This window comes from Bacillus rossius, chromosome 3, assembly GCF_032445375.1.
Source record: "Bacillus rossius redtenbacheri isolate Brsri chromosome 3, Brsri_v3, whole genome shotgun sequence".
Classification (NCBI taxonomy): Eukaryota; Metazoa; Arthropoda; class Insecta; order Phasmatodea; family Bacillidae; genus Bacillus; species Bacillus rossius.
In genome coordinates, this window is record NC_086332.1 from 103,849,121 (window position 1) to 103,972,114 (window position 122,994).

Sequence of the window (122,994 nt, forward strand, 5' to 3'; positions counted from 1 at the left end):
GCTAACGTCGGTGACGTGTGAATCTCCAAGCAGAAAGGCATCTTCGAGAAAGGTTTTATTGAGAATTGGAGTCCCAAACATTTCCGTGTGACCCACGTTCGCAAAACGGAACCTAGGACCTACTACCTCGAAGATTTGGACCACATGCCTTTTCGTGGTGGCTTATATGCCAAAGAGATTCAGCCTACGATGTATTTCGATTCATACTTGGAGAAGATTCTCAAATGAAGTAATGGCGAGTGGCGAGGCTTCCCACCTTGTTTTAATTCGTGGGTAGCAGATGCAGAAATCGAAAAATGTTAGTAATTTGCTTGTTTGTTTTTTTTGTTCTTGTAGAAATGAATTAATTTTATTTGTTAATTTGTTGTTTTATTTCTTGTACCTGTAATTCTTTGGTAATTTTAGTTAAATATTTTTTTATCAGTCAAGGATCGAATTAATGTTAATAAATCAGCCAGTAAATGAATAAAAGTAAAGTTCAATGTCAATGTCAAGGTCATCCGAGATTGCCGCGTGACATCTGAAATTAAGATAGCGGTCGGCACCACATGCACCACAACCTAGAACCTGCCGCATTTTGAGCCCCTTTTATATAATAATCACATCCGAAACATGTTACAGATTTGAAACGTTGAGATTTATTTATATACAAGCATTATTCCAAATCACGGCTCTGCGTGAACCTTCAAACCACGCTTCTCCTAGATGTAACAATTGCATGCCGCTAGCTCAGTATTTTGTGCTTTTTTCATGGACATTTTAGCCGTGTATTATCGGCTATGTGTAGGGTGTTTATTGCCACGTCTCATTTAAGGCCTTCTATGGAGCTTTTGGTACAAGTGTCTTCACAACACAATGAGCGTGACAGATCTTCTCTGTTGCAAGTGAATAAAGTATTACAAAATATTACAGAATGTATTATAATTTCAACTGATGGTATTTAAAAGTATTTAAAATAAAATCTTTACAAATTTTGTCTATGCCTTTACATTGCAAACACTTTAACACTCTTGTTGTAAAAAATCATATTTTTTACCATAACATTGTAAATAATACTAAACAATTCTATTTTAGTGAGAAGTAACTTATTTATCGTAGTTTTTAGCTCAATTATCTTGATTTTATTTAGAAAGAAATATTCAGTGACAATATGATGCTTCTGTATTATTGTACTAACAAGAGAAATAAATTTGAAGGCAAAATAGTAACATTTTCTTTAGTCATAACATCGGACGAATGGTATTTGAATATTTATTTTCATAATTACTGCTCATAACAAGAAACTTAATAGTTGAAAGGTTTTATCCGAGAATGGGCACTTTGGAGAAGGTAATCTCTGAAGCGGCGCTGTACAGCTCGAACACCAGGATCTGAAACACATTGAATAATTTGTTGTAAAACAATAACAAAGTTACTTAATTATTAATTTTCTTCCCTTTATTTAGTGCTTTCACCTGTTAAAAGGAATAATCAACAATATATATTATCCAGCGCTATCAAAGGTTGATTTTGAATATGCCAACATTATCAATGCGCACTATAAATTTAATTTTTAAAGATTTAAGTATGTATTTAATTAGTACCCTATGGCATGTTTTTGATTAAATAAGTCTAATAAAATGAATTTATCAAAATAAATCATGGATGTATAATGACAAAATTGTATTATTCTCCAGTGGGGACACATTAAATAACAAAAAAAATTAATGCAAACTGATTTTATAATTTTTTTGTATAACATGCCTCATTCACAACACTGCATGTCAGAAAACAAAATGCGAAGTGTCAGTAGTAAACGCGGTATTAGCACAAATAATGCGTTTTTCTGCCGCGGCGAGCGTCATTTTTGCTGAAGCATGCAAGAAAATAAACTTTTGAGTGCCACCACTTTTGGGAGATTGTAAACGGCATAGCAGAGCCAATATTTTACCGGAGATTTTGATTTATGACTGACACCTTTGACAGGAGAAATGTTAACTTTTAAAGTTTTGTCTGAATGACAAGCCTTTAATTCTCGATGTAATTCCGCAAATAGCAAACGCACTTTATGGCTCTAGGTTTATACTAACTGAGCTTGTTTTTGAATTTGTGAGCAGGAAATTATCTCCTTAAGGTCTCTTGGGAGGATTGTGACAGGCCTACAATGCCAGTCACTAACGTCGAATGTCATACAACCTGTTGAACACCCATTATTTATTACCTAATTCCATTTTTACCAGCACTTGACTCGTAACTAATAATATTCTATAAAATATAGTAAAATTATATAAATATTCATGTAACAATATTTTTTTTGACATGTTGTATAAATTTTTTACTTAACATGATTTTTTATTCAGTGTGGACCCAGCTTTTAGCATCGCTTTAATCTCCCAGCCGCCTGGAAGCCTTGCTTTGAATCTCGAACTCTCAAAAATATGGAAATAAAATGTGAACGTTGTGCTAACCTTAAAAAATTTTTTTGTGGAATAACCGATTGATAAGACAGAAGACTTACATTAAAGAGGATGCAAACTCAAATTCTGGTACGGTCACCTTGACATAGGTTTCTAAAATTTCTTATTACTCCACAACTACTTTAGGTCTTGACGGAATCTCATCCCCATTTTAGGTATTTGTGTCGTTGAGCATTACCATCTCTAATGATCTCGCTTTCAACCTGACATACTTTTGACTGCTAACATAACACTGTATAAAATTCGAGGACAGACACAGGATAAACATTTCCAAATGAATGTATGATGTGTTACTTGAAGCTTTGCAACTTCGTAACCATCATTCTTCAATTTTTCGATTCCCTCTGTTCTGAACACGTTTACAACTTTCGCACTCTACCGAACACATAAAAAAAAGTATGTGCATGAAGTCCACGCGCAAAAGAAGTGAAACTTCTTACTTATTATATTACTAGCGGAAAACCCGTGGCTTCATTCGCGCAATTTCAGGGTATTGTTAATATATTAAAATTGAAATAAATGTGCTTTATTCCAAACATTTTTACTAAAGAAATTGACACAATTTATTGTCAGGTGCATAACAGATATAATGCAACAAAACAAAACCGTTTAAGAATAATTTTTTAATATTGGTTGTGCGTAGGCGTAGGGCTTTCTAATTTTTAGTACTATATATAAAGTATCTGTTTTTAAAACTTATATTATAGTGTGTTTGAAGATGTATTTAACCTTGATGAAATCAAATTTTGTTTATTCTCGTGTCATGAGGAAGACACTTAAAAATTGATAAAAACGAGCCCTTTTTTGATGTTAATTTTATGCCATCGTTTATACCAAAACTTCAATTTACTATTGTTAAAGGTATACTTAGAATAATTCAATAATTTCATTTTTTACTTTATTTTAAGATAATTAATACAATGATATCTTTATTTGAAATTAGGTGTACAGATATATAATGCATTATCCAACATATTAGTGGATTCTTTGTTTCCTTCGTATTATTTTTAAAAATTCCCAAATTTTTTAACTTTATCCTTTTCCCCCCACATGGATACCAATGTAAAATGTTAGAACTAAGTAAATATAGCAGTATCCGTTAACCAAAAAAACAACTAAACTCATCCTTTCTTTATTTTACCGCAGATGTGAACACTAAAATAGTTAGCTATAATAAGCTTATATTTATACTGAGTTTAAATTTATCTTGCTAATAAAATAATATTATCCCCAGTTACAATCAAAAAGGTGATATTTCGGAGCACGTTGAATAATAGAAGGTAGCTTAAGGTATGTTATTTATTTTTTCCATTATTTTTAATTAAGTTTGATTTGATCAGAAGGTATTATTGTTTAATACTAAACCATATTTACAATATTTTACCTCTTAAAAAATAGAACTTCTGCAAGTTGTAAAAATAATTTGGTAGATTTTACGTATTTATAAATCATACCACATAAATTACATCCCGTTTGATTACCTTCAAAGATAAGTTTTTTATGATAATAATTGGCCACCTTTTCACTCCATTTGCGATCGAATAAAGAAAAAAGGCATTAAATAATAATTAAATAATGATTTTAATCATAATTTTGAACGTTATTCTTGCTCATCTTAATTTTCTTGGATACGTGATATAAAACCATAAAAAAATAACATGCCCCAGTTTCATTGCCTTTGGAGTCGAATATCGAAAATTTGTAAAATAATTCTATGTAATTAATTATTTACATTATTCGTGTTAATTTTCTTACATCCAGCTGAATTTGCTATGGAGATATGAATTATTCAAGTTAAGACAAAACTTAATCCCTTTTCACGCCATTAAAAGACGAAATTCGGAAAGCTGATAATATAGAATAACTAACTTTGTATGTCCGTTGTTCATTCTTGATTTATAATCCTTAGATCTAGTAGATTAAGAAGTATGTTTTTTTTCTTTCAACTAAACTTAACTAACTTCTTTAGAACCTTTAGGGGTATAATATTGCAAATAAGTAAAATAATTTTTTTTTTACCATTTACTTTATTTACGTCTTACCTATTCAGTTTTGGAGATGTTTTAATATAAATAAAACCTTACCCCTTTACACCTCCATTAAAATACGAATTTTAATGTACTAAAAAAAGAAATACGTAACTCAAGATGCATAATTATTTAAGGTTCTTTCTTCTAGTTTTAATTGAATTGGAAGTGTTATTTTTTGTTTTAAAAACACACCTACCTGTTTAACCACTCTTAGGGTGTGAATTCCACAAAATAATAAAATTGTAGTTGTAGTTTTAGTATGTGTATTATTGGATCCCAATTTTTTTTATTGTGCTTGATTAAATTCAAAGTTAAAATTATTTATCCTATAACCATACTTACCCAATTTCACACCTTAGGGCTGGATATGCGCAAAATGGTAAAATTGTAGTTGGTAGTTTTTGTGTGTTTATTATTAGTTCCTAGTATCATTTTTTTATTATTTTCATCGGAGATATAATTAATTATTTTCAAACCCTATTTAAAACATTTTCACTTCTCGGGGGTTAAATTCCGCAAATTACTAAAATGTGGTTGGTAGTTTTCATATGCTTATTTTTCGAACACAAAATAATTATTATGTTTTACATAATGCGGAGATATGGGTTTGCATTTTGCAAAATGTAAATTTTGTGGTTGTTAGAATTCATATATGTATTATTGGTAGCTTATAAATTATAATTTAAATGCTTAATTTAATTCAAAGATATAATTATTATTCTTTAATCACACCTCTTTTTTACCTCTTAGGAGTTGAATATCACAAAATATGAAATTTGTGATTTTTTGGATTCGTATATTTATTATTGGTACCCAAGATAATTTATCTAGTTTTGTTCAATTTGGAGACATTATTATTCATTTTTAAAACATCTTAAACTTTTTCTTCTCTTAGAGGTTAAATTTCACAGAATATAAAAATTGCGGTAGGTATTTTTGTATGTTTATTATTCGTACTAAATATCACACATAGAGCTCAATTCAATTTGGAGACATAATAATTAATCTTAAAAAAGTATTTACCACTGTTTTACCTGTTGGAGGCTGAATTTAGCAAAAATGTAAATAATTTGTGGTTGTATGTATTTATATGTTTATTTTTGGTACCCAGTATCATTTATTACGCTTAATTAAATTCGGAGAAATTGTTATTCATTAAAACATACTTACCCCACTTTTCTCCCCTTAGGGATAATTTTTCGCAAAATGTAAGTTTTTTGGTGTGATTTTTTTCGTTTCTTAATTATCGGTACTAAATAAATTTTCATTAGCTTGAATAGTTTTTCAGCTGTAATTAAATATTGTTACGAACGCAAGGGACCAGACCACGATGCCGGGTTCGGAGATGGCTGGAAGCCCTGAACGACCACTGACGTCACGCCATGTGCCTACTCTGACGTAATGCATGCCACGCGCGACCGGCCGCATTACAAGGGTCGTCGTTAACTACTACCCCCCCCCCTCCTTCACACTCCCAGGCATCGTCATGCCTCGGCGCTGTTACATATTGCTGAGCGGCCTTGGTAATTTCGCGGACCGCCGCGAGGAGTAGCGAGAATCGGGTCGGCCCGGGATGACGCGATTCGTCACAGCTGCTCTCGTCGGTTCGAGAAGGGCGCTTCTGATTAAGTTAAACAGCGACGCCGGCCTCCGCGTCAGTTTGGCGACAGAGTTCCGCGAGGAGAGTGCGGCGAGAGTTCCGAGAGTTCCGAGATGATTCCGAGAGCGAAGAGAAGTGCGACATCGGCGAAGAAGGTGAGAGACCCCCCCTCGAGAGTGGCGCGAAGCGGAGTGTGACTGTATCGTGAGAGAGCGGCGACTGAGAGTGGCATGAGACTGTATGTGTGTAGACAGGCGCGTGGTAAGGGATGAACGAGTGTTTAGCCTAGCTCCAGTGAGGAGTGTGAATTGCAGAACTTGACAGACTTTGAGTGACCTGAGATGACTGGATATTTTTAAGTGCCAGTGATTTGTGATCGGACAATACTAAGTACAATTGTTTATTATTAATGTAAATATTAGTGATCAATAAAACAGTAATAACACTTAATTGGGCTCTATCCCTTAAGAACCAAGATCTCTCCACATAATAAATCGAAACAATATGTTAAAACAACATCCACCCCTTTCAATCCCTTAGGGATTTAATCCTTTAATTATTTACAGACTAATTTTTAAGTTAGCCAAAGTCCTTTCTAATGAAAAAAAGTTCATCTTTATCCCTCAAGTAGTTATCTATTGATGCTCGAACAAATAGACAAGAAGACAAATATTTTTCACCCCATGATTGTGAAATTTACTTATAAACAGTTTTGGTTATTTATTGGGTGCATGTCCCGTTTCATTATGGTTATACTTGGATTCTTTTTGAGTGGTTAAAATTAAAAAAAAATTAAAATAAAATTAATTGGCATACATTTGTATTATAAGCCCCCAAGGTTGCATTTTATACGTTTTTGTGCAATATGGATAAGAAGAATGAAATGGAATATGAAACTGTAACTTTTAAGTTTAAAGTAAATTATAAAGCACCTACCTATGTGATATGTTTTAATTTATTTAAAAAAATAAATTAAATATTTCATAAATAATAATTTAAATCATCAGAATGTATATGATTTTTAAAGGCTAAACTAAATAAAATAAATTTATCTCAAAGAAATTGATCCAATATACGCAGTAGCACCCATCATTGTCTTTAAACCTAAATTTTCAATCATTTATTCAATTTGGTTTTTCTTATTCATACTGCATAAAAAATTTTAAAATCTCAACTTTACCAGTTAATAATGCAAAAGTATGGGCTATATATAAAATGTTCATTTTGTTTAAGTTCAGCCAGTCAAAACAATACAATATTAACCGTGTTAGACGAAAATATAATATAATGACTAATAAGGCACCTAATTCTAGTATGGAAGAAACGATTTGATTATAAAATGTTTTGCATGCAATTTTTTAATTTGATGATTACGTGCATTTGTTTAAGAACGAACACAGCACAGATGCAAACGTGAACGCACCTCGTTCCGCCCCTTGTTGAGCAGCGGCGCCGGGACGTAGAGGGTCTGGGCGGGGCCGGCGGCCGGGAAGTAGCGGCCAGCGTTGAAGCCGTTCACGAAGACGCTCCCCTTGCCCCAGGCCGACATGTTGATGAAGGTGTCGTGTGGGGCTTCTATGTCCAGAACCGCTCGGAACAGCGTTGGCTCGGTCATTTTACCCACTGCTTGCCAGCCGCTCAAACTAGAAGAACACGCTAATTAAGGACCTAGTTCCTTATTAATATGACAAAATTATAAATTTTTTTCATCATTACCATGGAAATAACGTAAAAATATATTTTTTTTTCATTTCTTACTTCGACATCATAATAATGGCTGGGACGTTTTAAACCAATATATTTGTATTAATTTATAATAAACTAGCTAATACCTCACCGCTTTCCTCGCACAAATTTAAGGTTGCTGATATTTTACCATTTAAGAAAAAAAATCACGTGAATAGTTGAAAACGCTTTTACATTATTATGTAGATCATAAAAACTTTTACAACTCTTTTTTCATTTAATTTTGTTGGATGCACAGAATAATGATAATCAGACTTTCTCCTGTTAAATTTTTTTTTTAGATATACCCACAATATTTAAATATATTTGAAGCATATTTTGGTATGTAGAAACATGTATCAAATTTCTTATATTATTTATTAGTAAATTAGTAGCTTTGCAAAGTATTTTTGTAACCAAATCACAACATTTTCATACCTCTTCTCTTTCCCCACAGGGATGCCTATCTGAATATTTAGGATTAGAGTTTTAGTAAATATTACGATGAATATTAACCAAAAAACCAAAACTCATCCATTTTTACAGCCACAGGTGTAAAATCCAGGACGTATAATTCATTTACATTAATATTAAATTTAATTTATTTGGCCAAATGTACCATATAGTGATTTGATAGATGCCATATTTATATTCCAAAGCAATACTCAATTGCGTTTCTAATTTAGAGGTTGAAATTTCGGAACATATGAATAAGAGAACGTATTTTAATACAAGTAGGTAAATAAATCATTACTAATATCTTAAACTAAGATTTTTTATAACGACACCATATTTTCACTCTTTTCATCCCCTGAAGAAAGACTTTCAGAATGTGGTGAAAAAGTTAGTATATTTCGTAAGTTTATTAATCATGACGAATACTTTACCTCCCGCTTGATTAGTTTCAGCTTTGTGGTTGAATATTGAAAACCATAATAAAAATGATACGAAACTACGTAGGCTGTTGTTGCTCTGTTCCTTATAGTGTGCTTGATTCTCTTGCGATATATTATTTATTGTTATAAAATAAAGTCACCCCCTTTGCAGTCACATTGCAAAAACTAAAATTAAAAAATCTCACTGGGCAAGTTATTGTGTATCGGTTATTCTTGCTCATTTCTGGTCTCTCACTTTATTTGCTTGGTGATATAATTTATTTCTTTGAAAATTATCTATCCAACTTTGATGTTGAATTTTGAAAAATGCTAAACACGCTAGGTAACTAATTATGTTAATTATTCGTCCTCAGTTGTTTACAACCCAAATAATTTGCTTTGGAGGTAAGATTCTTTTATTGTAAAACCTAACTTGCATCATTTTCACCTCCTTTGCAAACGAATTTGATAAAAAAAAGAGAAAACTTTGTTATTCATAATTTAAACTATTCATGCTCCGTTTTTACTTCCTGATTGATTTTTTTTGGAGATATACGGTTTACTAAATACAAAAAGTACCTTACCCCGCTTAACACGCTTTGCAATTGAATTTTACTAAGTAAAACACGCAAAGTTGCTAATTACGTAAGTTAATCATGTTAATTATCATACCTTTAGTAAAAATTTCTTTAGATATATGATTTTTGAAGTTATAATTTTTTAGTAGGCACCGAAAATGCGAAGAAATGCGTGCGCACCAAGTACGGACGTTTAACATGAAGTCTATTTTGCGCATGGGCGTATCTGCTTTACCTGTGAGCCGAAGGTCGTGTCTGTATTCGCCTGAAGTATATACTTATACAGTAAGACTCCGGAAGTGACATCACAAAGGCTGTCCGAACTGGACGTGAAGTATGCAAGTATGCGAGCAAACGAATCTGTAAATTTATCGCGTACTTCCAGTTAAAGAAACGTCGTCACACTGAAAAAAAAATGGAAAAAATGGAAGGTTACTTATGATATAATATTAAATAATTTTAATAGGCCTACTTGTAAAATATTTTTTTTATTTTACTGTTATTAATTCATTTAATAAAATCAATTATTTATATATGTTTATACGGAAATTTGAACAAAAAAATGCGATATCACAAAATATACTGCCGCAAATTCCTGCAAAAATAATGCAATAGTACAAATTGCTTAGCACAGTTAAACATTGTTATTTAAAAAAAATATTAAAAAATAATGTAAACAACCTGTCCAGTTGGTTAATACTGTTTGAAGAGGCCAACAATGAACTCGTCTGAATTTATAAGCATGAAAGTAAAGTACGCAAGGTCGCAAGTACATAATTTCATACTTTAATTCAGATAACCGACCGCGTAAGATGGTATTAACCTGTATATATTAGCTTTCATGAACATAGAGGGTCGTACGAAGCGTATCGGTGTGCCAAATAAATATTTTTGTGATCGCAAAACTGTCTTGGAATATACAATATAAACGTTTATAATAAAAAAAAACGAAAAATAAATCACAAAAATAAAATATACGCTGTAATCCTGGAATTACCATATAATAACCTAATAATTTTTATGCTATTCCTCTGTCCCCGCGTAGCTCAGTGGCTAACAATAAGTGCGTGGTATAACCTTACGTCACAAAGTTCGAATATCACAGGCAACCATTCTTTAAAACAATTTTTTATAACTATTGAGGACTTTTTACACCATAATTTAAGAAAATTATATTTTTAATTATTTCATTAACTAATTGTTATAATAACTAAAACTACATTACCTAGTCCGTTGCTTTAGTAATTTTACATTAGGTGTAACATGTAACGAGAAAAAAATTACAAACAGAAACAGAATGACTGATTGGTATATATCCTACTAACATTATAAATGTGAATGTGTATTTGTCTATTTATCCTTTTTCACGCAGCAACGGAACAACTTATCGAAATGATAATTTTTTTGCTTACCGATAACACCATGTAACAAACCATTGTTAATTTTCCTCTTTTAGTGTTTATTGGATAAAATTAATGAGCTGAACACGAATATAAATTTATTTTTAAAAGAGCTATACCATCCAAACTAAAAATGTTTAATGGTATTTTAATAATTTACTAATAGTTTTGAATTTATCACTTTTTCTGACAATCGTAGTAGTTCAAAGCGATCAGCAATTAATGACAGTGGCGTTTCTCATTTGTAAAATCAGTATACAAGACATCTGGAACAATCGTATCCACGTACATCGATATATCGATATTTTGTAAAACAGTCTTAATCTGGTTTGTGAAAAACTGTTGCATTTTTGTTATTATAAAAACGATTGGTTGTTGTCTTTAAATTAAACTTGTCTGTATCCAGGCATTTTAAATTGCCTGCAGACACATTTTGTAATGTTTGTGGACATTATATCGGATATAAACAGGTGAAACATTATTGTTGTGGGGAAAAAATTATGTGATGCTTACAAAACATATTTTGTTGTACCAATTGGAGATAAAAATGTTGCTTGGGCTCCTCGTGTGTCTTGCGGTACCTGTAGGTCTACCTTAGAGGGTTGGTTATGTGGAACAAAAAAATCTATGCCGTTTGAAGTTCCTCGAATATGGGGACATCCAACCAACCATCACGACAACAGTTACTTTTGTATGGTTTACATTACATATTAAAAAAATACGAAGAATAGAAAAAAATATTCCATAACCTTGCATACCATCATATATTGCTCCAGTACCGCACGCTGAGGTGCTGCCCATTCCATTGCAACCAGATCATTTTAATGCTGAAGATAAATTACAAAAATCTAGTGATGACAGTGATTTATCCAATAGTGATGAGAGCAATTTAAAGAAACCACAGCTCCTCACTCACTAATAAGGGAATTGGAACAAACAAAATCAAAGGCCGAACTCCTTGCATCCCGCCTTAAGGAAAATAACTTGCTTGCTGAAAGATGCAAAATAACAAAATACATAGTACGGCACAAGGATTTTGCCTGATTCTATGAAATATCAGAACATCTATGTTTTTGCAGCAATGTTAATACTCTCTTTCAACATATAGAGATTGCTTATGAACCAGACCAGTGACGCTTTTTTAAAACGGCTCAAGTACAAGTCTTAAAGCTGTCCTACTACACAATGGGTTCAAGTTTCCTTCCATCCAAGTAGTTTATTCTTCTCACCTGAAAGAAACGTCAACCTGGTCTTGGAAAAACTCAACTATGGATGCCACAAGTGAGATATTTGTGGTGATTTTAAGATGTTGGTGTTTCTTATGGGGCTTCAAGATGGCTACGCCAAGTATTCTTGTTTCCTCTGCTTATGGGATAGCAGGGCATATGATCAGATTTACACTGGCCAACCAGAAAATAATTGCTTCCAAGCACACACAACGTAAAACATGAAACTAATGTGCCTACTGAGAAGATTCTGTTACTCGATATCAAACATGAACTAATCAAATAATTTATCAAAGGTTTGAACAGCAACTCTAAGTGTCTAACTCTCAACATACACATGTTACCCAAGTTATCGGAAGCAAAAAAAAAGTGGATTTTTTTTACCGGACCTCAGATTTGTACGATGTTACAACCTAAAGAACTTGTAGATGTAATGACTCGTAGTGAGCGTAGTGCTATTGAAGCTTTTCGAAAGGTAGTGCAATGTTGTCTGGGTAAAAAAGGAAGTGAGAATTACAAGAATTGATTTCCAATTTTATACAGATTTACCGTGTGCTTCGGTGCAGAATGTCTGTCAAATTGCATTGTTGGTTTTTCCATATTGATTTCTTCAGACCAAATTTAGAAGAGGTGAGTGAGGAACATGGAGAACGGTTCCACCAGGACATTCAGCTTAAGGAAAGAAGGTATCAGGGACGTTGGGATTGTGCAATGATGGGAGACTGTGTATAAGGAATAGTACTTGCAGAGGGATCCAAAGAACATAAGAGGAAAAGTTATTCTCGTGTTTACATTTTGTAAACATTGTTGCATTGAAAATGAGATATTGTTCAGTATTATGTGAACTATTATGGAACCAATATAGAATGATCCTATGCTAGTTCTCTCTAATGTCCCTAGTTACATTAAATAGTTGTTAAATAGTTGTTCTTAAGAATACTGCAAGATTGATTATTATATCGGGAATATCGACATTGGGGAAATCCATTAACATATCCATGATCAGCATAACCAAATTAAGCAATAAATACTAAAAAAAAAAAATAAGAAAACTAAAACTTTGTCAAATTTTGTTTCTTAGTGTAATTTATGCTTCGGAGAATGACATACACAATATAATATTATGAAATACCAATCCTAAATAATTGAAAAAGGGGTAAATTCAGTTATATGATATAAAATAATAGGCGGTTGGTCATAGACACACGAACAGTGAGTTTTTGTCATTTCTCTGTCCGCCACACGGTCATACAGTAAGGTTTGGCATCTTCCTACCCTTCTCCTTAGCAATCCCATACTATTAGTGAAGTTTGAGGCTGCTTGCGAACTAAAGGCGCTAATAAAGGTTTCGTTTAAAACTTTATCAATCGATGGCGTTTCCTTGCACTTGTAATGCGCTATCGTATGGTGCATTGTCACGTCTTACTAGGGGTTACCTGCCTTCCCACAAAATGAAGCTGAAGATAAGCGTCCCGGTTTTGCTAATGCATAGTCCTGATGCACCGAGATTGTGTAATCAATAGGACTTTAAAATAAAAGTTTCCCGTTTTTCAAATTTATGTCCCACAGACTTGTAACTCAGTTGTGATGTTCCTTATATTATGATGTGTTTAGCCCAGTAAACGCTTAGTACTTCAGCTAGTATATATATGTTTGTTTTGTCTATATAAATCTAAAGTTTTATTCCAAGCTTGATGAAACTTTGCACTCTTGACACTAAAAACAAGAAAGTTATTACTTCCTACGTCTGATATCGAAAAAAAAGAAAAAAAAGAAAATATGTATGTACTACCATTCCTCTTCCACCAAAAGTTAAAATAAATATGAAATAGGACATTACTTCTATGTACTCGATTTATCCTCTCGCTAAAAAAAAATCATATAGTCAAGCGTAAAGATCGGGCTTAACAGGTTACTTTAGGTTTTATGTAGTATATACTTATAATAACTCTTTACTCTATGTGCTGTAAAATAATTTTCTGTTACAATAGTTATGTATCCAAAATTTTATGATTTTTGTAACTATTAATTTTAAAATAGTTATGTGTATTACATTAACCGGTAGTATAATTTCTAACGCGCGTAAATAAACATACGTACATACATAATTTTATCTCTAAAAAGATAACTTACCCCGTTTTTACAACCTTTGCAGTTGAATCTTCTCAAGAATGGATGTCAGTAAATTCATTATATAGGTTATTCATGCCTAGTTTCTTACGCTCCACTTCATTTCCTTCGCAGACACGACTTTTATAATTGAAATAAATCCTACACACTTATCACCCCTTTAACAATAATTTTTGTAAAATTAAAAAAAAAACATACAATATGTATCTCAAAATGCATGTTATTCATTCTAGATTTATTTCCTCTACTTCTTGTAGATTTTGATGTGTGCATTTCTTTCTTAAAAACAAAAATGCCATTTTACACCCTTATGTTTGGAATTTCGCAAAATCGTAAAAAAAAAAAAAAAAAAACCAATTAACTTTATAATGGTCAATATTTTCAGTCAATATTTTACGCCATGCTTTAATTAGTTCAGATATACAATTTTTTAAATATAAAAACCTACTATATTTTTACATTAACTGAAGAATTAAAAAAAAACTAAATCGTAACTCTAAATGCCAGTTGTTCATTTTAAGTTTCTTACCTCTAGTCTAATAGAGTTAGAAGTAAGCATTTTTATTCTTAAAATCATAAAAACTCCCTTTTCAGCCCTTAGTGGTAGAACTTAGTAAAATGGTAAAAATAATGTACTACTGCTCTCTCCTCTACACTTACTCTTAAACTCTGTGAGACTTTACTTATATATTGATACTCTTCCACTCTCCTATGCTTATATTGGTTAAATTGATTAATTTGTTTGGGCACCACTTTTATGTATGTATTCACATTGTTAGCAGAAAACAAATGAAAACAAATAAATAAAATAAATATTACTCTAAATATAATATTCAGGTTGGGTGAATGACAAGAATAAGAGGTTTACCGAACACACACAAGATTTAATAATAATATAATAAAATTCAGTTAACTGACAGTCTTTAATAAAATAATAATGTTGAAAATTCTGGTTTGGCAAGTGGTATAAAATTATGTATTTAAAACAAACAGGAAATACGTTGCACACATGTGTGTCTAACAAGAGTTCATATGATTCAGTTTATAGTGTCCGTTGTTCTCACACTCATAGATCGTAGAAGAATATTGATAAAAATTATAGTTTATTATTACGAATATTTAATCCAGGAAAAAGTCCCTCGGCTTAGCTTTACGGTTGGGTCGGTAGATAAATAAGAGATTCCGTTCTCATTTTACCTCTGCGTATGGACTGTGACGTGTTGTAACGATTAATTAAATTATAATGTATGTTTTGAATGACATTAATTAGTTCTCAATATTCACAATGTTTTCATTCGTGGATAGAATAAAAGGACATTTAGCTTAGGAGATTATCTCTTACGACGGGAATTGGTATCAGTTTTTACTCACGTCATATATGCACTCCTAATTACATATCTTTCCAGATATGCCCTTCCAGTAACACATATAATTATTATTACGTCGATTTAAAATATCCTTACACTCGGATGACCTATTTTAGCTCGAAGATTGATGAATATCAAAGGGATTAATCCCCTGGCGATTTCAATACCGCCGCCACAATTACATAACTCTCTTTCATTAAAAAGTTCTAAAAACTATTAACTTTTGTAACTCGGCCTCCCAATGGCCGGAACAATAAAACCGTTAACGGAAATTTACACATTAAAATAATTACCGACTTTCAACAAAACGTCTGAAGATACCAAAATACGTTAAAATTAAAATAATAATTTCCAACAATGAACACACTGTTATATAAATTACGTGGAAAAAGGTTCTTATGCCGTTAAAGTCAATTGTGCCCTAGAGGGGTCTAGCCTATTGTTGCTCAAATGTCAGTTCATGCTACGTCATAGAGTGTAGCACACGTGGATATGCCAAAATATAAATATAGAGCGTTCATAACGCGGAAATAAACCAATAACACTAAATATAATTAAAATGTTTAAAATAATAATAAGTCATTCTGTGCGCGGAATAGATAGTCATGTAACGGCACAATAAGCTTGATAGTTTTGGTATGTATACAATTGACGACCAATATATTTGCTTAAGGTTAATTAAATTTTTAGCTATAATAATTTATTTAAAAACCATATTTACCTTTTTACAGCCCCTATGGTTGGAATTCTGTAATTAAAAATATCCTTATGTTTAAGATAGCCAAAGATCTTACTAAAAGAAAACAGTTATTCAAAATCCGTACAGTAGTTTTTGATTAATGCAGTAAAAAAACAGACTAAACAAACCGACAAGAAAACAAAAAGGCCAAGAACCATAAAAAAAACTTAAAAAATATATTTTTCAGTCCCTAAATAATGTAAACAGCTATTTATCATAGTTTATTATTTTCATAGTTTAATCCAATATACAATATTTTTACCTAGAACAGTTTTATTATAAGTATAGGTAATGTTCTTAGCTTAAAACAAAACACACAAGCAGCCAATAATTGATATTTTAATTTTCCTACTTATTCAAAACTTATTTGTAAAAGCAAGAAATTATACAAAAGTTAGGCAAGAAATTTCAGAAGAAGATATTATTTTTAAACGGATTCTAATTGAAATCACCTAACAGTAAAAGTTTCAATTCCTTCGAAAATTATTATATTAAGAAAATGCTAAGGAGGGGAAGTATTTTTAAAAGAGTGAAATATTTTACAATATCTTAAAACACACCTGCGCAACCATTTCCCTTTGAACTGGAGAGCGTATATCTGCCAGTTTTTGATGGTGTCGTTATTTAAGAGGACGGAGCCTGAAACTATTCCTTTCGTGTTGGCTCTCCGGCCCCAGTTCTCGACCAGGATGTCCAGAGTCCGTGCTCCCCCGACACTCGCGCTGTCCAGGGCCAGTTGCGCAGTGCTGCAACACACACGGACACCAGCGGCCTGTGCACTGCATCTGGCCAGACATGCACGTGTGCAGGGCGGCAACACATTAGGCGCCGGCCCGGCACACATGCAATACTGTCGCTCCTCTGAATGTCACCATTCAAGTTACTTAAATTGTATTTAAATAATGTTTTAAAATTTTAAAATTTGTCTCCCTTAAAGTTAAAAAAATACGAATTTTCAAGATGGCGGACTATTTTTAAAATGGTGACGATTCTTTTTATTAAATTTTCCTTAATTAAAATTTTGATCAATTTCTCCATATACTTTTGGACGAAAATTGCTAATTATTTTAGATGGTGGCCATAACGAAAATTGCAACATTATAGATTGGGTTGTTAGATGGCAGAACATTCGAGAATTCAAAATGGCAGAATATTCTAGTAACCAAGAGGACGGAAAACCAAGATGCGGAAAAAAAATGGCTTATCCAAGATGGCCACCAGGGTCAAGGTCAAGTTCAAAGGTCAAGCTCATCAAGATGACCTACGTGATGTCACAATAAAAGACGGTGGACATCGACACAAGAATCTTTACGCTCGGAGCAACTAGTTGGCTCAAGCTCCACAGGCAGAAGGTATTTTCCAGACATACATTCATATTATACTGATGTTTCACTATATTATCATTGCAAATTATTTTATTCTGTTAAATTTTGCGCCAGATAAATTCTATTTACATATTTAATTTCGTAAAATGTCAGGCAAAAACTCATCATTAATTTATAACGCGAATAATAGTCTAATGATCTATCACTAATACTTATTTTCTGTGTTTGCACAGCTGAATAATGTATAAATAATTTCTTATTGGTAAAATTTTTACATAAAAAGTGCCTTTAAAACTGAAAAGGAACAACTGCGAGTATCATGAAATTATCCAGGACACCATGATCGTGTATTTCCGATACATTGGCCAGACGGAAAACATGCATTGCTAAAAACGTAAGGTTTTACAGGTCTTATAGGTTTGGCGAGGCACCACACCTAAGGCACATTTCTGTCGGGATTTCTGTTCTGTTTCTGTAAACAGGTCTATATCTCGTTCAAACATGCACCATGGGCCATCACCTCGACAAACACTGCGACGACAAAATCAGACTTTGTGCCTTCCAAGGTGGAAAATTTATTAAATAAGTTTGACGTTTCAAAATCCAAGTGGAAAATTTACCAGTTTATGGCAGAGTTAACCAAGAACAATATCAAAGCGAAGCACTTACCTATTAGCATCAAAGTACCCAAAACTCATCTGCTGCTTAGCGTCCTTGAACACTTCAGTTTTCCTTACTCCGTTGACCATAAGCACAGCCAGGTCATTTATTTGCCCATTTATTTTCACTACCGCATTTTCTGGGATGATGACGTTCGTTTTCCTGTACAAGACGAACCCATAGCTCTGTCCACTCTGGTTGTTTACTTCCAGCAGTTCCATGGGCTTTACGTTGGTGGAGTTTACATGGTCGGCTTCATCCTGGTACAAAAGTCATTAAGTTCATCGTCAACTGTGAAAGTTTATCAGTAATAATTTTATGTTTGTGTTCATTCTAACACATTCACATATTTTCCTGTAGTCATTAAAACATTCGATTAGTCACTATGTCAAAATTGACACAAAACATTTAAGTATACGTATATATGTATTAACTATGAACTTACGACTAAGAGCACCAGTTCACTAAGGCTAAGACTCTCTGATATTTTGCTTGATGGGTATGCCATCTTGACACTCTCAGCGGGCATCGCTGGCAGTTTGGTCTTTACAGTCAAATAGTTGGCTATCAGCTCCACTGTTGCATTATACTTCTCAGTGTAGTCTCCTGCTTCACTCAGAGGAGCATCATAGTCTGTAGAAAAGAGAGATAACCAGCTTTCTCACATTTCACAAGCAAAACGGTGGGGCGAAGGTTTTTAGGTAAAACATATCCCCTGCAGGAACCAGTAATTTTCTTCTAATAACTTTTTTAATTTTTTTAATATTACATTTTATTCACTCTCAAATATTTTACTCAACGGCAGAATAAATTTTGTAAGAAATAAATGTGAGTCTGAAATTAATATCAGCTGCTTAAATGAGGAGGTGACGAACAAAAAGATTTTAGTCAAATGTATAGCAATATTCGGTATTAAAGAAAAACTGCTACTCAATAAACTGAAATATTTTATACAGTTGCAATAAGCTTTGTTAATCTTGAAAACATTTACTTTGGTGATAAAAACTTTACACTTTCCTCGGAATTAAGTTTAAATTACTGGAGTAAACATTTTTTGTTGGTTACTTATGGATTAAATATTTTTTGATTGTACATTTTCAGGAATCTCTTTTGTTTTAACATATTAATACTAAGAACACTAGACAAGAATAGACAGTCAGATATAAAAGATTCCTTAGGCCTTTGTCAATGTTGGTGTCTGGGTTATTTAAAAATGTTTTATACATGAAATCCACAGTCTTCATCCATACAGTTGCAGTTCTTTATCATCAACTTCAAGATCATCTTTATTTGCGGTAGGTAAGACATTGTCAATTATATCGGCATACCACTTAAACCTTAATTCGTTTCTCATATCATCTCCAAACATCAGCTCCAAAAGTTTTTTCACATCCTTTTTCTTGGCTTCTTTCATATTGCGAATCAAAGGTAGCATGCCTAACTCAAAGCTTTTGCATAATCTTGTAACATTCCAATTTTTCTTTCTAAGAGTTACCCAAGGTTTTGCCTCAGATTCAAACTGGAAGTATTTTTGGCCTTTTATTTCAAGAAAAATAATAAACAATAAGAAGTTTCTTCCAAAGTAACTTTTCAACACGGCCAAAAACTCTGTCCGCTGGGAGGAAGCTGTGTCCAGTCACCGGTTATGTGATATGAATTGTTTCTAAACCATATTCGGATTTTAATTAAGTAATGCATTAGGGTGTGCAAAATATAGTTGTTTTTGTTTTGTGACCCACGCCCATCACAAAAGAGCTTCATAGTTTTCGAATTTTCATCTAGATGCTAGTTCTGCAAGTGATGGAACAATGCTGAACTTACTTCCACAACGCCTTTTCCTGCCTGTTCTTCTGACAAGACATAACAAGTTGGTTTTTATTCAGGTAATTCAACAACATACAAGGAGTAAAACCCAAACAGACGGGAGCAGTATGCCTCTTGACTAGGCGATTTTGGCAGAAACTGGATCTGCTGAATATGAAAACAAAGTTTTACTCCATCATGCACATCTTCTTTCATGATTTTATAAAACAGCATTAGCATGAAGTTTGTGAATTCTTTTCTATGTCATATACTCAACCTTGGTTTGTGCATCCTGGGGAGTTTTTATTAGATGTTTTAACTATTGACAATAACTGCAGATATCAGACGCCGGTAACCTATAGGCCTATCCAATGTTGAACTTTGAAAACTCTCTTCTAAACCGATATTTTGGGACTTTGAGGCTGTCAGCCGCTTGGGCTTCGTTGTATATTTATGTTGCACTGTATATTTATGTTTAAGTTTTCACTGAGATAAATCCTTTTAGACTTTTTGCCTGCAGTAATGACTTTCGTTTTCCTTTAACTTTTTGATAAATTCTGAAATTGCGAGGCATTTTGCTGCATTTTTATGAGAATTTCGGTCTCCACTTCTTTTTTCAGAAAGATACTCGCCTCTAGACTTGGCTTGAAAGATACTTCTTAATCTAGTAGGTTTCACACACATTACTTGCATGAAAAGCTTCTTGCACACATGCATTCTTTTTCCTCGGAAATTATTAAGCGATATTTAGTCTGCTGAAAAATTTCGCAGAATTTAGTCTGCTGTTATTGCTTGTGGCCAATGTTCTGCGCCGTTTTACTGGGAGAAAATAACTAAAACTGGAAATGAAGATATCCTGAGCTACTTTATTCGACAAGAAATGTTTGTTCCTTATGTTCTTACAGTCATTAGGTGAAAACTTATTGCACTTAAAGTGCTTATTACTGTATCTAAGAGAATTAATTGTAGGTGTTGGAGCTTTGGGTTGCAAGTACTAATTACTCTTTTTATCAACTCTCTTTCTTCCTTTAGTTTCTCTTTTTCGGCTGCCTTCCTTTCTCGCACCAACAGTCACTAAATTGTCTTCAATGTCACTCACTTTTAGTTTTAATAAAAATAATTAACAATCAAACACGAAACACATTTTACAACCAACATAACAGTTATAACCAATATAACCTGCAAACTCACAATGTAAACAACAGAGCAGCAGAGAATCATGGGAACTTTAGCTAGCTCTGTGATCGACTATTTTGGAATAAATCTCTTTTGACTGACACTGCTGCTGGATTAAGATTCTTTTGAAATAAACTTCAACTTTCTAATGGCAACATAAATGGGATTACATTTTTTTTAACGTTATGGGTGATAACATTAGTTCAGGATGACCAATCCCTACACAAAAATACCCTCAGTTCAAGTTTTTATTTTTTGTGACTAAACTCTGTTTGTTCGTCATCTACTCAAATATTTTTTGTGTCAGCGACAAACACTAAAGGATCTTGCATGCCTGAGAATATTTCCATAAAGTAAAGCGTTGATAAATTTAATCACACCTTTTTTGCAGCTTGATATCAAAACAATAAAATTTAAAGTGGTTTTATTGTAGAATCTTTGCACCATGTTTTTACATATATCGTTTCCAGCAACGTAACCTGACGCGACAGCTAGACATAATTAGAAATGTCAAGATTTATTCTAATCAATAACTGTCGATTGTATTTTGCCACATATATTGAATTGGAGAACAGAACGCTGTCTTCTAATTATTTTAACTTGTTGTTTCCTTTTAATGTGTGCACACGAATTGCATTTTTTAATACAATGTAGAGTTTAAATTTTCTTGTTTTTCTTTTACATACATTAACATAAGTTATTGTGTATTTTCAACTACCATAAAGTGAACTCACCGTAGCTACTAACATCTGATTTGTATGTTGGGAAAGTTCTTTTCATTGTTGCACTGTTCATGAAACCAAACGAAGTGCCTCCGTGGAACATATAGAGATTGAAATTAGCTGGAAATTCAAGAATTTGCTTGAGGTATGTTAGGTAACCTGAAAAAATATAATTAAAAATAATTTTAAGATAATACATACGCCTATTTAAAAGTAAACATTTCTTCCAAAATCTGTTTATTTATTAAAACATTATGCATTTGAACAAACTTATTAATGCATAGATGATTAGATTTTAATTTATTGATAATACATTTTATATAATTCTACTGAGTGAAGTATATCCAATTATGATAAAATTATACCACAAACTTGTCACTTGATACATCTGTATGACATAGTTTTTATCTTTTGTGTTGCCTGCACAAAACTTTCAATAATTAGTATTAAAATAAGCTTTTCCCTCTCGTAAAAATAATTTAAATTCCCTAAAAGTATTTATTTTCATATTTAAATTTAAATATTATGAAGTAATTTTTTCTTAACTTTAAGTTACAGTTTTAGGCAATACTCATTTATAGGGTTACTAAATTTATATTTTAAAATTAAGGTTATAATGACAAGAATGCTTAACATATATGTTAATTGATTAAATACGTATTGTATTAATAATTAATTGTGTAGAAGAAAACGTCGCTTAGCCGTAACTTCTCCAGTTTTTCATCAAAAAAACATTTAAGAAAAAGTGTTTGAATTTCTTTTCAAATTGTGGGTTTATTATGAACGCTTATTGAAGGATATCTTTTAATTGTCTGGCTATATCTTAAAGTTTTGTAACTTTTGGGGGAGCACATATTGAATTAATGAAGGAAAAATGTATTTCTTCACGTTTACCATGATATAGAAAACACTATTTTTTAATTTTAAATAATTTATGCATAATTGTGGTAAGAAATAAAATTGAACTTTTTATTATCTTTCATGCATTGTAATACTCTGAACTAGTTTGCTTGAATATAAAAAATTCTGGTTTGAAACATTTGTTATGGTGGTGAACACCATGAGTCTCAGATTAATTTTCGTTGAACATTGTTCAGTTCTTGATTTTATCATAGTCCACTTTACCTACGCCTGATTTATGGACATAAAATCCCAGAGCTGCTTAGAAGCTAAACAGAACAGAAACATCGTGTGTTTTGTAATATAAGCAAATAAAAAAGAAAGAATGATATTATCATTGTATTCATTTTACTACATAGTTTTGATTTTAGAGAGCGGTCGGATAAAATAGCGTCATTCAAGAGCATATTTTTGACTGAATAAATTAAATGAGTGTTTTTTATAAACCCTTTTTAAAATACTTTTTAAGTACACTCCCACTGCATATCCAAATAACATGTCATGTGTCTAGTTGCATTTTTGTATGTACGGAGCTAGTTAACAAGCTAAATCGATTATATTTGAGGTCATTAATTTTGAACATTGCACTTTTAAAAACGTTTCATCGAAGAACTACAATTTCTGGTGTGCTTCCCACTTACTGATGGAAAATAAGATCGGGAATATGACACAATTTCCAGTTTACCAAAAGTGAGTTGCTTCCAACGGCGGAGTTCAGAAGTGTCCACGCAAGATTGAATGAACTATAGTCCATGTATCCACGCGAATTATCATGTCCCCAATCGGTGACCCTGGATCGTAGCAGCGCAAGGCCTAGGCAGTTGAGTGTGAGTTCACTTGCACTCGCACCACAGCGGCCCTGGTACTATTCACGCTGGGGTTCAACAAGATATTTTTATTTCGCAGGTAGGGAAACGTGGCAGACATTACCGCGAACCAGTGATTTACCCCAATCCACTCCTTACGTCGATGCTACATTCTCATCTCTTCACCCATCTATGTCTCTAGCGACCTCGAAGGCGCTAGGCCGCTCGCGCTTCACGTATCACCTGAGTAGGTGTGTTTTGTATGTATGGAGGCACAGGCGGGTGGTGGGGGATCCAAGGGATCCATGGTGGCCATTTTGAATCACGTCACTTCGGGAATCCATATTTTTGTTAGTTACTTCCGGATTTCTGGAGGCCATCTTGGATTATGTTATTTCCGACGGACAACATGCATGACCTTACATTGACATATGAACGAAGGCCATTTTGGATTCTTCCATTTTACTTTCTAGAACATTTTGCCACTTTGTTTTCTAGAACATTTCACTATTGTGAATTATGAAGTCACATACAACATCTTGAAAAAACCATAAATATTAACTTAGAAAATTAGAAAAAAATTAAAATTTATAAAACATCTTTAATGAAATTTTGATTTAAAACACAATGACATCATCATGGAGTACACCACTACAGTGCATTGCACTTTTCAGAACCATGACATCAACAAGTAACCTCTCTTGTGCGTTGCACTTTTCGTTACGATGAAACATCATTGAGCGCCTAACTCCTGTGTGTTTCACTTTTCGTTACTGCATCATCATCGAGTGACCCAAACATGTTTGTTGCACTTTTCTTTACAATGACATCACCAAGTGCCCCATTCGTATGCATTATACTTGTTAGATGACATCATCATTGAGTGTCCCACTACTATGCGTTACAATTTTCGTTACAATAACCTCACCGAGTACCCCAATCCTTGATCTTTCAACTTTTCGTTATGCTGGCACCACCAGCATATGCTGGAGAAAATCATTTTTTTTTTGTTTAGTGGAGACCGCTCTTGATTTTGTCTGATGAATGTCGCCATATTTGTTTCAGGTTTTGGTTCCTGAAGCATTTAGGTTCTGCTCTTCCTCGTGCGTGTAAGGCCGAGTTTATATTTCCTACCGGCGTTGTTATAAAACAAAAATATCTATATAATTTTTAAAAAATTATCAAATTCCACAAAAATCTACAAAATCCTCAACCATTATATGTATGAGGGTTTTATAGACCACCTTTTTCTTAAATAATAATCACATAAAATATTAATATATATAGTCTGAGATATATGTAAACATATACATAAAATTAAATTTATTATCGTTGCCAATTCGATAATTAAAGTTAAGTAATAATACTGTCAAAAATTATTTATGAAAAGAATAACATTTCTTCCATAAAATTTAATGGTATTTAATTTATGCCATCATCTTACAACCTTCAGGACCATAAATATTTCAGAGTACTAACACACAAGTAGGTAATATTTTATTGATGTATATTTTATGGATTATCATGTTTGCATATTCGTATTTAAAAGATGCATGGGAGCAGATATTGAAGTGTGTAAACATTGAGACCTGTTTACATGTTCATAATGATTTTTGTCTCATAGTTATATGTTTACTTTGTCATTTAAATAAGAATAATTATATTTTTCATTAGTGTATTTAAGTACCTATGAGTTGTGCATAGTGCGACGACCAAGACTTATTCCAAAGCATATCAGTTGATATTCAGGTTTGGGATTTATTTTATTATTATTTACTGAATATATATTTGAGATATTATTCCTTTTCTTACTGATTTCGCTTTGCTGCACTAGTTAGCCATGGTCTTCGACTATTAACTCTCTCGCCAAGTAGGAAGCGAGGTTGCTTATTATTTCTTCCTAGCTTAAATGTTCGCTGGCCGGTGATTTTGAAAGAACAATTACTTAAGCGTTGGTCTTCGGATAGAGAATAGGTTTTCTGTGCTTGGGGCGGTCCCTCGTCTAGATATCCCGCGCAGAGAACGAGAATATAAGTGGCTGCTGCGAATTTATGTAGTTTTACCAGTAATAAATTTAGGAAGTTCGGGTTTTCACTATAGGGACTATAGGGACTCGTGTTTTGTAGCTATTTCCGCTACCATGATGGGCGAATATCTGCCATTGTGCTACAAGACTTCCAGGCTTCTATACAACTGCCCTTCCTATCTACATTGGTGAGATACACCCATTTAAAGGAATTTTCAGCCCATCCTGCCAGGAGCCAAGCTCAGTCACCGTCAACAATAGTTCTGGGTCGTAGTTCTAGACTTTCTTCCACAGCATATCCTGAACCGGCTGGGGACAAGACCAGTAGTCCTAGAAGAGCGAAATCTTCAATTGCCCTCCCCTGAACTCAGTCGAGTATATTTTATCTAATTACCATGTGTAGAATCATGAGACTGTTTCGTATTCTTTAAACTGAACATACTAGGATCGTCGATCAGTTTCAATGGGTCGTCGTACACTACAAAGATAATTGCAAATAGATTGTTTAATGAGCTATTTCTAAATATAGAACAATGGTTGAAAGAATAATGATTTTACTTTATTATTATTTCAATAATTCTTTGTATGTGTTTCGATAGACTCATATTTATAACAAGAATATTAATAAGTGTTTATTACGCAATACATTTGCGAACAGTCTCAACATACGGTAAACAGATTTCTAAACATGTCAATGGGATAAATGGCGCCCAAAATATCGGTATAACATGTGTGTTTGTACGTACTTTTTGCATCGCAAAAGCAAGGCCGCAGATGGTAAGGAGGAAGGTGAATGCAATTCGGCAGAAATAAGTGATAACACAGACAGCGAGGTCTCATTGCTATTTAGTTATGTGGCTCAGGAAAATATTGATAAAGTAACTGGTCAGGCAAGCGCCATTGACGCCGCGGAACAGTTTCTGTGTTCCAAGGAGAAAGACATGTCCAAAGCAGTAGCTAGCCCATCACAGGTGGGAACGAATTTAATCACAAAGGATGATTTCGTGCGTGCTTATAACATACTTTCTTCACAGCTAAACGAGTTGTGACGGTAACAGACCACACAAAATAAAACTATTTCAGAGGAATTAGCACCTCAAAGATCTGAAGCGGCAGAGTTGTCGCGTAGCCGTTCAGATGTATTAGCACATCAAAGCACAAAAATAACCTAAAGCATACATAAAATGCAAGCCGAAGTGTTAGCAAGAGTAGACCATAAATTCTCTGAGGTTGCACAACATGTCACCGCAAAAATACAGGACGTACGCGAGTAAGCACAAAACTTTCGCGAGTCAGTCAACGCGAAAATTACTTCCGTCGAAATTCAGATGGAATGCATGCAGCAATCCATAGAGAATGCAAAGACCGCGTTCCAGGACACAGCTAGGCGTGTGGCCGAGGAACAAATTACGCAAACCACAGCTGGTTTTGAAATACGTTTCGCACAAGCACAGCAAACGCTACAGCAACTCGAGACCAACACTACACAGGAATTAAAAACTGTAAATAATAAAATAAAGCATTTGAAAGTTTGCGTACACAGGATGTCTTTACACGATATTAACACGTACGTACCGGAATCACCGGCAACACAACAACCTGAACGTCAGATTCCGGTTTCACCGTTGCATACAGACAGCCAGTCGGCAAGCACGTCACAAGTCATACAAACCACGCAAACGGACAGCCGATACTATTTTTAGACGCAGCCACGACGCTTAAACATCCTTCGCCAAAGAGTTGCCCACATTTTCTGCAAAAACATACTAAACCCTCGCAAATTTTTAAAGGCATTAGATGAGTATGCTAACCGCTTTAATCTTACAGAAGTATAGGGCTGCATCTTGCTGGCAGAAACTTTGAAACTATCTCTGATTTCCGAGAGCAAATTTTAGCTTAGGATCGTTTGGACAGGCAAAGCTGGACCAACACTAATGTTCGCGAAGAAGGAGAGCGACAACCGCCAAACAAGCCGCCTCCGTTGTACCAACCGTGGACACGACGTAGTGACAACGCGAACGAAGCCAACACGAACCGTGCACAGATAAACACACTGATCTGGCGTCAGAATAAAACCAACCACATACAAAATAAGTGGATCATAACAATGGGGCAAGTAACAACTATCGTCGTAACTGGTGGTATAAAGGTTCAAGTAAACATCAGTACCAAAATTCGTGGTACAAAAACTACGACAAATTTAGGGATCAAACTACACCGTGTCGGTCAGAAGAGGGTCGGAAACTATCTAGGACTCCACCAACTTCGCCGCGATGGCCACCCAGGTCGCCGAGACATAGAGAAAGTCGACACTCGCCTAGAAACGATAGCAAATATTATCAACAAGCAGAAAGTCATAATACACAGTATTATGAAAGTCAGTGAACACAGAATTCATTGTCAAATTCTCAAAGTCCTCAGGGCCGACTGCCGCAACAATCAAATCCCACTAGTAAGTTGCAAGTCGACCAGTTGAAAAGCGACGCCACTTGAAACAATACTGGTAAACAACCTCATATATCATTTCACGATAATGAAGCATCCTCATCAACTCAGTTACCTGGTTACTTTCAACGCCAGGAGCCTATTCATCCAGGCGTATTACTATTCTAACGATCAAGGTATTGAAAAATTACCGAGCATCGTCACACAAAACGCTGCAAGTGGGACAGGTAATCAGCCAACTTTAAACCAATAAGCATCGGTGATGTTAGACATCGATCGCCGATCGATACTGCATGAGATTTTGTCCAACGAGCGTTCGAGCGTTTGGAGGCCTTACCCACCTCTTTATCACCAGGAATTGACAAAAACAATGAAGATAAGGAAGAAGATTTAAATGCAGAAGAGGACAGAAGAGGTCACGCAATAATAGACTTAGTATTAGAGATCTCGTTCTAAAGAAGTCGAATCCTATAAGTAATTTATGGCAACATGTTACCAAGAAACTGTTTCTCCTTTACGAAGAACCGTTTAGAGTGAGCGACAAGATCAACGAGAGCTGGTACACATTGAAAGCTTTGGACAGCAAGGAAGTAATAGGAAATTGCAATTTAACACAGCTGAGACTGTATGGACAGCATGTTTTGCGGTAACTTACAACATTGTTGAAGTTTTGTTTCAAGATGGATGTCATGTTTAAAGTGAAGTGAAGCAGAAGTGTTTATTTGGCAATTAATTGCATTTTTACTCTGCAATGTAACGGGTACATATTTGTAGCATCGCTGAAGTGATAGAACTTTGGGAGTGAATAATTTGTGTCCACTGTGTAATAGAGACCAGTTAAGACATGTATGTGCGCAACGTTGTCGGCGTTATTATTTTTGTCCACTGAGCAATGTAGGCCAGAGCGGACATACCATGCAGTAATAAAATTGCGTCGATTTTGTTGTCCACACCTACAAGAGGTAGTGTGACATGACTGGCCCCAAGGTTAAGTATTGAGCAATGTCACATTTTTTTATGGAGAATTTTATTGAAGATTCTGAATTTCGTTTGCTTCTGCCAAGTGTCTAATTCACAGCGAACATGATTTCTACAATGAACCTGATATTGCTGCAAGTCTCACTTTAACCATGGAGTTGGTCCACGAAAGAAAAAGAAGTACTAGCTGTCAATTGAAGAAGTACCTCAAGATTAGATCCCTCTTGTATTCCTCGTACATTGCTTGTCCATGAGTTAGTCGCAAACATATAATTTCTACTTGTTAGAGTTTTACTTCTACACTTGTTCTTACATCTACTCTATATCATGGAAAACTAAAACATATGGTTTCTATTTGTTTACTACTTCTATTGTTGAATGAGGTCTATCCTAACCTGAGTAATATTTTTCTCCATGCTCCTGCTTATTCTATCATGTTTATTCTCTCATTCTTTTCTTATTCATGTGAACGTTACACAAAGTATTACAAGTCAAGAACTTGACTGCTGGTGCAATTATTTTCATTCAAGTGTGATTTTCTTTTTCACACGTTTTGTCATACAAGGATATAAGATATATGTGATGACATAATTACTTATTTATTTTTAATATTTAAGACCTAGCTATAATGAACACTTTAAAAGAAAAAATAACAAACTTAGGTTAATTTCGATTTGTATAGTCACATACTATATTGTTGTATATATATTTATATTGTTTTGTAAATAATAAAGAGCATCTATGTTAGTAGTATACGAATGGGCGTCCTGCCACTGGGTCCTGGGTGTGGAGCCAGTGGAGCCGACCGCGATCTTGGAATGTGACGTCACGGCGGCCATCTTGGATGCCAGTGACCTTGAACTTGACATTGACCTTTGAGCTTCAAAATTTCCCAAATTTGCCAAAATTGTCCAAAATTTACCCATAATTCCTCAAAATTCGCCAAAACTTTCATTTTTTATTGAAAAACATTTCGCCAAAAAATCTCAAAAAATTCCACAATTCATAAATTAGGATTTCGACAAACCTCAAAAGTCGTTTTGCCTTAAAAAGAACTCAAAATCCTAAAAACGCTTAAGCATCCAGGTCTAAAGCCTCCGATAAGCCATTTCTAGGAATAACGATACCATGACCGCCATCTGGGATTATGACTACAATGTTGCAATTCCCGTTACGGTCGCCATATTGAAAATCCGTAATTTTTTGTTAGAAAATCGGGAAAAATGTGAAAACTTATAAAATTTTAATAAAAAATATTTAAAAAAAAAACATTTATGGAACGAAGTTCAGAGTCCTCGGTTCGATCCCGGCGAGAGTAAACGACTGATTCTTCCTCCATGGAAGCTACCTAGACTGACCTCACACCACCAATAACAAGGTATATGTCGTCAGCTGGTATGACGTCATGTCCGCCATCTTGTCTTCGTCCGCTGGACATCTTGTTTTCGTCTGCTAGAGTGTGCTGATATCATGTTAGTACAATTTTCTGTTCACCATACCTATGACCTCAACTGTTGGCATTGAAATATGACGACCTCGAAATTTGACCCTGAACTTCGAATTTAACCTTGACCTTGAAATTTGACCTTTACCTTGAAATTTGACTTTGACCTTGACGACCATCATGGATCCGACATTTTGTGTTCAGTACACACTACCAGGAGCCACCACCTGCTATGCTAGAGGACATTGCCACCATCTTGTGTGTGTACTCGTATTACCATCATCATTACCATCATTACCATCATGATAGTTTTATTCTAACCCACTAGAGTGCAGTAATCATTTATCATTACTGAGGTGTCCGTCATCCGAATATTAGGGAGCCATCTTGGAATCGTGTAATTATTTAGCTAGAAATTCGGGAAAAATCTTAAATTCATCAAAAAATTCACTCACTCAAGTAATGATTGATTCGAAACTTGGTTCGATCCCTGGCCGATACAAAAAAATATGTAAGAATACCAGAAAATTGTCAGGTTCGAAAATAAAACACCACAAGTTCTTTACCAAACATAATATTTATTACATAATTTATATTTTACTACATGAACACTTGCGAAAGCCAGCAATCTTATAAATATTTATCCCTGCATAGGCGTGAAATGACTAATTATTAGCTCCAATCGGTTTATGCTAGACAGAGACCAACCAAAACCTTTACTAACATAGTCCTCCTCTTCTTGACAGAGTTTCTGGATACCGTGTTTAACAGATTGCTTCACATCGTCAGAACTGTAAATTACTGCAGCCGATGTCTTGAATGCACACTTCTTCACTTTGTCATCCAACGGATATGGATTTCCATATATACAGTCCAACCACAAGTTATACTTCAAAGGTCCGTTTGTTGCTACGTCATCAGTAAGCTCATTGATTATGTTCTGTTTGATATCGTCAAGAAAATTACAAATGTCTTTCGACTCACTTAACATATTTATATAATAGTAGTCTTTCAATATTCCACTAAATGCAGACTGCGTTAAGTAGAACCCATTATCGTTCACTTGTAATGCTCCGAACACAGTCTTAGGTTTATTTTCATGTTCAGACGTCATAGCAATCGGTTGCTGCACATCGGTTTTCTTGCTTGTACGCTTACGTGTCTCCAATCTAAAGCGAGGAGTCGAAATGTCTGCACGTAGTTCAGTAGTAGGCGCACAGACTTCACCTTTACATTTTTTCGCATGATGTCGCAAACTGTCAATTCGAGTAAACCATTTAAGGCACTCATCACAGCGAAACTTCATGCGAGAAGGATTCTTCTTGCATTTGCTCCGTTCATGTCTTCGTGCATCATGGGAAAATGCGAACGACGTATCACAGTAGCTGCAAGGATACCGTGGTGATGAAGACGAGCCTTTCAGACCTGATCCAGATACTGGCGTTTCCACATTAGTACCATTTCCAGGCATCCTCTTATCAACATCAATGCATCGTTGTTGTATGGAAACCTTTACTTTCTGCCGCACAGCAGCACCTTTACACGTTTTAAAGTGCGTTTTCATACTATATTTTCTGGAAAACTGCTTATGACATTTCTCACAACCAAACATTTTGCGATATAGGTTCTTGGCATATTCTCTCTTCTCGTGTCGACGAGCATTGCTGTTGTTTGAGAAAATCTTGTCACAGTAACGACATCGATGTTCGTTATTTGTTGTCGATTCGCCATCCATTGAAGTCTCCATCGAGGGCGAAACAGCGTTCGTCGAGGTTTCCTGCGCAACCAGCTCTGTAGTCATGACAGTAAAATATTAGATGACTAAAATGATCTCGAAGAATGTGAAAATGCTGATTCTAACAGTACTGTCCCAATTAATGCTAATTATTTGGAACCGAAAGCTATCGTAGAAAGCAGCATCTTCACGGAAAATGAAAAAAAGATAATATTTGCGCTTCCATGAAACTGAGAAGAATGTAGAACAGCCAGGAGCTGACAAGATCAAAAACTGCAAAGCACCTGAAGATGTTAAAAACGAAAACTGTATTGCAGAACTTGTAGCTCACAAGATCAAAGACTGTTATTAAGTTTTGAGACTAAAACGATGGTAATAATTCTTAAAATAAATTATTCTGATAATGATTATCATGGTCACTAGGATATGGCTGTTTTTAATAACACTGAGGCTGTTATTAAAACAGGAGACTTCATATATTTTAAAGGTATTAGTAATAAAAATGCAGAAGTAGTGATTGATTACATGATGTGGGAAGTTTACAACATATTGGACGAGAGATAATACTGAAATTTGCTTCGCAAAATGATAAAAATTTACCCATTGTGCCGGAAACTAGGCATTACGGCATATTTTTATTATAATTTTAAATTATTTTTGGAAATTTTATTTTTTATTTTATTCTGGTTACTAAAGGGGTGATTTACACTTTTTTAGGCTGATGTACTCTACGTAGTTAAACTTTATGCCAGTAGACTGAAGCACCTTTCTCAGAGACCTATCTGATCTTTCGCAAATCTAAGACTTCGTTGGCAGCCCGGTTGAAAATTCTCTCGCTTGCTGTCACGTTCTCGGCCCGTAACATTACTTCCCTGCATGACTAAAACTGCATACAACAGCTCTGGACGAGTTGTTACCATTTCGCAGAGACGAGCTTAGCCTTTCCCGTCACACATTTGTCTTAGGTTCTCTCCTCGAAAGTCACGTTATGGACGCTCGTTCCCAGCGACGTTGCGTTTTTGTCCACCCCCTCCCCTCTCGATTCTAAGAATTTAGCCCAGGACCATTGACCTGACGTGATCCCCGCCAGGCAGTGACCGACTCCAAGGATGACTTGCCATAAAAAATATATGTGCAAGGATGGACCACCCACGACATCTAGGGGTAGAAACTGTAACATATTCTCTTGGCCCCAGCTCGTGGAGCTGACGCCCGCGCCACCTGTGGGCGATCTTGATAACTACCCCCTTTATGTCCCCTTTAGGCCACCAGAGTGCACCACCAGCTATGCCATAACGCCCTATGCTTCCTCCTCGCAGCCTGTAATAGTCGATTGTATGTTACTTTCTGTACCTGCCGGTAGAGACCACAGCAGTCGCCCTTTGGCGCAAACAACTGAAGTCGTGGCTACGACCACACCGGGCACCTCCGGATATATTCGGTCCAGAGTCGAACCTTCCCCCTATTTTTCCCTATGGCCTACCACCCGTTTTAATTAGCTTTTTCCGCCATTGCCGCACTTGGTACTCTGACTTCAGCTACTTACCGCGTCATATCGGCGTCCTCTGTGTTAAGAGGCTTTTCTTCGGCAACGACGTACTAGTTCGAATCATAAATGTAGTCATCTGTCTTAAGGGATGTGATCCCAGCTAAAATTTCAGTAGCCAATTAGTAGGAACATTTAGAACAAGTCATGTCTTAGTTAAAATTTTATTAATTTTTTATTTCACTTATCGATGATTTCGTTCGCGTCATCTGCGATATTCTCGGTCCGCGCCATTTGGATGTCGGCGCGAGACATCTCCTGAGTTTTGGAGCTACACCCTGTTTGGTGAGTTACTTCGATCTTTTTCCTCCCCGAATTCCCGTTTATTGGCCGTTTCGCGCCGAATGTGTTTGACTGTCTGGAATCAGGTCTAATTAGTTTGGAATTTGGCTTGTGTTTCAGACAGGATCCAACAGTTGGGTGCCGAAATTACACCCATCAAGTTGTGCAGGACCTCCAGCTGCTTTTCCCCCTAAGAAGAGCTTTCCTCCTGGCCAGACGTTCAACTTCAAGTCACGGGTGATATTTAAAATATAACTTCTCCTTGCCACCAACGAAACAAATTATATAACAGCGAGCAGTGACATAAAGAACTTAACCAATAAGAATATATGAAGTTATAATAATAACTATAATATGTCAGGAGGGATACTTCAAATTTCTGTTTCTATGATTTTTTTTATGTTAAAAGTATTGTATAACTTGCTTTAATAATTTTAATAACTTTAATATATTGTGTATACCATGTTATTGTTAAACCAAAACAAAAGATTCATTTAATTTTTTTTAAATAAAACAGGGAACCTATAGACCAAGCTACTTATGTAGTGTTTATTTATTTATCATATACCTTATTCTATTTAAACGATCCACTAGCTCCCAATTTGCCTGTGTGCAGGGAGTCTAAAATTGTCTTTTTCACCACCTCGTGCCCCCTCTGGTAATACTTGTATTTTTCTTTATTATTTTGCGCAGCTGTTTCCTATGCCTTTTTTTTTATTAAATCTAAATAATATAATTTTAGGGCACGAGGGGCGTTTTACCATTACCAAATAATTGTGGACTGGACTATACTTTAAAAAATAAGTAGTGGAAGCTGCATACAAAAATAACTATTTTGTCTGCATGTGTATAAAAGTGAAAAAAAAAAAACATCAAATTATGGATTTTAAAAGACGGTTTTATTTCGTTTAATCGAATGTCTAACTAAGACAGATTTCTCGTAATCAATTTTCTTACTTTAAGATGTAACATTCGTAATCAATGTTTAATACTATAGAGAGTAATAACAAAGCATGTCCAGGAATCGGGACTAGTTCAAGCAACATTGCAACTGAAATCAAATGGAGCCAAATGTAGATGGAAGCACTATAGCCGGACAAAGCAAAATGTAGATAAAACAGTTGTAGCTAGATAGAACTAGATCATATCGGATCAATCCGTATTTTAGCGAATTTATCCCAGTGATCGTATAATACCGAGTTGAATGTTTGCCAAAATGAATAATGGTCTTGTAGTTATCACAAAACACATGTTACAGGGAAATTTCGGCTCTATAGTAAGCAAAAAACTGGCCGAGTTTTTTTATACAAAAAGTTTTTTTATTTGTTGTTTATGTATTCTTATATACATTTAGCCTTGTAGGAATGTTCGGAATAAATATTAATTTAAAGTTCACCGTTATAAAATTATGAGTGTTTGAACCTTTTAACGAACTTTTTAAGAAGCTATGTGGAGGGAGTTCACAGCGAAAGGAAGTTATAAGTGGATTGTAATGATACCGACATTACTAAATGAATATAATAACAGAAAACACTAAACATCGCTGTGCAGCCTGTGTGTGCAAAAAAAATGCACTCACGAAAGCAGTTTATTTAGATAAAAATAAACTAGGTGCAAGAAAACTTAAAGTAAAGTTGGATAAATTGTATGTATTTGTAAATATTAAATAACATTCAAAAACTTTACGTGCACCTAAATGGGAAACAAAAACATTCTGTGTTACTTAAAATACGTAATTGTAACCATAGATGTTATAAATTGGAATATTCACTAGGTTCGGCGATACGTAGAATATTCTATGTGTAAAAAAAATTGGTTGTCTGTAAAAACGGTTTACCGACGATAGTTTAACGTGACAACGTCATAACAAAACATTGATGAAATGATTGCATACTTTTATGAATAAACTTGAATCATTTTTATTGAATTATCACTATTTTGTATGTATACAAAGGAGTGAAATGAAATCAACAATTAAATTGATAAATTTACTTTTATCTGCACTCATTAATTCAAATATGTTTATTACTTTAACGAAGAGATTATTTTAACTATAACTTTTATACATGTTTGCTATTTAACTTCAAGATCGTCGAGAATGTTTTACGCTTTTTCGCAATTACACATTTAACGACGAAGTTTGTTCGTCGCGAAATTAAATGTAGAATTTAATAAAAATGACCTTGCAGTTAGTAAAATAAGTATTAGTAAGTTTAAGAAAGAATTTTTTTTTCATCTCCAATCCAGACGCTCGTGGTGCGCTGGGGCCGAGATTTAAATTCGTCGAGAATATTTTACGTTTTTATGTCTTTCAGTGCTCAAAATGATATGCAACTGTGGCCCCGGGCACGAAATTTTATTTATAATTCAATAATAATAACGTCCCTCGCGATAAACAAAGGAAAATATGTATTAACGCGTGCCTGGTTGCCGCGGAAGCAGATAGATTGCGCGATTCGTTCGGTTCGCATCCTTCACTGTAGATGACAGCACCGTGGGGGAATTATATTATTTCATTTTTATAAATACGGATATGAAAACTTGGTCATGCTTAAAATATAATAATAAAATATTACCTGTGTGTTAGGACTCTGAATATTTATGGTCCTGAATGTTGTAAGATGATAGAATAAATCAAATACCATTACATTTTTTGGAAGAAATGTTATTAATTTGATAAGTAATTTTTGATAATATTATTACTTCAATGTAACTATACAATTTGCAACAATGAGACATTTAATTATATATATATATATGTTAACATATATCTCTGGCTATGCATATTAATACCTTTTTTATTATGACTTTAAGAAAAAGTTGTGGTCATATCATAAAAATATGTTTTAGGATGGCGATGATTTGTTTTGTATTTTGTGGAATTTGTAGATATTGAAAAATAATTAGATATATTATTTCTACTAGGTTCATAATTAGGAATTAGAAACTCGACCTTACATGTGTAAGGACGATCGATACTGACGTACTTTAGGAACCAAAACCTGAAACAAAGATGGCGATATTCATCAGATGAAATCAAGACGGCGGTCTCCACTAAACATAAACTAGATTGCTTCATCCGGCAGATGCTGGTGGAAGAGAGGAACAAATAGGATTGAGGGACTCGATGACGTCATCATAATGGAAAGTGCATCGCACAGATTGGGTCGGTCGATGTTGATGTCTTTGTAACGAAAGGTGTAACACTCAGAATTGGGGCACTCGATAATAAAGTCATTGCAACGAAAAGTCCAATGCATAGGAGTATAGTATTTTACGATGTTTTTTTTAATTAAATTATTATTAAATATTGTGTGTATGATTTTTAAATGTTTTTATATTTTTCTAAGTTAATAATTACGGATTTTAAAGATGGCAGTGGAATGTTCTATAAAACTAAATTGCTGAATCCAAGATGGCCGCCGGGGTAAAATGTCAAGATGACCGTTGGAATTGACGTATTTCAAGATGGCCGCCGTGGATCACTGGATCTGCCACTACCCGCTGGTGCCCCCAAATATTCAAAAAACACTACTCACCTGCCACCCTCGAGAAATGATCACTGATCCTTACTTGCAACTGGCTTGGTGTGATGCTTGTCGAACCAGTGGTCCCACCAGCCCGTCCAGTACTCCATCACCCACAAGGGCTTTTCCGGCTGCAACTCCTTCAGCATGGCCAGTGACGCCTCCACTTGGCTGCCCAGGTTCGCCGTCATCATCGCTGTCCCATTCGATAACACGCTTTACTTCTCAGCGAACATAAACATATACTTGAGCGAAAGCAAGGTGTTCTACAGCTTTGGTGCATGTATAAATTGGATTATGATTTTGCAAAATAAAGGTAATATGCAAGTGTCGGTCTAATTATTGTAATACAAACAATAGTTAATGTTTTATTTTATTTTTATTTTTAGTTATCTTAATAAAACTTTCACAAATATTTTATTACACTTGTGACTCGAAATAAATTTTCAAAAGTTGTAAAATTCTAAAAGAGTCCACGTGGTTCTGAGAGTTGTATTTGAACATCACTGATCACTTTTGGTTCTAATTTTTTTTTCACCTTGCAGCTTGCATACGCCTTATACGCTATAAGTTATTTCTATAGTAGCAAATAAATTTATAGTTACAGTTCATTCAAAATGTTAGTTAAAAATTATTATATTAAATATAAATTAGGTTTTTTAACTAACTGTAAAAAAGAAATCATAAACATTAAATAAAATCATAATAAGTAAAAAATTATATTCAACTGGTTTATAGAAACACAAACAAACAACGACCCAATGAGTAACAATCCATTACGGCTACATTATTTTAATGCACTGTTAAAATGAAATACATCTGCTATGACAATATCTTTTTGAACGATATTCATTAATTTTTTAGTTGTATATAAAAATTAAAACTGTTTTGTATGAAATAATACAAGGAAATATGCATTTTAGTTTCTAGTACGATTGCTGTAAACATTAAAATTTAAATTCGCAAAGAACATTTGCATTATATTCGTCTTCAATGACACTTAATCTAAAAGTTTAAATCAAATTTGTAAATTTTCTATGCTATTAAGTGTAACACGGTAGTCAAATTTTTGTACAACATAAATTGGCATTAGTATTTTGAATTTAACTAGAGGTTAAAATTTATTATTAGCTTATTTGTTGACTATCAGGCCAAAAATTTAAATTTATCCCTAAGTGGGTGGTGTTTCTTGGCTTTCGTAAAGCGGAAGGCAATAATAAACCCCAGCAGAGCCCAGTTCCACCCAGTTTTCCCTGGCCACAACCCGCGATGGCTGGAGACACTGTATGCCTCCCTGGACATCCCCCTATTATCGTCAGTGGCAATGCGAGTGTAATACAGAAGTTCCATTTGATGATACCCAGTAAAGTTGCCAGAATATAACTTTCAGGAAGGTTGCTTTCTACAGGTACATTCAACAGTAACACCGTATTTTTATATTTTCAGCCTAATTATTTAATAAATGTGAAACTATGAATATTTGGTTGAATGGATATTTGTTAATTAATTAAAGCGTTAAGGGTCCATTACACGAGTAGAGCAAACAAGATAGCAACTTCTTGCCCAGCTGCTGTCCCGTTTACTCTACTCGTGTGATCGCCCCTTTTCTACTAAAACGATCTATATTAAATAAACAATCACAATACTGTATGAATGCATATTTGTTATATTTCAACGCAAAGATTTTAAAAAGGGGTCCGTAAGAGATAATCATAATTTTACCTTTAATAAAGCTGGAGATTAGACACTGGGGGTAAGTGTTAAACATTTAAAAACTAATAACTCATTTTTAACCATTTTACAATATTTAATCAAAGAGGGTGAAAATGGCGTAGGTTTTTTTACAAAGAAAAAATAATACCAAGGGGGAGGTAGTAAACTAAGCATGAATTACAAATATAGTGCATGATGAGTTACGTAAGTTACTCTAACTTTTTCAGTTTTTGGAATTTCGTTGCTAAGGGAATGCAATTCTTGGTAAGTTTGGGCTTATAATAAATTAAGTAAGATATTGGATGTTAATAGTTATTATAAACTATCCATTTCAATTGAAAATAATGTAGTTAAATAAAAGTAGCATTTTAAGTAACGAAAACGTGCCCAAGGTTTTCTTTTTGGGGGGGGGGGGGGGAGTGTCGGGGATATGTTGACACTCTATGCTGTATATTGATAGATCTCGAGTATCAAGTGCTCAGAATATACAATATTTTATGAGCATAACAATTTGTACATACGAAGTATGGTTCATTGACTGTAAACAATTAAATAGTCTCGTTTCCATGATAACTGTATGTCCGTATATTGAATTAAGTTCTACTATAATATTATCTTACATGTTAATTCAGTTATACTTTGAGAGAAAAATCCTGGAAAACTAACCCCATCCTATTGGCACATCTCCTTAAAAATCTTTCCCTCTACAAATTGACTGAAACTATTCTCTGAAGCACATGTATTTTTTATGTGACTTAAGGATATCACATAGGTCTAAAGGCGTTAATCTCTATGACCAAATGAGAAATGACTGAACATAATATAAACAATTTGGTTCACCTCCTGGAACACTGCCGGCATCCTTGGATGATAAGACTGAGTCAGAGGTGAACTTGAGGGCTGTAAGCCCATGACTTTCCATCTGGTCCCTGATAATCTCCAAGTATTTCGTGTCCTTTACTTTCTGTCCTCTCGCGACGGATCCAAACTCATTTTCAATCTGTAATTCAACACATTGATTATTTTACAGACATCCATGGTGTCTACATACAGACAGTAAATAAATGCTGAGTACAGTTTAGTGTACAAATGGTGCTTAATCCATAATCAACGAAAACTAAAAATATTTACAGCGTTTTTCTTTAACCACTAATTATATTTTATCTGCCCAAAGCCATTATTGTAGACAAAATAATTTAAAATTAAGAATGAAGCTACTTTTTAAACTTAATTTACATTTATGCATGTTTTTAATAAGGATAAATATAGGTTTTCTTAAGATTTTTTATTATAGACATTCCATCTGCTTTTAATTCCTCATCATTTGGAAACTAACAAATTCACCGTACTTCAAAAAATATCAAAAGCTTATTTTGTCAACAGCTGTCTCTTTGCTCCCCTGCATGAACTACTCAGTGACACTCTCTTCCTCGTGTCTTAAATTATTTTGTTACAAATGACCCAATTAATTAGCTAAAATAACATATCTGCAAGGACAGTCAATAGTATTCTTACGTTATTGTAAATATCATGAAGTCAAGTACATAATATGTAGCTCTCTCCTTAAATATTATCTATGAATAATCTACACTTTACACATGTATATAAATAAAAGTATGTTTTATTGCGACTTATAGCTCTCAGAACTTCTATAACATTCAATGTTTTCCTTGCCAAAGTAAACGAGCTATCACTAGTAGCTATAATGGCATGTTCTACGGCAAGAGTGACAAGTTGGAGCCGAGGTACCGGATGCCATCATGTATTGTGACGTCATGGTGGCCATCTTGGATGACCTTGACTTTCAAAATTTACTAAAAATTACTCAAATTGAATTTAAATTGCTAAACATATCCCTTCTTCGAGGGAAAAATTCCCGTTTTTTGAGAAAATTTTCCGTTTCATTCCTCAAAAATTCAAAAATTCGGAATTCGATAATCCTCAAAATACTTGTGCCATAGAATGAACACAAATTTATGAAAATAGCTTAAGACATCTTAAAGCAACCCGCCATACGCCACTGATATGAGGACCTTGACGTTGAACTTGACCATAAAATTCCCATTCTTTTATTTTTGACCAAAAATTCAGCAAAAAATATATATATATATATATATTTAAATTGCTTTCTTCAAATTTTTTAGTTACTTAATTGATTATAGCCCATGGTTTAATTCCCGGAGAGAGAAAATGTAATTTATAAATACTCAACTAATATATTCTTAATACAAATATAAAAAAAATTAATAAAATTTCTTAGGTCGAACACGCCATCTTCAATTTTGACCTATCTGCTGCAATCATCGTCACGGCTACCATATTGAAAATCCATATTATTTATGCTAGAAATTTGGAAAAATTTAATATTCATAAAAATATTCACATAAACAAATTTTAATGAAATATTATTTAAAAACACCATTGCACGTATCGATATGGTCAATACCTTGGATTTTAGAAACGTTGCATATTTCGTTACGCCCGCCATCTTGGGTGTGTATGACGTCATCGTTGTACGTTTAGTTACGCCTGACATATTTAATTCTAGATCATTGCAATTTTCGTTACGACCGCCATCTTGAAATTCCATTTTTCATGCTAGAAAATCAGAAAAATTTTAAATTTATAAAAAAATAATATAAAGTAAATAAAACACTCCGCCATCTTGGATTATGCCATCACGGCCGTCATCTTGAAAATCTGTAATTATTGTCAGATATTTTATTTAAAGTGATAAAACAATTTTAAAAATAAATTAATCAAAGTGTAATAAATTATTATTTTAAAAATGTACACCAAGTACTAGGTTCAAACTTGGCAATGGCAAAAAAAAATTGACGACTGATTCTTTCTCCACGGAAGACGTCGGCAGATTGACCTTCCACCACTTATGTGAGATGTATATATCACACCAACCAATTAATGTGATGGCGGCCATCTTGGACATGCTATTTTGTTTTCGTCTGCTAGAGTTCGCTACCTCCATATTATATTAATTCTATCTGCTGGAGTGCAGTAATAATTTATTACTGCGGCATCCACTATCTTGGCATTTGACCGCTATCTTGGAAATTTGTATTTTTTGACCTAGAAATTCGGAAAACATTCCAAATATCTTCAAATAAAATCACTTATTATCACTAGACGCACAGTGTACACAGTACATACACTGAACACACATTACACACACAGTACACACATGGGACACACAGTTCAGAGGACACACATTGGACACACAGTACACACACAGGACACGGCAAAACACAGTACACACATTGAACATGATTAAAAATAATTTATTACGTGTTTGAGAGTGACCCGCACATAAAGGGCAATGGCCCGCATGAATGGGGTTAATGCCCCGCGAAGCGCGGGCTGTTACTCTGTCGCCAACCATTCTGCCGTACAGATTCATAGCACTTATTAGTGGATACTTGTGCAAGCGATTCTGGTATCAAAAGATACGTTACTGTTCAAATATAATTAAAATAATATTTATCAACAAAAATATCTACATTTTATTCTTACTACGTAGCATGGAAGTGTTGAGAAACATTAGATTACATACCTTGGTTTTCCTTTAAACGCACCCCACTCGTACATCAGGCAACATAGCGACATGAAACAAACTTCCAAGAAGTCCTCTCCGCTTTCCCTAGAGCGCAGCACTATGTCCATTTGCTGCAAATTGTTTGTGATTAGGAAAACGAGGTGCGTGCCACTATCCCCCTGTGGGGCATTACCCCACTCTTCCCTACAGGTTTTAAAGATGCAGACCTAGATCCCGAATAAATGGCGGATGTTCTGAGAAGCTAACGATCTGGTAATTGATGGTATTTCGCAGATAAAAAATAAAATAATACAGTAGCAGTGCACTCTAGCATACAAACAGTGAATCCAAGATGGCGGACCTAAGATTCCTGCCATGACGCCACACTTGTTGGAGTAATATATTTCGTTGTTAGTGGTAGTTGGAGTCAGTTTGTTGTGAACACCATAGGGAAAGAGTAATTAAAATATGTTTAAGCCGGGGATTCTGTACCTAATTACATTAGTGATTTCTTAAGCAATTTTTTTTTTAATTTTTTAAAATTTTTGGGAATTTTGTTAGTAATTTTGGATTTTAAAAATAGTGACATATGGGTCTGTACGTCATTCGAAATGACCAGAGGTTCCAAAATCTGAATTGGCTGATCTGTCTAGAATCCAAGATGGTGGTCTCAAGAAATTTCTATAATCCAAAGTAGTGGTCGAGGTCAAGTTCATCCAAGATGGCGGCCGGGGTCATGACATGAGAAGCTTAATTTTTTTTCATTTTGGGGTATTCTAAGCCTGTAGGGGAAATACGAAGTCTCATTGGGAACACTAAGTCTCTTTAGGTAATTGCCTACTTAGTTTTTATGGAGGATTTTGAATATTCAGAATGTTTGAATGAAATTTTTCCGTGGGAATTTTCTCGTCTAAACGGTAATTTTAAATGGAAAATTGTTAAGATTTTTTAAATTTTGGGAGTTTTTGAGTTTATTTTGGAGGTTAAGGTCAAAGGCCAAAGTCATTAAAGATGGCGGCCGTGACATCACAATCCAAAATGGCGGCTGGAACGTGGGCGCCAGTTCCTCACTCCTACTCCTGCTGCAGAACATACCATTATATACTACTGCTATCATTGCAGCTTAGATTTAATATCTATTTGCTGGGAGAGTGAGCAAAATTATAATATTAAATTTTAACAAATTTGCAAGAAAAGGAATTGATAACAGCCAACCGATTATTCTCTGTAACCTGACCTACTCTCTGTAACCTACTTACGGGATTTATGCTTCTCCTAAGAAGCTGGGTAAATGTCAAATATCATAGGCCGATTGGAACAATTGTGTAAATGTCAAAAATCATAGGCCGATTGGAAAAATTGTGTTTTATTTTAATGTTTATCATAAAGTGCTTGGGTCAGTGAACACTTTGGTTATCACGAAAACAACACAAGTTAAAAGAGAGAAGTGACAGCTAAACCTAGCTGACATTTTATTTATCTTTGTGTGATAAATATATTGCATACTTACTTGAAAAGCTATGACTGGTCCTCCTTCTGTAAATTGCATTTTCTTCAGAATAGGAAGCAAAGCGTTGTAGTAAGTTGTCACGTATGAAATGTATTCTGGATTGGAGGACCGCACCTTTACCTTAGAATCTCGGTAAAGCCAACTTGGAACAAAAACAAAAATACATAAATGGTGTTTAATTTATCAACAACAATTAGAATATTGTCAAGTACGTGAATTTTTCAGCTAAGTCAGCTCTAATCTCGGTCTTCCTTGGTGCAGGCTGTGTGTGGGTTGCCACAGTTGCAGAGTGGCGCAACAGAGTGGCAGGCCCGGGCGATGGTGGTGATGGCGTCGCACATACCAGTGTGTGGCGTGAGCCCGGTCGCTGACGTGTGTGGGTCGCTCTGCGGCCAAATTAAGGTAAATGTCCCTCACGGGGGAGCGACGTGGGGTCCACTCAGCTGGTTTGTACCCTGATTGCGACATTTGAGATCAGCTGGGCGGAAACCTTCTGGAAAGAAGGAGCAGGGCCGGCGCGTCCATACAGGCGAACTAGGCAACCGCCTAGGGCCCTAGGGCGCCAAGTAGCTGGGGGCGGCGCAGCACGACACATAACAGCTCATATAATATGTTTAACGATTATTGAAACTAGATGAAAATGGATTTTTGTAACAGTTTGGATTGTTTATATTGATCTAAGTAATTATTTAATGTCCACGGCGACCTGTTTATGATTTGTAATAATTAAAAAAGTTAAAAAAAAAAAAAAAACACAAGCCTGCTTACATTTGATTGTTGACAAAATCTTAGGCTTACGTGATGTATTTTGAGGCAAGGAATTTTTTTTTGGGGTGACTGGCCCGGGGGGGGGGGGGGGGGCGCATTAAGTCTTTTCGCCTAGGGCGCCAATTTACCTTGCACCGGCCCTGAGTAGGAGGTGTGGCCGAGGGTTTTTAAGGAGGAGTTAGCGTGAGCTCGGGGCTCGTTGGGCGGGCTCCTACTCGTCCTGGGAACAAGTCAGCGATGTAACTATTAGGCTTATTCCTAGGGGAGGAAATGTGTTCGTGTTTCATGACTGATTGGGCACCGGACACTCAGGTACCTATTTCGTTTAAGTTCACGATAATAAGTATTAAGTTGTGAAATGTTACATCTAATCTAAATGAGAACGGGGGCAGGGAAGTTCCAGAACATACGAGGAGTTCCAGTTCATGTAAGTTAAAATTTTTATCTAAGACTCAGTCGATAGTAATTTCATAATTAAGTGTTTAGTTATAAGTCTCTCTGAGCCAATAGTTCAGCAATGTCTACTTTACCAAAGTTCTGGTACTCCCTTAATCACAACTGGTCCCGTTATCGATAACGTAATGAATGTTGACCCCTTAGTTAATTATTTCTGAAACTGAAATTTATAAGGACTGTTAATTTGTATAAAGCATTTTATATGTTATAATTAATTTTATTTTTATAGAAATTATTTTTAAGTTATTTCGATTAATTATTTTATTGAAACCTTTGCGAATAGTACGTAATCATACCCTGGAACCTCCTGTAGAGGAGGGAAATATATCCCACTCTTAAGTCTGAATGTCGTAAATCCTGTCGCAGCTCTACCTTAATAATGTTTGTTTATGAGTTACGTCATTTTTCCCCCAAAGAAAGATATCATCTACTCTTGTGTATCCGGTTGTGATTTTATTGAATGATTCTAAAAAAAAAAAACACCTGCAGTTTTAATTTGAAATTTCGACACATTTAGTTTGAAGAATCGTTACCGCATGAATTTACTAAACAAGCAATAAAATTAATTCAGAGCTTCATGTGGTATAAAATGTAAAATATCTCTAGTAATGATTTTAGGTTATTTTTTTTAGAATCAATAGCTTCAATCAAAGTTATCCACATTTTAATCAGAATATATATATATATATATACATATATATATATACACATATATATATATATATATATATATAAATGTGAAAACTTTTCGCATACCAGAATTATTGACACAAAAAGGCCCAACTTTTAAAATATTATCAATTTTATTCTACCCAGGTGATGATAACGAAGATAGTTAAATTAATGATAGAAACTACGACCATACGAAGAACATTTAAAATTTTGAAAGACAAAGTTTACTTAAAAGATTTTTGACATTATCAATACGGTACTGCAAGCAGCCTTATAGCTTACGAGCAAGACAGGTAGTTTGCGTGTGTGAATAACCACGTAGCCACAATTTTTTTTCTTAAACCATCTCCTTTATTTAATATTTTTCAGGCCCATTATATATTTTTTATTATTTCTCAAAACAATTAATTTCTGAATTACAGAGGTTGAAGCCTCATTATATATCCGCCTTATCTAATTCTATATAGTCTCACCTGGGAAGTCCGCCATCTTCCCATTCCGCGTTGATGAATGGTCCAGGCCTCACAACCACCAGCAAGTCCTCCTCCTGGGCGATCTTAAAGAACTTGGTTAGGTTAAGGAAGGGCGAAAAATCATTGCTTCCATCGCCAAAATCAAAACTGTTTAGTTCTGGTTGGTGCAAGTTCCATGATATACATCTGCAAAACATTCACGTATCAAGAACAAAAAATGACCCTGTCTCGTCATAGGGTATTGGGAGAGATTTCCCATTTTTTTTACGACTTAAATGGTTTTATAATTTGGGTAAAATAAAACTCACTAGCATAGTCAAGTGAGCTATAGTAATAAGGCATTCCAATAACGATATAAGCTTAATGAACAAAAATTAAAATCTACCACCATTTATAAAACAAAGTTTTACCATTGGTTTAACTATCCCAGACCACTTAGGCTAGAAGGACTATATACCATACGGGAGATAAATGATTTAATGTTTCTAAAAATATAAAGTTTGTAATGTTCTAAGAATAAAACACTATTATGAATTATATTTTATCACAAAGTTGGTTATGTATTATTATTAGGCTTATCTGATTTCTACTTTGTTTTTAAATTCTTTTAGATTTAAAGTTTGTTTGTCCTCATAAATATCAAATTCATTTCCATATGATGTAAAATTTTTTTCATGCAAATATCAGTAACTTACTTTAAGGCTGATAAAATTGTATTTACTCTTGGTTATATTTTAGTGCAGAATACAAACAACACATTAATTTTTGTCGCAACCTTAGTCATGGACGTTTCCTCATAAATCAGATCCTTAAATTAGTTGAAATTTAAGTTTCTTAGATTTATAATTGCTCTTAGGTGTTAGGCCCTGTTGTGTTACTTCAGCTGTCATCTTCTTTTTGTTTCTTTAAGTTGTGGCTCTTTTTCGTTCTTTCCTGAGGTGTGTTGGAGATGTTCGCGGCCTGACTACCAGTACAGTGCCAGATGGCCAGAAAGACCCGGTGAGGCGCCCTCCTCGGAACACCCACCGGCGGACAGAGAGACGCTACATTTCGTGGGGCATCACCCGGCCCCCGAGGGACAACCCAGGGGAGTGAGCCAGTGAAACAGTGAACCAGTGAACCAGTGAACCAGGAAGCTGTCGACAAACACAGAGGTTGTGCACAGAGGAGCCCTTGACCTCTGGCGGGACAACAGGACGGAGTCCCTGGCTGCAGCGAGGTCACCTCTCACAGCCTTGCCGACTCCAGCAGGCGCGAACCAAGGACTCGAAAGAGAGAGACTGTTGCGGGTGTGATAAGAAGGCGGTATGTTGGCAGCATACCAGCGTACATACATTCATATGTTAATTTTTTTGTCAAATTGTTGGGTAACAGCAGAGCATGATTTATGTTATAAACGATAAGTGAATTGAGGCCCTGAACATGTAACTTAGTCCTGCCTTTTGAATCTGAAAATTCGAGATTTCTGCAAGTGGAGAGAGTTTTTGAGCATCTGATCGGGCTGCGAGTCAGAACCGGCAGTTGAGAACTAACCTAACACAACACCAGGCAGTGACCATTACCTCAGAATCTGAACTGGAGAGGTATTGTGAAATAGTTCAGTTGCAGTGGAATTATCGACTTCATTGGTACCACAAATGCTGCAGACGAGGGACCAGGAAACGCCAAGCTTTCATCATTGTAGGAAATGATTGGATTTGTTTCTAGCTGAGCATATTGAGCGGGATTCTGTCAGCTTATCCGGCTTATTCGTGATTACTTGTCAAACAGTCGTTATCTCGAGTAGGTTGCCATCAATTCGTTTTTTCAGGTGACGTTATGAGCGTTTGTTACGGAGTTATTGTTAATATGGACGTGTGTCAAGTTGGCGACCACACATTTGAATTTCAACGTCAAAATTTGTCACGAATTAGTGCTCAATTTGTGCTAATTTGTGCCGTAGAAATCAGAATTTGTGCTGCATTACGTAAAAAGTTATAGCATTTATTAAGGTGGTCGCCAACTTGACGTCAAGTTGGCGACCACCCAAGGAAAATATCAATTTTTTGGAATGAATTTTACGTCACGAATTAGTGCTCAATTTGTGCTAATTTGTGCCGTCGAAATCAGAGTTTGTGCTGCATTACGTAAAAAGTTATAGCATATAGTAAGTTGGTTGCCAACTTGACGTCAAGTTGGCGACCACCCAAGGAAAATATCAATTTTTTGGAATGAATTTCATGTCACGAATTAGTGCTCAATTTGTGCTGCCAGAAGCCAAAAATTCGAGCTTATCGCAACGTAAACTAAAAAGTTATAGCCCTTGATATGTTTGAAGCGAATTGACAGCTGGCGACCACACATTGGAATTTCAAGGTCAAAATTTGTCACAAATTAGTGCTCAATTTGTGCTAATTTGTGCCGTCGAAATCAGAGTTTGTGCTGCATTACGTAAAAAGTTATAGCATATATTAAGGTGGTCGCCAACTTGACGTCAAGTTGGCGACCAACTTACTATATGCTATAACTTTTTACGTAATGCAGCACAAATTCTGATTTCGACGGCACAAATTAGCACAAATTGAGCACTAATTCGTGACATAAAATTCATTCCAAAAAATTGATATTTTCATTGGGTGGTCGCCAACTTGACGTCAAGTTGGCGACCAACTTACTATATGCTATAACTTTTTACGTAATGCAGCACAAACTCTGATTCATACGGCACAAATTAGCACAAATTGAGCACTAATTCGTGACATAAAATTCATTCCAAAAAATTGACATTTTCATTTACTATATGCTATAACTTTTTACGTAATGCAGCACAAACTCTGATTTCGACGGCACAAATTAGCACAAATTGAGCACTAATTCGTGACCAATTTTGACCTTGAAATTCCAATGTGTGGTCGCCAGCTGTCAATTCGCTTCAAACATATCAAGGGCTATAACTTTTTAAATTACGTTGCAATAAGCTCGAAATTTTGGCATCTGGCAGCACAAATTGAGCACTAATTCGTGATATAAAATTCATTCCAAAAAATTAATATTTTCCTTGGGTGGTCACCAACTTGACGTCAAGTTGGCGACCACCGTAATATTTGCTATAACTTTTTACGTAATGCAGCACAAAAGTTGATTTCGACGGCACAATTTAGCACAAATTGAGTACTAATTCGTGACATAAAATTCATTCCAATAAATTGATATTTTCCTTGGGTGGTCGCCAACTTGACGTCAAGTTGGCGACCACCTTAATAAATGCTATAACTTTTTACGTAATGCAGCACAAATTCTGATTTCTACGGCACAAATTAGCACAAATTGAGCACTAATTCGTGACAAATTTTGACCTTGAAATTCAAATGTGTGGTCGCCAACTTGACACACGTTTAATATGGTTGTGAGTGCTGATTATTATTAATCAGTTGTTAAGTTAGCAATGCCGGATACTGCAGGAATATTGAGTGGAATAATTCCATATGCTTTTAACTTAGAATTTAATTTCGTCACTGCCTGACTTTTACCATGAATGCCAAATATAGTCTCGTTATTTGTCTTACTATATTGTTATTTTGTGAATTAATTGCAGGCGGTATTGTGGTATGACATTAAAGTCGCTTCGAGAAATGTATTTTATGGTTTGTCGTGCCAATCAGAAAACTTCAGAATCAACAGAGCGGCAACAAAAGGAGTGTCACCAAGACTCATCAATAAGTAGTTTATTACTTTGTTGTCTTGTATTTTATGACTTTTTTATATTTTTGTTTTCATGGCAAATATAAATAAAATATCATAAATAATTACATAATTCTTCAAACTCTCTGATTTTGATCTAATACGTCTCTTCTGAAGGCCCAAGAAAGTTTACCGCGCAACCATTTTGTTAATGTAGTAGACTTTGCCATTGCATGCCATCAAAATTGAATGCATATACTTTTTTTTATATGTTGTATAAAACCCTCAATCAAGATTATTGCTTAACACCATCCCGCCTATCCAACTATGTAAACCAATCAATTTTTCTGACACGCATTTTTTACGAATAAATAAACAAATAATGATTTTTATAGTATATAAATACTATACTAGGTTAAACACATCAGCCGTAACACCTTGGCATTATTCAACTATACCGGCGAGTTTGTGTAATGAAAACTCGGTTTAGCATACTCGGTGGTCCGAACCCCCAGGAATAACCTTATTGTTTTTAAATTATAAAACATATATTAACATTTAACCCAGACTTGGAAATTTTTATTTGTTTACTTATGTTCGATCATTGTATGCTTGACGTGGCTTTGTTTCTCAGCAACAATAATAATTAATGTAGAAAGTAGAATTTTATTGTTATATTCTTTTATGAATTTAGGTAGAATAGTATAAAATAGTTAACTTCTTGCACTGGCTTCAGGCTGGGGTGCCGAGGTGCGACCGCCATTTTGGATTGAGACGTCACATGTGGCCATATGAATGTCATATTTCCTCTAAAATAACTCAAAATTCCTAGAAATGTCCTTACTTCGAAGGGAAAATTCCCATTTAGAGGGATAACTTCCCGTTTTATTTATCAAAAATTCGGAATGCCTCAAAAGACTTTTACGTTAGAAAGAATCCAAGTTCCTAAAAATAGCTTAAGACTCCTAAAAGAAATCACGCGCCCCTATCCCACCAAGGTTAAGTCATCGACCTTAACCTTAAACTTTAAATTATATCTTAGGTAGCGGTCGGAACCTAGGCACCTCAGCCAGAAGCCAGGACCAGAAGAAACTATTTTATACTACTAGGTAGTTATGACGTTCCCTTGAAATGAAGATGTTGTAATGTTTTGGTGAGTGCATTCAAGCTCTGACAATAATCCTTTTCCACAACTAGACAAAAGTTAATTTTAAAATAGCATATCCAACTCTTATTTCGGAACGAAAATAAGTTCCATGAATCAGGACTTTAAGAACATTAAAGTGCTCTTATTAAATATTATATATCAAATGTTTCCAGGCTGCCAGAGAAAATAAATATAATTCACAAAATGGCGAAAACGAGATTAAGTCAAAGGTCTGCTAACATGAAATGCTCACTCATGTGACTTTAGTAGTAACTACACATCAGCAATAATTTTTTTTACCATATTACATTGGGTTGTATTATAATAAGTCATTGCTTTCTATTCCTATAAGGGAAAGGAGTACAAGTCAATACTTGACTTAACAATATGTTTTCCTGGCAGCTAGATTTTGGGCCTGCTTGCAGATCATGTTTGGAAAATCAAAACCAAAACTTTGCAGTTTAATCAACTTGAAAAACACTGTGCCTTGCCTCAAAACATGACGATTCAAGCTGGCTTTATTTTATTATTTCATGTATCAAACGTTGCATGGAATCTTAAGGGTCTTGCCTACTTACGTGGTAACGCCGTTGAAGCCGCCTGCTCGCAGCTTCCTCAGCCGGTCCCTCCAGTAGTCCGGGTGGACCCTGAAGTAGTGGATGCTGCCTGTCATCAGGCGGATCTCCTTTCCGTTGAGCAAGAATTGCCTCCCGTTGGCCACCAGTCCTGACGTGATGCCTCCTGCCACGTAGTGTTCATACAGCGTGGGCAAGGTGCGCTCCCCTTGTACACAAATAGAACCACAATGGATATCAGCCTTAATTGTTTCCGCCATGAAAAATGAGGTAGTGTGAGTAGTATACAGATGGGGTTCCGAGATCAGAGTCCAGGGTCCGGTGCCGGTGCCGGTGTCCGCCATCTTGGATTGAGACGTCACGGCGGCCATCTTGGCGGGGCGTAACGGGACACATCGTACCGGGACATAACGTAACGGGACAAGTAGATCACGGCGGCCATATTGGATCAGCCATTTTGGATGACATCATTTTGTTTTCTAGAAAATTCCGGCATTGTGTTGTCCGCCATATTGGATGATGACGTCACCGTTGCAATTATCGTTATGGTCGCCATCTTGAAATTTAGATGCCATCTTGGAAATCCGCAATTTTTATGTTAGAAAATCGGGATGAATTCCAAAATTCATCAAAAAATTAACTTATTCGAATTCTGATTGATTATATCGCTCACCGTCCTCGGTTCGAACCCGGTGAGTGCAAAAAAAACTAAAAATGGCGACAGGCTCCTTTCTCAATGGTGGATGCAGGCAGACTGACTCCTACCACTTTTTTTCAAAGCATATATATCGTCAGCTGGTATGACGACATGTCCGCCATCTTGTCTTCGTCCGCTGGAGATCACAAACTTGTTTTCGTCCGCTAGAGTGTGCTGATACCATGTTAGTATAATTATCTGGTCACCACACCTTTGACCTTGACCTTTGACCTTGACCTTGAAATTTGACCTTGACCTTGAACTTTGACCTTGACCTTGAAATTTGACCTTGACCTTGAACCTTGACCTTGAAATTTGACATTTACCTTGAAATTTGACCTTGACCTTGAAATTTGACCTTGACCTTGAAATTTGACCTTGACCTTGAAATTTGACTTTGTCCTTGAAATTTTACTTTGTCCTTGTCGACCATCATGGATCCGACATTTTATGTTCAGTACATGCTACCAGGAGCTACCACCTGCTGGAGTATGCCATATTGTGTGTGTGTACTTGTATTATAGAATACATTTCCATCTGGATAATTTTATTCTAACCCGCTATAGTGCAGTAATCATTTATTATGGAGGAGCCCCCCGCCATTTTAAAATTCGGCCACCATCTTGAAATCATGTAATAATGTAGCTAGAAAAGTGGTAAAAAATCCAAAATACATTAAATAAATTTGTAATCCATATAATGATTGATGGGATCGACTAAGGTCCTTGGTTCGATCCCTGGTCGATAAAAAACAACTTTAATTTAAAAAAATACTAAAAAATGTTAGGTTCGAGAAAATAAAAACACCACAAGTTCTTTTAAAAAAAATTTATTACATAAATTCAATACACTACTACAAGTAAAAAAAACACTGACAAATTACCAAAGCCTTTTGGATTCCTCGATTCAAACAGTCTTCTTATTGTACGGACTAAGCCTTTTACATGACTTTAAATGTCTATCCGATCCGTTCATCACCACAGCCAGAGACGGACTGAAGTTCATAGCACTTATATAGTCTCATTAGCCGGCACAACACATGAGTCAAATCAATAACCATGTTCATTATACGTCTCGGAGCATTTTTTATAATGACGATGTAAGCTATCGAGACATGAAATTAGTTTATTGCACTTACTGCACTGAAATTGTATTCTTTGAAGATTATTAGAACTACCGCTTCTTTCATGTCTGCGAGCATTTGAGGTGATAGTAAAAATGAACCTCAGTATTTGCACTGATGCGAAGTACGCTCTTCATTAATTGAAGTATTCAATACTGATGAAACTTCAGCTGATGGTGGAACAGCACATATCGAAGTCTCCTCCAGTGTTTTCAGAGGCGTTGCCAACGGGATCTGCTCCAACATCGTCGGCGCCGACGTCATGGTTCCCGTAGTCGATGGTACATCCTCCATCGAGTACGACGTTAAAGTAGGTAAAGATGGCATCGAAGTCTCAAGAACAGGCAATTACACGACTTATGCACCAGGAGAAACAAACTAGGTAATCCGTACACCGTCGACGGCAGTAAAAAACTGAGCGTCCTGCTGTCTAAAACTCGTTTATATACATTAACCGGTTTGAATAATACGCTAGTCAAATCAAGAACAATTTACTAAAATACTAGAGTCAAAACAACATTAAAAAAATAGAAGCACCATCAACAAAAAAGGAAGCACATTTGGAAGCACCTTCAAAAAAGGAAAAGCCATAGGAAGCACCGACTACGAAAAAGCAGCACATTTGGAAGCACCGACAACGGAAAGGCAGCACATTTGGCAGCACCGACAACGAAAAGGCAGCACATTTGGAAGCACTGACTACGAAAATGCAGCACATTTGACAGCACCGACAACGAAAAGGCAAAACATTTGGAAGCACCGACTACGAAAAGGCAGCACATTTGGAAGCACCGACAACGAAATGGCAGCACATTTGGAAGCACCGACTACAAAAAGGCAGCACATTTGGAAGCACCGTCATCGAAAAGGCAGCACATTTGGAAGCACCGACTACCATTTGGCAGCACATTTGGAAGCACCGACTACGAAAAGGCAGCACATTTGGCAGCACCGACAACGTAAAGGCAGCACATTTGGAAGCACCGACAACGAAATGGCAGCACATTTGGAAGCACCGACTACGAAAAGGCAGCACATTTGGAAGCACCGACAACGAAAAGGCAGCACATTTGGAAGCACCGACAACGAAAAGGAAGCACCATCAACGAAAAGGCCGCACCATCAACGAAAAGGAAGCACATTTGGAAGCACAAGTTACGAGAACTTAGTCTTAGTTAGAAATCTGAATACAAGAAAGAAAAAAAACATAAAATTTTTATAATTGTAATTATTTATTTCTTTACATTATACAAATACAAGTATAACAAGCCATTATTGTATGTAGCCAGCTTTCCTCAGTGCTTTGAGTATGAATGATATTTTTTTGATGCACGAATAGTTTCCTGCACAAAGCGAGTCATGTAGAAGTCTTAGCCGGTCAACCAATATGTTTGGATCGTTCCATGAAGTGTAATCGTCTCTTCTACCACCATCCTTCTTGTTTGATTATTATAAATATTATTTTCTCTAGTGTCTTTCGTTTTAACACCATCCTCAGGGTAACTTTCATTATGGAGACAATGATCATCACAAGCTTGATCCGATTTATTTAATATATCACGATGTTTCCATCGTTTCGGTCTCAGGACACCACCACAGTCTTCGATCTTGCCTGCTTTAGTTGCTTCATCACAGTCTATACCTTTGTCAACATCCGCAGAGTCGCTGTAGCAATCACCGTAGAAGGCATCATCTTCACCTAGATTACCGTAAGAATTCGATGTCGATGATGTCGAAGCGTCTTCATCGTCTTCATGCTTCCTTTTTAGGAGTCCATCATTTTTACAAAGTAGGAAAGATTACTTGAATTCGGCTGGAATGTATTCTCACTTTTCACGTTAAAGATTCTTCCATTTTCTTCATTCTTCCATAAATCATAATCGTCCTTCAATTTAAGTTCTTTGTCGAGATCGGAAGAGCCGCGATCATAATCTCTCCCAAGACAAGGAAAATTATTGTCGTAATGCAGATCACTCTTCCTTAGTCTAGTAGAGCCATCGTTGTCCTCTAGCTTGTACACAGGCTTGGCGTTACAAGTTCTGTCATGTCTTTTTAAGCTCTCTCTCCGCGTAAACGACTTGCACATCGAACACAGCTTATCATATTACGTAGTGGATTTTTATCACAGTCATTCTTCTCGTGTTGTCTTCCATTCTTTCTCAAGATAAATTCTTTGCTGCAAAACTTACACCTGTGTCCTTTCGTTACAGCAACAGTCACCGAATCAGGATTCATATTAGTTACTGAGACTATGGTCAGATGCAAACTGAATTAATTAAATTAGATACATTACTTAAATATAATTTTTAATATTTCATCTGCAAGAATTAAGTTACCTCATACAAAAGAAATTGTTACATGTGGTCTCGATTATTAGCATGAGATGTCGACACGTGTTGTGTTGAGTCATAATTTATTTAGTTGTTTTATGTGGTATGCGGGAAGCTCACTAACGATCGCAAAACAAGGATGGCTTCGCTAGACATCAAGGAGAAGGAAGTTCGTCTTACATGTTAGTGCTCCACGGATGTCTCATGACATATTATTTGACTGAGTAATGGTTGCTTAATTTTTATTTCCACCCTGCTAATAAAAAAAAATTGCAAGTGCTTCTGTCTATTATGAGAAACCGCTCTCTGCATGACGGATTTTTTACCTAATGAGGCATGACGTGTTATTTAGAGTTACATTTAATTCGAGATTATCTGTTACTAAATCAGCACTTGCAAATTTGTTTTAGCAGGTGGAAATAAAAATTAAGCAACCATTACTCAGTCAAATAATATGTCATGAGACATCCGTGGAGCACTAACATGTAAGACGAACTTCCTTCTCCTTGATGTCTAGCGAAGCCATCCTTGTTTTGCGATCGTTAGTGAGCTTCCCGCATACCACATAAAACAACTAAATAAATTATGACTCAACACAACACGTGTCGACATCTCATGCTAATAATCGAGACCACATGTAACAATTTCTTTTGTATGAGGTAACTTAATTCTTGCAGATGAAATATTAAAAATTATATTTAAGTAATGTATCTAATTTAATTAATTCAATTTGCACATGACCATAGTCTCAGTAACTAATATGAATCCTGATTCGGTGACTGTTGCTGTAACGAAAGGACACAGGTGTAAGTTTTGCAGCAAAGAATTTATCTTGAGAAAGAATGGAAGACAACACGAGAAGAATGACTCTGATAAAAATCCACTACGTAATATGATAAGCTGTGTTCGATGTAGCAAATCGTTTACGCGGAGAGAGAGCTTAAAAAGACATGACAGAACTTGTAACGCCAAGCCTGAGTACAAGCTAGAGGACAACGATGGCTCTACTAGACTAAGGAAGAGTGATCTGCATTACGACAATAATTTTCCTTGTCTTGGGAGAGATTATGATCGCGGCTCTTCCGATCTCGACAAAGAACTTAAATTGAAGGACGATTATGATTTATGGAAGAATGAAGAAAATGGAAGAATCTTTAACGTGAAAAGTGAGAATACATTCCAGCCGAATTCAAGTAATCTTTCCTACTTTGTAAAAATGATTGACTCCTAAAAAGGAAGCATGAAGACGATGAAGATGCTTCGACATCATCGACATCGAATTCTTACGGTAATCTAGGTGAAGGTGATGCCTTCTACGGTGATTGCTACAGTGACTCTGCGGCTGTTGACAAAGGTATAGACTGTGATGAAGCAACTAAAGCAGGCAAGATCGAAGACTGTGGTGGTGTCCTGAGACCGAAACGATGGAAACATCGTGATATATTAAATAAATCGGATCAAGCTTGTGATGATCATTGTCTCCATAATGAAAGTTACCCTGAGGATGGTGTTAAAACGAAAGACACCAGAGAAAATAATATTTATAATAATCAAACAAGTAAGATGGTGGTAGAAGAGACGATTACACTTCATGGAACGATCCAAACATATTGGTTGACCGGCTAAGACATCTACATGACTCGCTTTGTGCAGGAAACTATTCGTGCATCAAAGAAATATCATTCATACTCAAAGCACTGAGGAAAGCTGGCTACATACAATAATGGCTTGTTATACTTGTATTTGTATAATGTAAAGAAATAAATAATTGTAATTATACAAATTTAAGGTTTTTTTTTCTTTCTTGTATTCAGATTTCTAACTAAGACTAAGTACTCGTAACTTGTGCTTCCAAATGTGCTTCCTTTTCGTTGATGGTGCGGCCTTTTCGTTGATGGTGCTTCCTTTTCGTTGTCGGTGCTTCCAAATGTGCTGCCTTTTCGTTGGCGGTGCTGCCTTTTCGTTGTCGGTGCTACCAAATGTGCTGCCTTTCTTTGGCGGTGCTGACTTTTCGTTGTCGGTGCTACCAAAAGTGCTGGCTTTTCGTTGACGGTGCTGCCTTTTCTTTGACGGTGCTTCCAAAATGTGCTGCCTTTTCGTTGTCGGTGCTTCCAAATGTGGTGCCTTTTTCGATGCCGGTGCTGCCATTTCGTTGTCGGTGCTTCCAAATGTGCTGCCATTTCGTTGTCGGTGCTTCCAAATGTGCTGCCTTTTTGATGACTGGGCTTCCAAAATGTGCTACCTTTTCGTTGTCGGTGCTTCCAAATGTGCTGCCTTTTCGATGCCGGTGCTGCCTTTTCGTTGTCGGTGCTGCCTTTTCGTTGACGGTGCTTCCAAATGTGCTTCCTTTTCGATGCCGGTGCTGCCTTTTCGTTGTCGGTGCTTCCAAATGTGCTGCCTTTTCGTTGTCGGTGCTGCCTTTTCGTTGTCGGTGCTTCCAAATGTGCTTCCTTTTCGTTGGCGGTACTGCCTTTTCTTTGTCGGTGCTTCCAAATGTGCTTCCTTTTCGTTGGCGGTGCTGCCGTTTCTTTGTCGGTGCTTCCAAATGTGCTGCCTTTTCGGTGTCGGAGCTGTCAAATGTTCTGTGATTTTGTTGGCGGTGCTGTCTTTTCGTTGGCGGTGCTGCCTTTTCGTTGTCGGTGCTTCCAAATGAGATGCCTTTTCGTTGGCGGTGCTGCCTTTTCGTTGTCGGTGCTTCCAAATGTGCTACCACTTCGTTGGCGGTGCTGCCTTTTCTTTGTCGGTGCTTCCTTTTTTGTTGATTGTGCATAGTACAAAATGTAGTGATTGAATATTTACTAGTTTAAAACCTCTTGGTGTTACTAAAATATTTTTCAAGGTCACTTGGTCCTTTAGTAAGTGTAAAAAATGTCACGACGGATTAATTGAATATAACTAGCTAACGAAGAATGTCATGCGGACCTGAAATGACTAGCCTATACGTCTGATAATGACATGACTCGGTCTCATGGACTGAAGGCAATTAATTGGTCTATATGTGTGGTTTTGTACATGAACGGCTTATAGGTTATTCAGATTATTGAAAAATTAGACTTTCATAATAGGCTAATCGGCAATGTATTAATTCGTTGGTCAGGTACATTGACTTGAGTTTTTTTTTCGTAGAGTGAATGATTAATTAACTCCGCGAAAGGTAATGGAAAACAGAATTTAAAATTTATTTAATAATTAGTTACAACTGTCACTGGTCAGGAATCGAACCGTGGACAGGAATCCATCGATTCAATTTGAAAATTAATAATTGATTTTTTCGGTGACTTTTGGAATTTTCCCCGCATTTCTAACTAAATAATTACATGATTTCAAGATGGCGGCAAAATTTCAAGATGGCGGGCACCTCAGTAATAAATTATTACTGCACTGTAGCAGGTTATAATAAAACGAGCATTATGGTAAGACGAGTACACACAAGATGGTGTCCTCCAGCAGACGAAAACATGATGTTGGCAATGATCGCTAGCATGTGGTAGCTCCTGGTAGCATGTACTGAACATACGATGACGGATCCATGATGTTCATCAAGGTTAAAAGTCAAAGATGAAGGTCACGGTAAAATTTTAAGGTCAAGGTCAAATTTCAAGGTCAAGGTCAAAGTTCAAGGACAGGTCAAAGTTCAAGGACAAGGTCAAAGGTCAAGGTCAAAGTTCAAGGTCAAGGTCAAATTTCAAGGTCAATGACAAAGTTTAATGCCAACAGTTGAGGATAATGGTATGGTGCCCAGAAAATTATACTAACATGGTATCGACACACTCTAACGGACGAAAACAGGTTGGTGGTCTCCAGCGGATGAAGACAAGATGACGGACATGACGTCATACTAGCTGATGGTAAATACCTTGTTATTGGTGGAGGTAGGTCAGTCTGTAGGTGGCTTCTGTGGAGGAAGGATCTGATGTTTTTTTATTTTTTTGCTCTTAGCAGTTTCGAACCAAGGACGGGAATCGATATAATCAGAATTCTATTAAGTTAATTTTTTGATGAATTTTGAACTTTTTTTCATTAAAATCGGATAATAAATAAAGATTTCCAAGAATGCATCTAAATTTCAAGATGGCGACCATAACGATAATTGCAACATTAAAAGGATCCAATATGGCGGTCGTAACGTAAAGTTTAAGAATGACATGGTACTCAACCAAGATGACGGGTGTAACGAAATATGCAACATTTATATAATCCAAGATGGCGACCGTAACGATAACTGCAACAGTGGTTTTTAAGATTTTTATTTAATTCGATTATTTAATTTATTTAATGAATTTTGGAACTTTTCCCGAATTTCTAGCTAAATAATTACGGATTTTCAAGATGGCGGGTGTGTCACAGTAATAAATGATTACTGCACTCTAGCGGGTAAGAATTAAACTAACATGGCGTCAGCACACTCTAGCCGACGATACAATGATGATGGCTTCCAACATCGAAGACAAGATGGCGGACATGACGTCATGTTCACTGGCGATATATATGCTTTGAAAAAAGTGGTGGGGGCCAGTCTGTCAGCAGCCACCACAGGGGGAAGGATCGGTCGCCATTTTTTATTTTTTTGACCTCGTCGGGTTCGAACCGAGGACTCCGAGCTCCGTGTCGTAAATGTTTGTTTTTTAAATATTTTTGTTAAGATTTTATTAATTTAATTTTTTTATAAATTTTAAAATTTTTTTCATTAAAATCGGATAATAAATAAAAAAGTTAAAGATGGTGGACGTAACGGAAATTGCAACGGTTACGTCATAATTCAAAATGGCGGAAAACAGAATGGCGGAAAACAAAATGGCGGAAAGTTCGAGAAAACAAAATGACGTCATCCAAGATGGCGGATCCAAGATGGCGGATCCAAAATGGTCGCCGTGATCTACTTCTCCCGTTACGTTATGTCCCGTTGCGCTGTGTCCCGTTACACTCATCCAAGATCGCGACTGGAACGTGACATTTTTTCGAGCGTGCAGCTCCACAGGCTCCACAGCCTGAAGCCTGCCGCAGGAAATACTTTACTATACTACTGACTGAGTAATGATATTTGTAAATTCCACCTGATAAAAATATTGCAAGTTTTGATTTAGTAGCAGAAATTATCGAATTAAATGTAACTCCAAATAAAATGACATGTCTCATTAGACAAAAAAAAATCCATGCAGAGAGCGGTTTCTCAGAATAGTCAGAAACACTTGAAGAAACCACAGGAATGATTGCAAGAACACGGGAAAAACCATCAAAATATTGACAAGAATAATCAGGAGCACACGGAGAAAACCATCATAATATTGCCAAGAATAATCAGGAGCACACGGAGAAAACCATCATAATATTGACCAGATTAATCAGAAGTACTCGGAGAAAACCACCACATGTTTTCTTTGATATCATAAAATTACAGGAAAAAATATTAAAAAATAAAAATAAATTAATAAAAAAAAAAAAAATAAATAAAATGCATAAATTTCTGGCTTGTACAAGAACTCTATCTTTGCTCAACAATGATAAGTTTACAAGCTAGCAGAAACTGTTTATGCAAAGAAAAGTGCAAAGTGCAAAGTGAAAAGCTGCAAAGTTTATTGGTGGAATAGGCCCCTGGTATGTTATAAATATAATTTTTATTCCTATTTTATTGGACAATTTTTCTGAAATATGTTTTAAACTATGCTTAGTAAACTAGACAATTGATAAACGAAAATCTAGTGAAGGTGAACATACAAATATTGTTTTAACATTTAAATGGTAAACTAAAAATATGTATTTTATAAAAATTCCCATAAAAATTTTGAAAAGTGTCTTGGGTGATTGTGTTACTATGTTTGGAATCTGACCATCGTCATAATTATTATATCAACGATAATATTTAAAATTCAATTTTTTTAATTTGTTTCAGATGATTTTAAATAATATTTGTTACAAGAGATAAAAAAAAACAATTGCTTGAAGGGGCGAAAAAAACTCACCAACTGTGTGTTGAGAAGAAACTGAAACAAAAGTCACAAGCAGTATCGTGAATACACTGTAGCCCATGTTGTTGCGTATATACGTGTGTCTGCTCTCTGGTTCTGTTATTCTGATGCAAAAAGTTGATCCATACTGCTCAGTTATATAGTGATAGACAAAGAAATCACACAGTTCATCTTATCACATAATAGATTACTTTCAAGTGCGCGCATCACGTTTGTTTGTTCTTAATAATTATAAACATGGTTGAAAATATAAATAATACGATAACATGATTGAGTTATAGGTTATATAATTCTATTTTACGCAGTTCGTTAGGTACTCTCACTAACACTATGTGCTTGTAGATTGGGTCCTGGATTCAATTCCAAAAACGGGCCAAGACTCCATGAACACCAAATTCTTATCCAAGTAGTTTCTGACCCACTTCTATCCCTGGAGTTCAATTTCCTTACTCAGGAGTGATATGACACCAGTAGTATACGAATGTATGTTCTGGAACATGGCTTCTGGCTGTGGTGCCTGTGGTGACACCCGCCATCTTGGATTGTGACGTCACGGCGGCCATCTTGGATGACCTTGACCTTGACCTTTGACCTTGACCTTTAATTTGATCCTCAAAAGTCGCCAAAATCCGCCAAAATTGGGCAAAATTTGCCCAAAATTCCTCAAAATTCGCCAAAATTTCCATTTTTGTGAAAAAAAATTCCACCAAAAAATCTCAAAAAATTCCACAAATTAAAAATTTCTCTTTTCGAGGGAAAAATTTCCCGTTTCGAGGGAAAAATTCCCGTTTTTAGTCCTTAAAAATCCCAGCGGCTGAAAATTCCTAAAACTGGCTTAAGCATCCTTAACTCAAGCCTCAGTTAAGCCATTTATAGGATTATGACGTCACCGTTGCATTTTCCGTTACGCCCGCCATCTTTAACTTTTTTATTTATTATTCGATTTTAATGAAATTTTTTTTTTTGCTCAACAATGAGAAGTTCACAAGCTAGCATCAGTTTTTGAATTTGTTGTGTTTTTTTTTATTTTTGATTTTTTTCTGTAATTTTATGATAACAAAGAAAACTTGTGGCGGTTTTCTCCGTGTGCTTCCGATTATTCTTGTCAATATTATGGTGGTTATCTCCGTGTGCTCCTGAATATTCTTGTCAATATTTAGATGGTTTTCTCGTGTTCTTGCAATCATTCCTGTGGTTTCTTCAAGTGTTTCTGACTATTCTGAGAAACCGCTCTCTGCATGGATTTTTTTTTTGTCTAATGAGACATGTCATTTTATTTGGAGTTACATTTAATTCGATAATTTCTGCTACTAAATCAAAACTTGTAATATTTTTATAAGGTGGAATTAACACATATCATTACTCAGTCAAATTAATATTATGCCATGAGACATCTGTGGAGCACCAACATGCAAGACGAACTTCCTTTTCCTTGGAGTCTAGCGAAGCCATCCTTCTTTTGCGATCGTTAGTGAGCATCCCGCATCCCGCATAAAATAACTAAATATTATTTACCTGCAAGCAACATGTGGCGACATCTGTTGTTGAAAAGCAGAACTACATGCATAAAGTACTTTTGCAGGAGATATATTAATTCTCGCTGATGAAATATGAAAAAATTTCTATTTAAGTATTGAATCTAATTTAAAACACTCAATTGGTATCTGGCATTAGTCTCAGTAACTAATATGAATTCTGATTTGGGATCTGACGCTGTATCGAAAGAACATAGGTGTAAGTTTTGCAGTAAAGATTTTATCTTGAGAAAGAATAAAAGACAACACGAGAAGAATGACTGTGTTAAAAATCCACTGCGCAATATGATAAGTTGTGTTCGATGTAGCAAGTCGTTTACGCGGAGAGAGAGCCTAAAAAGACATGGAAGAACTTGTAGCGCCAAGCCTGCGTACAAGCTAGAGGACAACGATGAATCTACCATCCTAAGGAAGAGTGATCTGCATTACCACAATAATTTTCTTGGCTCTTCCGATCTCGACAAAGAACTTAAATTGAAGGAGGTTGATGATTTACGGAAGAATGAAGACAATGGAAGAATCCTTAACGTGAAAAGTGAGAATATATTCCAGCCGAATTCAAGTAGATCTTTCCTACTTTGTAAAAATGATGGACTCCTAAAAAGGAAGCATGAAGACGATGAAGACGCTTCAACATCATCAACATCGAAATATTACGGAAAATTGGGTGAAGACGATTCCTTCTACGTTGATTGTTACAGTGACTCTGAGGCTGATGACAAAGACATAGACTATGATGAAGCACCTAAAGCTGCCAAGATCGAAGAATGTGGCGGTGTCCTGAGACCGATACGGTGGAAACGACGTGATATATTAAATAAATCTGATCAAGCTTGTGATGATCACCGTCTCAAACATGAAAGTTACCCTGAGGTTGGTGGTAAAATGGAAGACACCAGAGATCATAATATTTATAAAGGTGCAAGGAAGATGGTGGTAGAAGAGATTGATTACACATCATGGAAAGATCCAAACATATTGGTTGACCGGCTAAGACTTCTACATGGTTCGCTTTGTGCAGGAAACTATTCGTGCATCAAAGAAATATACTTCATACTCAAGGAACTGAGGAATGCTGGCTACATACAATAATGGCTTGTTTTACTTGCATTTGTATAATGTAAAGCAATAAAATAAACAATTTAAATTATAAGAATTTAATGTTTTTATTTCTTGTATTCTGATTTCTAAGACTTAGATCTCGTAACTTGTGCTTCCTTGTTGCCTTTTTTTTTTTTTGTTGATGGAGCTTCCAAATGTGCTGCCTTTTCGATGATGGTGCTTCCAAATGTGCTGCCTTTTCGTTGTCGGTGCTTCCAAATGTGCTGCCTTTTCGTTGTCGGTGCTTCCAAATGTGCTGCCTTTTCGATGATGGTGCTTCCAAATGTGCTGCCTTTTCGTTGTCGGTGCTTCCAAATGTGCTGCCTTTTCGTTGTCGGTGCTTCCAAATGTGCTGCCTTTTCGTAGTCGGTGCTTCCAAATGTGCTGCCTTTTCGTTGTCGGTGCTTCCAAATGTGCTGCCTTTTCGTTGTCGGAGCTTCCAAATGTGCTGCCTTTTCGTAGGCGGTGCTTCCAAATGTGCTGCCTTTTCGTAGTCGGTGCTTCCAAATGTGCTGCCTTTGCGTTGTCGGTGCTTCCAACTGTGCTGCCTTTTCGTTGTCGGTGCTTCCAAATGTGCTGCCTTTTCGTTGTCGGTGCTGCCAAATGTGCTGCCTTTTCGTTGTCGGTGCTGCCAAATGTGCTGCCTTTTCGTTGTCGGTGCTGCCAAATGTGCTGCCTTTTCGTTGTCGGTGCTTCCAAATGTGCTGCCTTTTCGTAGTCGGTGCTTCCAAATGTGCTGCCTTTTCGTTGTCGGTGCTTCCAAATGTGCTGCCTTTTCGTTGTCGGTGCTTCCAAATGTGCTGCCTTTTCGTAGGCGGTGCTTCCAAATGTGCTGCTTTTTCGTAGTCGGTGCTTCCAAATGTGCTGCCTTTGCGTTGTCGGTGCTTCCAAATGTGCTGCCTTTTCGTTGTCGGTGCTGCCAAATGTGCTGCCTTTTCGTAGTCGGTGCTTCCAATTTTTTTTTCCTTTTTTGAAGGTGCTTCCAAGTGTGCTTCCTTTTTTTTTGATGGTGCTTCCAATTTTTTTTTTTTTTCCTTTTTTGAAGGTGCTTCCAAGTGTGCTTCCTTTTTTTTTGATGGTGCTTCTATTTTTTTAATGTTGTTTTGACTCTAGTATTTTAGTAAAATGTTCTTGGTTTGACTATCGTATTATTCCATACGGTGCATGTATATAAGCGAGACCTAGACAGCAGGACGCTCAGTTTTGTTACTGACGTCGACGGTGTACGGATCATCTAGTTTGTTTCTTCTGGTGCATAAGACGTGTAATTGCTTGTTCTTGAGACTTCGATGGCATCTTTGCCGACTTTAACGTCGTACTCGATGGAGGATGTACCATCGACTACGGGAACCATGACGTCGGCGCCGACGATGTTGGAGCAGATCCCGTTGGCAACGTCTCTGACAACACTGGAGGAGACTTCGATATGTACTGTTCCACCATTAGCTGAAGTTTCATCAGCATTGAATACTTCAATAAATGAAGAGCGTACTTCGCATCAGTGCAAATACTGTGGTGTATCATTTACTATCACCTCAAATGCTCGCAGACATGAAAGAAGCGGTTGTTCTTATAATGTTCAAAGAATACAATTTCAGTGCAATAAGTGCAATAAACTAATTTCACGTCTCGATAGCTTACATCGTCATTATAAAAAATGCTCCGAGACGTATAATGAACATGGTTATTGATTTGACTCATGTGTTGTACCGGCTAATGAGACTATATAAGTGATATGAACTTCAGTCCGTCTCTGGCTGCGTTGATGACCGGATCGGATAGACATTTAAAGTCATGTAAAAGGCTTAGTCCGTACAATAAGAAGACTGTTTGAATCGAGGAATCCAAAAGGCTTTAGTAATTTGTCAGTGTTTTTTTTTTGTACTTGTAGTAGTGTATTGAATTTATGTAATAAAATTTTTTTAAAAGAACTTGTGGTGTTTTTATTTTCTCAAACCTAACACTTTTTTAGTATTTTTTTAAATTAAAGTTGTTTTGTATCGGCCAGGGATCGAACCAAGGACCTAAGTCGATCTAATCAATCATCATTTAGATTACAAATTTATTTAATGAATTTTGAACTTTATCCGAATCTCTAGCATTAAAATTACGAATTTACAATATGGTGGTCTTGATGTCTGATAGGATGATGGTAGTAGATGATTTAAAGTCTCTTTAATAATGTTGAACGTGGTTTATTGAAATTATTATTTTTTTTACATAAAATTAAACATTATTGCATCGATCGGGTATCAAACCAAGGACAGGAATCGATCGAATCAATATGTAAATTAATGAGTGATTTATTTAATGAATTTTGGAATTTTTCCCGAATTTCTAGCTAAATAATTACAAAATTCCAAGATGGCGTCCAAATTTCAAGATGGTGGGTGTCACAGCAATAATAAATGATTACTGCACTCTGGCGGGTACGAATTAAACTAACATGGCATCAGCGCACTCTCGCCGATGAAAACAAGATGGTGGTCTCCAGCAATGAAGACAAGATGGCGGACATGACGTCATACTAGGTGACGTTATATATGCTTTGAAAAAAAAAAAAGTGTTGGGAGTCATTCTGCCTGCAGCCACTGTGAGGAAGGATCGGTCGCCATTTTTAATTTTTTTTGCCCTCGTCGGGTTCGAACCGAGGACTCCGAACTCCGTGTCTAAAAAGTACAATTTTTAAAAAAAAATATATTAAAATTTTATTAATTTAATTTTTTTATAATTTTTAAAAAAATTTCATTAAAATCGAATAATAAATAAAAAAGTTAAAGATGGCGGGCGTAACGGAAAATGCAACGGTGACGTCATAATCCTATAAATGGCTTAACTGAGGCTTGAGTTAAGGATGCTTAAGCCAGTTTTAGGAATTTTCAGCAGCTGGGATTTTTAAGGACTAAAAACGGGAATTTTTCCCTCGAAACGGGAAATTTTTCCCTCGAAAAGAGAAATTTTTAATTTGTGGAATTTTTTGAGATTTTTTGGTGGAATTTTTTTTCACAAAAATGGAAATTTTGGCGAATTTTGAGGAATTTTGGGCAAATTTTGCCCAATTTTGGCGGATTTTGGCGATTTTTGAGGATCAAATTAAAGGTCAAGGTCAAAGGTCAAGGTCAAGGTCATCCAAGATGGCCGCCGTGACGTCACAATCCAAGATGGCGGGTGTCACCACAGGCACCACAGCCAGAAGCCATGTTCCAGAACATACATTCGTATACTACTGACACCCAATGACGCCACCTTAGTTTCAACTATTTATGGCCAATAAAATTTTGTCGCTTGGTTTTCGACAGTTAGATGTGCCAAAGCATAATATATAAGTTTACGAAATAACCGAAGTTAATAATCTGCAAATAGTAAACTCTGTGAAGTCATTGGCGTTTAGTATTTTATTCGGTGTTTGGTATTGGTTAAAACTACAATAATACAGTCAATAGACACAATGTTATGGTATTTCCTAAACTATAAATGTTTGATGTCTCCTTTAACAAAAATTAAATTTCAATATTAAACAATAAAAAATTTTCATGGCATAAAAACCTTTTTAACCAGTATGACTTTATTTCGATTCGTAACTCACCTCTTTGAGTAGCTTCGTAATAACATACCCTGCCTTAACAAAACCCTATCTTTCCTTTCAGAATAAACACATTTAGCCCACATTGGCTCCATTGAAAATATAGGGAAAAGGTGTAAATATGGGCACCATATTTATTTATTGTCTTAAAGTTAATTTATTTTAAAAATATTCTAGATTATTGACTTTCATTAACTACTATTACATATTTACTACATTATAGGTGGCAAAACTATTATTAATATATATTATTTCAATTCAAAAACAAAGATATACAGAAAGCTTTAAAAAAGGCCTCTGGAATAATGGGGTGTAAATATGGGCCCTCTCCAAAAAAATTATTTTAAACCTTTTTAAAAATGGATAAATAATTCAAAATGTTACACAGAACATCACACCAAAAATTATTTACAGAAATCGCAAACATAAATGTCTCTTTCAGCCCCGGCACAATCTAAGTGTGCCCACATCTGGCACGTAACACATTTAACCCACACTTCTCCACGAGTGTCTTCAGAGAACTTCATATCGCAAAAGATGCAAGTTGCATCGCTCGAGTCTGGTGTATCCCCATCATTTATATTCAATTCATCGCTGTCGACAAGGGGAGGGTCGCTAGAGTCTGATGAGTCCGATGATGAAATATAGCTTTTCGTGGGTTGAATTTTCTTTTTCTGAAGGCCTTTTGTCTTTTTGCCCCTACCTCCTGGCTGGTATCTTGCCCCGGGAAAACTCAACGACCTCTTCTTGTGAGCACTTTCGTCAAGCGATTTGGTCAACTGCATCTTGTATGGTGATCCAGTGATGAGGGTGACCCTTGCTGCTTTGCGCCCCCGAGTGGTGGTTCTCCTCTTAATGTTGGGGACAGGAGATATGTCAAATGGTGAAACTGCATTTGAAGTTCCTGTGGAACATTTTGGTGTTTCAAGAGCCTCATCAACTGGCATAGAAGGAGCCTGATGTGCTTGTATATCAGGATAACTTGAAGGAGAGGCAGATAATGTTGATGGTGCACAGAAAGCAAGTTGAGGAGCACATGATTCAGAAACATTATTTGCCACTATGGAGCAAGTTTTTCCTGCTACCAACTCAGCAGCTATAAAGTCAGCGTCATTGAAGATATAGAGATTCAAAGGGTATATTCCAGTTACTCTGAACCCATTTATTGCTATCTAAGCTGTTTGGGCACGAACATAGGCTTTGCCAAAAACCTCCATAACATCATAGGGTGTGAGAGGACGCCCATTCTGTTGCAACCATACTCTCACTGCCTCGCTGTAGTACAACTTCAGAGGCCCCATAAAAGTTTTATGTAGGGGCTGTAATTTGTGGGTGGAATGAGGAGGAAGCGAGATGATAGTCACATGGTTCTGCCTTGCCAAGTCAATTACATCTGGATTACGAACATGGCTATAATGACCATCCAAGATGAGTAGAACAGGCCTTTGTTCAGTAGGGCATGTTTTCTCAATGAAGTGAGTGAACCATTCTGTTGTGCCGTTAATTTGTAAATTCGACACGATATATTTTAAATTTTTATTATGATTTTAAATTTTTGTGTGGAAATTTTATTTGCTCTACTATAGTGTAATTTTAATTTGTTAGTCCGGTGTACTCCTCTGAGTTAAACTTTGTCTCAGTGCTCTGGAGCCCCTTTCCCATCGGCGTATCTGATATTCTGCTGGCCTAATCACTGACTGGCAGACCGCTTACCATTTCCCCCGCCTTCAGTCACGCCTTAAGCCTGTAATATTATTTCTCTTCGTGACCCTAACTGCATAGGCAAGCTTGTAGCTTGCAGGCGACCAGTTCGCAGAGACGAGCTGAGATTCGCCTTTTTCATCACGCCTTAGTGTTATATTCGCCCCTCTGCAGCCACGACGGGGCATAGTTTCCCATCAGCGTTGCATTTTACCCCACCTCCCCCCCTTCTCAGTTCCAAGTAAGACCAATGACCGGTCGTAACCCCCTGGACACCAGTGACCGTTCTCAAGGTCTTCTCGCAAAAGCGAGTGCGCCAAAACTGATCACAAGCACCACCTAGCGACTAAGTCGCGAACTTCTCCGCTTGCCTACCCTCTAGGGCGCCAGAGAGCAGCACTTGCTTCCCTTTGAGTTATATGGACGCCGTGCGCGAGTCTATTGTTTTCAACTCAGACCCCTCCGACAGAGATCGCTACTGTCGCCCAGTGTGGCCAACTTCAAGATTCCTGCTAGAGTTTTTTTTCTCGCCCGCATTCGGGGAAGTTCGGAATCTTTCGGCGGTCCAGACCTCCCTCCACCTGTTAGCGCCGGCGGCACTTTTAATTACGAGATGCGTCCTGCCGCGACACAGATCAACTCGCGTCGCGTCCGCAGACAGACCTCCATCGAGTATCGGCGAATCGTCAAGACTTCATCCGACCGCTATGTAGTCTCTTTGTATAAGGGATGCATTCCCTCAAGTCATTACTAGTAGTTTAGTCTGTCTGCATAGTTTAGTTATTAGCCTTCAAAATTTTTTTTTCTCTTTTAATCAATTATTATGAAGAAATCATCCGCGTCCTGCCGCGCAATTCGCGAGCTCCAGACCCTGGCTGACTCCTCGATGGCAGCGTGCTGGGCAACTCCCCTGTTTTGGTGAGTGATAATTCGCGACCCCCCATTTTTTTCCCCCTTTAAATTTTTTTTTCCGGGCATTTTCTGCCCCATAGGCTGCCTGTATACAAGTTCTAATCAGTTTTGATTTGGACTGTTGCAGACAGGGTTCGATGACGGGGAGAGATTGATTGGTCTCATCTCGTGACCACCCCCCCCTTTTCTGTTCCGTGGGTCACATTCGAAGAAACGCTTCTACTACCCGACGTGATTGTTTGAAGACCCCGGGTGGTAATGTAAATTCAACATTTCCCCCTTACCTAGCTACGAACTATCTTAACCGGATGACCAACCCACCAGCGACCAGTGTTTTTCTCAAGAAAATGTAAAACAAATCGAACTAATTATCAATGTAATCATCGGATCCATCCAACTTTGGGTGTAAAACTCATAATGCAAATGTTTATATTTCAAACTAAGAATGTAAATTGGTTTAAGTAAGCGCTGGCCAGCCCCATTTTCTTTTTTCTTTTGTTAATCTTTGAAAATTGTTAAAACCTTGTGTGTGTAAAATAATGGAAATAAGATAATTCTTCAGGGCAAATAAAACAGGGAAACTATAGATCAAGTTAATCGAGTAGTTTTTATTTATTGATTTTATCGATCCACACCAACTTCCTCCTTGCTTGTTACAGGAAGTTCCTAAATTGTGTTTGTTCCCACCGCGTGTCGCCTCTGGTAAATCAATTTATTTAACGTATTTTTTTTATCCAGCTTGTTTCCAAGGCTCTTTTTAATTAATTCCAAATAATTCTATTTTGAGGCACGAGGGGTGTTACACTGTGAACAAATTGTTTTGAACCCATCCAGAAGGATGGGCTCTATCAACTGCACCATCGGGACAGCCTCTCATCAGAGCATGGGTCATATTTGTTCTAGGGAAAATTATCATTGGTGACACATAATGACCCGAAGCGCTCATGCTTGCGATAATTGTAATTGTAGCCCCTCTTTCTGCGGATGTTAGAGCTGCAATTTGTTTCTTCCCATTCATCCCAATCACTTTAGGAATTCTGCTCTGGACAATGGACAGTCCCGTCTCATCCACGTTATACACTCGATCTGCTGGGAATGAGTGTTTGTTAAAAGTATCTGCCAAGAGATCAAAGAAAGCAGCTACATTCTCTTTATTGAAACCCAAAGCTCGAGCATAGGATGTTCCACAGGGTTTGCGAATTGATAGCTGATCCTTGTGTCTCTCAAGAAAAAGGTCAGCCCATGCTCGTCCTGCCTCTCCATTTTTGAAAGGGGTTGTCAAGCCATTTCTCTGGGCAAGTAAATATGCCATTCTTCTCAGGTCTGTCAAAGTGCACCCAAAAAATTTTTCCTCCATCACAAGGAGGTAAGAAAATAACTGTTTTTCGAGCTTTGCATTTAAAAATGGTTTCCTTCCAAGCCTTGATTCTTGAACCACTTGCTCGGGGCTTTTATCAAGTTTAAGAAATCTCTGCAGAGTACTACGTGGTACTCCGAATCTTCTTGCGGCACCTTTCACAGAAACCTCCTTAGCTTTTACAGCTGTGATAGCATGTACCATCTGAGATTTATCCCACTGATTTCTCATGTTCTTGCATTCATAACGCTTCTTAGTCCTTGTCATTCTGCAACAACCAGAAAATAATTACTAGCATATTTCAATGGGGAAAAACTGCTACAATGCCCTCACATTAATCTTTTTTAGCTCTTACTAAGTGAATAAGATAATGTAGGTATATAATTTTATATGCTGCACATTACTCAATATATTATAAAATAAAACTTACATATGCTTTGAGGTAGGAGAACTTTAAATGTCCTTATAATTGTTTAAGATAAAATTTAAGAGAAAACATGGTGTAAATATGGGCCCCTTTTAAATGGAGGCCCGTATTTACACCAGTGAAGGGTGCCCATATTTACACCATCATCACCAGAGAAAGATGGCCTGTACCTCACATAACCTAAAAGCATGCTCGACTAGACGGGTGCTTCTAAAGGTAGCTTAGGATCTCTGGTTACCGAATACCACTGTGAAATTATTTTAAACTAACACAAAGTACATGAAAATAAAACGATTTCACATACCTGCCAAAGGTTTGCAGGCCAAAACAAACACCAATTCACACATTAACTGAAACTGTTTCCACACTTCTTGAAAGAAAGATTCCAACTGATTGCTGCTATCATATAGCAACAATGGCCACTGTTTACATTACTGGCCGCCAGTCTGCAGCACCTCCCATATCCTCTTCTTGAGGGGTGTCCATATTTACACCTGTGCCCGTTTTTACACCTTTTCCTCTATTAGACTACGATAAAAAAAAATGTGCTGAGTTTAACATGCAAGACAGATAATACATGTTAGGAACATAAAATTTGTACGTAAAAACAAATTAAAACGACGGGACTTGCTGTATTACCTTGAGATCAGAACCAGTAGGCAAAATAGCATAAGGCATGGTTAGAAATTTCTTCACAGTAAATGATCAGCGAACTTTCAGTGTAATTATCATGTTCAAAACACAGTTTAATAACAACACCTACAGTTTCCAGCAGATTATTCATCACGAGAAAGTAAGATTTTTTTTTCCTAGCCTAAGTTAATTCTAAGTGTGAAGGGGAGGGTCCAGGTTAGGGGAGGACCTAAGTGTGTCTCAGGCCGAAGCCTATACACTCTACCATGCGGGGTTTTAACCATGCAGGACAAGGGCGCGTGCATCGTGTGCTTATTGGGGTTTACTGGCCAGCCATGGCTGCGATTGGCGCCATGACTGACGCCCCATTGGTCGCCTAGCTTAAAAGCTAGCTAATGTGACCCAGGTAAAACCTGCATAGACACAGGGAAAACCCTGGGCCGGTTCATGCGGGGATCAAATAACATGCATTACGCAAGCAGGTAACTACTGGACAAGAGGAAGAAGGGTCCAGGTAAGAAGAGTTGGAGGGGCTGAAAAATCAACCTTGGTGGAGTTGGGTGCTTGGGCCTTGCGGCCCGCATTTAAAGTTGGGAGCTCCTGGGTTATTATTAGCCAGGGGCGCATGCGCCCCCAGGGGCGGGCGACTTCACGTCAGCCCAGCCACAGCTGCCCAGGCAGCCACAGTTAAGACAGAAGTGGGCAGACGAGCCAGTAAACCGGCTCGAACTGCTGGCTCTCGGAGCGAAAGGCAGCCTGACATTGCGCCATCTTCATCTTCCTTCTTCCAGTCAACAGCCAACGACCTTTCAAGCCAGGGTGGGGGTAAGTCGTTCAGGCGAATGAAGTATCTTGCGAGTCGGACCCTCTTGCCCCCCAAATTCCCGGGTCGGTTGAAGGTCGCGCCGCCCAGGCTACCACTGGCTCCAACAGGGCCCCAACTTGAAGGCGCCGCCATCTCTTCCTTCAGAATTCCGATGCTGTTCAGTTCCGTTGCGCGCGCGGCAGTCCACAGCTCCGCAAGTTCCAGCCCGCAGTTCGTCTACACTTCGCTACTAAGGCACATCGAGCTCCCCTGCGGTGCCTTCGCCGACGAGGCTGCTTTCTGCCGCGCGCCAAGCTACATTCAGGCTACCTTTCTCCCCGACAGCCGTGATAACGACTCCACAGGCCGGCCATTGGTCCGCGGACTGCTATTGGTTATTCACAGCCACCCCAGCGAGATTGCAACTCTCGAGCTGGGCTCCCGTATCCGCCACCCGCGGGACGCGGTCGGTAGCAGTTGGCGCTGCTAGGCCGCCCCCAGCACGCACACAAAACCAACACGCACTGCCAGCCTTCGGTTACCCAATAGGTCGCAGGGAACTCCCAGCCAACAGCCCGCGAGAGAGATGCGCACGCCCCGAGAGACGACCACCGACAGAAAGTAAGATGTAAACATTTCTGCCATGTTGCCAAGCTAAAATTGTTAATTATAAATAAAGTTAGGCATTCTTGAAAATTTTAAACTTAAAATTCATGTTTTAATATTAGAAACTACTTGCAACCAATAAAAAATTCTAGAATGTATGTCTATTATCACTGATACATTAAACATATAAACCAATAGTTATAAAAACCATTCCATTTTATTAATAAACTTGGGTTTCCCACCCTTTTTTTTACATACAACATTTTGCATAAGTTAAAACAATTTTTCATTGAATACTTTTCATTAGTTTATCAAAGTTAATGAAACCTATTTTTTTAAGAACTCTCCAGTGAGCCATATTTTTAAATGCCTAATTTTAATTGTCTGGCAACACGCACTACACACTTTTCGTGAGGGGGGTTGTGCTCCAAAGGGACATTGTTGTAAACTTAAATGTATTGCAATGGCAGAATTAACATCACCATAATAAAAGCATTTTTATCAAGCTAAAAAGAGGAAAACACGCCACAGCAACAGAGCACTTTCCTCTCTATTCGCAGTAAGTGTTCATAGGTACTATCACGATGGTCAATACTGGCATAACACTGCCATAATAATTCATATGTTCGTATGATCAGTATCCACTGGTTGAAATTGTATTATTGTATTACAATTTAACTGCTTCCACACTTTCAAAATTGTCCCCTTCAGCGCTGACTTTACCTTGGGAAATAGAAAAAAGTCACAGGGGTAAGGTCGGATGAGTACGGTGGATGTCCCAATACAGTAATGCCGTATTTGGTGAGAAACGCTTTCACAGACAAGGCAGAATGGGCTGGTGCATTGTCTTGGTGAAGGATCCAGGTCTTGGTCTTCTACAAATCGAATCTTCGTCTTCTCACACGCTCACGTAGGGCCGTCAGAACCTTGATGTTGAAATGTTGATTAACCATCTGACCCTCGGGTACCCTATGAACATAGGCAATGCCACGAATGTCGAAAAAGTCAATCATCATTGTTTTTAATTAGGATTTGTTCATCCTGGCTTTTTTTGGCCTTGGCAAGCTTGGGCTCTTACAATGCATTGATTGCCTCTTTGTTTTGGGGTCGTAAGTAAAAAACAACGTTTTATCACAAGTAATCACCTTGTCTAACAAATCTGTAATTAGTAGCGATGTTGTTTAGGATGTCAGTACAAACGTTCTGTCTTGATTATGTTTGCACGGGAGTGAGGAGTTTCGGCACCATTTTTGCGCAACCTTCCGAATTTTAAATGAGTCATGAAAAATCTGTCGAACACTTTCTTTGTCAATTTATGACCTTTCAGCAAGCCCTCGGATGCTCAGACAACGATCAGCGTGGATTAATTTACAAATTTTTTTTAATTTTTCCGTCCATTTTTGACGTTGAGGGCCGTTGAGTTGACGTTGTGGGTGCCGATCGTCTTCGGTCGTTTCACGCCCTTCTTTAAACCGTTTAAACCACTCAAAATCTTGTGTGCAGGATAAACTTTCATTCCCGTAGACTTCATTCAACATTGCATAAGCTTCTGTGGCAGTTTTCCCTGGTTCAACAAGAGACTTGAGGTTAACCCGTTGCTCCGTCTGCCACTTGGCATTTTTCCGACGCGTCACTAGTGTGTTGATTAAATCAATCAACTGCTACAGTCAAACTGAGTGACCTGCTGGTTATTTAAAAGCAATCTCAGAGTGGGGGAAGGACCATCAGACACAGTCATGTTCAAACATGTCGTGGCATGCTGGCAGTTTGCTGGGAGCAGCATTAGTCTGGTTATTTAATAGCCACACCTCGTATGATAGCTAAAATACAACCCAAACGTTTGGGATTTAGAAAATACAGCATCAATGGTTGTACACGACCTGGTAGGGGTATCAAGTAATTGCACAGATCAATAACACATTTCCACACAAATAAATAAATTATATATACTTTAAATCAAAAAATATATGGTAGTGTCAATCGTTTACCATTACGAAAACTAAGAAGACAAACACAAACAGCGGTACGTGCATTCCGTAGTATCACTGCTGCGTTTTTTCTACCCCTACCCTGTCGCCTCCCCTTCCGGTCATAACAACTAGCATATAGCATGCTCAACTACGTACCTATCTCCCCTCCTTTTAATTCATCCTATTTGATCGCTAGTGCATGCGATGGAGTGGCGTCGCCGCTGACGCACTCTCCTGCTCTACTGGTTCCCCCACTCCATACTTAACTATTCCCCTCAAGCAATTGGAATTTTCGTAACTCTCGAAAAATGTAGCCACCTCAGTAAAGAAGTTTCACTTCCAAAATGGCTGAAATATTTTTTTATAATGCACTTTACAAGGATCCTTTAAACTAAATCCTCCTTTAAGTTGGAGCCCCTCAGTATGTCGCTGGTAGTTTCGAGTTTAAGATGACAATTTGAGGAAATGTTCAAGAAAATAGAACACTAAACATAAAAGGTTGTCGTGTGACGTTCCTACGTGCTGGATACCAAGTGGACCTTGAATTTATGAGTGAGGCTTTTCCTATAATTCCGCCGCTATCTCACGACTTCCTCCTCAGCGCATCACCAGCCGATGGATTTGAAAGTTACCCACTGCCGCCGTCACGTCATTTATCTTCTGCAGCTATGTGAGAAAATTATTAATAAATTTTATAACTTTAGATAGTCTCACTCTTAGATTGCAGTACACGGCTTATGGCGTGTGCTGTCTCTAACACATTTCGAATTTTAGGAGTTTTATGGCCTTTGCGTCTGTTTGTTATATTTTTCATAGTTCAGAGAATAATAATTTACTATGGAAGTGGCGGGCAAACAAACAATAACACTTTAAACCTCAGAGTTGACACTAAAGGCCCAACAACAAGGATAGTCAATGTCTCCCTGAAAACACTTTGGGGACAGCTTCAAATTAATAAATAAAAAAATTGTAGGTTCGTCTATAGCTGTGCTTCAATTTATTTTGCTTTCATAGTTAATTGTAACAAGAGAAAACAAACATAATTTTGATAATAATAAGTTTTTTGATAAAGAAGTTAATTACTTAAAATTTATAATAGGGCTAGTTCATTGATAAGTTACAATTTATAATATGGGTGAATACCTTAATAAGTGAAAATTTTATAATAGGGGCCGGCCTGAAAATACTTAAAACAATAATATTAAAAGAAAATACATTCTAAATATTAAACAAATAACCAATTTACATATTCACACTTTCCGGTGTTGCTTACAATTAGTACCTCTAGTTAATGAAAATACCAGAATAATAATCATTAATACAATAAGTCTAGCAATTATACAACTTTAGCTATCACATATTTTGTAGACTTCTGGAATCCCGAGATAGTGCCGAACTGGCCCGCTGTGGGTATCGTGGAGAATTTGAAGGTAGTATTGTCGGAGCTTGCTGGTCGGGTGTGATAAATTATAATGGAGCCGGGCTACCAGGTGGTGCCTTAGTAGTCTTCGAGTACCAAAGACCAGAAAAAAACAGCAATCTCGGCTCCGTGTCTGGTACCCTGTCTGTGAACAAGCCCAATTCAAACGAATTAGACCTGCATCACAGCCATTCGTTAATTAGGTATAAATGCCCACAAAAAAAAATGGAATAGTCGGAAAAGAGAATGGGTGTCTAAAACTCATAAAAACAGGTTGTTGCAGGTTGAACTCAGGTGAGGTGTCGCGGAGGTTCCCGCGAAATCCGGACCGAAACTAGCGCGGTAGACGCGGAAGCACTCATAATTTAAATTGAACAAAATTTAGCAAATTATAAAATTCTCTACACTAAAGCACAGCCTGACTGATAACTTTCTAAAAGCTTAGGGAAAGCATCCCTTGACGAGGCGACTACATCCTAGTAGTAGTAGCGAAGCTGAGTCGTGCTGAGGGCTGGCCGAGAAACGATGGAGTCGGTGCGGAAACGCGCGAAGAAGTTCCTGGAATGGCGCCTGTGTCGCTTAATTAAATTCAGCGCTTCTATTTGGAAGAGGGAGGGGATACTTCGGCTACAGGGCCGAAAAGTTCGGAGGACGTCCGAGTGATGTTCGAGAAATACTTGCTTCGATATCTCGACATTAGTGTTAGTGCCCAATCAAAGCACGATCTACTGGGGAGTAGCCGAAACAGAGAAGAAGTCAACTCGTACATATCGAATGAGACTACTTCAAAGGCATGGGGCTTATGGAGGAGACTGGTGGAGAGTAGTATAGGATAGCCGGAACTGGGACAGGGTCCAGGGTGAGGAGCGAGGAGACGGTCCGCCATCTTGGATTGTGACGTCATGGCGGCCATCTTGGAGGAGTATAACGGGAAACAGCGTAACGGGACAAGTTTGACCTTGACCTTTGACCCTCAAAATTCGCCAAAATTGGGCAAAAATTGCCCAAAATTCCTCACAAATCGTCAAAATTTCCATTTCTGTGAAAAAAAATTCCGCCAAAAAATCTCAAAAAATTCCTCAATTCAAAAATATCTCTTTTCGAGGGAAAAATTCCCGTTTCGAGGGAAAATTTCCCGTTTTTAGTCCTTAAAAATCCCAGCGGCTAGAAATGTCCATATGTAGGCTTAAGCATCCATGTCGACAGCCTCCGATAAGCCTCTGACGTCATCATGGATGATGACGTCACCGTTGCAATTTACGTTCCGGCCGCCATCTTTAACTATTTTATTTATTATCCAATTTTAATAAAAAAAAATTTTTAAATTATAAAAAAAATCCAATCATAAAATTTTAATAAATTATTAATAAAAATCATACATTATCGACACGGAGCTCGGAGTCCTCGGTTCGAACCCGACGAGTGCAAAAAAATAAAAATTGCGACCGATCCTTCCCCCGTGGTGGGTGCTAGCAGACTGACCCCCACCACTTTTCTTCAAAGCATATATATCGTCACCTAGTATGACGTCATGTCCGCCATCTTGTCTTCGTTGCTGGAGACCACCATCTTGTTTTCGTCGGCGAGATTGCGCTGACGCCATGTTAGTTTAGTTCTTATCCGCTAGAGTGCAGTAATCATTTATTACTGTGACACCCGCCATCTTGAAATTTGGCCGCCATCTTGGAAATCCGTAATTATTTAGCTATAAATTCGGGAAAAGTTCCAAAATTCATTAAATAAATCACTCCTTAATTTACATACTGATTCGATCGATTCCTGTCCTCGGTTCGATACCCTATCGATGCAATAATGTTTAATTCTATGATAAAAAATAATAATTTCAATATACCATGTTCAACATTCGTAAAGAGACTTTAAATCCTCTACTACCATCATCCTATCAGACATAAAGACCACCATATTGGAAATTCGTAATTTTAATGCTAGAGATGCGGGAAAAAGTTCAAAATACATTAAATAAATTGACAATAAATATACTGATTGAATAGATCGAATAATGTCCTTGGTTCGATCCCTGGCCGATACAAAACAACTTTAATTTAAAAAAATACCACAAAAGCGACAGGTTTGAGAAAGTAAAAACACCGCAAGTTCTTTTAAAAAATTTTATTACATAAATTCAATACACTACTACAAGTACAAAAAAAACCACTGACAAATTACTAAAGCCTTTTTGGATTCTTCGATTCAAACAGTCTTCTTATTGTACGGACTAAGTCTTTTACATGACTTTAAATGTCTATCCAATCCGTTCATCACCGCAGCCAGAGACGGAATGAAGTTCATATCACTTATATAGTCTCATTAGCCGGTACAACACATGAGTCAAATCAATAACCATGTTCATTATACGTCTCGGAGCATTTTTTATAATGACGATGTAAGCTATCGAGACGTGAAATTAGTTTATTGCACTTATTGCACTGAAATTATATTCTTTGAACATTATTAGAACAACCACTTCTTTCATGTCTGCGAGCATTTGAGGTTATAGTAAATGATGCACCACAGTATTTGCACTGATGCGAAGTACGCTCTTCATTAATCGAAGTATTCAATGCTGATGAAACTTCAGATGATGGTGGAACAGCACATATCGAAGTCTCCTCCAGTGTTGTCAGAGGCGTTGCCAACGGGATCTGCTCCAACATCGTCGGCGCTGACGTCATGGTTCCCGTAGTCGATGGTACATCCTCCATCGAGTTCGACGTTAAAGTCGGTAAAGATGCCATCGAAGTCTCAAGAATAGGCAATTACACTACTTATGCACCAGAAGAAACAAACTAGGTGATCCTTACACCGTCGACGGCAGTAACAAACTGAGCGTCCTGCTGTCTAGGACTCGCTTATATACATGCACCGGATGGAATAATACGCTAGTCAAATCAAGAACAATTTATTACAATACTAGAGTCAAAACAACATTAAAAAAATAGAAGCACTATCAACAAAAAAGGAAGCACATTTGGAAGCACCGACAACGAAAAGGCAGCACATTTGGAAGCACCGTCAACGAAAAGGCAGCACATTTGGAAGCACCGACAACGAAAAGGCAGCACATATGGAAGCACCGACAACGAAAAGACAGCACATTTGGAAGCACCGACAACGAAAAAGGCAGCACCATCATCGAAAAGGCCACACATTTGTCATTGGCTCCAATATTCATTGGCTCCAATATTCATTGGTTCCATCAGTCTATTGATTCTATCAGTCTAGTGACTCCAACAGTCATTGACACCAACGGCCTTTTTCTTCATCAACTCCAATGATATTTGGCTAGAATGCTACGAGTCTAAGAGACTATGAGGCTACAATTCTACGAATGTACAAGACTCCTCCAACTACCTTAAAGTGTATAAGGCTCCAAATGCTGCAACAGCTCCAACACGCAATGTACGCAATGCACGCGCAATACATGTAATTTACACGCAATAAATGTAATGATTACATAGTACACACAGGAAACGGAATGTACACACAGTACACACACAGGAAACGGAACGTACACACAGTACACACAGGAACCGGAACGTACACACAGTACACACAGGAACCGGAACGTACACACAGTACACACAGGAAACGGAACGTACACACAGTACACACAGGAAACGGAACGTACACACAGTACACACAGGAAACGGAACGTACACAAAGTACACACAGGAAACGGAACGTACACACAGTACACACAGGAAACGGAACGTACACAAAGTACACACAGGAAACGGAACGTACACACAGTACACACAGGAAACGGAACGTACACACAGTACACACAGGAAACGTAATGATCACACATACAGTAGCGGAAACACACACAGGCTTAGTTGGAAATCAGAATACAAGAAATAAATACATTAAATTTTTACTTTCAATATTTAATTACTTCTCAACATTACACAAATACAAGTAAAAGAAGCCATTATTGTATGTAGCCAGCTTTCCTCAGTTCTTTGAGTATGAAGGATATTTCTTTGATGCACGGATAGTTTCCTGCACAAAGCGAGCCATGTAGAAGTCTTAGCCGGTCAACCAATATGTTTGGATCTTTCCATGATGTGTAATCAATCTCTTCTACCACCATCTTACTTGCTTGTTTATTATAAATACTTTTAATATCACAATCGTCCCAGTGATCATAATAAGCATTATCAGATTTATTTATTATAACACGATGTTTCCATCGTTTCGGTCTCAGGACATCACCACATTCTTCGATCTTGTCAGCTCTAGGTGCTTCATCACAGTCTATGCCTTTGTCAACAGCCCCAGAGTCACTGTAACAATCACTGTAGAAGACATCCTCTTCACCCAGATTACCGTATGAATTCGCTATCGATGATGTCGAAGTGTCTTCATCGTCTTCATGCTTCATTTTTAGGAGTCCATCATTTTTACAAAGAATGGAGGATCTACTGAATATAGGCTTGAATGTATTCGCACTTTTCACGGTGTTGATACTTCCATTAGTTTCAGTCTTCCCGAAGCCATTGGCATCCTTCAATTTATGTTCTTCCTCACGATCGGGTGAGCTAATACCATCACGCTCAGGACAAGGAAAATTATTGTCATAATGCAGAACACTCTTCTTTAGTCTAGTGGATCCATCGGTGTCCTCTATGCCGTAAGTAGTCTTGACTTTACATGTTCTACCATGTCTTTTTAAGCTGTCAATTCGTGTTAACAACCTGCTACAACGATTACAGCTTAACATGTTGCGTAGTGGGTTTCTAGCACAATCATTCTTCTCATGACGTCTAGCATTCCTTCTCATGACAAAATCCTTGCCACAGTATCTACAGCGGCTTCCTTCCGATTCAGCTATAGATAACAAACCACGATCCATGGTAGCTTCTGTGACTAATGTTAGATACAAACTGTCAGTTTTCTCCAATTGGAACCATTTCTTAAATAGAGTTTTTGAAATATTTCATCAGCGAGAGTTAAGTTATCTAATGCAAAGCAAATTGATGCAAGTAGTTCCGGCTGTCGTCAACAGATGGCGCCACATGTTGCTTGCAGGTAAATAATATATATTTCATTAATGTGGGATGCGGAACGCTCACTATCGATCGCAAAGGGAGGTTGGCTTCGATAGTATCCAACGAGAAAAAAGTTCGTCCTTCCTGCTAGTGCTTCTCAGATTTCTCACGGTCCGCCATCTTGGATTACGTCGTCACGGCGGCCATCTTGGATGGGTGTGACCTTGACCTTTAAACCGAAACCGCAGGAATGATCACAAGCACATGGATTAACCATCAAAATATTGATAAGAATAATCAGGAGCACATGGAGAAAACCATCATAATATTGGCAAGAATAATCAGGAGCACACGGAGAAAACCGTCACAAGTTTTCTTTGATATCATTAAAATACAAAAAAACATTAATAAAAAATTAAAAATAAAAACGAAAAAAAAATTCAAACATTCTGGCTTGTACTAGAACTCTATCTTTGCTCAACAATGAGAAGTTCACAAGCTAGCAGAATGTTTGAATTTTTTTTTCGTTTTTATTTTTAATTTTTTATTAATAAGTGCAATAAACTAATTTCACGTCTCGATAGCTTACATCGTCATTATAAAAAATGCTCCGAGACGTATAATGAACATGGTTATTGATTTGACTCATGTGTTGTACCGTCTAATGAGACTATATAAGTGATATGAACTTCAGTCCGTCTCTGGCTGCGGTGATGAACGGATCGGATAGACATTTAAAGTCATGTAAAAGACTTAGTCCGTACAATAAGAAGACTGTTTGAATCGAGGAATCCAAAAAAGGCTTTAGTAATTTGTCAGTGGTTTTTTTTTTACTTGTAGTAGTGTATTGAATTTATGTAATAAAATTTTTTAAAAGAACTTGCGGTGTTTTTACTTTCTCAAACCTGTCGCTTTTGTGGTACTTATTTAAATTAAAGTTGTTTTGTATCGGCCAGGGATCGAACCAAGGACCTTATTCGATCTATTCAATCAGTATATTTATTGTCAACTTATTTAATGTATTTTGAACTTTTTCCCGCATCTCTAGCATTAAAATTACGAATTTCCAATATGGTGGTCTTTATGTCTGATAGGATGATGGTAGTAGAGGATTTAAAGTCTCTTTACGAATGTTGAACATGGTATATTGAAATTATTATTTTTTATCATAGAATTAAACATTATTGCATCGATAGGGTATCGAACCGAGGACGGGAATCGATCGAATCAGTATGTAAATTAATGAGTGATTTATTTAATGAATTTTGGAACTTTTCCCGAATTTATAGCTAAATAATTACGGATTTCCAAGATGGCGGCCAAATTTCAAGATGGCGGGTGTCACAGTAATAAATGATTACTGCACTCTAGCGGATAAGAACTAAACTAACATGGCGTCAGCGCACTCTCGCCGACGAAAACAAGATGGTGGTCTCCAGCAACGAAGACAAGATGGCGGACATGACGTCATACTAGGTGACGATATATATGCTTTGAAGAAAAGTGGTGGGGGTCAGTCTGCTAGCACCCACCACGGGGGAAGGATCGGTCGCAATTTTTATTTTTTTGCACTCGTCGGGTTCGAACCGAGGACTCCGAGCTCCGTGTCGATAATGTATGATTTTTATTAATAATTTATTAAAATTTTATTATTGGATTCTTTTTATAATTTTAAAAAAATTTTTTTATTAAAATCGGATAATAAATAAAAAAGTTAAAGATGGCGGCCGTAACGTAAATTGCAACGGTGACGTCAAAATCCATGATGACGTCAGAGGCTTATCGGAGGCTGTCGACATGGATGCTTAAGCCTACATATGGACATTTCTAGCCGCTGGGATTTTTAAGGACTAAAAACGGGAAATTTTCCCTCGAAACGGGAATTTTTCCCTCGAAAAGAGATATTTTGGAATTGAGGAATTTTTTGAGATTTTTTGGCGGAATTTGTTTTCACAGAAATGGAAATTTTGACGATTTTTGAGTAATTTTGGGCAATTTTTGCCCAATTTTGGCGAATTTTGAGGGTCAAAGGTCAAGGTCAAACTTGTCCCGTTACGCTGTTTCCCGTTATACTCCTCCAATATGGCCGCCGTGACGTCACAATCCAAGATGGCGGACCGTCTCCTCGCTCCTCACCCTGGACCCTGACCCAGTTCCGGCTATCCTATACTACTGTGGAGCTCTCTGGTTTGTTGCGTGTGTCGCTAGGGGGCAGGATGTGTTTGGCCAAGACTAAGTAGTTTATAACTCCACCACTAGAGGTCAGAGGCGGTACATTCGAACAACAGTGTACAGACCTTGAGACAGGCCGTCGCTGGCCAGGATTAAGCACCGGACAATGCTCTGGGTGCAATGCGGTGATTCGTGAAAAAGAGAGATGGAGGGGGTGCTGACTCGTGAGAAATGTCTTATCCGGAACCTCTATACGTGCTCAAGAGCCCTGGAACATTAGAATGGAGCATGACTATATGTGCTCACCTCAGGCGAGTTTTGAGAAACTGGCTGCACTGTGAAGCTGCAGAGATAAGTTGTCTTGATCCTGGTGGCAGGCCGCGTTTCAGTCGTTGATCGTGCACTAAGGCGGGGAAAATACGAGGCGAAAAGCTAGACTCGCAAAGGAATCAGCAAAGTCTCAGATACAGTGCTGGGAACGACTCAAGGAACTAGCGAAACAAAAATTAAGTGGGAGGTTACAGTGGGCTGAACAAGTTTAAATTCGAGCTATAAAATTCCTGCTAAAATGATAGTTCAAAATTCAAATTCAAAAATTGTGCCGAAAATCTGTATTGCCGGCACAGGAGATGTGTTTCTTTGGAATTCTGATCGCAGAGAAATGTTTCAAAAACTCGTGTAGTAAATTACATTTGTTTATGCTATCACGCATATAAATTTGTAATAATTCACCACTTTTTATGTGTACACATCTTATCTCTCGGTATACGACATTTAGTAGGAGTAATTTTATGAATGGAACGGAAGTTGGTTTTACGGAAATGAGTAACCACAGTGCCGAAGTCGTCACGATGGTGGACCTACGTGTAGCGAAATAAACCAGTAGATAATGGGGGATATACCAAACATATTGGTGGGCCAAATAATACTTTATTATAGTGAAAGTAACATGGAATATATTTGGTAAACTAAACTAGTCAAAGTTATAAGAAATGACATATTTTCAAACAAGTAATAATACTGGCAATACAATGGTTTTAATATATACTCTCCTTGCAAAATCCCAAAAGGTTCGAGTGCACAGTGTTAAAGGGCACACTTGTAAAACTAAAAGGTGAATTTCTGACGTGTTTCAAAACCTTACCACTGAAAAAAAATTGTTTGCCATTTTTATAATATAACAGTATAATGTTAAGTTATTGCAATGAAGAATCAGTTCAATGAGGTTAAGGTTTGGTCGTAGGAAGTATTTACAGACAAATTTCAGTCGTTTAAGCAAAAATAACTGTACAATCATATATTTAGTGCTATAATATGTGTTTCAAAATATTTCAGGTTAATATTTTAGTAATGCCATAAAAGTATTACTTCTAACATGTGCAGAAACTTTATAGAATTAACTATTTAGTAAATTTTAACAAGGGAAGCAGAATTTAAAACAATTCTTCGTCGGAAATCAGGTCCAAAGCCGGCATTTAGAATTTTTTCAAGGTTTTTTATAAGAGCCATTTCTAATACTCAAAAATTTCCATCTTTTTCATGCAGATATATTTACGTGATGATGGCAAGCAACCTTTACGATTACGGCAGCGAATTATAGCGTAGGACGCATGTAGAAAATATGAAAAACATGTATGGTTCACATCCAAACATTTTGTTATTTTAAAAGATTATATAGTAATACTTATGAGTAGATTTATAACGCTTTGAATTGTTTTAAAGAATAATTCATGGAATTTCTTGTCCATGTTTCGTATTATATGTTTATTTGCAGCATCAACAACATTAGAACACATTAATTTTCTCGTTACTGAAGACAGATTTTTACACATCACTGCAAGTACTGAAAGTCCTGCTCACATTAATTTTTTTTTCCTTTATTTTACAACAAAGAAACTATTGACACATTTCATTGATACGAATTCAAACGATAATTATTATGTCAACTTGATAAAGAAATTAATAACATGTATCTTTCAATCACTATCGCTACCTGTGACTAAAATTGGTTCCCATTCTGTTAGAGTAGCACAGGCCTGACCAGAATAATGGGGTTGAGGCGACGGAGATCACTAGATTGAATTGAATAAGGGTTAACTTATCAAAACTTTCACTGTCCTCTAGAAGTTCGTCAGCTCTTAACAGCTCTTCCTCCATGTTTTTCGCCTTTCCTACATAATTGTTCCATTTTTTTATACTTCATATCATGCCCCTTGAAAGTCGTGTTATGAAGTCTTCGTCCTAAATTTCGGGTATTTCTTGAAGTTTGTATTCATTGTATTTACGACTTCCCCGTCCTACTATGTGTAGAAATTTCCGTTTAGCCATACTCACATCATAAGTAATGCTTTTCTCCGTGAGCTACTGTCTTATTTCATCCAATCACCAAGGTGGCACGGGAATCGGCTCACACATCCTGCTGTGGTATGGCGCATTTTCTAAAACAATAACAGGTCCCTCTGGAGTGTTTGGCAAAGGTTTGTCAGCAAACAACATTTCATACATATCTTCAGTGATTTCACCGTGAGCGTCAGCAGTGTTATTTTTGCACAAGAAAGTAGGGGCAGTGTTTTGAACAAAACCGTCCTCATTGCCGCATGCACTAATGCAAAACACACGCCATGTCCTGCAAGAGGTTTAAGGCCTGAACTGAGGTCTTTAATGGATGCCTTTAAAGCGATATTTACTGTGTCGGTCCATGTCTTTTCCACACTGTGCCCCACATTCATTTACCCATGACTCAGCTGTATGGATAACTGGCTCTCTAAATCCCTAAACCTTTTTACTTCCTCCAAGTAGGTATACCGCCACCGAATTATGTCATGTTCTATAAATGATGACTTGGTGTAGTAAAGCAATTCATGCAAAGTGGTACGAGAGAAATCTGGCAGTGATTCGTCACTATACACGTTTGCTAGAATAACATTTAAAGTGGGTAATGTTAGCAAACAAAAAAAAATGATCTGCTGTAACCCACTCTGTAAAATTTCATCGTAAGTTTGTCTAGGGAAATTTTTGTGTTTGCCTTTTTTCGATTTTACTTTACTAGGCGTACTTAAGGTACTATGCCACTGGATTTCCGTTCTAGAGTCGTTAATGGTTTTTTTCGGGATGGTCAGTAACTTTAAAAGCTTTCTCGCTTGCATTGTTTATACTCATGTTTTTTTTTTTTTAAAAGTACTGAAATAATTTCAACACCTTCTCGTGGTCCCTCCCAATGTATTATTTTTTTGTGTTCCACCTTGCATTGTTTATATTTATGTAATCCATATCAAGGGACAACCATATGTTTATAAATAACCCTAAAAATTTGAACTGAAACAAGTCACCGGACACAACGGGTCGCTTAGTCACGAACACTACTAACTGGAAGGCCGCGGTTTTCAGAAATATGTGTCGAAGGAAATGTCTGAAAAGGAAGCCTTTATCTTTGAACTTGTTTGGAGGAAAGAACCTCACTTCTCCAAACATACGGCCATATGTCTTCTTATGAAAGCAGTTTGGGAGCAAGTATCAGCAGTATAGTTTTGAATGTCATAGTGATAGTGCCGGTGCGAGGAGCGTGGAGGGGGTTAATGACCGACCGATTTGAAATCACGGCGGCCATCTTGGATGACTTTGACCTTCGAAAATTCTTCAGAAATGAATTTAAAATCATTTTAAAAAATCCATATTTTGAAGGGAAAGTTCCCTTTTTGAGGGAAGATTTCCTTTTTAATTACTCAAAAAAATTTCCAAAATTCTAAATTACTCACAATACATTTGCCTTAGAAAAAACCAAAATTCCTAAAAACAGCTCAAATTCCCCAATGCCAAGCCTCCCTAAGACCCCCCAGGTCGATCTTGACCATAAACTTTAGACTCTTCCATTTTTTACCAAAAATATATAACAAATTAATTATTTCAAATGATTACTTGCTCAATCCAACAAGGTCCTTGGTTCGATTCCCGGCATAAAATAAAATAAACATGTAATTGTTTAATAAAAATATTTAAAAAAAATTCTCAAAAAAATTAAATAAAATTTAATAAAAAACCTTGTCAACATCACGCCCGCCAACATTGATTCTTGAACTTCCGCCATTGTGAATAGTGAATTCACGTCTGTTATCTTAAAATCCGTGATTATTTTCATAATTTAATAGGAATATTTTTAAAACTTATAAAAAAATAATAAAATATATTGAATACTTATTTATTTTATGGAGTACTCAGTTCGAACATGGTGACAGTATAAAAAAATGTCAATGGATCCTTCCTTCACGGAAGCCATTGGCAGATTTATCTCCTACCACTAATGCCAAGGAAGAAATTACGTCAGACAATATGAGGTCATGGCAGCCATTTTGTTTTCGACTGCAGGAGGCCACCATCTTGGATCCAACATATTGTTTTTGTCTGCTAGAGGGCACTGTCGCCACATTATTTTAATTTTTAACTGCTAGAGTGAATAAGTATTAATTTCCTTGGCATCTGCCATTTGTAGGTTTCATGGCCACCATATTGAAAATACATAGGTAGTAATTAAGCTAGAAATTTGGAAAAATTCCAACATTAAAACATTAAAACATTAAAACATTAGTAAGTGGGTATGCCGGGCTTTGCCAACGTAAGCTGGGCTCTTGGAACTGGGCTGCTGTGGGCAGCAGCTGAGAGGCGCCCTCCTGGTCACGAAGTAAGACTCTGTTACTGGTCGGGTTCGTGACTCGAGGTGGGGAGAAGAATGAGGCGAATTTCTAGCATAGGCTAAATCACATCTGGGTATAGGTTGAAGCGTTTGTAAAGTGTGGCGGGACATTAATAGAAAATGTTTGATCAGTGTGCACAATGGTCAAACAATGTTTATGTTGGAGAATTTAGGTGAAAAATAAATTTGTGCCAAATACTTAAAATTTATGGTACAAGGCCTTCTTCGTTGAAACTTGCTGTGTATTTCAAACAAGTAGAATATATTTCAAGCAGATAAGAGTCTTAGAACTGTGAGACCAATTTCTATGGATCAAATGTAATACAAAACCAAGATGTTTTAAATATTTAAATATTCAGTCCTGACAATAGATTCACTACTTACTTTTAACAAAAAGGACGCTACTTTGGAAGAAAATTTAAATCAGTTAGATACGATCTTAAACAATCTCATAACAGGGATACGAACTCACCACAGGAATACAATCTCATCACAGAGATAATATCTGATCGCAGTGATGCGATCTGATCGCAAGTATACAATCTCATCACAATAAATTATCATCTCATCGCAGGTATACGTTCTCACCACGGGGATACTTCGCACATGGATACAATATCACTGCAGGGATACGATATCATCATAGGGGTACGATATCATAGCAAGAATACTCTACTTTTGCAGGGATACGATCACAATGCAGAAATGGGATATCATCACAGGGTATCGATCTAATCGCAGGGATAATTTCTTGTCGCGGGGATACGATCTTATCGCCGGGATGTGACCTCAAATTAGGAATAAGATTACTTCCTAATGATACGATCCATTAGCAGGGGTACGATATCATCGCAGTTTTTACGATCACATCGCAGGGTTATGTTTTCATTTCAGAGATACGATCTCATCGCAACGATTTGATCTCATCCCAGGGATACATTCTCACCACAGGAATACAATCATAGGCGTGCGCACGGTAGGTGCCACAGGTGCCTTGGCACCACCATTAGGGTTAACGTTATTTTGTTTTTTACAAGCAGAAATAATACATACTTACAAAAATCCGTATTATTTCCAAAAATATATGTTTTCCAATCGTGTCGAGTTACAGATATGTGCTCATAACACTATCAGTATATCAATTAGGCCTATCAATCGAACCAACTATACACACGGAAACAAGCCAGGTGCAATTACTTGTGTTGTACACGCGGGCCGCGGCTACGAAACTTCTGAAATGTAAATACTTCTCCTAGTTCTCCTCGAATTACATAGAATGCGCGCTCGGTGTCCACTGTTCACTCCACTCGGCAGACGGCAGGCGCACGGAATAATAGCCGCCGTCCGCCAGGGTTTATTTAAAAAAAGAGAGAGAGTTTAGTTAGTTAAAAGGATATGCTTACTCGATGACTTATATGCAGTCGCCGACAAAACATTTTTGTTGTATTCCAAAAGTTAAAACTTTTCCCCTCCCTTATTTGTGTATTTTTATTATTTTAATATTTTACATATTTTAGGTATGTTACAAAAACTCCATTTGTTGATTTTAAAATTTAACATTTGAGAATGTTTTTTCTAGAATTTATTTGGCGTCTTCAGAAAACATATAAGTACGGTTTTTCAAAGCCACCAACATGAATTCCGTGCAAACAATTTGTGCAATTTACTTTATGGCTCAACAAAGATTAAAACTGTAAATAGTTTAGTAGTTTTCCTGGTGATTTTAACGTTCAAAGCCATAATTTGTCATAAAAAATGTTAAAATTTTTACATCAGAGTATTTAATGTTTTTGTTCGGAAACACCTTAAATAACACCATTTTACGCTTTCAAATCAAAATTTTTCTGGGGGAGGACCCCCGGACCCCCCGCTTTAGGCTCGGGGTCCGTGAATGACAGGGCTGTTGTGTAATCTGGCACCACCAATACTGAAGTCCTGCGCACGCCTATGAATACAATGTCTTCGCGGGGATACTATCCCTTCGCAGGGATAAAAATTTCAAATCAGGGATACAATCTTATGCTAATTAACGATCTCCTCGCAGGGATACGAACTTGTCACAAGTATCCGATCATTTCACAGTAATAGGATCTCTTTGCAGGGATAAGATCTCGTTTCTGGGATACAAACTCGTTGCTGTGATACAGTCTCTCCACATAGTACACTCTCGCCAAAGGGATATGGTTTTCTCCACAGGGATATGATCTCGTCATTGGGATACGATCTCGCCACAGGGCTACTTTATCATCACAGGGGTTATCGTTATCACAGTGTTATGATCTCGCCATAGTAATATGGAACAAAAATACGATCTCGCCACAGGGATACAATCTTGTCACAGGGATACATACATGAAACAGGGATACAATCTCGTCACTGGAATATGACTGGTATGATATACTGATAGGATCTATCAAATCTCAATATTAGTAAGAAAACAGATTACGAGAAAAAATTATTTTTCGAAATCCCAATACCTAATGGATTTTTTGTTTCCTTTCATACACAATCATGTACAACAGGTCATTATTATATTTTCCTGTATTTCGTAATTATTTGAGTATAGTTACAACTTCGTTAAAGGTGCGAATAGTTTTCTTTACTAAGCAAAGCAAATAGAGGTTTTAGCCGGTCGACTAATGTGTTAGGATCTTCCCATGCCGTGTAATGAATATATTCTACAGGTTTTATCTTCCTTGTGTGTTCATTATTTATTATTGACGTGAAAACATCTAATAAATCGATGAACGCCGGCTGCACGCACGAAAAAGTGTCCTGTTTCGCACATTTTTCCGTTACACTGTGTCCCGTTACGCTAATAAATTGACTAAAAATTTATTGTTATTAATATAATTGATGATAGATATTTGATTACAGTTTATTTATATGAAAACTTGTTCATAATTATATTTAAACTTTATAGCTAAATGCCAGTTTTTAAAATTAATTACAAGTCATCTACATGTGAACTGTTTCGTCGACTGTTTATAAAGTGAAGTGAAAAGTTAATGTGGTCTTCATTGCTTATTACAACAACAATTTCGGCAATAAAGGTTTATTATTCTTGCATTTTAAAAATCTTTTTACTAGTATAATTTCAAGTATTTATTATTTTATTATTTAAAAAAAGTAGCATCTTAGAAAACTGGTAGTAATTTTCTTTCTTTAGTCCGATATCTTGCTATCGTTCCTTCTTTGATACAATATCATTTAATTTCAAAACAGGTGATGCAGAAGTCCAAGTGTGAGGATTTTTGCCACTTCCATATACATTCGTTCAAAAAATAGCATTTTTCTCAGAGATGAAATAAGTTTATCTCTGCAGATTTTGTTTTGTTTTATTTTTTATATATCACTTCGTACAAACTGAAAGCCAGAATTGTCGCAACGCAGAAATTTCTGCAGGGACACTTTGTACAATTGTTTCTGTCATAATGTCAAGCATTGTTTTTTTAGTGAATAAAATGTCATAGTACTAACACATAAATGCCGAAGATAACATTACTGCTATAGTAAAAATGTTGACTGTTCTTGAAATATCAAAATCGTCTTCCATAGTAAAAAAGAAAAAGATCCAACAAGATTCGTACAAAAATACTTTCGAAATATCTTCTCTGACAAATACCAGAAGCATACTGAGATTTTTAATTAGAAACAGGTACTTAAATAGAATATTTCAAATTTCATCATCTAAAGTTAATTTGCAATTTTGAAAGACTCTTGGCCATATAATTCTGCTTATTAAAAATAGGTGTCACCAAAGTGTTGCATTGCGGTAAATATTATTGATCTTTTATGTGGGTTGCGGGATGCTCACTAATAGGGTAAAGACACTCAAGAGTACGCACTTAAGTTGTTTTTAATTGTAAACTTAAGATATAAAGTATTACACAAAAAGTGATTATAATAAATGAAACACTATTACTTAAAGTTAACGAAACACATATTAGATAAGCAGCTATGAAATCCTTTGCAACTGAAAAACATAAGTTTTGCATAAATTGAAATTGCGAACTCTTAGAGGACTGGTGTCTTAAGAGTGCGCACAGTGTCCTCCAAGAGTACGCATCAGCACCCATCACATTTCAAGTGTCCAGACCCTTCATAGCTTGAGAAATCTTCGTGCCACCACTGTTTACATTTGCCGCACTGTACCCAATCCTCTAAAATCGGTTCTTGATAGCGTTCATCGCAACCTGGACAAAAAACATTGTCTTCGATGTATTCTTTTACTGCATGTAGGCCTACCGCTAAAGTTGATGGTACAGCGGGATTGTCGAACTGTACTGCCTTCTTTACTTGTTTTCATGTTTGAATTTTCTTAGCCTTCTTGCTTACCAGAAGAGAGTTTTTAAATGGCGATGAAGACATTATTTCAGACTTATTACCTGCCACTTTTCGTTTCTTTGAAATGACACACTTTGGTAGTGGTGTTATCATTGAGGGTGGAACACGCTGTAGTTCCGCAACGGAATCGTGTTCTGCCAGATCATCAGTTTGAGTGAGGGATTCATCAGTTTCAAGACTTGTTGAATTTTCTGGTGCGTTTGGGTCTTCTTCAGTGACGTACAGTTGCTCTTGAGGACGGTCTGTCTCTTCAGCAGGTGCAAAGTCTTCATCAGAGAAGACATCGGGATTGAAAGGATGTATACATGTTGATCTAAAAGCATTTATTGCCTTTTCCTTCGTTGCTACCCTCGTGTAAGCACATGTGAAGATTTTTGCAATGTCATGCTGGGTGATTGCCCTCCCTGGATGACTCACCAACCACTTTTCTGCTTCTTGAGCAAAGGCTGTCTTTAAAGGCCCAAAGAAACCGATGTCTAGTGGCTGCAGTCTGTGGCTAGAATGTGGTGGTAGTGACAGCAGTGTTATGAAGTGTTCTCTGCAGAAATTTACGGCTTCAATAATGCAGTGTGATACGTGGTTATCCAATATAAGTAGCACTGGATCTTTCTCTGTTGGCTTCAAGAAATCATAGAAATGTTTCAGCCACTCTACAAAACGTTCCGTGTTCATGTACCCAGTATCAGAAATCATAGGCAATGTTCCTTCTGGTGCTTTTGTGTACAGTTCAGGTTTCATCCTCTTCCTGGCAAAGATCATGGCTGGAGGAACAAACGTACCAGTGGAGCTCATGCAGCACACGACAGTAACTGTTTGACCTCTTTCAACTGAAGAAACTTAGAAACTACCTTTTTCCCTTTAGGAGAAATTACTTTTGGAATATGATTGGGTACAGTGGAAATACCAGACTCGTCCATATTGAATTTTCGATGAGCCGGAAAATTATTTTTAGCACGAACACTGGCATTTAACACATTGTTGTGCATAGTGTTCCTGTGGACCTTCTTGATTTTATTTCAATACAATCTTTTAAAAATTTCTTGAATAATTTGCAAATGATTGTAGAAAACTCTGTACCATGGCCATACGGAGACTCTAGTTGACACTCACATAGGCCTATCTCAGATGAATAGCCGGTCTCCGTAGCCTAGTCGGTTAGTTGTCGTTCTATGGTGTGAGAAGTCCTAGGTATTTTCGAATCCTAGCTCGAGCATGGATGTTGTGATGTCCCTTCACCTCACGTCACTCTCACCCGCTCCTAAGATCTCGCTGTTATAGTACAGTAAAACCCTATCTCACCGTCAAATGAATAAATCTTAGCAGTGCTGCTGTTCATAAGATGTTTATGCTTTTTTTAAATGAAACGTTTTTATATATAAAAAATGAAAGTAGGTAGTCCTAAATAGTTGATAGTTTTCTCACTCTGGCATTAAAAATATTAAATCGTAAAATAATGTAAAACTCGATGAAATAGTTATTATTCATCTGTTTGCAACATTTATTACCCTTTTACACCAATGATCCTCCGACAAAACTGATTTTAACAAATAGGAAAAAAATTAAATGATGCATGAAATTATCATGTGTCTAAAAAATAAGTGTACATAATGCTTACTGCTTTAAATCTTTTCCTAAGTGTTGGCTCATTCACGCCCAGAGATGCAGCGACTTTCCTCTTGCTCTCGCGGGCTTCTATTCGTCTCTTAGCATCATCAATAAATTTTTCAGTAAAAATCAATTTCCTGTCTGATTTTCTAGTATACTTTTTGGAGGTCATTTTCGTCAGCGAAATGAATTCTGCAACAAGAAACAGTTGAATTGTAAAAGTCATATTTTGCCATGCAGAAACGGCCTTCAAGAGTACGCAGTAGACAATTCGGCCTCTAAGAGAACGCATTGCTGCGCACTCTTAGAGACACCCACACAAGTGCAACGTTTGTACAACAGATAGCAGCAGCCTTCACCTTGGCCGCCCGTTACCACGTTATCGTAAACAATAGACTCTAAGCTTCGGATTACCATAATATGATTCGCGGTACCTCGTTGATGTATTACTTACAAAGACTATTATACTCATATTTATATTAACATCAGGAGAAAGCAAATATTATTCTTACCTCTTTCATACGAAATAATTCGATTCTACAAATTTTCTTAGCGCAATAAACCAAACACACACAAGCTTCAAGGAGCCACCTATCGACTTCTCTCGCCAGTGCTACCAACTTCAATATATTTATACTGCGCGCTCTTAGGGACTGCGCACTCTTACCTGCCTTTACCCTAATCGCAAGAGAAGGATGACCTCTCTAAACATCAAGGATAACGAAGTTCGTCTTGCATGATAGCATGTCAGCTGTCTTAAGACGTAGTGTTCGGGTGAGTGATGAATCTTTTATTCAATGTGTCGTACAGGCAGTCGCTCTTTCATTTGGGATGTGGGATGCTCACTCACGATGGCAATAGAAGGAGGGCTTCGCTATACATAAAGGAGAAATAAGTTTTTCTGGCATGATAGCGTTTCTCAGCTGTCTCAATGCTTAGTAAACATATGTAAAAGAATTTTTTTTGTCTGAAGTCAAACCGATAAAATATTGTAAGTTCTGATTTAGTAACAGAAATGTACTAATTAAACGAAACTCTAAACACAATTGCTTGTCTATTACAAAAAAAATGCAGGAATAATTATCTCAGGAATAACCAGAATCACTTGGAGAAAACAAGCAGAAGTCTCATCAGGAATAATTAGGAACACATGGAGGGAAAAAATAAAATTTTTAAAATGAATAATCAGGAACACACAGAGAAAACTAGCCCACTTTTTCTAGATAAAATTCAGTGAATCATAAAAAAAAAATTTAAAACCAGAAAATAAGAAATATCAAAATACATTTTTGCTATCTTGTGTAGTTTTCCTTTGTTCAGCAATAATAGAGTTCTAGCACAATCTATAATTTATTGTTGTAAAAAAATTTTATTTATACTTATTTTTTCATTTCTTATATGATTCACTGAACTTGATTTTGAAAACCTAGCATTAGTTTTCTCCAAGTGTTTCTGATTATTCCTGACTAGACCTCTTATGGTTTTCTCCGAGTGCTCCTGATTATTCCTGACTAGACATCTGATGGTTTTCTCCGAGTGCTCCTGATTATTCCTGACTAGACATCTGATGGTTTTCTCCGAGTGCTCCTGATTATTCCTGACTAGACATCTGATGGTTTTCTCCGAGTGCTCCTGACTATTCGTGAGATATTCATCTCTGCATGAAGGAAGTTATGTCATTTTATCTTGTGATGCAATTAAATAGTGAATTTCTGTTACTAAATCCAAACTGACAATATTTTTATAAGGTGGATTTAAAAAAAAACATTACTCAGTCCAAAAATATGTAATAAGACGGATGAGAAATGCTATCACGAAGGACGAACTTCCTTCTCCTTGAGTCTAGCGAAGCCTTCCTTCTCTTGCGATCGTTAGTGAACATCCCGCATCCCACATAAAATAAATAATATTTACCTGCAAGCAAAATGTGTCGTCATCTGTTGTTGACAAGCAGAACTACTTACAACAAGTTGCTTTGCATAAGATAACTTAACTCTCGCTGATGAAATATTAAAAAAAAAATTCTATTTGAGTAATGGTTCCAATTGGAAAACTGTCAGTTTGCATCTAACATTAGTAACAGAAGCTACCATGGATCATGGTTTGTTATCTGCATCTGAATCGGAAGGAAGCCTCTGTAGATACTGTAGCAAGTATTTTGTCATGAGAAGGAATGCTGTGCTGTTTTGCAGCATTTAGCTGGGCGTACACTCGTTTTTGCTTAACTTTGTGTCTCTTTATATTTTTGACGTGACAACGTCTAATAAATCGATGAACGCCGGCTGCACGCACGAAAAGTGTCCCACTACGGATGTCCCACTACGGATGTGTTCTGTTTGCTCATTGTACGCATGCGTGGCATCTCTCTTCATGCTCATTGTACGCATGCGCGGCATTTCTCTTCCACTCTATTGGAACAACAATCGATTTGACTTTTCAATCATATTTTCAACGTTTGAATAATTAATATTATGTAATTTAACGATTGTCCACCGATTTTCAGCACAATCGGTACGGTTATTTAAAAGTAATGTTGGAAATTCAAATACGTTTTGAACCAACAATGGTGTTTTACAGTTACACATAATAATTCAAATTACACCCGGGATCTTTTGCACAATGTTTTAAAAAATATTGTAACACATTATAAATTAGTTTCGTGTATTTAGGATGCGTATTTGTTATAAAATCGTGTTAATATTATACCCCAACCTTGAACAAAGTTTTTATAAATATATATAACATTTGAAACAACATTACTTTAGCATGGCCTCGTGGGCGTGTGGTTAGCGTACATAATTCTTAAAATAAATATTGTCGGTACGAAACCCGACAGCTACGAAATTTTTTTTTGTACTTGTAGAAATAAATATGGCGCACGCAACATTTCAAAAGTAATAAATATATATGAATTAATGAATGCAAATAAAAGTAAATTTATTAATTAAATTGCACATTTCATTTCACTCCTTTGTATCCATACAAAATAGCGACAATTCAATAAAAATGATTCAATTTTATTCATAAAAGTATGCAGAGGTAGATTTTATCATGCAAAAGATTGAAAAATTCTTCCTCAAAGAAATTCTACCTCAAAGAATATAATATATTTAATGCCTAAATGGTTTGGTTGAAAAAACCAATTACGGCTCAGTCTCAGGCCGAATATGATATTTCCTTTTCTTCTGGATCAATAATTTCACCAATGTTTTGTTATGACGTTATCACGTTAACTATCGTCCGTAAACCGACTTTACAGACAACCAATTTTTTTTTTGTTTCGGCAAACTGAATGCTGTTTTTTTTTTTTTTTTTTTAATAATATCTGTTATGGGGGTCATTTATTTGTAATTTTTGTCTTTAAGTGAAGGTATGTTTGTTCAAACCATTTGTATTGTATTTTATTATCACATAATTATGATCTAATTTAAGTGCATCAAGAATCAAAGAAAATAACTCTTAACAAATTTTATTATTTTAAAGTTTAATTAATTATTATATTTTGGTCAAGGCAGTGGGCTATTCTGTTTTCGGAACTATTCTTTATATTGCGCATTTGTGACAATGTTTTGTTATCTGTGTAATGCCATCTATGGTGACTTCCTTCTTCTTGGCGACCATCATGTGAATAACAGTGTTAATTATTTGTTCTAATTTATCTACCGCATCCATGCGGTAATTTCAAGTTTGGTTACCCGCCAATTGGGTGATTTTTCGCAGATTTCTCTGGAAATCATGCTGAACATTTATTTTTATATCTTCCATCATGTAATTAGTCTTTGAACTGTTTTTATAGCGGCCCACGAGTCATGGATCAGGAGTGGTTTTCCTATGCCGGCCATGCTATGAACAACTTGTAACCCTTGTTTGGAATGGAAGATGTTTTCCTCTACCTTATCTGGCGGCTACGGTATTCACTCACTCATGAGTTCAGGAGAGTGATTCTTCGTTTTCATACTTCGCATGAAGCATGTTATTTTCGGCTGAACATGTGGACCACCTACCAAAATTGATTTTATAAAATTTTCATCGTTTGTTCTTATTTTTTTTTTGCTAACATAAATTTATGAAATAAAGTAACCTTTATTATTTTTAATGTTTTGAGGCCCCATTTTTAAAATTTAAGGTAACAAATGTAACAAGTAACTCATGATACTCTATTTATTTTTTATGGAGATTTATAAATAATTATGTAATACTGTAATACTCAAAATGTTTTTTTAATAAAAAATATTTATGGTGGTCTGAAAATGCGTTAGTTTCTATTTTTCCTATACTTATATATTACCCCCAAGTTAAACTTAAAAAAATATATTTCTTTTAATTTTGTGAGCTGGTTGTTCAGTCGGCCTACCTTTGTACCTAACTACTTTTCCACCTTAAGGTAAGACACCATTGAGCCTAAGGTTCAAGGCAACTTCCAAAACGGGCCTTTCTCGGAATGGTTAATCCTAGCCAGGCTGGGAAAGGTTGGTAGAATGCTAGACATCATAAGAAGAATGATTGCGTTAAAAACCTACTACACAAAATGTTAAGCTGTTATCGGTGTAGCAGGTTGTTAACACGAATTGACAGCTTAAAAAGACATGGTATAACATGTAAAGCCAAGCCCACTTACAGCATAGAGGACATCGATAAAGGCAATACACAAAGGAAGAGTGTGCTGGTTGATGTAAAAAATTTTCCTTGTCCTGAGCGTCATGGTATTAGCTTACCCGATCGGGACGAATAACATAAATTGAAGGATGCTGATGGCTTCGGGAAGACTGAAACTAATGGAAGTATCAACACCGTGAAAAGTGAGAATACATTCAAGCCCATATTCAGTAGATCCTCCGTAAGTATTTATTTTTTGCTCTTACCGGTTTCGAACCAAGGACGGGAATCGATCTAATCAATCAGTATTCTAATAAGTTAATTTTTTGGTAAATTTTGAACTTTTTTTCATTGAAATCGGATAATAAATAAGGTTTTTCAAGATGGCATCCGTAAGGATAATTGATACAGTGGTGACATAATTCAAAATGTCGCGTGTGGTGTAAAAATTTTTTTTACTTTTTATTTGAGAATATTTTAAATATATTTATAAATTACTGATTTACTCTCGCCGGAAATAGAACCGAGGACCGAAATCGTTTAAATAACTTTACTTTTGAAGTAGGCAATTTTTTAAATATTTTTTGGAATTTTTTCGGAATTTCTAGCATTGAAATTACGGATTTTCAAGATGGCTGCCGTAACGCGAATTGCAACAGTTGTGACTTCATACAAGATGGCGGTTCTGTCTTGAACAAGTGGTGCTATTATTATTTAAAATTTAAAAAAAAATTGCAAGTCCGAATATGCATGTTATTTTTATATATGGGTCATTCTCACGAAAACGTACAATCTGTAGTCCATATTTATTTATACTATATATGTTTTAATTGATGTGTTATCATGATTATTTATCATTAGGCGATAAATGGATTGCATATTATCTTATATTATGTCTGGAGGAAAGTTACAATTTTTACCCTTCATAATAGGAAAAGTGTTCAAATTGTCACCTCCGTGGCCTGTCCAAAGTAAGAGACAGTGCCAAACTTCTTTAAAATTGTAACAATTAACTACTTATAATTAATTTCTTTATATGAACATACAAGCTCAATAATTTTAATTGCTTACATATTCATTGATCTAATCATAAATGTAAAAAAAAATAGATATTCGTAGTATGTTACCCATCTGACCTATAAAAATGGGCGTAGCAATATGGCCGCCAGTTCTAGTACGCTATAAGTTGTAAAGAGTGCAGAAAATTATATTTATTTTTGGCAGAATAATGCCAGCAGCCACTATTTTATGTTAGTATCATTGGAGTGAGAGTAAGTAATGTGTATTGTGATTTATTAATTGTGTAATGTAAAAAAGGTGAATGCTTTTTTAACATTTGTCACCTCCGTGTCAGCTTAACTGAGGTAAAATATTGTTATTTTTTTATTTCAATTTTTTAGGTACTATTCTCTATTGATTGCTTGCAGTATTACCAAAAATAATTTTTCCAACCTAAAACTATGGAATCTGTGAACCAAAATATTAAAATTTGTCACCTCCGTGGCTGTTTTAATTGGAACCAAGGCTGCAAAACTTTTGAATTAAGTTCTGGTTATTATTTTATTTGTTCAAACTGTTAATTTCAGAACATATAAAATAAATGTTGTTGATTTACATTGCATAGAGTGAGTTTTATGTTCAAAATATAATTTAAAATACAGACATAAATGATTTCTATAATAGTGAAGGTTATAGTTTTTGCTTACATATAGTGATGTGACCTACCTATTTTAACATATATATATATATATATGTGTGTGTGTGTGTGTGTGTGTGTGGTTCAGTTTACAGTTGAAACATGGGAAGAGTAAAAAATATATCTGCTGACGACAGAAAGAAACATAAAAGGGATGATATGAAAAAACTTAGAGAAAAAATTAAGGAGGACCCCATATTATACAAAGAAGCTAAAGAAAGGAGAGAGAGATATTTTAAGCGCAAGAATGAAGGGAAAATAAAACTTGTACAGCAAATGACTGAAAGAGGGAAGAGGAGTATGAGAAAGAACTGGAAGGATAAAACTAGAAGACATCGCCAGTAAAAAAAAAAAAAAAAAAAAAAAAAAAAAAAAAACTCTTCATATATCTTTGGATGTATTTTCAGCTTCACCTACTCCTATGAGTAACAAAGTTAGTGACAACCTTCAAGAATTTGAAAGTCAGCCGATTGAAAGTAGAAATAATAATGCAACAATGAATTCTGCTAAGAGAGTAATGAATGGAAAACTTCGATCACGAAAGAATAGGGAATAGTTAAAAAGAAATTTGACCAAAATGGAGAATACCATAGGTATAATGAAAAAGAAATTAGATAAATATAGGAAAAAATTAGCGAGAGTAAAGTGCAAATAAGGTACACAAAAAAAAACAATCTTGTAATTGTGGCACACAAAGGAGAAAAGTTCTTAAGCTCTTAAAGGGACAAAAATTATCAGAAGATGTTAGAAGAAAGTTGTTGTTTGGCGAAGTATTTGCAGACAATTTAAAAGGGGCATCTAAGAAACTAAATGTTAAAAACAGGAGGAAATTAGTAACTAATTTATCGAGTGCAATATTGAGAAAATATAAATGTCTAAGTCATATGCAGAAACTCACTTCACGAAGACTGATAGCACAGCGGGTAAAGAAGGCCAAGAGATATTTAGAGGCTGACAAAAAACGACAAGCAGTTAAATCATTTTTAGAGAAAGACGATTCAAGTCGCCTATCTGCAGGTAAGAAAGAAACTGTCACAAAAAAATATCGAAGAAGCAATGTAGACTCCTCAATGACACAATGCAAACATTGTATACAAAGTTTAATATAGAAAATCCAGAAATGAAGCTCAGCTACAGCACCTTCTGTAAACATCGTCCTTTTTGGGTTTTGACTCCTACTGCTGCAGGCAGGAATACTTGTCTTTGCAGTATTCATGAAAGCATGTTTATGGTTGTCAATAAGCTCAACAATTTAAACATTGTTGCTTATTCATCCCCAGATGAATTATTGAAAGACCTGTGCTCTGAAGATCAGAAAGAACAGTGCCTTGAGAGAAACGGCAAGCTATGTGAAACTGAAGAAATAAATATTATTACCTTCGATGCAGAAGATGAAATAAGTTATGGAAAATGGATAAAAAATAAAGTGACGCTTACAGTAAAAGGGAAAGAAAAAATCTGTATAAAGACAGAAAAAGTAGATGAGAAATGTACCAAAATAGCACTTGTAAATATTATGAAAGATTCAGTAGCAAAATATATGAGACATGTCTCAAACATTAGGCACCAGTACCAGGCATTGGACTCAGTCAAGAAACAAATGAAAGAAAATGACGTTCTCATCCATTGCGATTTCTCGGAAAACTACAAACTGCAAATATGCTGAAGAAATACAGTCGGCACATTTTGGTGGCTCCAAACCTCAGGTGAGTCTTCACACTGTAGTTGTGTACCGTGTGTGCCCTCAGTCTCAAGTTATAAAACCTTTTTCATACTGTACTCTCTCAGGCATACTTCAGCATGACCCAGTAACTATATGTTGTCATCTTACACCAGTAATAGAAGATGTGAGGACTGTGATGCCTGGTTTGAAAAATGTACACTTTTTAAGTGATGGTCCCACAAATCAATACAGGAATCTCAAAATGTTTTACTTGATGGGAAACTATTTAAGAGAAAAGTTAGAAGCAGATTGTATTCAGTGGCACTACAGTGAAGCAGGTCATGGTAAGGGAGCACCAGATGGTGTGGAAGGTTACCTAAAGACGACAGCAGATAGGTTGGTGGCAATGGGCACCGACATTCCAAATTTTGATAGATTAGTCGAAGAACTTCAGAAACATAGCACAGGAATAAAAGTAAAGGTTTTGGACCCTACGATCATTCCCATTGTTCAAGGAAAACTTCCAAGCGATATTCCAGCATTAAAAGGTACAATGAAGGCACATCAGATTACATGGTCTAAGCAGAAGCTGTATTCTCTTCAAGTTAGAAGACTTAGATGTTTGACTTGTTTGCCTGGAGATGACTGCAACCACTACGGTTTGGGAAACATTTCACTGGAAAAACTAAATGGTATCCTTTTATTGCATACTAGATTACTAGCTGCCCGGACCGGCTTCGCAAGGCTATACTAATGGAAAAAAATTAAGCCACATATCCCATTTACAGTAATGGTAAATAAAAAAAATTCAGTGAAAATTTATTACAATGCTGTATAATGTACCGGAGAGAAAATGAATAGCACCGATGGTTTCCCGACTCGTGCACGCAACATACAACTGATGTACCCGTACTTCGCTATGGCAGTCTACAGGCAGATCACTCTTGCGCCGCTCATTATACATGCCCCTCCTTGTGGGTACGCCACTGCCGCGTGATGCCCGTTGCCATGGAGACGCAGAAGGCATGAACAATGCAAAATCCTGTTCTCATGCAAAGTACCCACTGTTGCCTGGTTTTAACCACCCATGGGATCTAATTTTCGGAAAATGTCATCCTGCGTAACATAAGGAACATTACTGTGAAGTTTCAAGTCTGTAAAATATATATACTTGAAAAAAGGGGCAATTTTTGATATTTAAAGTACCCGCAAAATTTCAACGTTGATGAGGACTGCACTAACAATGAAATAGTCCTTGCCATAGAGACGAATGAAGCATCAACAAAGCAACAGCCGTTGCCATGGTGATTTCCTACCAAAAACTGGAAATTTTGATATATTACGCCCCCGAAACTCCCCTTGGGATCTGATTTCCGCAGCATCCATTCTTAGTGAGCGTCTACATCACAAAATGAGTAACTATGCTAAATCATCATCATGTCAATCGGGTGTATAGTTTTAGAGATCTCGTGATGAGTGATTCAGTGAGTGGTATTTCGCTTACCTATATATATATATATATATATATATACATATATATATATATATACACACACACACACATACATATAAAAGTTCTTGTTGGAATAGTAACGAGAGAGGAAAATTATTGATGGCCCGAAATATAAAAATTAATTAAAAATAAAAAAATTCTAGTATAAGAAAAAATAATAAAACCTAGAGAGAGGAAAAAAAACAATATTTTAGGATTGCAATTTAAAGTTATAAAAAGTATTTAAATACTAATTGAACTTTTATGAGGGTACTGATTGCTTCGTTGTTAATATCACATGGGTGTTTTTTACTTGTATGGGAAAATTAAGAATGATATGGCATCTAGTGCGTGGCAACAATGTTAATAGGCAATAGGAAATAAGCTTCTAGCGCCTGCGGCATTGTCAACACACACTTCGTACGTGTACTGCATGTTGTATCTAACCCCCTCCAACGCATTTGATTCTAAATTAGACTTTTAGTAAGGATCCCTATAGAAGCCTATAGCCTTCCTCGATAAATGTACTATCCAACACGGAAAGAATTTTTCAAATCAGACCAGTGGTTTCTGAGATTAGCGTGTTCAAACAAACAAACAAATTCTTCAGCTTTATAATATTAGTATAGATAACCTGTAGTTATTATATTTTCTCAATTGTCACTCTTATAAATTGGGTACCTATTCAAAATTTAGCGCGTTGATAGTCTTTGCCGAATCATTACAACTGTGGTGCATCTAGTGTAATTTTTTGTGGCTATGATATGCTTTTCTCAAAACCTACTTGTATGTCCTTAACATTAACTGTTCAGATCCATCCACGTCTGATCACCCAGCCATAGCAAAACTTCGATACGCAGATGTATATTCTTCCGACAGTGACGATAATGCTGAAATGAGTGTAAATTACACATTAAAACAACCTGTAGTGCCGAAAGACAATGACTTTGTTGTAGTTAAATTCCGTGGGAAGAAATGTGTTAAACATTATGTAGCTTTAGTGCAGTCTGTAGATGATAGTACAGAATTAACAGTTAAATATTTGAGGAAGTCAGCTGGCAGAAAATTTGTTTTCCCCCAAGTAGACGATATAGCACAAGTCGATAGCAATGACATAATTCATATTTTACAATGTCCACTAAAAAGCAAGAGGGGTTGGTACAGTTTTGGTGATAGCATATGTAATTATGAAAATATGTGTTGACATGGTCTTGTTTTGTGGCTAAATTTAAATGCAAGTATTATTTAATATTTGTTATATCATTTAAGTATATTTTATTTTGATATTCGAATAACTATTATGAAAATATTTATAAAATCACTTCCTTTTCCAACTTTTTTAAAAGCCAAGCAGATAGCGGAGTATATTTTGATGCTAAATAGAGTTGAATTAATAAATATAATGATTTTAATGAGTGAAATAAAAAATATGTCACTTATTTGCAATTTTTTTTATCCATTTGAATTTCGCTGTCACCTCCGTGTCAATGGCTGTCACCTCCGTGATCAACACTTTTCATTTATATTTTTTTTTAAATTAAAAATATTAGACAAAGTTTGTAGCCATTGCTGTCATCAGTGTTATACATATATGTGGCACAATTATAAAACTTAAACAAATACAGTTAAGATATTTTATCGATTCAACTTTTTGATTTACAAATTGTACATTTTCATGAGAATGCATATACCTTATTTAATTCTCAGTGTGCTAAATGTCTCGATAGCCATGTGGTTAAAGGCGTATGTTTTGCAACCTAGAGATCAGAGCTGCGATGGTTCGAATCACAGTGCTTCCAATGTATTTTGCATAAAAATTTTAATTTAATATGTCGATAAGGACCATAATAGGTCTCTGATAATGAACTCCCATGGAACGGCGCGGCGGCTTGGCTAGTTCTTCCCTTGTTCGGTTCTCGCTTAATATGAGTCCGCTCAGTTACGATTTAGGTATATATACATCTCCCACAGCTTCATTGATACAGTAGCCCATTACCAAGGTTTCAAGTAATTTTAGTTTGTATACATGTATGAAGACAAAATAGTATTCTACGTAAGTCGTCAAACACACAAAAAAAAATTACCTGAATAACCACACACTATTTCATAATGGGAGTTAGATTTCTAGATTTCTTGAAAAGTAGGCATTCTTTAATCTTTATACACGAGTAGGTCCACGATTTTTTCGCGATAAGAATGTTGCCCCAGTGTGTTTCAGTGCCTTACGCGCACTTCTGCAAGTCTGCTTCATCGTAATTAACAGCGTATTAATTAAATGACGTCTGTTGTTTGCTTGTGCCAATCGCTAATACGACACTACACGTCTGTAATTTTCGGGCAGAACCATAAGACGTGTACGACATGTACACGCATCAGTCGTTGAAAGAAACTGGAGTGAAACTCTTTACGCGAAAAATAATCTTGGCCCTGTGAGTTACCGCCTCACCTGAAGACGGCCGTGGCCTCTGGTAAGAAACCATCATCCCAGCACCAACATTATCCTTGGATTGTTCGATGAAACGTGTCATTCTTAATGTATACTCGTTCTCGACAGAACTTGCTTACTATGTGCTCAATGTTCGAACTTCGGCAATATTTTGCAGATTTCCAACGTAATAAAAAATGGATATTTTACGGTTCACCGAAGTATACTTAGTTATTCGAAGATACTTAAATCGTCACATGAATGTGCTCCTGCACACACACAAAACTAACCACGTGGTCTAATAATAAACGAATGGCAATTAACACATCGACTACTTTTGATGGCAATGGTGAGGATGATTTGCAGTGGGGTTTTAGTAGCACTAGCATTGTCTTAGACTACTGATACGAAAAATAACATAAAATCGCGACAATTACAAGAAATTACACCCCACTATCTACACTGTAGCGAAAAAATGTACTAATATACTGTCGATTCGTTTGAGTACGGGAGTAGATGACTCATTCAGAGTTACTCATTAGATTTCGTTTTCTTTGGGTTCGAATATTTTATAAATGAGTTATTTCTGTAATTAGAACCGATTCGTATTCAACTCATGTTTTTGTTTCAAGGTTCTAAGTCAATATGCATAACATAAAATGATAACGATTCTAAAACTATAATTACTTTTCAATATTATTTTATTTTGTTTACGTTTATACCTGACACACTATAACTTATATAATATTTATCACGTTTCGAAACTCTAATCATGACGTCAAACGAATACACGTACACAATCGAGTTGGCTTCAGTTTCATGTTGCCGTAAACTCCTCATCCTGAGGCCATTGCAAGGAACATGTCAAAATTTTAAGTTGCGATTTTATGATCTGCAGGTAAAATACGAACAGTAATTTTCAAAACATGTTACAAAGTCCTGGATGGCTAATGCATCTTTTCTCCGTGTTGTCGTTCTCAGTAAAACACCCTTATATTCTAGAAAGATTTTTGTGGTCATCACATTAGCAAGAATAATTTTTACGTGGAGCGTTTATCAAAACAGTTCTATAAATCTTCTCGGCTTACTGATAAGCACTACTGTACGCAATTTTAAACCAGGTGCTTTAGTCCAAGATCAAAAAATGTTAAGCTATTTGTAAAACATTTGGCTAATTATAAAAAAGTGAAGAGACTAAAATTGTTTTATATTACTTTATTTCAGCTCAGTTGAATATAATAATTTGACTTATTAGGGAACATCTTACTCCCCCTGTTCTTTAAGACAACACCATTATAACTTTAAAAAAAAACCTAACACAGAGGGTACAAATGCAAAGAAATTATGCCGTATGAAACAATTTCAGACACTCATAAAAAGTAAAATATCAATTTTAATAAACAACAATGTGGCGATACGTTTCAGTAGTGAGTACAAAAATAATTTAAATATCAAAGCAAAAAGAAATCCTGTTGGCTGTGACATGTTTACGTAGACCCTAAAAATAACAAAAATAACTTAGGGCTATTGCATGTATACTTAAAATAGCACTTCAGACACAAATATTTGTAGCATTGTCAAAAGCTGTGGCCTCTACTACGAACTTACCATTATGTATTCAAAACTGAGACTACAACGGAATTCACAATAAAACTTCGCGACGGGCGCAAGCGCTTGAAAATGTCAATACACAATAGAGCGACAAAATATCGCCGGCGATCGTCAATACAGTTTGGTTCAGTGGTGAACAGGTTAAGAGGTTAAATTGCATATGCAACGGAAAATAGAGGCAAAATATTCTCTATACACAGGGCCGGTCCTAGGGCGGTGCGAGCGGTGCGACCGCACCGGGCGCCATCAAGGGAGGGGCGCCGAAATCAACCGACACATGAGACGAACGACGGTGACGATCGGTCTCAAGGGAAAATGGACGAATTGAGGTACCCGCCCTCCGAAGTCACGGTGTCAGATCTCCAAATTGAATGATTCCAAATTAATAATTATTATGTGTACGACAGCTCTCTTAACGTGGCTCATTCGTATTACATTACTAGCAATTGTTTATTTACATCCTGTGTCCCACAGTTTACAGTGGCGCTTCATCCGGCCGTTACTTGAACTGCTTGGCACCTGAGTCTTCCAATTTCCAGTCGTTCATTAGGGGCAAGTGGGGCGCGGGGTTAAACTTCGTCCGTCACTTGTTTGGCTAGGCAAGCATTGTCTATTGAATTGCCAAGTCGTTCAAACATGCGCGAGTGTATATCTGTGCTGTACAGTGTTTCTCTTTGCAGCCCGATGTACTGCGCTTTCGTAGTGTATTTATTATAGTGTATGTATGGTAGCTTTTGTATGGAAGTGATGTACCTGTTACGTAATAACTATTATTTAATATTTGCCTATACTGCGTTTTATATATAAGGTGGTAAAGGTGTAGGTACTAGTTTGTTTTAACAAATTTGTATAGGCCTACTGTATATTATATATCACTCTTGTTAAAGTTATTTATTTTTTGTCCAATAACTATTAAAAAACGTTTTGTCTAAGTGCCTGTTTTACTGCCTTTATTTAAGTGACAATTAGCGTAACTGAGTTTTTACGTATTTTGAATGGAAAATAAATGAAAAATCAATCAGTTATACTAACTGCCAGTTAGCTTTTGTATGGAAGTGATGTACCTGTTACGTAATAACTATTATTTAATATTTGCCTATACTGCGTTTTATATATAAGGTGGTAAAGGTGTAGGTACTAGTTTGTTTTAACAAATTTGTATAGGCCTACTATATATTATATATCACTCTTGTTAAAGTTATTTATTTTTTGTCCAATAACTATTAAAAAACGTTTTGTCTAAGGGCCTGTTTTACTGCCTTTATTTAATTGACAATTAGCGTAACTGAGTTTTTACGTATTTTGAATGGAAAATAAATGAAAAATCAATCAGTTATACTAACTGCCAGTTAAATAAAGGTGGTTAAAAACAGGCCCGTAATTAATTAAAAGTGCAAAAAACGGGTTTTTAAATAGTCCCTGAACTTAAATAAAGGAAAAAAAACTTAATTTAATTATTTTATAACTGGCTACTGCCGGCGATTTCGAACGCGTGGGTCCGTGGGAATAGATTATCGCACATCATAATTTAAATCTTTAACTCAAGTATGTCCTATTCTATGTCACTGATTTCCTGATATCATGTATGTAACGAGTGATGGTTAAATGTGTCTTTTACAGATTAAAAAACATGTCACAGTCTTCAAAAAAATTGTCTGGTGCACAAAACTTAAAAAGGAAACGGATAAAGCAAGCCGAAACTGAAAAATCTGCAAATTTGCTATCAAAATTTTTGAGAGTCGAAAAGTTATCTGACCCTTCATCACTAGAACTTCAATATCAACAAGCAATAGAAGAAGACCCGCTTGAAAAAAGTTCTGATCTTGAAGATACACAGCACCATTTTCAATAAGATTTAGCTGTTCCTGGAACCTCATCTGCATCTCAAAATATTACAGAAGAAGTTGTAACAGATGAATCGTTATCATCATCTTTTAAATAGAGAAAACTAGATGATATTTCAAAATGGCCGCTTATTATTGACTCTGCAACAAAAGATGAAATCCTTCTTCGAGGCCCTGTTTGTAATGAAATGAACATCGAAAATTACCCAAAGAATTGTGACGGCCGTCATTTTTCAAATTCGCATTTTGAAAAAGTAATGCCAAATGGGGAGATTTTTAAAAGAAGATGGCTCGTGTACTCTAAATCTGCAGATAAAGTATATTGTTTTTGCTGTCGTTTACTCAACACAAACCCCAACTCTAATTTGGGAAAAGAAGGATTTGACGACTGGCGGCACTTATCAACGCGTCTCAAAACACACGAAACATCCTCAGATCACCGACGTGCTTTGAACAGTTGGATACAAGCATCGATTAGGTTGAAGAACTGTAGCGGGATAGACAAACAATTACAAAAACAGATTTAAGATGAGAAATCGATATGGGTTGCTATCCTCGAAAGAATGATGTCGATAGTGTTCTTCTTGGCAGGCAATAATTTGGCGTTTAGAGGGAGCTCTGAAACATTATACACCCCTAATATTGGCAACTTCTTGGGTTTGGTGCAATTATTAGGAAAATTTGACAATGTGATGATGGAGCACCTCCGCCGTGTTGTAAATAAAGAGACTAATGTCCACTATTTCAGTAAACAGTAAACGCATTCAAAACGAATTAATTGGCTTACTTGGAAGTGAAGTTCGAAATAATATAGTGAATATGGTAAAGTCAGCTAAATACTTCTCCATCATTATGGACTGCACTCCTGATGTAAGCCACATTGAACAAATGTCACTAACATTCCGGTTCGTTGACGTTAATGAAGAAGAAGTGGAAGTGCGAGAGTGTTTTGTTGCTTACAAGCCAGTAAGTGACTCTTCAGGAGCAGGACTCACTGGCCTCTTTCTTGATTCGATTGTACAAGAATTTGATTTAGACATGAACGATTGTAGAGGTCAAGGCTACGATAATGGAGCGAATATGATAGGAGTGAACAAAGGTGTACAAACCAGAATTTTAAACCTATATCCTCGGGCATTTTTTAATCCATGTGGCTGCCACAGCTTGAATTTGGTGATAGCAGATGCAGCCAAAAGTTCCGTTAAATCTGTTTCTTTATTTGGATTTCTCCAAAGACTATTTGTTTTATTCTCTGGATCAACCAAACGATGGGAAGTGATATCCAAGCACATCATCAAAAACAGTTTGCGAAACTCGCTGGGAGAGTAGAGTTTCTAGTCTTGCTGCTGTTCGCTTTAACTACACTTCAGTTCGTGAAGCCCTTCAAAATCTTCATGAAGAAACTAATGACTCAGTTGCAGCATCAGAGGCATTGTCGCTTATTCAGAATATGGAGCAATTTGAGTTCATAATTACAATGGTGGCTTGGTATGATATATTGTTTCAAGTAAACATTGTAAGTAAAGCTATGCAGTCTGAAACTATGGACTTACCAAATGCATCGCAATTACTGAAAAACTGTTCGGAATTCGTGAAAGAGTACCGTAGCTTTTCCTCAACTCTAATTACAGCTAAAGAAATAGCGTCTCTAGCCGAAATAAACCAAGTTTTTAAGGCAGTCCGATCGTGAAGAAAAAAACTGTTATTTGAATACGAAGCCTTAGATGAAACACCAACTGATCCGGAGGAATTATATAAAACGAACGTTTTTTACCCGATGATAGACACAATTGAGAATACATTGGTTACACGTTTTCAACAACTGTCAAAATTCAATGATACGTGGTCATTTTTATACGACATTAAAATAATTCCAGAAAAATCCATGTTGGAAAAAGCCTGTGCTGAATTGCAAATCACTTTAACCGATGGAGAAAAATGTGACATATCTGGTCATGAATTGGTTGAAGAACTTGTGAGCCTGAACTCATTACTAAGAGATCTTCAGTCAGGAGAGCCAATAAAAGAACTTCGACTTATAAAAAAAATGATTGGCAAGATATTTTCCCGAATGTATGGACAGTGCTTCGTATCTTGCTAACTGTGCCTATAACTGTTGCCAAAGGAGAACGAAGTTTCAGTAAATTAAAACTTATAAAATCCTACCTACGGTCTACTATGTGTCAGGAAAGACTGTCCGATCTTGGAATTTTGTCTATAGAAAATGCTATTGCCCAAAAGTTGAATTATTCTGACTTGATAAAAAAATTTGCAAGTGCTAAAGCTAGAAAAGTGATTATCTAGGTATTTTTTTAATATTTTTACTACATGTCTACATACTTTTTGATTAATGTTTGCATGGAACATAGAATAAATTAAAGTTGACAATCATTATATTTATTAATATTATTTGTCATTTGTCCTCTACATCTATCACATATAGGTAATCGCACAAACTGGTCAAACGAACATTTCTAAGATTTGACATTTTAGACAGCAGTAATTCGGCTTAATAATCTGAGGCGGCTGCTTTTTTGGTGGGAAATTAAGCAACCAGTTTAACAATATTTTTTTTATTTAGAGGGGCACCATTTTTAGATCTCGCACCACCTAAAAATTTTGATAGGACCGGCACTGTCTATACATTTGCCCTAAATTTGAATTTTTATTTGACTCGTTCCATTGTTATAACAAAATAAAGTTAAAAACAATAAATACCAACATACTTTGGTTACAAAACACAAACTATATTATCAAATAACATTACATCGGAAATCTTTAATATAGATATTTGGATGATGTTATTAAAGTTCACGAAACGAAAACGTTTACCGTTTATATTTATTAGGCATAAGTCAGTAAACTAATTTATTTAATGTTCGCATTATTGTCCAAAGACGGTGGCTTCAATGTTAAAAAACATGCCTTTTTATTTACATCGGCGACCAACGCCTTGAAATCCACCCTCAGTTTATAATTGTCCTTGCAGATAATTCACCACGTTTAGACAATCTAAGTATTGACTTCAAATGACAGATTTATATTCAGTTCCGTCCTAATGCTTGAGGTCATTGTCCAGTCACCTGTAGTTGTACACATTATTGTATGATGCAGATGTAATCCAATAAAACGACGGCAAAAAATGCTTTCACAAAATAAATTAGAACTTCTTTCTCTACTATAACTTAATATCTCCTTCAAGCTTCATCTACTATGTTTTTCAAAACCAAAGACTAATGCAGTACATTAAACAAATCATGCAAAACAAATATTGTTGTAATAGAACTATTAAGAATTTTTTTTTCCTAACATAAATTAAAACTAAGTGTATTTGGGAGGGGTATGGGTAAGGGAAAGACTCTAAGTGCGTCTCAGGCCGAAGCCTATACGCTCTAATCATGCAGGGTTTAAGCCATGCGGGAGAGGGAGCATGCATCATGTACTAGGAGGGGGATTGGCCAGCCATGGCAGCGATTGGCGTCATGACTAACTCCCCTCACTGACTATTCTAGGTTAAAAACTAGATAAGTTGGGCCCAGGTAAAACCTGCATAGACACAGGGAAAACCCTGGGCACTTACATGCGGGATGCAAAATTTCATGCATTAATTACATTAGGGTTGGCTACGGGAATAGAAGGATGGCTCAGGAAGAAGAGTTAGAAGAATAGAAAATATCTACTAAGCAAAGGCGGGCACTGGACATTTTTGTCCGCATTGGGGGTTTTGGGCATAAATGGTTGTTAGGGGGCGACTATCGTCGTTTCCCGCCAGGCTGCCAGCCAGCTATATTAAGAAAATTTTAAGTCTTAATAATTATTTCATCTTACTAGAAAAACGTAACGATTTTTCACTATACGCACATTGCCTACTGCATCACGGCAACGTATATTCATGGCAAACCCAATGGAATATCTGACCTACGTTTTCGAATTGAACATACATATATTTAGTTCAGATAAATATTCACACTGTCGACTACGAAGTTGTCACGTTTTGTGTTCTGGACTTTCCGGCGCTCTTCGTTAATTTGTAAAAGAACAGACGAGTACGTGACAACAGCGCGGCTTTCTTAGCCCACTGACCGCGCCAAGCACCTCCCAGCAGAGAATTCCACGCATTCTAGCGGGCTCTTCGGAAGCAAAGTTTACCCACGCGGTATACAGAATAGTTTGTTTTTGAGCTACTGCACAAACCAATTACCTTTCTTGAACGCAGTAAACGTACGAACGGGCCCTAACTCTAGTTATACCAATTTACATACATGCTTTTTTTTTGCAAATTCGTCACTACGCTTTAATACGATCAATTTATAATTACATAAAATTTACACTAGCCAAGTAAATAATTTTTAATTTATTATTTATTGCACCACACTAATTTCTAACTATGCTAGGCTCAAGAGAAAATCCTTAGGAATATCTTAAAAAAAAAAAAAGTATGTTCGCTAATTATACTTTCATAAAATTTGTAACATAAATACAAATAGTGCAAGAAAAAATTATTAGGTATAATATGCGTGAGTTTCCTTTTGTTAAACACATTTATATCGCAGTTAAGTACGCATTTGCAGCTAGAACAAGGTTTATTCTCAAGATGAAAAAATTCACAAACACCTGCGATATGTAAGGAATTTATAAAATGTAATTTTCAGGACCCTAAAACGCCCGAATATCTCAACCGCGCCCTTAAATGGAGAAATGGACGATTGACACCAAATGGTGGGACTTTCCATCTCACTTTAATTTTTGGGTAGGTACCGTAGCAATTGCAGAAATCGAAAAATGCTAAATAATTTAAAAACTTGCTTGTATGTACTTGTATAACCAGTAACCCTAGTGCCTAGTAACTTGTTAGTTTTTAAACATTTCTTGTAACTTAATTTAGATATTATCTATTCTATTCTATTCTTAATTTGTTATTATCTATTCTGTTTTGGAAAACTATTGTGTTTGTTTCGTCTTTTCGTTTTGTCGTGTTTTTGTCTCGTTTCAACCGTTGTGCTGAATTTTATTTTGGGTTCAATATTTTTGTGTCGTCATCATTTGTGGTTGTTTTTTTTCGTTCTCTTAGTACGTTTTTTTTTGTTTTTCTTTGTTTGTTGATCATATTCCTGTTACGGAATATTTTGTGGTGTTTATATCCTGTTGACAACAGCATTTTTTGCTTCATTTGTGTTTTTTGTCTTTTGGGTATTTTGATTTATTTATTTTTATTTTTTAGTTTTCTTCTACAGAAAAAGTGCTTAGCAATGGCGTTTATCCAAAAACTTACATCAAGTTAATTTAGATAGCAGGATTTATTTATGGCTTATTAGGTCCTCGGCCACTGGAATGCATTTCCGATGCTAACACATCTGTGGGTCGTTTACAGAAACATAGGGCAAGAATGAAGAAAAAATTCAGCCGTTCTACGTAGGATAGCGCTTCAGTCGCACCCCCATCGGCCAGGTCATTTTCTGCTGTCTCCCTCGAACCTTCCCTTCCACCCCCCTTTTCCTTTGCCCAGCCAATTACGCTTGTTTACAGTCAAATCCCAGAAATGACGGTGCCTCGCCCTGGCTGTCGACCTCCCCATTGTTGCCAATCTTACTCAAATTCACGCGCAACATTCACAAAACTTAAACAAAATCCCGACGTTGACCGAAGTGAATTCTTCGGGTGTGTTCGGGTATGGTCCAATACTCTTGTATACATCGTCGGCTTCCCCCCTTTCTAAGCTGGCGGATGCGCACGCGTCTTCCACCCTGCGTGAGTCGCCAGTGTTGGCAACACTGCGCATGCTGTTGACTGACCTCCCGCCGCACCCAGTCGGGGCTTGCGGCGCGTGTCTTATCAGAAGAGCCGACAAAAACAACACCTCCCCTCCCGGACAAACACACGTGCTCAGCGACCTTGGTCGGCTCGCAGCCTTCCTGTGTGGCTACGAGCCGTGCGGTAACGCCAGTGTTTATTCCGCGAATCTGATAACCTAGTTCTAGGTGATTTATAGATTCTCCCGTTCTTTGTCCTGCATCAACACTGTTGGGGCAGGGAATTGATGAATCAGCTGTTCAACTAGATTTTGTTCAATTTCTTAAAACTCTTTACCTACACAATTAAAATATAAACTTTTTTTTGGGGGGAGTGGGATGAAGTTATGAATTACTTCATTCTCTTTCGGCATCGTTTAGAGTAAGACAAGGTATATGTAGGCTATATATAATATATAGGCCTATATAATATATATAATTTATATATAGTTGTTCAGGTATAGGTATATATTTAGGTACATATATAGGTGTATATATAAAGGTATATATATTTATAGTTGTTCAGGTTCTTAGAGCCGTTGTACTTTTGCTACCAGCCGTCCTTTTTTTTTATTAAATTACAATTTTGAGAGCAAATAATTCTTTATAATGTGGTAACTTAAAATGTAACATGGTGGTACCGCCATTGTGTCTTTAATCCATGTGATCCTTTCCTCCTGGCAGTCGTTTCTAAACAAGCACGTGTGCATTCGCATAGGCCTCTGACGTTTGCTTCCCACTGCACACTTTATTATTATTCTTACCTGTATTTAAGTTAAACTTCAGATATAAAATTAAATAATTAAATTAAATATTTTAAATATTATACATCATAGTAAATTTAGATATCGAAATTTTTTTCTGATACCCAAGCAAGTTACTGCCAGCATTGATCTCACTACATGTATTGTACAATTTAATGTACTAAGTTGTTTAAGTACAGACAATAAACAAAATTGGTTAATTTAAGATATTAAGAACTACTTAAAATAATATAAGCTATAATACCTTTTTAATGCACGTGCACACTATATGCTTTGAACTTTTTAATGTTCTATTTTTTTCAATCCTTGCTTTAAAATGGTTACTTATATTCTAAGAGTTATCCAAAAAAAGTGTTCATTTTAATTGAAATTGAAATTTCTTCGGGTCAGTCATCATTCCAAAATCCATTTACAAAAACCTAATTTCATTTATAATACATTTCAAATACTTACTGTCAATTTGTTTCGTTTGAAACTACTGTAAATGTACTCATGTCATTTATTTGTGTTACCACACACATTCAAAGTAATATCCCCTCAGTGTGTCTAGCTCTTTCGTTTGATATTTTCCTGATCACCGAAGAGGTGACATCACTCTTGCCTTCAACGATGGGTTTTCTAAATTAAAATGTCCATATGTTGGTCGAATTTTCCACACATTTTCTCATTTTCTAAGCTAGCACCTAGATGATGATTTTTCGGGCATTTAAGTCCATTTGTTTAAATCAGCTGTTCAATCAGCAACTAAGCTGTAAATTAAATGTTATACACAATTCTATCATCTATTGATATGTTAACTTAATTTTTTTTGTCAAAAGTACGTCTCACAAATGTTGACACAGTTTTCCTACATACTTTTCCTTTCGTGATTGTGTATGGGATGGGTTTTCTCGACAGAGATTCTCTGGTTGTACAGGTACATTTTTTTGTTTAAACAAGTCACTATTATTATCTGTTTGACTTCCAAAGTAATCTAATAACATTTAACAGCAATCCATGTTTAGAGTTTACAAGTTTGACTGCTATTTTACCGCATCATTCATTTTCAAAATAAATAAAAAATAATGTTTTGGGGTTTTATTTTTGGAAACAATTATCATTGAATCGTTTTAAATGTTTACAATGTTTTTTTTTTTTCGTAAACTGATCTTAAATCAAAATATTTTGTGAACATTAATTATAAAAGCGTGATGTACACTGCGTTCACAAAACTTTAGCAGGGTAGCTTGTATATCTAGGAACAAAATTCCTACATTTTACATTTTTTCTCACACTCTTTCCAAAGTCAGCAGGCGCTTTTGCCATCATAATTATGATGTTATTTTATATTGCTGAGCGTTTCGTACTACCATATGGCAAAATGTTTTATTTTTGTGTGTTTCTATAGTAGAGCTTAGGGCATGCTTAGCCATTGAGCAATACTAAATCAGCGCTGAAATTCACTTGGTCCTCCGAGCAAAATATCTCGTGATCTCTTTCGAGTGTTCTTTGGGTTCCATTCCCACCACTCACCTTTGGACGACCCAGTTAAAATCTCCTCTCAGGCAGTGTTAAACTTTATGCCTGCCATGGATATCCTCAAATATAGTTGTCCCTCTAGATTTATTACATGATTTATTAGGTGTTTGTATTTTTCTAAGTATTAAAATTTTATTGCTTAAGTTGATTAAAATATAAAAAAAAAAAACATTTAAACAATATGTAAAAATTATCTTGTACCAATCAGAGTGGTTATATCTGAAGTCACTACTAATCTGTTACTAATTTTTTCTTTTAAATTTTAAGGAGCTGTTGATCTTTTGGGTTTCTTGTCCAATCTAGCTTTGGGAATTCCCCTCGTAGGGAACTTCTGTTCCAGCCTGTTAGACTGATACCCTATCAGAGCATGGACAACATGATCCTATGTTCAGCTAAGAAATGTAGATTATGGACTTACGTTTTGCTTTGCTTTTGATGCAGGTATAAAATTTTCATTTGGTCTTTTCCAGTTCCAGAACGTGTGGGCTAATTCCTGATGCCTTTCTTTGGTTTTTTCTAGAAAGACTCATGTAAAGGGGTTCCATACCCAAATATTTCATTCACAGGGGTTTACAGTCCATATTTTTCGCTGAGACCTCAAAGACACAGCTCCGTTTCTCCCTCAGTGCTTTTCGGCCTTCCTCATCGTGCCCATTTAGCGAATCTACACAATGTCCAACATCTGAGATCAATGTTCTTTTCATCCTTCTTTACAATATTACATGACTTTGTTATATATAATTCAGATTTTTGAAAATTAACCTCTTTCTATTTTAAATTTTATTTGTATCCTTGATGAGACCCTATTTTCCGCATTAGAGTGGGGGAGTATATGCAGCGAATCAGTAACTGCTTGGTTTATTTACATAAATTTACATTTTTTTATGATTTTATGGATCTTGATAATTTTTTTCCTTACAGTACTCTCCAACTTAAAATTCGCTGGACTGGATTCCGTTTGTGTTTCCCAGCGCCGCGCACTGATGATCCAGCAGTCCCATGTTAATTAAGCAAGTCTCGTTATTTTCTCTTCGCTCCTGATCACAACTTGGATGTAATTACTCTCCTACAACGTGATTCCGGGCGAGACTCTTCCTTGGAATTTCTTCTCCCGTCAGCCACTACTGGAACAGAAGCCTCCTTAGATGTCGTCTGAACTAGGCAACTCTTGTCAGGCCTGGAGATCAGTGTCGCCACCGCCCGAGCATGTCGAAGAGGCTACTTTCGTCCCGTTCCCACTATGCCAGGTCTTCCTCTAGCACCCTCTTATCCCCCTTTTTTCGCCGGGGTTCATAGAACCAGGTTTCCAGAGCACTGACCCATTGACAGTCTCTAAAAACAGTTCCCCTGCCGGTAACATAAAGCCACAACCCCCTAGCACGATAGCATGACCTGTTGGTAGGCTTTAGTACTAAGACCGAAATTGATCTTCCTCTTCCCGCCAGGTGGCGACTGTAGCCAGAGCTATCGGCCACCAGCTGGTCATTAGTCTTAGCGCCAAGCGCGTCAACTGCCAGCCGTCTTCAGAACCATTGGGTGTATTGGCCTAGGTCTCAATTTTTTTGTGGGTCCCTACTACCTAAGAACCTTTGGGCAGTCAGAGGGTTCTATCTCCTCCCCCTTCTCCAAAGAATAGCTCCACACCTTTCCCCTCCCCTCTTTTGAACCCATGGAAGGCACTATAACTATACAAACACTAGCTTTCTCGTAGCTGTTACCTTCCTTTGCGCGAACGAGGTAGTCTCCAACTCTTACACCACGACTCGCAATTTGTGGTTGCACCAAGTTAGAGACCGATCACTGCCTATAGCGAGATGTATTCTCTTTTGCATGAGAATAACATTCCCTTGTTGTCTTGTTTGCGTTTCTATGTCTCATAGCGATTTAGCAATGCCACTCTGCAGGAATACTTCATTTCAATGCCGCCCATCTGCCTCGGCGGCATTAATTGATCTAATTTTCAGTACTACCCACCAAATGTGCGAGTCCAACTATACCTCCCCCGGTTTCAATTCACTTGGATAGACCAGAGGTCTAACCCATCCCTCGACGCAGGAGCTCTCAAATCATAAGTCGGAAGGGACTTATTCATGGTGTCACCTGCCGGCTTGGATGGACTTAAACAGTTTTCTCATCATAAATTTCACAGATAGCAAGGATACAATTTTATAAGGAAACTAAGTAATAGGGCATTTTAGCACCTATGAGAATGAGTGGATACGGTTCAGTTAATATTATGAAAATAAATACGTAATGATATTGCAGCTGGCCGACAGCTTAATTAAATATAATGGTACCTGCTCTTTATAAATTTCACTTTGTAACTCCTGTATGTAATGTCAAGTTTAATTTTATCGTCAACTCTTGGCAATCTTTCTGTACAAGATAATTTAAATTCATATAAATTGCTTGCTGAAAAATTGCCGCAAGAAAAAAATAAAAATAAAAATAATCAATATCATAACAAACCAAGGATAAAATCTAAATATTCGGTTGCTGTCACTTATATAATAACCTCTCCCAGTTGGTTACCTCTAAATAACTTTATTTCTGCATTATATTTTCTCTTAAAACATAATATTAGACCAAGCCAGTTATTCTATGTTCATGGTAGCTCTGCAGCTAATGAGTAGGAGTTAAGCTACATTTATTTGTCACACATTCTTCTCCGACTCTGGGTTTTCTGCACACTACTGGGTTTCCTTTACATAGGTCAGCACATACTTCAAGGCCTTGTTTGTTATCAATGATAAGTTATAATTAATTATACGCAGATTGGAGGGTCACAGAATAAAGTGCATATTTGTTAATTAAAAAAATATCAAGCTAATGGATTATTTAAATAACTATTTAATATTTAATTTTTATATTAGTCCCAGTAGCTAATATGGACTTTGTATCGATGCCTGCAGCATATCGATAGGTTTATTTATAGCAGCACGGTAATTACTTTGAGAAAGAATGATTGTGTTAAAAGTCCATTATGACAATTTTAAGCCATGATTGGTGTGGAACGTTGCTTACATGAAGGGAGAACTTGAAACTACTTGGTACGACATATAAATCAGTGCTCACTCTTAATATGGAGGATAATTAAGAACAAATTTACTAACGAAGAGAGTGCTTAACGAGGATAATTATTTTCCTCGTCTTGAATGTTGTCTATCCATAGCTCTTCTTATCAGGACATAACACTAATTGAAGGATATTAAAGAATTATGGAAAACTGAAGACAATGTAAGTAGCATATCCTTGAAAAGTAAGAATGCATTCAAGTTGATTTCTAGGAGACTTTAGAGTAGTATATAATCATGGGGGGGGGGGGGAACTCTTATGGACAAGGTTGATCCTAAGTTTCTCACCTTACGTAGTTTGACCCCGTTCGATAGATAGAAGCACATAACTGCAATTGCGGCCGGAAATATTTGTTTCTATTTACGTTTCACATATTTTTTAGCGGAAGTAATGGCTATAGTAATGATTGTAGAGGATTGCTGTTTTTAATGGTTACGTATCTCGGTAATTAAGTCGCGGAAACAGACTTGCTGTGTACCTGGATGTCGTGATACGAAAAGTGTACGT

The 122,994-nt window shown here is 36.5% G+C and overlaps 1 protein-coding gene across 1 annotated transcript; it reads right to left on the reverse strand.

Annotated features, from left to right (window-relative positions):
* Nucleotides 1–1,235: 1,235 nt before the first annotated feature.
* Nucleotides 1,236–62,285, reverse strand: LOC134531482 (beta-galactosidase-1-like protein 2). The gene is made up of 12 exons (XM_063367193.1): nucleotides 62,136–62,285; nucleotides 52,029–52,233; nucleotides 46,644–46,829; nucleotides 44,275–44,416; nucleotides 40,055–40,214; nucleotides 37,548–37,697; nucleotides 21,825–21,971; nucleotides 18,557–18,744; nucleotides 18,121–18,371; nucleotides 16,687–16,872; nucleotides 7,510–7,729; nucleotides 1,236–1,370 (listed from the first exon to the last, which is right to left on the reverse strand). The coding sequence occupies exons 1-12, from the start codon at nucleotides 62,200–62,202 to the stop codon at nucleotides 1,302–1,304; spliced, it is 1,971 nt and encodes a 656-aa protein (XP_063223263.1). The 5' UTR covers nucleotides 62,203–62,285; the 3' UTR covers nucleotides 1,236–1,301.
* Between the last annotated feature and the right edge of the window lie 60,709 nt (nucleotides 62,286–122,994).

Bases quoted from the DNA above. Each gene is read 5' to 3' on its own strand.
- LOC134531482 (XM_063367193.1), bottom strand. From the start codon at position 62,202: ATGGGCTACAGTGTATTCACGATACTGCTTGTGACTTTTGTTTCAGTT. The intron at 52,234-62,135 runs GTGAGTTTTTTT...TTTGTGTACAAG, and splicing joins TTCTTCTCAACACACAGTTG to GGGAGCGCACCTTGCCCACG. The intron at 18,745-21,824 runs GTGAGTTCACTT...TCTTTTCTACAG, and splicing joins ATCAGATGTTAGTAGCTACG to ACTATGATGCTCCTCTGAGT.